General features: G+C 31.0%; 4 protein-coding genes and 1 long non-coding RNA gene across 6 annotated transcripts; 3 read left to right on the forward strand and 2 right to left on the reverse strand.

The window, feature by feature from the left end:
- Positions 1 to 21,781: 21,781 nt before the first annotated feature.
- LOC139489882 (PI-PLC X domain-containing protein 3-like) lies at positions 21,782 to 32,650 on the reverse strand. 2 transcript variants are annotated; one of them, XM_071276729.1, is made up of 3 exons: positions 32,548 to 32,650; positions 28,648 to 28,763; positions 21,782 to 22,650 (listed from the first exon to the last, which is right to left on the reverse strand). In XM_071276729.1, the coding sequence occupies exons 2-3, from the start codon at positions 28,733 to 28,735 to the stop codon at positions 21,824 to 21,826; spliced, it is 915 nt and encodes a 304-aa protein (XP_071132830.1). In that variant the 5' UTR covers positions 28,736 to 28,763; positions 32,548 to 32,650; the 3' UTR covers positions 21,782 to 21,823. The 2 variants fall into 2 exon arrangements, with proteins under 2 accessions (XP_071132830.1, XP_071132836.1); XM_071276735.1 differs by lacking the exons at positions 28,648 to 28,763; positions 32,548 to 32,650 and adding an exon at positions 24,748 to 25,029.
- LOC139489896 (transmembrane protein 243-like) lies at positions 32,646 to 40,782 on the forward strand. Its single transcript, XM_071276746.1, has 4 exons — positions 32,646 to 32,945; positions 35,427 to 35,477; positions 37,892 to 37,996; positions 40,466 to 40,782. The coding sequence occupies exons 1-4, from the start codon at positions 32,883 to 32,885 to the stop codon at positions 40,592 to 40,594; spliced, it is 348 nt and encodes a 115-aa protein (XP_071132847.1). The 5' UTR covers positions 32,646 to 32,882; the 3' UTR covers positions 40,595 to 40,782.
- A 2,519-nt stretch (positions 40,783 to 43,301) lies between these two features.
- Positions 43,302 to 80,300, reverse strand: LOC139489904 (cyclin-D-binding Myb-like transcription factor 1). Its single transcript, XM_071276753.1, has 18 exons — positions 80,234 to 80,300; positions 77,987 to 78,338; positions 77,464 to 77,577; positions 76,919 to 76,971; positions 76,245 to 76,392; positions 75,784 to 75,860; positions 70,603 to 70,793; positions 68,951 to 69,060; positions 68,512 to 68,580; positions 67,782 to 67,941; positions 66,550 to 66,618; positions 64,841 to 64,923; positions 61,097 to 61,234; positions 57,782 to 57,930; positions 56,831 to 56,984; positions 47,458 to 47,489; positions 46,506 to 46,614; positions 43,302 to 44,324 (listed from the first exon to the last, which is right to left on the reverse strand). Exons 2-18 carry the CDS (start codon positions 78,327 to 78,329, stop codon positions 44,215 to 44,217), a joined length of 2,109 nt encoding a protein of 702 aa, XP_071132854.1. The 5' UTR covers positions 78,330 to 78,338; positions 80,234 to 80,300; the 3' UTR covers positions 43,302 to 44,214.
- Positions 80,301 to 80,472: 172 nt separating this feature from the next.
- Positions 80,473 to 100,873, forward strand: LOC139489910 (succinate--CoA ligase [GDP-forming] subunit beta, mitochondrial-like). Its single transcript, XM_071276760.1, has 11 exons — positions 80,473 to 80,589; positions 85,640 to 85,781; positions 86,231 to 86,330; positions 86,987 to 87,077; positions 91,197 to 91,349; positions 92,001 to 92,090; positions 92,544 to 92,640; positions 93,415 to 93,576; positions 94,470 to 94,612; positions 97,534 to 97,654; positions 98,954 to 100,873. The coding sequence occupies exons 1-11, from the start codon at positions 80,521 to 80,523 to the stop codon at positions 99,109 to 99,111; spliced, it is 1,326 nt and encodes a 441-aa protein (XP_071132861.1). The 5' UTR covers positions 80,473 to 80,520; the 3' UTR covers positions 99,112 to 100,873.
- Positions 100,874 to 110,755: 9,882 nt separating this feature from the next.
- Positions 110,756 to 112,869, forward strand: LOC139489921 (uncharacterized). Its single transcript, XR_011656246.1, has 2 exons — positions 110,756 to 110,953; positions 111,369 to 112,869. It is a non-coding gene; the product is annotated as an uncharacterized lncRNA (long non-coding RNA).
- The last annotated feature ends 31,199 nt before the right edge of the window (positions 112,870 to 144,068 follow it).

The following is a 144,068-nucleotide window of genomic DNA, read 5'->3' on the forward strand; positions in this document are numbered from 1 at the left end:
ACGATGTACACCCTGCTAACATGTTTAACCCCACCACATTAGGTTAGTATGTGCCTGTCCCTAGACAAGAGCCTGAAATTAAGTAGTTATCGTTTGTTTTTGTGCTACATATTTGTTTTCCGTTTATTTTTTTGTATATGAAAATCGGCCGTTAGTTTTGTTGTTTGAATTGTTTGAGATTGTCATGTCTGGTCCTTTTATAGGTGACTACACGGTTTGGGCTATGCTCATTGTTGAAGGCCGTACAGTGACTTATAGTTGATAATCTCTGTGTCATTTTAGTCTATTGTGGGGTGTTGTCTCATTGGCAATCATACCACATCTTTTTTTTATGCAAGCACAACACGGTGATTTCATCCCTTCGAACCAAGATCCATCTTCAAACATACGGACATAAAGCAGTTAAAAGATAGAACGTATAAAAATCAAATAAGGAACAAATGAGTATCAAACATAAAGTAAACGGATCGGTTGAGCACAAACACATATAAATAGGTCATAAAAAGATCATTTTACCTCAACAAATTTAGAACTATTACCAGATATAAGAGTATAAACAATTAAAAAGGGGGAAGGATATTAAAAATCGAATAAGTAACGAATAAGGAATAGGGAATAAGTAACGAATAGATAACGATAGGGAATAGGGAATAAGTAACGAATAGGTAACGAATAGGGAATAGGGAATAGGTAACGAATAGGTAACGAATTTGGAATAGGGAATAGGTAACGAATAGGTAACGAATAGGGAATAGAGAATAGGTAACGAATAGGGAATAAGGAATAGGTAAAGAATAGGGAATAGGGAATAGGTAACGAATAGGGAATAGGGAATAAGTAACCAACTTGACGTCCATATGGCTCACACACTTACATCCTATTTTAAACTTGTTTCTTTTATTTTCTTGAATGTCTATTTCGTCGTTGTTAGATGAGTTGTCTAATTGCTGTTTACTTCAGTGTTACCTTTTATATGGTTCTATACTTGCGTGTACATTATGAAGCATTTTACTTGCATGTTATTAATGGAAACGGGATTATAACGGAAGTTTGATATAGTTCTTACCAAAACTGAAAAAAGCTGAAAAAAATATCTAATAAACTGAATTTCAATTTAAATAGATTCAAGATATTAAACAGAAATTCATTTGAAAAATGTAATTATGAAAAAATAGATTTCTTCAATCTTTAAAATCGGTGATATTTAGTGTCAGAATGTAATACATGCAACAACTTGCCAGTGTCTTCACATAAGGATGAAACAAATCTTACACGTGATTCTTTTTCCTTACCACATTTCCTCTTCTATTCCTATTGCCTCAGCACATTCCTTTCATATTGTTCTTTTCCTTCATACCATGAACTGTTTAAACCCCAAAGACAGTACAGAGTTGAATACAAATGTAAAACATCATTTGTATCATGATCCGTGTATCACAATGTAAAGGGAAAAAATATCCAATATCAATAAGAAGATGTGGCATGATTGCCAATTATTCACTGTGAATTTGTAAAAAATAAAAAAAATAGGTCAAAGTAAGGCCTATAACAAGGAGCTTGGACCACACCGAACAGCAAGCTATAAATGGCCCAACAATGACTGGTGTAAAACAAATCAAACAGGATAATCAACGGTCTAATCTATATTAAAAACGAGAACCACTTATGACAACCTTTGACCAACAGGCTGTTGACTTAGCACAGTTGCATACAAAAGTGTGCATAAATCATCGAGGACCTATAGCTATATTACCAAAAGGGACATACAAAGAATATTGAAATCTACCTGCGGTTTCCTGAGTTTTCTAATAATTTATACAATTATCAAATGCATAAAGGAATGTAATAATTAACGAGAAGTGCTGTAAACTAAGCTGATAGTACCAGCATAGACTGTTAACGGCGACTTTGATAGAAAATGAAAACGACAATTTATGAAAAGTGGGTGAATTGCCAGTTTAGGGCCTGTAACAAGGGCAATAACAAAGCATTTCCCCCATCAAACATTAAAAAGAAGTAAAAATAAGGTGCTAATTGGCCGTTTCAGAATCTAAAGCATCATGGGTAATTTCATTGTTCGTACCCCAAAGTGAAAATAGCGCCACGTCATTGGTTAAATTTCCATTGTTTATGACATTTTTAACCAATCTATACGTTGTGGTGTACACTTTTGAAAATATTACCCAGGATGCATTAGATTCTGAAACGGATAATTATTCAACATTCATCAAAATAGAAATATAAGAACAGTTGGTCTTTTAATTTCAAAGACTATTAACATTGCAATAGGACCATTAAAATACCATCATAGCATGCTGCAATCCCATTAGAGATGTAATATTGTACATATTATTGTTGGTCAATTGGTGAAATGAAATCTGCACTCGGAAGTTTAAGCAATACAATCGTAGAATGTAGGTCACGATGACTTAGCATCGGTTTTATGGAATGTGGTTAATGTAACATTCATCTTTCATCACACGATCACATAACTTAAGCTGCTTCAGTATACTTTTAAATATTTAGTTGAATGGTTTGATTAATTTAAGTTACTCTGAGATCTGGTAGTTGACGCAGACACAGGCATACACCCCAGGGACACTGCATAATTTTCCCCAACTTCTTTTAGGCTAACTAAAAAGAAAAGGAAACCCTAAACTATTGAAAAAAAATCCCAAGGTTACACTTGCTTTATAAAACATAAAAAAACAAGAATGTGTCCCAAGTACACGGATGTCCCACTCACACTATCATTTTCTATGTTCAGTGGACCGTGAAATTGGGGTAAAAACTCTCATTTGGCATTAAATTAGAAAGATCATATCATAGGGAACATGTGTACTCAGTTTCAAGTCGATTGGATTTCAACTTCATCAATAACTACCTCGACCAAAAACTTTAACCTGAAGCGGGACGGACGGGTCTATTTTAATCATCGCAGAAACAATGATTGTAGTTTGATAATATTAAAATAGTTTTTCTGCTTTCCAATACTTCGTAAAATAGTCGACAACAAGATATTAAAAAGTCTTGGTGCTTTTAAGTCTGTAACATATTTTCAAGAAATGTGTTGGTTTCCTTTATCTGTCATATTGACTTAGTTATAATCTTCTAAGTAATAATGAAGTAATGCCAGTCATCAGAAACATGATGAACGGTTTCACGTTACATCGTATCGAAAAAAAGGAACTACATTTCTAGTTCAAACAAATACCCCAATATAAAAAGTCAACAAAGAGAGGCAAATGTGTACTGATCTAATAGAATGAATGAATGGTTTAAGGATGTTTGCTCCTCCATTTTTTTATTTTTTACCAGATTTTCGGAATCCTCTGGTTTTATCCATGTATTGTTATTAAAAAAATTTTGCCCACTAACCCCTACTTTTCTTTTTATAATTTTATTACATAAAGTTTAAAAAGCCATATTTCAAAATTTTATAAAATTCTTGTCATTTTTTCATAGTTTTTGAAACAAATAAGGTGCCAATGTTAAATATATGAAAAATCTAGAGAGAATTATTTCCCGCAAAATTTTCAATGGCTTATATCCCGAAAATGAGCATTCGGACCCTCCATTTTTTTTCTACTTTTTGAGTTCCTTTATTAATATACTATCAGTTCATAATAGTCTTTTAAAAAGCTTGTTATTTTTTAACAGAGTAGCGAACATTCTTAAAACAATTATGATGTCTTTTATTAAAATAGAGTTTGTAATGTTGACATTATAGTGTTACCTGTTCATGGTTTGCACGAATCTGCTGTTTGTTGTTAACCTTTTTAAGATAGAAATAAGATAAAATATCAATGAATTTAAAACTATCCATCATAGACTCCGTATGGTACAATCTTAATAAGGAAGGCGACAGTTTTCGTTTTTCAACTCGCAGGCACTTATCTCTGAAAAAATACCTATTTAATTTATATTAGGTAAAAAACAAAAAATCAGAATCAGAGGCTCTGATTCAACTGAAGTATGCTATGAACAGAATATTTTTTGAATAATAAAAAAAAGTTCAAGAACAAATGAAATTACTTTCCTGCGTTTGAAAATGCCTAATCCAATAGCATATTCTCTAATTATTATCATTTAAAAGTGATCTAGGTATAATTTTGTGAACTGAAATGTAGGCTTATAAGAAAAGTTCACGCAGTAACAATTAAGTCATAATTATTCTCTTTAAATCTGTGATATATAATGAACAAAAACATGTTGTTCTTTAAAATTATTTAGTGTTGTAATGTTTCGATTTGTAAGGTTAACTTACGGTTTAGTATGTGTATCTTCAATACGGCGTGCTTGCAATTAAACACTTCTATATAGATGATATTTTCAAAAGTTTTTTTCAACTATTTAATCCTTGAATAACCAAAAAGTCTACTGTTCCTTTACAGAAAGTAGTCGACAAAAAAAAAGCATGCACAGAGACAACAAGAATCAAGTTTTTGTATAAAACTATAATAATTCAGGGACTGCATCAATGAAAGATGTTTCTAATTTCACATGGCTAAACACACTGTAGTTATGAATAAAACACGAAAAAGTAAAGAAAAGAATAAGGAAAGAATAAGGAAATTTCTAACCCCAAGTCAGATAAATATTTTGTTTATTCCATGTTACATTTTACATTGTTTTATCGTATGTTAATTGCAATCGGAACTAGTCGGCCTTTCTGGTTGCACGAAGAAATAACTTTGTACTGCATAGCGAGAATGGCCGAGTAGTTACGATTGATGTTAATTGGGAAGGGTCTCTTACCATTTTGATCTCAACTTGATAAAATATTGCATTACTATTCTTCTTCATTATAGGATTAGATAGACGTATTAATATATACGCCAAAGTAGGTCTTAGAATATAGAAACGAAATTGTACGAATTTCATGTGTGTTTGTGTTATATGACAGAATAGTGTCCGGGAGCATTTCGGCGTCAGGCTATGATAACCTGATACATTTTGTCCACTTTAAACATCCTACCTATATTTACCAATACTAGTGGTCTGGAAACTAACGGCTAACTGTGTCAGTCATCTATGTACACAGACTGTCATCCCAGTCTATTTCTTTACATGACACTATTATACCTTTTTATTTATTCAAACACTCGAACATTTCTCAAGACTACTTATTCTCACCAAAAACAAACTGAACTATCAATGGAAAGATGACCAGAGAATTAATCTTAGTTAAATTATTCATATGATAAAGTAAACTATTTGCTCTAACTTTCTATACGGGATGTATCGTTTTGTTTGCCTTTTTACTGTCATGACCTTGATCACACAAGTTGACGAACAACGTGTTAGGAACTGAAATATACACTGTATATGTGGAACAACTATATTGTGAAAATGTTCTTTCATGATTGTGACGAAAACTAAGAAAGGTGTGTGTCTTTTCAGTAGCTTATTGTGTCAATGACAACACGTCATATTTATCTTTGTTATTTCTGAACAGATCATAATTTAAAAAAAATGTTTGATGTTACTATTGATTACATATCTTTTAATACAAATAATAAATAAATAATCTTGCATTATTTGTTTGCAATGGTTAACATTTATCATTTCCAAAACACGATTGTAAAATACAAAATTACAAAATTAAATCTTTTATTCATCATATAAATTTTTTAACCTATTCTTGCAAAAAATAGTGACAGTGATTAAAAACATTAAAAATTCTTAGAGATTCACGAAGGCAGTGTCCAATAAAGCTGTTTTATTTTTACCTTGTGTTGATATTTCTTAATATTATTAATCGAATATTTTTAAGGATTTGTGATTCGTTAAAACTTGATCACATGAACATTTGTAATTACTCGGTTTGCACGAAAATGCTGTTGTGTTTAGTTTTTCGTAGGTCAAAAACAGCATATTGCACAGGGCATACAGCATGTTACTAAAAATACATCCTAGAATTCCCCAAATTAACATTGTTCATGCAATCACTTTCATTTTTAAGTTTGCATTTTAAGGCAAAGTTTCTGACCCCATCGAATATACTCTCATTTTTAAGTGGCAGTCCAATTGTTTTCATCATCAGCCCGGACGGCTTCTTCAATAGGATCTACATATCGTAATCATTGTTTTTATATTCTCGTTCTAAACATGCAAGAAATATTTACAACTGATTGTTAAGCAACCAACCAATAATCACCCATCAATCAATCATTCATTTGTCCTGATTTTAAAAACAACGAAAAATTCGAAAGGGATAAAAGGACTTGGGATGCTTTTAGTCTGATTGAAACATTCAAGGGATAAAAAGACTTGGAATGCTTTTAGGATTGTTTATGAACAAAAAAAGACGTACATTAATAACCATGTGCTTGTTACTTTACAAATCCTTGTGACAACAAAGAACATTGCCTTAATAGTAAAGTAACAAGCACACAGTTGTTAATGTACGTCTATTTTTGGTCATAAACAATTTGAGTATTTTTAACGTGTTGGAAATTAATTTTGGAGTTATTAATGTTCCCGTGTTTTAGCTTATTACAAATGTGTGCTACTAAAATATTATCTATCATTGAAAATAGGAATAAAGTGCAAATTGAATACACAATTATATAAGAATGTTACCTTAAGGATCAAAACTTTCTTTAAACATACAAAAAAAAATATTGCAAATTATTTTTGATAATAATACTTTTATTCATGCAGGGACATATTATAATAAATAAGTTGTCTTCCAAAAACAGTTATGCATCAAATTGAAGTCTTCATAGCCTGTGAAGGTTGATAAAACCAATTAGATTTCATTTTGTTGTTTAAAATGGTAATCATGTCTTGTAACTCTGCAAAAAAGACCTACTGTATTTGGGAGTCCAGTGAGACAAATAAAATTTTATTATTAACGCCTGTATATATGATGATATATATTTTTTTTATCAATAATTTTATTAAAGTTCAAAAGAATCTTTAAAACTACCATTCAGAGTTAATTCGTATGTAGAAATCTAACAAAATGACTGTTCTAATGCAAATTTTATATATTCATATATATATATATATATATATAATATTTATTGTATTTTTTCAAAACACGTAATGCATAATCCGGATAATATAGGTATATAAATTAATTATTCGTACACATATTGTTTCATTTATTAAAATGTTCTATTTTTGATAATTTTTACTAGGGAGTCACTGAGAAACTTGGAACTACTGATCAACATCTGACTCCATTAATAATTAGCAGCGGTAAAACAATTCCATGAGATCTGTTCAGACCAGGAGCAGAGTTTCAGTATTGGAATTGGAGTTTAAAAGAGGGATAAAAGTTACTAAAAATGAGTTGAAGGAATGGAAAGGTGCTGGCAATAGCCATTATAATAAAAGGTATTTGCCTTGTGAGAGAAAACTTTCCCAAAGAGCGCTATAACCGAACCTTGTTACTATGGTCACAGAGTCAATCAGTCATGAGAACAACGAAGGAGCTATTTAATCGAAATTTATTACCACAGACGCCGCATCTGTCAGATATTCGGTGAACAACCAACCACCCAAAATTCAGTTAACACAATCAGACAATAATTGTATTGAGAATAAGTTCAACAGACATATTGCAAGACATTTAAAACAAAACGGAGGGTACGCAATTGTTGTTCCAAAATACAAATTGATTTTTTTTGGCGCGAATAATCAGCGTGTACTTATTGGAAAAGCATATTACAATTCATCCAAGGTATTAACAGAACAATATTGCATGATCCAATAAATGGCTTAAAGACAGGCGGACAACGGAGCAAGCAGTTAAGAGCTTCGGAATATTTATATAAACAAATGATGGCTGGAAAATTCTCCGATATATCTTCTTTCACAGAACGACTTTTAAAAAGGATTGGAAAAATGGAATGAAAAAGTTGAGAATTGCATCACATCTAGTAAACATATATACCAACCACATGCTACAAACTCAAAAAACAAACTCTTAACATTTTACAATAATACAAAAAGCCAGGATATGATTTTTAATTTATTTTCTAATGATGACAGAGTTTTTGGTTATGACAGAACTTATCTTAAGTAACTATGATTATGTGCAGCCTCAACAACGTCTCTAATTTATACTTGTATTACTTACATAAATGTATATTAAAAGAAAGATACACAGCCTGAGTGACTTTAACATGCATTAGATGGCAGGTGTGTCATCACTGCAAGTCACAAAATTTTGTTTTATTTGAATAATTCTTATCGGATTTACATATTAGGATATACGTTGAAATGATTGGTCGAGAAGACTTCCGGTAGTTAATCTTGACGTCACGTTGGTTATTTTTCGATAAACGACGTTGACAGAACTTCTTTTCGTAACCAATATAAACCAAATGGCGGCGATAATAACAACAACGTTGAAATATATATATATATCACTGCAAGTTAATCGTTAAATAAAATAATACACAAAAACGTTCGTTTGAATGATAATAAGAGTTTTTGCAGTTTAATTTTTATCAGAGAGCAAATGTCATTGAGTACATATTTTTGCGTTAACCAACACATAGATTCATGCGCCAGTTATATTCAATGACATAAATATACATTTTACGTGTAATAGAGGTAACGAGTGTGAAAAAATATATTCCCTGTATCCAATTTAAAAGAATTATCAGAATTAAACGCCTTTTTAAAGTAATTTATTGGTGTGTAAACTGGACCAAGTCACTCACAAACATATCATAAATGTCCTTCGGACTTTTATTTGTTTGTGAGTGAATTGGTCGAGTTCATACACCAATAAATTCCTTTAAAAAGGCGTTTAATCCTATAATATTCAACCAACTAATTTATTATTGAAAGTACAACGAATCAGACTTTGACGTTTAAACTTTTCTAAAAAATATAGTTTGTCAAACATTTTGTGAACATACCTCCTTACTGTTATCTTTAAAAGTATATATGTTTATTTGTGGGCAGATTTTTCTCCACACATTTGCTATTATTTGTCATTTATTCAATTGATATGATATAAGTTGATGTAATTTCGTATTAATTATATATTATTATTTCTTATTAAATATGAACTTTTATGTCAAATGTTTTATTTGCAACATGTATTTTTGTATTTTATGATTTTTATATAAATGAACTTTTTTTGTCATGTTGAATGTCTTAAAGTGCATAACAGCTATGTTTGCCTATTCTCCAGGACCCAACACATCGTGTTTCTGCTTTACAGAATAGGACAAACTCTACAATATTCCGTGGCTCATATGAAGGGTGGATGCTTCTTCAGGAGTCCTGACCTAATCCTTCATGTTGTACTAAGCTTTGACTACCTAGCTAGTTAGTATTTCTTTTAAGTTCAGATGTCTACTATACGCAACTATTGGTGATTTGGGAATTAGCTCCCTACATTTCGCATTGCGAAGTATTTTTTTATAATGTTAACGCAAAACTTTATTTATATTTCCTAACATAAAGTGATATTTAGTTACAAAATTTAGTGGTATCTGCTTGTTAGATTCGTGTTTAAAGCGGAGTAACTCTGACCATTCGATATTGAGAGCCGATTCACAGTTGCGATGTATTTCATGCTCCTTATATCCCCTTTGCTTAAGATGGCCTTAGGTTATGCATAGACATCCTATCCTCGGGGGGGGGGGGGGGGGGAGGGGGGGCGTCTCATATGTTCATGCTCTATGATATATGAAAAGGGTGAGTAATTCAGATTAAATATATCAATAGGTTGATATTTTCACTTGCTTGATCATATCATAAGTGTCTGAAACTAATCAGATGTCCTTAATTTTTTGTGACATAAAATCTTATTTCCATACTTATTTTTTCAATAATTTCATTGATAACTACGAACGCTCTAATATCACAAATTTCTGGGCTGCATTTACTTCCCATACTAGCGCATATTTTCTTTACAAAGTATCGGTCATTAAATTCAAAATAATTGTTTTTCAACACGGTGGCTACTAACGATTTAATTGTTCCACAGCTAGGTAATTTTATCGGATAATCTTCTTTTACCGCACTGCAATAAGCCCGTCCAACAGAATGAATGAATGCATTGAACTCCATGTTGGTATACATCCTGGTCCAGTCAAAAGAGATTAAAAGGCAATTCCTATCAGGCATTCCCACTATCTTTAATGTAACCGGTCTGACTTTTAACTATAGGTATCAAGAAGTAATCTGACAATTAATTTGCTTACCCTTTCGGTGACATCGAGAACCATTGAGAAATAATTGGTCTGCCAGGGGACAATTCATTTACTGCCATCGTTTGTATTTATATCTGTTTCAAACCATACGAGTATTTGGACCGTATACGTATACTCGTACGGTCCGACCATACGCGTACGGTCGGACCGTATAAGTATACGCGTACGGTCCAGCTGACCATACATGTTTTGGGATCATATGGGTTAAATGTTAACAAACATTTATCAAAATCTTTATTTTTAGTTATACAAATTGTTATTATTACAATTAGATGGATAAAGTGAATAAGCGAACAATTAAAATTAAATATTTGTTTAATTTTATATCCGTGAATCCTATTTTGTTACTCTGGCCCAAGATGACACTTGCTTCCACAAGGAACGTCATATATTTTTAACATTAACATGTTTTGTTCATGCATGTTCCTTTGCATATGCATTTTTTGTAAAGTTCCTAAATATTCTAAAACAATTTTCCTCCCACATTATGTTTACTTCCGATAACTTCAATTTCAATGAGCATACTGGGCTGTAGTTAATGAATTACTGACATGCTAAGTACAGGAGATTAACAAATTTAATAAGCCTGATTTTTTACAAATAATTAAAATATTAAGTTTTTATTTCAATAACTATTCAACTTTTTATATTAATTTGAGATATAAGTTATGTTGATCTGTTATATACATTTGTATCTAATAAACTTGACCAAATTCTTAATATTAGTCAGACCGTACGCGTACGATCCGACCGTATGCGTATATTGAAAAAGTACGCATACGGTCCAGACCGTACGCGTACGGTCCAAATACTCATACGGTCTGGAACATATCCATTGAATAACTTAGTTTGTGAAGTTTAGGAAGGAGAAAAGCCGACCCAATCTGGATCCCTCTTTCGATGGATGAGCCACGGAGAAAATCAAGAGTTATCCAATCAATTTCACCATTGTCAGTAATGTCTACATATGTTCTTGTATCTCCGTGTAATGGATATAGTTTAACTGTATTAACACTTCTTTAATGCGATACTAGAATCTCTAAAGTATATGTTGTGGCAAATGAATCAAAAACATGTATGAATTCTGAAGTAGCAAGCATCACAAACATAAGCACCAGTGATATCCGTACATTGGAATTTGTTGTTTTAAAAGTAAGGTGCTTCTTTTAAGTGATCAAGTAAAGGACGTTAAAACTGCTATGGACGATTTTTAGACAAAAGTTAATTCATCTATGACATCCACAAGTGAATTACAAAGACGTGTTGTTAATGTCGAAAAGAACTTTCAAGCAAGTAAACGTGAAGTAATTACTAATGGAGCAGCCGCAGTTCAGACAGCAGATAAATCTGTATCTGCTGTACCTTTAAATTCTCCAATTAAGCCCTAGACACCTCGCGCGTCAACAGCATGTCCGATATTACTAGCACAGATTGAATTCATGTAAGACAATACCTAAAACGAATAATTATCAGGTCAATAATATGTCAACTTTACCAAAGAAAATCGTGGAATAAACAAACATTCAAGCAAATGATACAAAATATATTTCGTTACATTTTCCGAGATCAGTATGTAACACCAAAACCTCGGATTTTAGGGTTTCAATCGCAAAAGTAGACATTTTAGTCTATTTTATATTTGCGGGATCGATAAATCTCGTAGTACTGAAGATGCTTTGCGATATTTTCTTTCCGAGAAGAATATACGTGTGACATTTTAAAGATATTTCAATAGACATTCAAAACGTATTGCCGCCGCTCAACTCAATATTGTAGCAGATGATGAACATCTGATACCTCATCTAGAATTATTTTGGTCCCAAGGTATTTACATATAATAGTAACCAAAGTTACCATGGGAACAACTTGCCAGTGAATATTCTATAAACTCAACTTAATTTCATATGTTGGAATTGTAGAGGTGTTTTTTCGTGTATACCGTACTTCTAAATGTCTTAGGATGTATATGTTAATGTAATTATTCTCGCCTTATCTGAACATTAGCTACGTACATGATCTTGATTCGACTGATTATTTCTTATGCAGCAAAAATACTGCAATCTGATTGGTTAATAACCCCGGTGTAAATAACACCCCACCCTTGTTCACCCCGGGATAAATAAAATTTTGCCAAAAAAAAAAATTCAAAAAATAAAGTTTTGCCAAAATAAAGAAGAAAAAAAATTTCAAAAAAAAATATAATTAAATGTCGAAAAAAAAATAAAAAAAAAAATTTGAGGACAAAAATTGGAAATTTTTTTCTCTCCGAAAATTCAAAAGAACACAAAATTTTTCTGAATTTTCCCAAAAATAAAGAAATAAAAAGTATTCGACAATGCGCAGCAAGATCGACATTGAAAAAATGTTACACTGGAACTTTTCCATTACCATTTTTCAATTTTACATCCTGGTTTAAAAATGAGTAAAGGAATATAAATTCGTTATCTTCGTGTAATCAGGGGTGTACGGAATTTTACACCCGTTGCGCCTCAGGGTGTATGAATTTTCAACAACGGTATAAAATTCTGTACACCCCTGATTACACCAAGATAACTAATATTATGATTATATCTCCATTGCAAAAGGAACTGTTGAACATAATCCTGGATAACCTAACTGAAATACCATTTATCATATCCAAAGACATTAAGCCGTCTACATCTTTAATTAAGGATAAAAGCGACAGAATTATCGGTATTGAAGTAAATATACCAAACAGTTAAAGATATCATGTGTTCTCCTTATACTTACCTGTAGTAACTCAACCGTACAGGTATTTCATTGAAGAAGTAGATATGCTGTTCAAATTGTCGTCCGTCTAAGTAGAATTTGGTTCTGTATATTAATTGAAAGACTTTAATTCGAAAACTGGCAGTCCGAGATGAAAAATAAAATCAAAGAGCTGATAGCTCTGAGGTGGAAGAAGGTGAAAAAAAGGTAACTTGAATTACCATAATAGCAGCCCCACTAACCCAGCCTGCTTTGTTCCATTATTGTTATGACATATTTTTTTTCTTCAAACAAGAATGTGTCATAAGTACATGAATTTCCCATCCGTACAATCATTTTCTATGTTCAGTGGACTGTGGAAATTAGGTAAAAACTTTAATTTGGCAGTAAAATTAGAAAGATCATATCATAAGGAATTTCAACTTCATCAAAAACTACCTCGACCATAAACTTTAACCTGAAGCAGGATGGACGGACAGACCAGAAAACATAAATGGGGCATAAAAATAGTAAGACTTGTTACATACCCCCAACTTTTGAAAGTTCCCATGGTTTTTTTTAGTGCGCGACAACAATTTTAAAAGTATTAAGCACGATCTGGATTGTCTAGAACAAGTGTCATATTTGTATGATGAACTTACATGCCTTTTTCTTAAGTCTGTTTGCATGATTCTAGTTATTAAATCGGTAGAAAAGATGAACATGTAGCTAGCAGACGAGGGTTTATTTTCTTGTGTAAGAATATTAGATGCTTGTTGAAATTTCCAATTTTGAATTATGCACAAAGATGAACCTTTAACAGGTTGGGAACAACACTCCAAATGAGGGGTAACCCTCATTGGAAGAACATTACAACCCACTGTAATAAATGAGCACCTTTCTATTCATATTATTTGATGAAACTTTTCCCCAAGAACTATGCATCTATCAAGTATTAAATGGTCAAAACATGTCAAAACAATTTTGTGATGTTTCTAGACTTATATCTTCTTTATTAATTTGACCCCTCATTTAGAAAATTTGTACCAAATATAATGAATTTTCCCACTTTTGAGTTAAAAATCTTAGAAATTTTCTATCTTTTTTTATCAACAGTAAATGACACCTTGTTTTAGGGACAGCATTCATAACCTGTTTGTTGGTCTTTGTGAAAAAAAATAGTACATCGTCCTTTAAATGATTTAATTGAATACAAAGATAAAATATGTTAAAACAAGTATTATGTCAATAAATTAGTGAAAAAAACCTTTTTATTATCTTTATGGTAGTACTGCATCATTGAATTTTGTCAATCAGCCGTGCTTTTATCCTTAAGCTGTGTAAGAACCTGCTTGCAGATGAAAATTCACATTCCATGTTCACCATTTTCAATGACTAGATGAAAACAACACAAGTTCAAAATCTAGCATGTAAGAATAATCTTCAGAGAAAACGTTTTTGATTTGCTTATTTATTGATCATGAGAAACACAGAATTTGATTGGCTGAACACCTTGGAAACAAAATAAGGAACAGATGATTTTCACTAAATCGGATTTCAGAGTTTTTTAACGATACCCTTAATACTATTATTTTTTAATAAATGCAAGGACGTATTATAAAACGTCCTTGTTAAGAGCAAAGAGAATGAACACAGGGCGAACGTACTATACGGGCGAAAGAACTCAGGACGAACAGATCAAGGGCGAACACGTAAACAGGGCTAGTTGTCCCGATACCAACTTAACGCATGCGTACTACAAATATCTACATTAAAAACATCCGGTTACGAGTAAACAAATAACGTTCATGTAGAAGAGATGAGATTAATTTACATAAATAAAAGGGTGCATATTTACGATATTGATTGTTTTTCAATCCTAATTTACAAATTAAATGATGCAGATGTCTAATCATGTGTACAAATCGGTGTCAGGAATCAGAAGTTGTTATGAAATTGTAATACACGGAAACGAATGCGGCATACGGAGGCTCAATGATTTTAAAGTCGGCAGCATAGGCCTTCAGTAGACTTGAAGTCTTCTTCCACCAAAAACGACCAAAGAAGTAAACTTTGTAAAACTTTGATATCAACTCACAACCTTTGTTCAGTGAATATGGAATGAATGTGTAATGGACCTGTTAATACGTTTCAATCTTAAGAAGTTGGTCCTTCGACTTGTATTAATCACATCTTAATTAACCGTTCAAAATTGAAACACGTTAAACAAGCTAAGGTAATTGACAATCATTCATTCAGCACATCCGATCATCACCCAATATTATTAACCTTAGAAACAGAATCTCATCTTCATAATCAAGAGACCAATTACCCAACTTTATCTTGTGAACGCGCAAGAAATACAAACTGTATAGATGATTACCCTTTTCCAGTATCATCAAATCTATGTACGGTAAAATTCATTATTGCACAGTTAGTGCTATAAAGAAAGCCGAAAAAGAGACTTTACCATATAAAAAGTTCAATCGCCCACTCGAAACCGTATTGGAATCACAACCTACAGTTTTACAAGACTCGATGCGTAGTATTCGGAATAAATAGATAAACAACTGTCACTGTCATGATACACACTGAGAGTATTTTCATAAATACCAGTCTGCAATTAACAGAGAATTTCGAACAGCTTTAAGAAAAGTATTTCTTGATGATGAAAGTAGTCAATTTAGCAAAAACTATTGAATGTAACCTTGATATTGATCAGAAAACGGTTTAGACAATAATAAATAATCGGGGAAAGAAATCAACTACTTGTAGTACGTCAGTGAAAGAAGGCATGACATATACTGATCCTTAAACGATCGACGACATTTAGCTGTCTCATTTCCTAGATGTATTCTTTAAAATAGAGGAACAACAAAGCGTATGGCCACGGTAGCTTGTTTAATGAACACATACGATTATAAAATACTTACATCACCTTTTTTTCAAATGCGTGTACATTCCGAAAGACTGGAGAACAATTATTATAATACCTCTTTAGTAAGGTGGTAACAAGCCAAAAACAGATAAAAACTCATACAGAGGCATCTTGTTAGTGATTCTTCCGTCGAGAAGATGGTTGATTTGCTACTCACCTTATTGCGTACTGACTTTTCGAATGTCCAAAATGTAGCTAACCAAAAACTCCTGTCTAGTTTAAATGCTTCATTCAACCTTAATAAAGTAACTTTTCATCACATAGAAAAGAACAGAACAGTTATAGTTATTTTATTTGACAGCACTAATGCATTTGACACAATTCCTCCTGGTGGATTACGTATTAAACGTTTTGAATATGGTGCGACCGGCAAATTTTTGATACTATTAGATAACATGTACACAGATTCTTTCTGTTTTTCTATCTGGTGGAAAATTTTCTACATGGTTTAAGCTGAACCGTGGTGTACGTCAAGGCAGTGCTTTGTCATGTGCATAATTTATTTTGTATACTCTGTAGAATGAAATTCATAACAGTGTAGCTGTGGCCATTGATTGACGAATTAAATTCATCCATTTACTGGGAAAATTTAGGTGAACGTTTGTCTGTAACGACCACTGTTCACGACGTTAATTTTTTTCCGGACATATATTTTTTTGTCAAAAATATTTGTTTCTTTCGGTTTTAGCATTACATACAGTGGCAGCTGAGGGTGTAACAAACATTCTAACATGACGTCCTTCAAACGCTTTGAGTACACACCCGTGGTAAAATATGAATATATTACCAGTGCTGTTCCGATTGTACTCCCACGTCATATGCTTTTTTATGAACGAGATACCCGACGTCATAGAACAATGACGTTAGAATGTAAGCATTTTACGGGAAAATACACGCTTGTGAATCCGAAAATCATCACAAGGAAACATACACAAATGATGCTATAATGTGGCAAAAGCCCTTAATTGTACATCATATAAGACATATAAATAAATTATCATTCAAATTCATCCAAAACTGTCTAAATACATTATTTTAAATAGTTTAAGCATGTCACTAATGCAGTTTGCTCCGTTCTTTTACGCTAGTTTATTAGTGCGTTTATTTATGGGAACGGCAAATATTTGCCTACACCTAGAGCGCTTCGATCCAAAAGAATTGCCGTATGTGTCCTATCAGAATCGAAATAATTCATGGGGGCTTGAATATATCTAGATTTTACCACGGGTTGTCCCTTTATGCCGATATTTTACCCCTCGCTATCGCTCAGGGGTAAAATATTTGTCATAAAGGGCCAACCCGTGGTAAAATCACGATATATTCAAGCCCCCATGAATTATTTCTTAATTTTTTTTCTCAGGGTCAATAAAAAATTTTCTCTCTTCCAAAACTGGATACAAACTATTTTTTCCAAAAAAATCCATTTTGATTTATAATATCGAAAATCTAAAAAATCCTTTACTAGCGTACTAAATTATAATCCTGGTACCTTTGATAACTATTTACACCACTGGGTCGATGCCACTGCTGGTGGACGTTTCGTCCCCGAGGGTATCACCAGCCCAGTAGTCAACATTTCGGTGTTGGCTGACATGAATATCAATAATGTGTTCATTTTTATAAATTTCCTGTTTACAAAACTTTGAATTATTCGAAAAACTAAGGATTTTCTTATCCCAGGCATAGATTACCTTAGACGTATTTGGCACAACTTTTTGGAATTTTGGATCTTCAATGCTCTTCAACTTTGTACTTGTTTGGCTTTATACATATTTTGATATGAGCGTCACTTATGAGTCTTATGTAGACGAAACGTGCGTCTGGCGTACTAAAGTATAATCCTGGTACCTTTGATAACTATTTGTTATGTTTTGATAATCAATTAATATGATATTGCACGTACTTTTAGAGATTATTTTTTAACTGACTTTAAAAAATTATAATGCATGTGTTGCCGGATAATTATCTTTTTTTCGGACGTTATAGGGATTTATCAATTGCAGTTGTCGAATTATGTCATCTTTTTAACCCTTATCTGGTCTGAAATTTTATTTTTGAAAGAATGCATGATCAACCTCCAAAAGTTGTACAAAATCAAAACATATGATATAGACAAAATATACTTCTGCTCTGTCTTTTTCGTACTTGCAAGTTATTGGATAGTAAAAAAGGTGTGTGGATCAAACCTTCTGAAATTTGCATTTACGTTATTTCATACATACACAAAATGTATAATTTGGTGTATATAGGAAAGTTAAACTGTTCTGTTCACTACTATACTTGTGAAAAACTCTTGGCAAAAGAAATCTTCAAGAGTTGTCTCATTAAAGTATATTGAACGTATCTATACAAACGAACATGAGATAAAAGATACAACAGATACAATTAACTGAGTAACATTAAGAAATTGACAAAACTTTATTAAAAAAGAGATGATTTCAGCTTCCCGATTGTGAACGACTTTCCATTTCTATGTAGCACTATATAAATAAACAGAAAATGAGGCAACTTTGCTTAACTTCACAGTATAGCTTAACAAGAGTTCACACGCTAAAATGTCTCGACTTCTTTACCAATCATTGATATTATGTTGATAGTCCTAAATATAAAGCATTATTAAAACTGTCACATAAACTTACCATTAACTTGTTTCCCAATCCACTATAAATAAATATGTTTAAACTAACCAAAAGAACTAACCATTGACCAATAAACAATGAAAATGAGGTTAAGGTCAGATGAATCATGCCAGGCAGGCATATACAGCTAAAAATAAATATAGTTGACCTATTACTGATAGTTTAAGAAAAACAGACTAAAACACAAAAACTTAACACTGAGCAATGAACCATACAAATGAGGTCAAGGTCAATTGAAACCTGCACGACTGACATAGATCATAAAATATTTCCATACACCGAATATAGTTGACCTTTTGCATATAGTATTAGAATAAAAGACCAAAACTCAAAAACTTAACTTTGCCCACTGAACCATGAGGTCAAGGTCAGATTACACCTGCTAGACATGTGCACCTTACAATAATTCCATACACCAAATATAGTAAACCTATTGCATTAAGTATAAGAAAACCAGACCAAAACACCTGTAATTCAGTGGTTGTCGTTTGTTTATGCGTTACGTATTTGTTTTTCGTTCATTTTTTTATATAAATAAGGCCGTTAGTTTTCCTGTTTGAATTTTTTTACATTGTTATATCGGGGCCCTTAATAGCTAACCATGCGGTATGGGCTTTGCTCATTTGCTCATCATACCACATCTTCCTTTTTTATACAAAACACAAAAAACTTAACTATAACCACTGAACCATGAAAATGAGGTCAAGGTTAGATGACACATGTCAGTTGGACAAGTACACCTTACAGTCCTTCCATACACCAAATATACTGGACTATTGCTTATAGTATCTGACATATGGACTTGACCACCAAAACTTAACCTTGTTTACTGATCCATGAAATGAGGTTGAGGTCAAGTGAAAACTGTCTGACGGGCATGAGGACATTGTAAGGTACTCACATGCCATATATAATTACCCTTTTACTTATTATAAAAGAGAATTTAACATTATAAAAGATCTTAACTTTTTGTTCAAGTAGTCACTGAATCATTAAAATGAGGACAATGAACATGTGACTGACGGAAACTTTGTAACATGAGGCATCCATATTCAAAGAACGAAGCACCCAAGTCTTCCATCTTCTAAAATATAAAGCTTTTAAGAAGTTAGCTAATTCCACCACCGCTGGATCACTATCCCTATGTCGAGCTTTCTGCGACTAAAGTCACAGGCTTGACAAAATTGCATGGGGACCTTTACTATTTATTAAATTTAAAATTAACCATGTTTAATGTACATTTTGGCAAAGTATTCGAAAATTTTATCTGAGTTTAATATATAGTAATGATCCACCCTTATAAAGTTCCTTGGTCCAATGCTTTTAAACAGAACTCAAGGTCTTATTATGCACACTCCACATTCTGCTTGTAAATGTTTGTTTTCTACATGTATCTTCATTTTATAAGATGTTTTTGGCTATATTTTAGGTCCACTTTGTTCATATCACTCTACAAGTGCTTAGATCTTGTACATCATTGGCTTTCAAATCTTCAGATTTTAGTGTTCTTGATGAAGGTAAATCTAGAATAGCGCTTTGGATGCAAGTAATTAATGAAGTGTTGTTTTCAATTTTTTTTATTTTTAAATATTTATCACAACTACATATAATAAATTGTTCACAATATTTATGAATTGAAGAAATGACCTATAATCATGATAATAATTGAACCTCTCGTGATCTCTCTTAACGACAATTTTTCAAAACATGGATATAACCAATATCTTTTATCTCACTTTAAAATGGTGTGGTATACTGCTGTGAATCAATTAATTCGTTGGCGATTTGATTTGTTGTTTTTTTATTAAAACTATTCTTACAAGCCTAAAACAAGAGTGCACACGCTGAAATATCTCGCCTTCTATACTAATCATTGATATTATGTTGATAGTCTTAAGTATAAAGCTAAGCTTTATTACAACTGTCACATAAACTTTCCATTAACCAAGATAACTAAACAAGACCAATGAACCTTGAAAAAGAGGTCCAGGTCAGATGAACCATGCCAGGCAGACAGGTACAGCTAACAATGCTTCGATACAACATATATAGTTGACACATTACTTATAGTTTAAGAAAAATAGACCAAAACACAAAAACTTAACACTGTGCAATGAACCGTGAAAATGAGGTCACAGTTAAATAAAACCTGCTCGACTGACATAAAGATCATAAAGTATTTCCATACACCAAATATAGTTGACCTATGGCATATAGCATTAGATAAAAAGACCAAAACTCAAAAACTTAACTTTGACCACTGAACCATGAAAATGAGGTCAAGGTCACATGACATCTGCCCGCTAGACATGTACACTTAACAATCATTCCATACAACAAATATAGTAGACCTATTGCATATGGTATGAGAAAAACAGACCAAAACACAAAAATTTAACTATAACCACTGAACCATGAAAATGAGGTCAAGGTCAGATGACACCTGCCAGTTGGACATGTACACCTTACAGTCCTTCCATACACTGAATATACTAGCCCTATTGCTTATAGTATCTGAGATATGGACTTGACCACCAAAACTTAACCTTGTTCACCGATCCATGAAATGAGGTCGAGGTCAAGTGAAAACTGTCTGACGGGCATGAGGACCTTGCAAGGTACGCACACATCAAATATAGTTATCCTATTACTTATAATAAGAGAGAATTCAACATTACAAAAAATTTGAACTTTTTTTTCAAGTGGTCACTGAACCATGAAAATGAGGTCAAGGACATTGGACATGTGACTGACGGAAACTTCGTAACATGAAGCATCTATATACAAAGTATGAAGCATCCAGGTCTTCCACCTTCTAAAATATAAAGCTTTTAAGAAGTGAGCTAACGCCGCCGCCGCCGCTGTAGCCGCCGCCGGATCACTATTCCTATGTCGAGCTTTCTGCAACAAAAGTTGCAGGCTCGACAAAAAATTGTACTCTGTAGAACATTTAAATTCATGGTGTGCCTTAAGGTGGTACCCAACACTTTCACTAAAATTAATTTGGCTCGTTTAATTTTCATAAAATTTTGTCAAAGTATTTACTTTGAGACTTTAATAAAAATATAAAAATTTACAAATTTTTGAACCAACCGTTATTTCAGAAAAATTACACTGGTTATATAGCAATTTGACAAACACCAATTTTGATCATTGAGAAGCTTAATATTCCTTTTACAACACAACTTAATTAAAACGTTTAGCTGACTTTACAGAGATATCTCCCTGTAGTGTTAGGTACCACCTTAATCAACAAAATCCAGGAATAATGATGAATCCACAGTATTAAAAAAACATTTAAAAGTTAATTAGAGTGATTATAAATTTTTAATAAAACATTTATTACAACATTATTTATTTAGTTTTAATACATTTGGAATGAAGTTTGCTTTTTCTACAAAATCAATCATACAAATATTGATTCCATGAACTCCAGTCTGTTTTTCTTTTAACCACATAACAACTCTAGGAGCTACTTTCTCAGCAAGAACATTGTGTAAACTGCTGTTTAGATGTGCCATGATAGTACCAGCCCCTGGCGTGAGAACTCCTTGTGTAACGATAAACATGTCTGTCGTTTTACTCGACTTATAATTGGACTCGAGGAAAGTAATAAGATCTTGCACATTTGTAGTATTGGCCCATGGAGCTTTTATCGTAGTGTTTGGCCAAAACATCATATTGCCTTTGATAACCTCATTGTGATAGAACACAATCACTTGCAAACCCTGTTCCCACATCGTAGATAAATTAACACTATCCATGTCTAAATGTGGACACATTTTACTTTCGAATGTTTTAAAAATCAAATCTAATAGTTTTTCATGGTGATTTGAAGTCATATCATAGAGGTGATTAAAATCCAATAATACAATTTCTTTCGGATGTTCATCCAAAAAAGATTTTATTTCATCTAACCCTGATGCTACTGGCATGCCATATAAGGAATGCAAAAAGAATATGCCTTCTTTGTCCTTTCTCGATGCTACTCTTAAATCAAAGTATCTGACCCCATGTTCTAATTGTTGTCGGAATGTCAAGTACTGGGTGACCGACCATTCTTTCATCACAGATTTTCCCATATCTCCAAACATAGAAATGAATGGTCTAATATCAGCCTTGTCTGGTCCTATCTCTGATGTGGTGTCCAACTCATATGAAAAGGAATTATGGCTGCCTGAAAAAGCATAATAAGAAATGATATTAAATTCAATATTTAATAAAAATATTGACATTTCACATTTCATTTAAAACTGGGTATCATGAAGGAGGGACTGGATGGGGGTCCCCTATTCCTGTAAATTCTTCATTGTTTAAGGCCATTTTTTGTTATTCTTTATATTTTTGCCCATTATTTTCTTTTCTTTATATTTTTTGCCCATTATTTTCTTTTCTTTATATTTTTTGCCCATTATCATCTATTTTTTATATTTTAGGTCCACTTTTCTCTATTCTCTATTTTTTGCACATTATTCTCTTTTCGGTGAACCCCCATTCAGACCCTCATGAAGAATGACTGTCATCCAAATTCCAACCAGATCTGAAAAATCAAATTCAGTCATCAGATAGAAAAGGTATCTACCTATGTAAATATATCAAATATATCAATGTAATAGTATTAAGGGAGGGTAGGAGGGGTCCTGATCCCGAAATCCCGAGCGCAAAAACACGAAATCCCGAGGTCCCAAATTCGAGAAAAAAAAATTCCCGGATCCCGGAAGGGTCAATCCCTAAATCCCAAGCTTAAAAATACCCGATCCCGGAGTCCTGATAAAGGTCCTATTCCCCCTCAGTATTAGTATCAATACAGCATATAAAACTGCCATTCATTTACTTTTTAAATCATGTTTATAGATGTTATATTCAAAAACCTTATTTTCCTGCGATAATTTAAATACGGTGACCATAAAGACAACAATAGGGTGCATCTAGACAATTTATCAAGTATAATCAATCTAAAGATAGATAACTGTTACAACCATCATTTTTTTCAGAATCTATGAGAGGAATTGTCAGAAAACAAGTTTTATATAAGTTTCTATCAGCTTTTATTTTTGCATTGCAAAGCATGCACATGTATGCATATAAAAGGTTTGAAAAATGAATAAAAACAAATTATCTCCCCTGAATATCATAATGTTTAGAAAGTTTTGTGTGAGAATGAAAATATTTGCATAGAAATTCTCTTTGGTTTCATCCTTTTTCAGACATTTAAGTAGGCACTGTTAAATTTACTTGTATACTTTATTTTCAAATCACAATTTATTCATTTTTGTTACAGAAAATAGAGGTTTTCAAATATAATTCTTGCAAACTGAATATATATCTAAAATAATAAACAGCTGCGCCATGAGCGCATGATACGCCCGACGTCTTGTGTGGAAGTTTTATGCAATAATCATAAATAGTTTCTGAGAAAGTTTAAAGCAATAACCATATATTGTTTTTGAGACAAGGCCGGACATGTGAAACCCCCCACCCTGTTTTTTTTTTAAATAAAATTTTGAATCAAAACCAAAAAGTATACAGATCTTTAGATTAATATAACAAAGAACATGTAAAGTTTTAAGCAATAATCATAAATTATTTTTCAGATACGGCACAACATGTAAAAAAACCCTCTCCCTTTTTTACAAAATACTCAATAACTCAAAAATGAAATTTTGAATCATCACCAAAAGTATACAGATATTAAGATTAATATAACTAAGAAGTGTTTAAAGTTTTAAGCCAAAATCAAGAATCTTTTTTGAGATACAGTGCGACATGTGAAAAAAACACACCCCTGTTTTAGTTACAAAGTGTCGTAACTCAAAAGTTTTAATCTTATTTTCACCAAAAAGTATAGAGATCAGTTGACCATCATAAGAAACAACTATATTAAGTTTCATGAAATTTGGATAAGTCATTCTCAAGTTACAGTGCGACATGTTTATGCCGGACAGACAGACAGACAGACAGACAGACGGACACCGGACATTTGTATACCATAATACGTCCCGTAAAAATTTTGAAGGGCGTATAAAAAAAAAACAAAAAACACCCATCTTAAGATTATAAGAATCAATTCTAATTTAATTTTTTTTCATCAAATCCATGCAGTGCTTTGTTACTAATTTCAATTATGCAATTAATTGTACAACTGTACTGTACACAAAGTCATGCTATATACTTTGCTTGGCATTAGGTCAGTTAATAGCTTCTAAAGATAAATTTAGATGACATTTTTTTAGTGTGAAACGACATTAAAAATGGACATTTAGTTTATTCCGACCTTCTTTTACAATTGTCTTCCTTCCTTTTAACTTTGCAAAGTGTCTCATCCAGCCTTTTTTTTACTCAAAACTCCGGTCCTGTCTATTTTTTCAAATTTCATCCTAGCCTTCCACCCTTAAACTAAAATGATAGCTCCCTAAACTGGCAAGGATGATCACATATGAAAGTCATGCATGGTTGATGCATTTACATCAATGGTAATCAAGGTTCATTAGTAGATGCATATATACTGAAATGTAGAGATTTTTATATATTTCTCAAATAGTAATGAAGTCTTTAGTAGCACAGAAAGCATGTATATGAAGTATATTGAATCACATATTTTCATTAAACATAAATTATTATACAATGTATAAAAAACTTAATGTAAAATTAGAATAAATTTCAAAATCACTTACAATTGTATAATGTACAATTAATTGATTGTAAATGTATGATAGATTAAAGTAAGCTCTCATTTAAAAGCAAGAGGACAGGCAAGGTCATTTCACAATTAAACAACCTGAACATGCATATATATCCTGTTAGAACAAGAATCCATCACTGTCTGTTTGCTGCTTAGAACTCATAAAAGAAGTTGTTTAGCTGGCAGTTTTGATGTAAATGAACAAGAGTAAAATAAAAGCATTACTCCTTAATACATGTATATTGAGTCCATGTAGTTATTAAAGCAGCTGTAAACAATGAAATAGTTTCATTTAATTTAGTTAATAATTAAATGGGCACCTAAAAAGTCAAGCAGGTTATGCATTTATAGTTTTGAAATTGGAATACCCTAAATAACTATTCCTCCTTTTTGATGAACAGTTAGTTTAAACATATTTATTTAAAGTGGATTGGGAAACAAGTTTTGCAACTTATATTAATCCCTTTTCACTTTGTGGGTGCAAGTGCTGCCTTGAAGCGGCATTAGCCTGCTCTTTTTCAAAATCTACAAGAGTGTCTTTTACCTGCAAGAGATATGGCTTTTCAGGGAGGATGTCACAATAAGTTATAAACAAATTACCATCTTTTTTGAAAGTCTATACTCATGATACTAAAATAATAAAATAATAAAATTTTAAAAGTGACAGACACTACAAATAAAGGGTGATATATAATTGTTTTTTGGGATGAAAATATGAAAAGTTTACATGACGATAGATACAAAGAGGTTGAATGCTTAAGAAAGACCTAACATGTCTCATGGTGTAAACGACAAGGCACATGGAGTCATAAAGCCAAGCAAAGATGCTGTATATCACAAATTCATTTTATATCAAGTCAAGTGGCAGGGCATTATATCTGTTAATAATGCCAGTTGTTGCTTGCATCCTACTTACCACAGCTGTCAAAAGTAAAAATGTGTTTGAATAGTATATCATTTTCCATTTATTAAATTATTTATCAAAAAAGGGGGGACCTTGATGGAGGATGATAATATCAGTTACTCACTTTGACACTGTATTTTGTATTTATCACATTAGGGAACTACAAACTGTTTATCAAATTCATCTTACCGACTATCTTAAAGGGGCACTAGCTACGAGATATATAAAAATCTAAAGAATGATTTGTTTTTGTTCAATCAATAAGGAAAGTAAAAAAGTGAAATAATAATTCGCTTTTAGCAGCCAAAATGGTTCAATTTTGTCAAATTAAGCTAAATGATATTAATAATGAATTATTAAGTTGCAAGTCAATAATTCAACCTCATTAAATCCCTATTCATGTGAACTTCAATTTAACCCCTTAACTAGAGATGGACAACACATGCATTCTACGTGTGCTGGTTATTTAAAGGACTAGAATGCCAACATTGAAAGTAAAACAAAGGTTAATCATTTAATGACTAATTCGATCCACATAAAATATTTCTTATACAGTTAAAAATGATGAGAAACATATATTTTTAATCTAAAAATATAAATAAACAGACCTATAAAAATTGAATTGCACGAGTTGGCTTAATCTATTTATATCTATATTCATTTTTACATAGCTTATATGGTCAACTGAGGTCAACTCATTAGTTAATTAGATGGCGTCTTAACAAAAATACACACGAAACGAAACTACATATTATCGACCCTATGCTCTATAAATTGTTTACTATAGACCTTTGATAGTTTTGATAAATGTTTAACATTGTTATTAATAAAATATGAGAATTTGAGTCAAATCGGTGACCACAAATTTGACAGCTAGTGCCCCTTTAACATATGTAATTCAGACTAGAGGCATGTGATGAAGTCTTCAATATTAAGAACCTACTTTAATTGGTTTATACTAAAACAAATACAAATATTAACAATTTTTTAGCTTTTAATGTGTTTTTTGCATTCTGCTTGTTTATCGTCAATTTCTTCACCTGAGATCTGGGCAAAACATTTCAGATTTTTCTTCAACATAATGTTTGTTCTTAAGGGATTTAACATTGCCACTACATGTGTAAAATAAAAAACGCCCTCTTACCCAATATTAAATATACACGGCCTCTATGTGTTTGCTTTTAACCAATTATATTCCTAGAAATGTAACAGGAGGTATAAAAGATAAAGACATATATCATTTGTATATCATGTATATTGTGACTTAAATTATTGCTATAAACAAAAGTCTGGATTGCTATGGACAATTTGATTTAACCTAGTTTTAACCAGATATTTGATAAATTTATGTTAGTAAAAAAATTTGGTGTAAATAATGGCATTAGTCTTTGATACTTTTTGTTCAATTTATTCATTTTATTTTGCCATAAATGATACAGGGCTTGACATACTGTATTGACTTTGTTTATTGTTGAAGGGTGTTGATATATTGCTTGCTCTGTTTCTACATGTGTTGTTATTTGTGTCATTTGGGTTGCTGTCTCATTGGTGTTAACTCGATTTCTTCTTTTATTGATATCATTAGACACAAATATCACAGATGATAGTGAAAAAGGATATTTGCTACATGACGGGGGAAATGGTTAAAATGACATGTAGGTTTTAGGTAGTTGATTCCTAAAAGATTTCTACTATCTTCATAAAAAAGAACTAATAATCTACAAAATCTTCTTGATGCTATTAGTGTATTGTGTGTAAGCTAGATTTTATAATAAACAAATACATTTATTTCAAAACTGACCACTGGTTTTGTATGAATATTAAAAAAAAATCTTAAAGGTAAAAGTGTTGAAAATAAAGATAAAAAAACAACTGTCCTTTGGAACCAAACAAACAGTTGTATATAAGTATACTTTTGAAAGTAATACTTCAATATCAATATTCCAAAAGCCTATTACTTATAATTTTAAAATCAATATCAATCAGTAACGCAACCTGATCAGCTATTTTCTTCACAATCTTGTACTTTTACTTTCCAACTTATGTCTCACGATTCCACTAACTGAATTTAGTTCAATGTCAAACAAAAAAAATCTAGTGAGATAAGATAATTGGATAAGGGAAGATAAGATAATTTATTAATATAAAATCAAAACAAGCTAATTCTTACTTAATACAAACACAAATAAACAATACAAAAATGTAACATTTAATATTAAACGAATTGTCTCCCCTTTAACTTATTTATCTAGGGCATGCTATTCCTTAAAACTTTTCAAGCTGCACAGATTTGTCTGCACTCAAGAGTAAATTTTAAGGTGAAAATGCAGTCAGTTTAGACGAACAGTGGCGGATCTAGAAATTTTTATAAGTGGGGGCCCACTGACTGCCGAAGAGGGGGCCCACTTTAGTCACGCTTCAGTGATTCCCTATATAAGCATCTAAATTTTTTCCCAAAAAGGGGGGCCTGCCCCCCCCCCTAAATCCGGCTCTGACGAAGTGTCCACATGAACTGTAAGATTACATTATATAGAGGGAATGATGCTTAACTCAAAACCAGTGAGAAGAATGTCAATAGTAAAATATACCTGGAATAGCCAACTGATTGAGTGGAACTGTATGTAAATGCTCTGGTAATTTTGACATCCAGTTAATAAAATCTTTACTTTCTGCCATGTTTACGGTCAGTTAAAGATTATCATTTCTGAAAGAAAAAGAGATATATATTAAAGCTAATATTCCTTCCTACTTATAAGGTATATAAACAGTAATTTGGCCTGGTCAGAAATATTACATACAAGAAAGAATAGTACATATATATACTTTAAACAAAATAGTTCCTACCATCATTTTTACCATAACTGTTACTTTGTCAACATGGTCAATAAGTACAATATTTGGATAATTCTTGTATATATACATGTAATCAAATGAACAGTCAGGGGACTTACTGAAATAGGTGATTTTTAAATCACTTTTTTGAGTAGCAAATTCGATGTTTTGTCACAAATTGAGATTTTGTAGTTTTTTCAAAATTTTAAACAAATAGGTTTAACAAATATCTTTGAATTAGTAAAATTAAAAAGTATGAACTTTTTGCTTCTTTTAAGTAGCAAGGTTTATGCCTTTGATGCTATCATTTAGCTGAAAATTCTATTTTAGTTGAAAAAATGCTATAATAATGGCTTTACACAATGAACTGATACTTTCTTAAAAGATTTTTCACAGCAGTGGGAGTATTTTTCCTGTGAAGTTCAAGGTTACATCTTTCAGATTATGTAATAAAATTCTACTGTTCGCGATAAAAATTTCACTGTTCGGGTGTGTTGAAATTAGTGGGGGGTTATTAATAGAATGATACTTAAAGAAGTGATTTTTGGGAAGAAAATTGAGGTCTGATACTTAAACAAGTGATTTTTATGTCATTATCCTAGATTCAGTACAAGGTCATCACCTGAAATGACCTGGTCATCCGATCCTAGACAACACAGATGTTGGTTCTGATAAGTTTAGAAACATAATTAGTCCCTGGATCATTTGTATTTTATATTTAAAGCTACAATAAAATTAAATCACTTCTTCTAGTGATTAATTTGTACTACTTAAATAGGTGATTATTAAAGAAAGACAACTCTAACTTCCAACCTTTATGGAAATAATGTTACTTGAATCAGTGATTTAGAAAATCACTTGTTTAAGTAAGTCCCCTGACTGATGAAAGCTTAAGGACTTGAGATTACTGAAGAACCTTTATTGAAAATATCTTTTGGATAATAATTAAAAATATATGAAATTAGAATAGGAGGGCACATTTGCTCTGATATACAAATTAGAAGTACATATTTCATAACTTCCATGAATACTAAAATTAAAGGTATGTTGAATTTTTCATCACAAGTCAAGATAAGTTATAGTTTTGACATGAAATGACTGCCACTTTATTAAACTTATGACAAAATAACCATTAAAGCTTCAAATTGCAGAATTTAACATAGAAAGCAATGGGGCTATATATACATGATATATGAATTTTATTCCTTATACATGTAATACTGAAATGCATAAATGTGAAATTCAAATTTTAAAATCATACCCTATCATACCATTACAATTAAAATTGGTCACATTTGTCAACTTTTAGTTATCATGTTACATGTACATTAATATTTTATGTAACAATTATGCTGATGTCAAATTACAGCCCTCAAATTTATAGATTCTAAAGGGTATTTCAATCTTTTTTGTCATACATATAATTAGCATGCATACAGTCATGACAGTTAAGACTTAAAATCAAGTTTGATTTTTTTTATTATTTCAGACTGAAATCAATGAAACATATATACATGTATATTATTATTACTGGATTAAAGTAAAAATACAGCTTATGGTCTACTGTTGAAATTAACAGATATATACTGTTATTGATTTGAAAAAAAAGTTAGATTGACCACATCACCCTTTAGCAATGAGAAAGTATTTCAAACGAAGTAGCCATACATTTTCATGATTTTTATTTATTCACCAAAATAAGTTAAAATAACCTGGTCTTACTAATAAGCGACAAGGAGCAACAAGAAAAATATATTAGCAACAAGAAGAAAAAATTAGCAACAAGCATTACAAGTAAGTTTATTTACTGTTAAGGGGTCTCGCGGGTCTAAATCAAATTTTTTATTTAATATAGGATTTCTCTATATTTTTCTATAAATGAACTTCATCTTATACCTAATAGAAAAATAAAATAAAATAATGGGGTCACCGTTCATTTACGCTCACAATCTGCCTTCGAAATAAGCATACATTTTTGTTAATGTCCTTTTTTTCTGTTGAACTAATAGCAGAAATAGCGGTAATATCGAAATTAAAAAATAACTAAATTACAGAAATTGCTTAAATTTTACAATTATTTAGTTTATGTACAGCTTCTTCGAAAACAACAATAAAAAATATAGGTCACCGATAAGTTAAAAAAGATATTTTAATTTTAAAGCCAAAAAATTGCATTTTTGCACCAAAGGGAGATAATTTGGAGCATTTTCAATGATATCTACATTTTAAAAGTCACCTGGGGCCATCACGAATTGATTTTTTTGGAATGATTTTTGTACCATATGATAAAGTTACAACTACTAAAGGTAATAAATAAAATCTGTAATGAAAAATAAATGTTTATATTTTTTTCTGAAAATCTTATACCCGTGAGCCTCCAACAACAGGTTTATATAAAGTAAAACATCTGATTAATTATAGTTAAAATAATGAAGCATGCAAGTCAAGAATTTAAATGCCTTGCTTGCAAACTTTATTGGTTGTTTGATCAGACATAATCACCGAACTAATAACATATTCGTTTAGAGGCCAACTAAAGGACTCCCCTGGGTGCGGGAGTCTCTTGCTGCATTGAAGACCCATTGGTGGACTTTGGCTGTTGTCTGTAATGTGGTCAGGTTGTTGTCTCTTTGACACATTCCCCATTTCCATTATCAATTTAATTGTAAGTAAGATTGACACCTAAATTCAATGGGTAGGGGTGTAACAGTCTGTTTACTATATTTCACTATACAAATCATTGGCCATTTGATTAAGTTGTCAATCTTAATTACAATGTCTGATCAAATACCCAAACAAATTTTGCAAGCAAGGCACTTAAACTCTTGAGTGCATGCTTTATTATTTTAACTGCAAGGGTCCATAAACATGATAAAATATAGAGAAAAATGGAAGTTAAAATTTAAAAAGAACCACCTCTTTCATTTGTGAGGGAGGGGGCAGGGCTTTTTTCAGGACGTTGGGATCAGGTGTTTTTAAGTTCAGGATTTAGGGATTGACCCTTTCAGGATCCAGGAATTCTTTTTTCAAATTTTGGGATGTCAGAATTTAAATTACTTTAAATTTGGGCCCTAAGGATTTCATTTTCTTAAGCCTGGGATTTCAGGATCAGGACCCCTCCAACCCCCCTCATTTGTCTTTTTTTATCCAAGTACTTGTGTATACTTTTTTTTTTTAATTTTTATTAATAATAATAAATATTTTAAAATTTGTTTTCTTGTCACTAAATTATACCTCTTGTTGTAGTCCAAATAATTATGACGTCTTGAAAAGCTATTATGATTTTTTTTTTGACGTGTCGAAGTAAGGCGTCAAAGAAAAAAATATAATAGCCTTTCAAGATGTCATAATTATTTGGACTACCTCTTGTTGCTTAATCATAATTATTGTCCCTAATTTGTTTAGTCTTTTTTATTCAATTCATCTCTTCATATCTATTCCAGAAGGCCGAGTTGTTATTGTCATGATTGTCCGAGTTTCCTATAGGCCGACTTTGTTTTAGGTCGACTTAACCATATGCGAGTTAAAATCTAGAGTTGTCTTCCCTCTCTTTTCTTTCATAACATAACAATGCCATTCAATTATTATATTTTCATGTATTAATTGTATATTTGATTATAAATCTGTTTATGAAAGTAAATCAAACCATTAGATACCTTAAAACATTTCAATTTCATCTGAAAAGATGAAAAACTTGCTTGTCATCAAACCCTGAATTTAGTCACAATTGTCCGTTTTTGGTCCCGAATTTGTAACCAGATGTATACTTCCGGTTGTCACATGAAGCAGGAAGTTTCGTTTTAACTTTTTATAAACAACTCTGAAAAGTCTCCTGATGAAGGAAATTTGTTTATTTATGCTTCATTAATGTACAAAAATACAGACACACGAATTTTTAACGAATGACAGTTCGTGTAAATTGATATTATGTGTTACTAATAGTGATTAATAGTCCTTTGACTTTGTCAGTCTTTGTATTTTAAGGGTTAAGATGAGCTCTACTAAATATGATGAATCAGCTGAAAGACCCTTGTTTGGAGAGCCTCAACCAAGGGTAATAATATGACAGTAGTAATTGCAATAGGCATTCATTAGAGATATGTGCATCAACCCTGATCCTGACCCTAACTTGCCTTAGAGGCTAAAACTAAGCAATACACCTTATCCCTATTTGTCCGCCATTATTTTCGACATCACACAAGGTCCCGTTAAAATTTGACGTCATAATAGAAAATATCTAACCACAATAGAAATGTGATTGTTGTATGATGTCAAAAGTTCAAGTGGGGCAAATTCTTGGGTCAACATGGTCAAGCGAGAATAGCGATATGGTACTTGTATAAGATAAGGCCAAGGAGCAAAATGAGGAATAAGGTCAAGCTTCACAGATTTTCAAATAGCCATCTGGTCTATTTAATACAACCTTTCTCTCTATAGATTTGTTTCCTCTTACATTGTCTTATGGTACAACATTGCTCAATGTAATATCTCATGGTAATTTAGACTGTTTTGTGCAGGATCTAGATTCAGGACTTGCCAGTTCTTGAAATTACCTTGATCTATTCTTGCTTTATAAATTATAGTTGTCTACAATTTGAGCTGTTGCTTTGTAGGTTTCAATATTTGGTGATGACAACATTGATTTAATGTCTGTCATTATTTCCATTGATCTAAACCTGTCTTCTTTTTCTGGTTGCTGTCTTGGGTAGTATAGTAAGAAATGTGTTGTTCATCTTTCTAAAATCTAGATATCTGACATGTCTGAAGATGGTGAAGATACCAGGTTTCAGCTAAAAAAATATTTCTTAACAGGGATGATTCCAGGTGTTTTCAAATGGGTCCCTTGAACATCAAATTGGGAATTTTTATTCTAATTGGGAATTTTTTAAGCATAAAATCTAAGACGAAATAACATTTTCCTGTAAAAACGGAAAATGTATATTATTAAGTTTAACCTGTACACTGATGTTCATGTAAGTTGTAACATTTTGAATAATTCTGGATGGGCTACTGTTATTACATGAATATCATTGAACATGATGCACTAGTCTATCATCTTAGCTATAGTTACCTAGGCCTATTACAAAAACATATATTTCAGCTAACATAAACCACTGAAAAAAATTATTCATCTGGTATTTTTTCAACAGCAGGCCATCTCTATAAATTTACCTTGATTCAAATGGAGTTCAAGTAGAACTGGTCAATTGTCAACTTCAGAAAAGCAATTACAAAAGTTCATATACTTAATTGATAAAATATTTTAAGCATTGAACCAGTGTTTTTTAAAATTATTTGAATCATCTTCAAAACTTTTGAAATAGTTCCATAATGATGACATCGTATTTCATGAATGGTCTATCATCAACATTATTTTCAAAAAACGCTCAAACTTTTGTCTTTTGAGGAAATCTTTCATCATATTACATAACTGGCTCTGCTGGGCGATCTGCTTTTACGAGATCGGCGCCCATTAAACTTTATCCATCAATGTTATATCAAAATTTGAATTTTCTCTCTGCCGAGGTCTGCTTTGAGACCTTTGACACCCATTTTTATCAACCTGCTGGGCGATCTGCTTTTACAAGATCAAATACTCCTATAACATATTAATCAATTGAATTCGGCTGATAAAATTGTTTGCCACATTTTGACATAATGAATTTAAATAAATTTATTGTTAATAAAATGCGATCGTAAAAATCATTTTTATCTGGATTTTAAAACGTTTTGACAACAAACTATGAAAAATTATAGTTGCCTTAATCGGTGACAGATACTTTTCCGGAAATATCGATTTTTATTTTATTTTCCTGATTTGGGAATTCATTTTCATGTACATTTTTTGGGGGCCGCTGGCCGAATTAAGGGCCGCTAAGCGGCCCTAAACTATATAGTGGAATCATCCCTGCTTAAAGAAGTAATTTCTGAGCAGAAAATTAAATGACCAGAACTCAAACTAAATGATATTTACATGAAGGTCTTGATAACAACACTAGTTAACTAGCAATAAGTAATGATCTATGTAAAATTATATCAGAGTATTTCTGCTCAGTTTGTTTATCTATTTTATATTCTTTATGACATATGCTTTGAATTGAAGAAAAAGTAACATGATATAAAATCACTCCCTCTCTAGTTCTGACATGTACATGTTCATTAAACATTCTACTAATTTTTGTACAATTGCAAACTTGTATTAAAGGGAGATAACTGTCATTTAAAATAATTTTGAAAATAACGACTAAAATATCACTTATTTAAGTAGTACTTATTTAAAGTTATATATATTATTATATTTAGAACTATGTTGAATGTTGAATAGGCATCTATATATATTTTTTTTTAAGTGAGAGGTCTAACATGGAGCACTTAATTTTAAGTAAAAATACCATTTATCATGTTTATTGTGAAGTTTATTACAATATTACCCTTACAAAACTTTAACATGTGAAATGATTTTATCAACAAATCACTTAAAAGCTGAATTTAAGTATAAATTGACAATACTGACAAATTTTAATTTTCATTTCAGGACCGTATGCTGAATCTAATTGTTGGTGTTTTCACTTCAATTGCAGTAGTTGTAAGTATAACTGAATTTGATCTGATTCAATCAAAGGAATTAGGTTTGAAAATTTGTATTAATAGATTTGAAGCTAATTAAGGTACAAAATGAAATCAACATACCAGTTTTGCTATAGATGTTTTAAACTTAATCAATATACATTTTTGAGCAGCAAAATTGTGGAATGTTTGTCGTAATTTTTAAAATTGGACAATTTTGATATAAATACATTTCTTTGTGATTCATATTTTGTACAGTGCAAGATAAAATGTTTTTCAACTTCTATATTATTATTATGACATAATTTGCACAACCTGCAGGTACCTGCTTCTTTCAATTTCAAGGTTGTGTGCACTTAGCCTAAGTTTTACCAAAGGTGCCCCATCTTTTAACATATTCAATTGATCAACATATTGTGCACGTTTATTTGAAAAACAGAAATGGTCGTAAAAGTGATAATTTTGAAGTTTTCGTAATATATGAATTCTGTTCCTGTAAAATTTGATCATGAGTTCGTTGCTTTATCTAAGCAAGCAAAGGTTTAATAGGTACAGGAAAAGAAGTTAAATACGAGAAGCCCAGATTTTGATTACATTTCTTATCTTCCTAATGTCCATAGGAAATTGTTTCCTTTTGTTTTAATAAATATCTCATGAGCTTAAATCTTGTCAGATGAGATTAAATGATCTTAGAATTTCATGGAAGACAACAATATTTTACCGGTAGGTTTTAAGGGGAGTCTACAAAGCTCACTGATCAATCTTTACAAGCAGCATTAAATTACTCTTCAAGTATGAGAATGAAATCATAAGTTGTGATAGACAATTCTGAGTGGGCAACATGAAAAAACCAAACCCAAGAAGGCATATAATTGACAATTTTCACTGAATAATCAAGTACCTTTTGCACTCTGACTGATCACATAGATGGTGGAAGATATTAGACAGGTTAGAGGGAACATTCAAAATTCATAGCTCTAAGAGAATCAGACAATGCCATGGCAAACATGACAAAGACTAACAACAATTCCAAAAACACTGTAGAAAACTAGAGACAGAACAACACAAACCACATACAAAAATGGATGTTCTCAGGTGCTCTAGAACAGTATTGATATCAGATAAAGCAGATCCTGCACCAGAGTGTAAAAAGATGTAAAATTTTGAATGAACAGTCACTTTTAATAGGTGAATTCAAAGAGATTCAAGAGAAAGACTCATACTGTAAAACAACTTATTTTCCCAGATACTTTATCATGTTTATTTCGTGTTCAGACCTTTTTAGCCCATTTTGCGATTCTCAAATTTACTTCATGAAGTTAAGTAAGGAAACATCTAAGTTTTACATACATGTATTCACGATGATTTATATTCGCGAAAATAAATCGCTGGCGAAAATTAGTTGGTTTGGCCAAATAAAAAAGTATGTGTGGTTCCCGAGTTACATCTGAAAAAAAGTTAGGGTAGGTAGGTAGGGATTTTTTTTATTTTATGTTTTTTTTTTACATTGAGTCTATGAGAGCAACATTCTGACTAACAGTGCTTAATGAAAAATGACAATAAAATCTTTAGGGTAGGCTATTTTTAAGATGAAAAAGTAGGGACGGTAGGGATACTGGAACCACACATATATTTTTATTTGGCCTTTACAGTAATCAAACTATCTGTAAAATGGTAACAACAATTTTATATGGTTTTTAAAATTTGTATATGCTCTGTGAAAATACAATGCACCCTGGTATATATATCAATTTACATGTATTATAGCTATTTTGTGCATTTTTCCTTTGATCTTTTTTTGTGATAATTTTCATATCATGCTACTCGCTTGAGATGGAAAATTATCCCTAGAAACTGAGGAGGCACATGCCGTTGCTAATGAAATTGACATGAAATTGACAACATCGTCATAGGTAAAATAGCAATAAACAGATTATCATTGGTCATCTCAACTCAAGTGCTTTTCTCGCTTTCGCCGTACCGGCTCAATCGAGAAAATCAATCTCGTTGAGATGATAATCGATAATCTATAATTATCACTTCCTATGATAACTCAAATTTCTCATGAATTTTAACTCAAAATTAGGATTGACACAAGTCATAATGTACACTAATAATGACTTTTTTTGATATGTTGTTCTAGAGTTTCATGGCAGCCGACTCCAGTCCTGTTTTGACTTAGTATTAACTGGAAATATCTGCCTTCTTAATATATATTTTATCTGCATTCTAAATTTTAGTTTATACAGAATCAAATCATTTTAGTAATATTAAGGAAGTAGAATATAGGATGAAATGTCTACATAAATCATTTTCTTATATCATGTATATTGTAGCTTATTTCAAATATGTTCAGTGTTTCAATGATCATTGCTTAGTTTCACAATGAATAATCATAAATCAAAATGTACTTATATTGTAATTCTATTTCAGGTAACCTTAATAAGTGCTTTTATATTCCCTCCAGGAAAAATAAATGGAGTTAATGTATTTTTTGCCTGTATTATTGTGCTTATTTGTGGATCACATTTAATATTGGTAGGTAAAAAGTTAAAATCATTTTGTAAATTATTGGTTCATAAATTCATATATAGTTTCCTAAATACTTCATTTGTTGTACTTACCAGTACTAATCATATATCTTCTTCAAATAAATTTTTCTATGATAACATTCTTAAATACATATTTAAAAAAGGATATTTTTGTTTTTGGAAATTTAAAAAAAAAAATTCAACTGTGGTTAAATGCATTTAATTTATATATATGATATGTATTTAAGAAAGTTATCTTATTTGAAAAATTTATCTGAAAAACAGTTATCAAACAACAACAACTGTTGAATTAAAAGCTCCTGACATGTGACATGCACATACATAATGTGGCAGGTTCATATAAAGTAAAAGATGTGGTATAATTTATTGCCAATGAGACAACTCTCCATCCAAGTAACAATATTATAATATTTTAAAAGGCTGTCAGAGAGACAGCAAAACAAATTTTCCTGCAGAGGTTGAACCCAGAACAGTGGAGCAAGTATAGACACAACATTAAAAAGCTTAAAACAGCTCTGAACTTGGATTGTGATTGAACATTTTACACAACATATGTTTGTGACACAAAATGAATGTGGTAAAAAAAATGATTTTTTGTAAATATTGGTATGACGTCGGTGTTGGTGTTGTCGCCGTTGTATGAAGACACATTGGTTTTGGCACTATAACTTGAGTTTAAGTGAATAGAAATCTATGAAATTTAAACACAAGGATTATGACCGCAAAAGGAAGGTTTGGATTGATTTTGGGAGTTTTGGTCCCAACACTTTAGGAATAAGGGGCCAAAAAAGGGCCCAAATAAGCATTTTTCCTTGGTTTTTGCACAATAACTTTAGTATAAGTAAATAGAAATCTATGAAATTCAAACACCAGGTTTATGACCTTAAAAGGAAGGTTGGGATTGATTTTGGGAGTTTTGGTCCCAACAGTTTAGGAATTAGGGGCCCAAAGGGTCCAAAATTAAACTTTGTTCGATTTTATCAAAAAAATCGAATTACAAATGTATTGGGGTTCTTTGATATGCTGAATCTAACTGTGTATGTAGAAATTGTAGATTCTCAATTTTTGGTCCCATTTTCAAATTGGTCTACATTAAGGTCCAAAGGGTCCAAAATTAAACTTAGTTTGATTTTAAAGATATGCTGAATCTAATCAGACACTTAGATTTTTTATTATGGGTCCAGTTTTCAAGTTGGTCCAAATCGGGGTCCAAAATTAAACATTGTTTGATTTCAACAAAAATTGAATTCTTTGGGTTCTTTGATATGCTAAATCTAAACATGTACTTAGATTTTTGATTATGGGCCCAGTTTTCAAGTTTTGTCCAAAATTAATCTTTGTTTGATATCAACAAAAATTGATTCCTTGGGGTTCTGTTTGATATCAACAAAAATTGATTCCTTGGGGTTCTTTGATATGCTGAATCTAACCATGTATTTAGATTTTGGATATTGGACCATAATAGGTAAATGTCCAATTTAAAAATTTTAAGTTTTTAAGTTTAAATTCTTAGACCACACTCATTCTGTGTCAGAAACCTATGTTGCGTCTACTATTTAATCACAATCCAAATTCAGAGCTGTATCAAGCTTGAATGTTGTGTCCATACTTGCCCCAACTGTTCAAGGTTTCGAACTCTGCAGTAGTATAAAGCTGTGCCCTGCGGAGCATCTTGTTAAAAATTGGACATCTTTCATGGTTTAATATCCAAAATCTATTAAAGTGTACATATCAAAGAACCCTTAGAATTTAATTTTGATGAAATACTTATTAGTTACACCATTTCTGTTCAATTGGAAGTTAAAAATAAACAATATAAACTATAAATTATTAATTATGAAAAATAAGATGTGGTATGATTGCCAATGAGACAATTCTTCACAAGAGACAAAACGACACAGAAAGTAACAACTACAGGTCACTATACAGCCTTCAACAATGAGCAAATCTCATATGGTAAATTACACCATTTCTTTTCAAAGGGAAATAACCCAAAACTCATAAAAAAATAAGTTTTTCTACTGAAAAGTCTACAACTCAACAACTTGAGCAGATAAAATCGTGAAATTTGAACTAGACCTTCATTAAGTCACAGGAAACAACATATCTCAATTTGAAAATATTAAGCCAAAGCTTTTTCATTGTAATGAAAAAACAAACACTGTTTGAAAGCCACCTGCCCACCCTCCACACATCCCCAAATAAAAATCCATTTTTTCTTTCAAAAATTCTGGTTAAAAAGTAAACAATCATAGGTCAAATTACAGCCTGTAACACAGGGAGCCTCAACTCACACCAAACAGCAAGCTATAAACATAATGTAAGTTTATGAAATATAACCCAGAATATTTTAAGTATTGAAATTGTGAATGGTTTGTTTTATTTTACATGAAAAATCCATTACACATTTTATAAATAAATATGCCATTAATGTGTTTTCTTTATTCATTCACAGATATACTGGTATAGACAAGGTGACTTGGAGCCAAAATTTAGGAAAATGATAATTTACAACGCAATTACAATAGTTTTTCTTTGCTTATGTGGAAATTTGTACATACATGACTTGGGAAACAATAAATAGAGTCTCAGAAAATGCCATAAACTAATATTTAATATTTACATGCATGCTGGTGAATAATTTTTGGTTGTATTATATGTATTTATGTATATTTTCATTACAAATGTATACTTTATATATACTGGTATGCAATCCATGAAATGGATAAATTGTTAATTTATTTTAAAATAAAATATATTGCTTTTTTATAATTTAGCTGGTTTATTTATTGGTTAAAAGTGTTTGTTTGAATAAAAAAGGTCCAGGAAATTTAAATCCATTTAAGAATGCCAACAGACACCCAAACGTCAAGTTTTTGTTGCCATACATGTTGGAGCTAAGTACTGTAAATCAACAAATTTTCACAAGTAATTTATTTTCGCTAGCAGAAAAATAAGGCGAATATAAATGGTCTTGAATATATCAAACTTTGATCTTTCCTTATTGAACTACATCAAGTAAATTAGCAAATTGCAAAATTAAATAGCTGTGAATCTGACTATCAAGGGTTAAACAGGAAATAAAGTATCCCTGAAAATTTTATTTAAAGTTGGTTTATGGTATTTGAAACATGATGGGGAAAATAGCTGTTGTAGGATTGCCAATGCTATAACTTTACACATAAGACCAAATGGTGTAGAAGTTATCAATTAATATAGGTCACCTTGCAGACTTTAACAAGGACCAATACCCTTACCTATACTACAGCATAGCAACATATGAAAGGAACGGACTGACATGACAAATTTAAACTACATCCTGATTTATGTACAATACATGATAAAACAAATATGATATATATCAGCAAAGGAAATTTACAGGCTCCTGACTTGGGAGAGACATGTATAGAACATTGCAGGATTATTCCAATAAAGACAATTTTTAAAGAATTTCCTCTCAAAATGATAAAAAAACCCAATTATCTTTGAACTTAAGGATCAGTCTGTTTCTACAGATCCTTTGTCTATTCCTTACAAGGGTCTCACAATGCTGTTCTTCATTTAATTTTGATGACTATTTTGGGGATCCATGAGTTTTTCTCGAACCTACGATATAAGTCGCAGAAAGCTAGACCTATAGGGATAGTGATCTATTGGCAGCGGCATTTGGTTACTTCTTAAAAGCTTTATATTTTAGAAGGTGGAAGACCTAGATGCTTCATACTGTGTTTATAGTTGGCTTATGTTATGAAGTTTCTGTCTGTCATATGTCCATTGTCCCAGACCTCATTTTCATGGCGATCAAGGACTATCTGAGAAAAAAAGTTAAGATTTTTGTAATGTTAATTTCTTTCTTATTATGAGTAATAGGATAACAATATTCAGTATGTGCATACCTTGCAAGGTCCCCATACCCGCCAAGTTTTCTTTTGACCTCTACCTCATTTTCATGGTTCAGTGGTCAAAGATAAGTTTTTGTGTTTCAGTTTTTTTTTAAAAACTATATTTGGTGTAAGGAATGATTGAAAGGTGTAAGGGTCTCTCTGGCAGGTATTATCTGACCTTGACCTCATTTTCATGGTACTTTGGTCTATTTTAAAATTTCATAGTTAAGTTTATTGCTTGGTTATGATAAGCAATAGGTCAACTATATTTAATGCATATATTAATTGTAAGGTGTACTTGTCTGGCTGGCATGTTTCATCTGACCTTGACCTCATTTTCATGGTTCTTTGGTCAATGTTAAATTTTCCTTGTTAAGTTTGTTTCTTAGAAACTTTAAGCAATAGGTCAATTATATTTTGTGTACACAATGATTGTAAGTGGTACATGTATTTCCAGTTTGATTTATCTGACTTTGACCTCTTTACTTAGATCATGTTAAGTTTATGATACATACTGTCAAAACCTTTGAGCTGGACCTTTTATTGGTTTGCCTATAATTATCAGAACAAGAGGGTATATATTGAAGCATTTTTTCAGATGTGTCTAGGCAATACATCAACATTGGATGCCTCCGATCTGTATTGCAATCAGATCGATTGATTAGTTGTTGTTGTTTGATGACACTTTCATCCTCTTAGCTACTAGTATATCATGGCAGCCAGTTTTTATTGGTAAAACCAGAGTGTTTTGAGAAAACCACCAACCTTAGGCAGGAAAACAAACAATTCTAGTCAAATAAGATTGAAGCATCAGCACATGCAAGGTTCGAAACTCACAACCTCAGTGTTGACAAGCTAGTAATACTGTAGCTGAACTACTTAGGCCACTCGGCTTTCAAGGCTAATTGAAAGTAATCCTCTAGAAAACCAGTCATTGTTATATACTGTATGTTGACCTCAATAATGTGTGGGTTTGTTTTTTTACAGTTGAACAAGAATATGTGTTCAGTTATGACATTCCCATGTTCTGTGAACTGTGAAATATGAGTTTAAATTGTTAATTTCAATTTAAAACATTCACATAAAATGAATATGTGCACCAAGTTGAGAGTGGATGTGACCTCAAATTATGTCTTCAGTATAATTGTAAAAGAGTTCAATTATTACAAGAATAATAAATTGGGGTCCTAAATCAAAAGGTCATTAGAACTGAGGACAGGGGACACTGGAATATTTACTGTAAATGAATGATTGTGTATATAAATATGTGAATTATAGTTATATTGTTTACTTATTTTGTATGTCACAAACTTAATGTTTAAAGTTTAAATAGCAATACATATTTGAATTTGAAATATATACAATATTTGGCAAAGCTAGCACTCTAGGAAATAGTATACTAGTATGTTAAAGTCACGAAATAATTTTTATTTCAACAAATTGACAAACATAAAAATTACAAATAAATGTTTTCTATCACAATCAATATATGCATTATATTAACTATGGTAAAGTTCTCAACTTTTAATTCAATTCTACATCAAACAAACATGTGAAGAAAAGGGATAACAAAAACAACAAACATTAATTGCACAGTAAATACAAATTTCTGATATAAAGAACAAGAAGTAGTCACCATTTTACTCTAATAAGATACTATTCCATCAAATGCCAATTCTATAAACAAATAAATTAGGAAAGAAACATTTAATAAATAAAGCTGATTCTAAATCACGGAATTCATCAAACTCTAAAATGCAGTTACAGACATTTTACATATCTCATTTGAAATTCAGTACTTATATTATATCATAACTTTTGAGGCATGATTTTTCATGGAATTAGAGCTCCTTTAAAGACTTGAAAATATTATGCCATTTTTATAACAGCCGAAAAACTTCGACATATAGGTTCAGAAATTGTAATTTATCTTCATCCTAATGTTCCATGTCCAATTCACAAAATATGCCCCAAATTACAGCACTTCTATAAAAGCATGCAAAACAAATCATTGATTAACTTGCTTGCTAATTATGTTTGGATGTTTGTTTACTATTTACTGGAATTTGATTGGACAATAAACATTAAATTCAATTCATGTCAATTCTTATTGTCCAATCAAATCCCAGTATATATAAAAAATGACTGAAACTCCGCCTACCTATTGTTTGCAAACAACCAAGCAAACATAGCAAGCAAGTTGAGCAATGTTTTGTTTTGCATGCTTTTTTAGAAGGACTGTAACAAGATCTATATTATGCTTGTGTGTTGTTGTATTTTTAAATAGACATTCTGATCAACACATATATTTCTACTAGTTCTAGGCAGTATTAGAATGTTCTAAGTCTGAATCATGGTGATGTGTCTTGTCAATCTCAGCATCAGATGAAGATCCAATCAGATCACCTCCTCCTGATGGCAGCATGGGATCTGTAATAAATATATTTGTCAATTATACTATGCTATCTAATTCAATTTGGATTACTGTAAATTCAGAAAATTATTGCAAATAAATGCGAAAGGGTTATAATCGCAATAATTTGAACTCACATTTTGAATTTTCTTACAAGAATTAAACAGATTGTTTTTCAATCTCACAAAAATAAAAATAACATTTTAGTTTAAAAAATCGCACTAATAAATGCACGCAATAATTTCTGAATTTACAATATAACTAGGACATTTTGAATGTTCTTGGAGTAAAGTAAGTCACAATCCAATTGATATTTATGCTTATCAAACACAAACAAAATAAAGTGAAAGGTGAACTGTTGCTCACTTATGACACCCCATGCCTGCTACAAGTATTTGTTAAACAGGTAGTTTATGAGCAATGGATACATGTAAATAAGTCATGCGGGTAACTTTTTCTCAAAAAGCTCAACTCTAAATTTCAGAAAGCCTTGATTTTTATTTTGTGAATAAAAAGGATCATAAGTAATAAATCCTTAGTGTTGCACACACATAAATAGATTGATAATTTTTTGTATGTACATCATGTGAGCATCAAAATTTCATTATTCTGCAGATGGTTTTGCATGTAAATTTACCTGAAATGGTTGTACAAATTGTTGTATGTAAATTTACCAGAGAGTGTACACATGACATTATTCTGTAAAAAGTGTTGGTTGTAAATTTACCTGAGAGAGTACAAATGTCATTATTCTGTACAAAGTATTTTATGTTCATTTACATGAGAGTATAAACATGACATTAATCTGTACAAAATTTTGTATTTACCTAAGAGTGTACACATGACACTATTCTGTACAAAATTTTGTTTTTACCCGAGAGCTTATACATGACATTATTCTGTACTAAGAATTGTTATAACCTGAGAGTGTACACATGCAATTATTCTGTACAAATTTTTATATTTACCTGAGAGTGTACACATGACATTACTCTGTACACATTTTTACATTTACCTGAGAGTGTACACATGACATTATTCTGTACTAAGTTTTATATGTACATGAGAGTGAATAAATGACACCATTCTGTACAAAGTTTTGTATTTACCTAAGAGTGTACACATGACACTATTCTGTACAAAATTTTGTTTTTACCTGAGAGCTTATACATGACATTATTCTGTATAAAGAATTGTTATTACCTTAGAGTGTACACATGCAATTATTCTGTACAAATTTTTATATTTACCTGAGAGTGTACACATGACATTACGCTGTACACATTTTTACATTTACCTGAGAGTGTACACATGACATTATTCTGTACTAAGTTTTATATGTACATGAGAGTGAATAAATGACACCATTCTGTACAAAGTTTTGTATTTACCTAAGAGTGTACACATGACACTATTCTGTACAAAATTTTGTTTTTACCTGAGAGCTTATACATGACATTATTCTGTATAAAGAATTGTTATTACCTTAGAGTGTACACATGCAATTATTCTGTACAAATTTTTATATTTACCTGAGAGTGTACACATGACATTACTCTGTACACATTTTTACATTTACCTGAGAGTGTACACATGACATTATTCTGTACTAAGTTTTATATGTACATGAGAGTGAATAAATGACACCATTCTGTACAAAGTTTTGTATTTACCTAAGAGTGTACACATGCCATTATTCTGTACAAAGTTTTGTACTTACCTGAGAGTGTACACATGACAATACTCTGTACAAAGTTTTGTAATTACCTGAGAGTTTACACATTACATTACTCTGTACAAAGTTTTATATTTACCTGAGAGTGTACACATGCCATTATTCTGTACAAAGTTTTGTACTTACCTGAGAGTGTATACATGACACCATTCTGTACAAAGTTTTATATTTACTTGAGAGTTTACACATAACATTACTCTGTACAAAGTTTTATATTTACCTGAGAGTGTACACATTACATTATTCTGTACAAAGTTTTGTATTTACCGGAGAGTGTACACATGACATTATTCTGTACAAAGTTTTGTATTTACCTGAGAGTGTACACATGACATTATTCTGTACAAAGTTTGTTTTGTATTTACCTGAGAATGTACACATGACATTATTCTGTACAAAGTTTGTTTTGTATTTACCTGAGAGTGTACACATGACATTATTCTATACAAAGTTTTATATTTACCTGAGAGTGTACACATGACATTATTCTGTACAAAGTTTGTTGATGTATCATTTAAATCCCCATCAGCTGTAGATGAAGACTGACTCATGTCTGTTACTTCTGGAATTGACTGTGGTAAATACAAAAATAAAATTATAAATCAATACATCGATTTCAATTTGGATGTTCAGTACAAAACTAAATAAAGTTTCAAGCCAAAGATGACCTTCCATTGTTAATGACCATATAGTGACATATATAACTATGACAAATTTTGATGTGCTTGTGTTGTTGGGTAACGGTCTTATTCAAATTAATAACATTTATTTAAGTCTGGTCAATATATTTATTCATCATTGTTCCATTTATCCATTTCTGTTGCATGCTGTTGGTATTTGATAATAAAAGAAAACACTGCAGGATGCTACTGTTAATATTTGAATCAATGTTCTTGTGAGCAAAGGAGGATAATGATTGCTTTCATTTTGCAATGTGAATGTAAAATTATACAGTGAATTTCATTTAGCAATATAACACATTTAGGCATACTATATTACCTTTAATTGTTTAAATCTACATATGATGAATACTTGTAATTGTCCATTTGACAATTAAACAATATCTCCTTATTTCTATATGAAAGGTAAAGAGGTGTCTTAACCACCATGTGGTATTCTTAACCAATTTTGTTTTATATATTGTTTATGGCTCCAATTATTTTATCAAGATACTGAAGCGATTTTAATTTTTGCAATATTGAGAAAAAGTCTGGCAAAATTCACAATAAATGTGAGTTTAAATTATTGCGATTATAACTGTGTCTCAATTTTCAGAATAAAAAAACATCGTATTAATTTCTGAATTTAATACAGTAGGTTTGCCTATTTTGCATCAAAGCTAATATTAAATCTCAATTAAAAGAAAAAGCTCAATTCTTTAATCCTCTTCTTTTTCTATGTGTTCATATACTTACTGGAGATTCAAAATCTGTGGAAGGCTGAAGCTCTAAAAATATAAAATTATTTATTGTGAACACATTTTTGCCAAATTTTCCAATTTTGATTGTGCAATTTTCCTTGTTTGTTATTAATCATTTACAAATAGATCAAATAAATAGTATGTGGTAATTCATATAGGTAACACATTATTCCATTTAATCATTCATTTATTTAATCAACTAGAACACACCAGTGACTGAATTAATGTACCTATGCCTTATTTTTTGCCTGGATTTTTAGTATTCGATTTTTCATTTGATAAAGTCATGCTGATTATAAGGCCACATTTTTTTCTGATTTCAAAATCTCTCTGTTTGAATCGGTCTTGGTTTTCTTAATACAACTACTCTTGAATGAATTAAATAGTGTCAATCCCTGTGTAATGACTAAGTTCAGGTGTGATTATGACTTTTGTATATAGCAAATCCCAACACACCATTTGGTGGTGCACCTGACAAGGGTGGAACATACAGATTAGGTAAAAGGTACCATTGGTATATGTATTGATTCGACCAGGAACTTATAAATAATTGGTTATGTTTATTATGTGGAAAAACAAAAGGGCCTAGAAATTGTGCAATTTGCAATTAACACCATTGTCCTATACATTGGTTATAAATAAAGTTCTTTTGACAAAGTCAGTGTTCCTTAAGAGCCAGTCTGTGATAAAACCATGCAAAATGGTCCAAATCCAAAATATTCCAATCAGACTGATATTTTGTATTTTAGATACCTTATATGTAATAACTATTTGTGCAAAATATTTTGAAAAAATATTCAGCCATTATTTGTGTATGCCGAACATTCGATAATTGTCTATTTCTGTACTGACAAATAGCCATTTCAAGCCTATTTTAGGGTATTTTGACCTGATTTTTTTTTGTTTTATAGAAAAAATACAACTAAATGATAACAAATATCTTAACTAACAACTTAAAATGAAAGGAAATTATGATAATTCAAAAAGTTGTGAGATTTCTCAATACCCCTACTTACAGGTTGAAATTGCATGGTTTTGAAAAAGTGCCGATTCAGCAAAATTTGTATATTTTCAAAGGCTTGAATCTTGTAAGATCGTGTTTTATTTTCAATAAAATGTAATATTTCATGAAGCTTATATATTTATCTACAAAATGCAAGAAAATGGTGCTCGGCAAATGATACCTTCTTACGAGAAAATAATAATTAAAGATAGGCGTGATGGCCATTTTGCCGATTTTTTTATTTTTTTATCTGTTTCATTAGAAACTTTTTAAAAGTATGTAATAGTCAAAATATAAGAAAAATAATGACTGAACTAATGTTTACTGGTTATATTAATTGAATAAACCAAGTTTAACTTAGTTTAAATTATAAAATATACTAAATGAGTAAACCCGGGAAAACCGCTTTTTTGCATTTTTTGTCCCTAAACTGAGCATTTTTACCATATGTTTGAAATCTTAAATTATTCAAAAGTAAATTACTTTAGTAACTTAAAATGGGCTGTTTTATTTACAATACTATGCACACTCATCAAGTAATATCATCATGAGTTCTTCATAATTTTAGCATTTTATAATAGTCTAGTTTTTAGACGCTTTTTTGTCTAATTTCAAAGTGGCCACAATTGAGTTCAGTCTTAAATTTTTAAAACAGGTTGTATTTGATAATGATTCATAAAACTGTTAAACATATAAGAGATAGAGACTCAACATAAATGCAACCCCTTGCAATTTAGACAAAAATACTATCATAAAAGTACTAAAAATTGTAAGCACGTCTCCTTCAGATGAAATCGGGGTATTTTCTTTTCTAAAATAGTATGAAAATGTAGACAAAATTGTACAAACTGCGCAGCCTTGTACATCCATGTTATCTATTTCCAGAAAAGAGGAAGATTTAATAGTTTTGTGAATTTCATAGAATTGTGCCTCTTACCTAGAAAAGTGCTATATTTTGTATATTGTGATAAAGCTTTATGTCAAATATAAAGAGACTACTCCTAGTAGTTCCTGATAAAACTGGAACTGAAATTTTGTGACGCTGACATGAACTATGTAAATTCTGGGAGAACCGTGGACATAACAGTAATGTTAAGTTTCCTCCTAGAATGTAATCTCTAGCAATTTGAGGCTTGGGAATAAGACATGTAAAATACAGATGGCCTATTACTACCAGCTGAGACAAACACAAATATTTCAAATTGCAATAAAATTTATTTCATAACCACATGTAATAACCAGATACTCCGCAGGGTGCAGCTTTATACGACCGCAGAGGTCGAACCCTGAACAGTTTGGGCAAGTATGGACACAACATTTAAGCTTGATATAGCTCTGAATTTGGATTGTGATTAAATAGTTGACACAACAGAATGAGTGTGGTCTAAGAACTTAAACTTAAAAACTTAAAAAAATTTAATTTGACATTTACCTATTATGGTCCAATATCTAAAATCTAAATACATGGTTAGATTCAGCATATCATAGAACCCCAAGAATTCAATTTTTGATGCAATCAAATAATGTTCAATTTTAGACCCCATTAGACTTCAATGTGGACCAATTTGATAACCGGGCCCAAATATTAAAAATCTAAATACATGGTTAGATTCAGCATATTTGAAGAACCCCATTTATTCAATTTTGTTTAAATCAAACAAAGTTTAATTTTGGACCCCGATTTGGACCAACTTAAAAACTGGGCCCATAATCAAAAATCTTAGTACATTTTTAGATTCAGCTTATCAAAGAACCCCAAGAATTAAATTTTTGTTAAAATCAAATTAAGTTTAATTTTGGACCCTTTGGACCTTAATGTAAACCAATTTGAAAACAGGAACAAAAATTAAGAATCTAAATTTACTGTTAGATTTGGCAAATCAAAGAACCCCAATAATTCATTTTTTGATGAAATCAAACAGTTTAATTGTGGACCCTTTTTGGCCCCTAATTCCTAAACTGTTAGGACCAAAACTCCCAAAATCATTCCCAACCTTTCTTTTATGGTCATAAACCTTGTGTTTAAATTTCATAGATTTCTCTTTACTTATACTAAAGTTATACTTATAGTGCGAAAACCAAATATCTTTGGATGACGAAAACGATGACAACGGCAACGTCATACCAATATACGACCAAAATTTTTCATTTTTTGCGGTTGTATAAAAACAAATATACACAGATAAATGGTTAAACTGTTGAGCAGACATACAATTACCCGGCCACGTCCACTTGTATTTTTGTCCATCTGATGAGTTAAGCCTTTTTCAACTGATTTTTATAATTCGTTCTTATGTTTTACTGTTATACCACTGTCCTAGGTTAGGGGGAGGGTTGGGATCCCCCGCTAACATGTTTAACCCCGCTACATTATTTATGTATGTGCCTGTCCCAAGTCAGGAGCCTGTAATTCAGTGGTAGTCGTTTGTTTATGTGTAACATATTTGTTTTTCATTCATTTTTAATATACATAAGGCCTTTAGTTTTCTCATTTGAATTGTTTTACATTGTCTTATCGGGGCCTTTTCTAGCTGACTATGCGGTATGAGCTTTGCTCATTGTTTAAGGTCGTACGGTGACCTTTAGTTGTTAATGTCTGTGTCATTTTGGTCTCTTGTGGACAGTTGTCTCATTGGCAATCATACCATATCTTCTTTTTTATATTGTCATTAAAATGGTAAGATTTTACTGTTTATATACATGTAATATTATGGTGGTCTATCGTAAAGAAAAACGTGCAAAATGGTCTAAATACAAGTTTTTAGTCATGAATGAACATGATGAAGGTATTAGCAAAAAAAAGTAAAAGTTTGTTAGATCTGAAAAAATTTAACATAATAAAGTCATCAATATCTATTTTAACTAAATATTAAACAATTTTGCAGCATCAGAATTTTTTTGGATAAAAACAAGCATTCTGTGAGTAATACATGGCAATACATAGTCCCCAACCCGTTACAAATTCATTGTAATGGAACAAAATTTTAACTTGATCTATAATTTGTCATGGTGTAAACTACATAAAAATATCGAGACAAAATCTTCAAGCAAAACAAATAAAACTTGTTGAATTCTGACTATCTAAGTGAATTTCCTATGTCCAAAGACCACAACTCTGCACACAAATATCAGACTGGAACAAAACTGAATCACTAAATACCAAAGAAAAGGAAAAACATTCAAAATGTCATTTTGTCTTAAAAAATGAGTTATTTCCGTTTGAACAGAAATTTTCTAATGAATAAGTATTTCATCAAAAATTTAATTCTAGAGAAAGGGCTTCAACTGAACAAAGAGAAAAGCTTAAAGCGTGAATAATGAATTTGACCTGTAACTTGTCATGATAAATCAATAAACCAAATATCAAATCAAAATCTACAAGCACAAAGTCTTGATTTGCCAAAATGACAGATAGACAGACTGACAGACAGACAAACCTAAGTCCACTTAGACGTTAGCCGTTAGGGAACTTAAAATCAAAATCTCAAAGTATCAACAAACAGGAAAGAGATGTTCTTTGGAGAGGGAACATTCAAGATAATTTTGGAAAAGCTTTCGATTTTTGAAGAAGTAGGGTCACCTCAAATGTCTTTCTTTTATTTGGATTTAATCTGAGATATAAATCAAAAACTTTTATATGGCACATTATATATGCACATATAAACTTTTTTCGTAGATGAAAAAAAAATGGCCACATTTTTTACATACGCTCTAATAGACACAGATTTCGAATCTAGACACTCAATGAGTGATTGCCCCTATAATTGGTTGCATTCCAATCAAAAGTTTCAAAGAGGAAGATTTTTTGAAATACAAGTATGTTCACAACTCTGTTTTATATAACAAGCTTTTTAAAAGACTGTCATCAATTGAAAGTATGTGAAAATCAGGTGCTCCGCAGGGCGCAGCTTTATAAACCGCAGTGGTTGAACAGTTGGGGCAAATTAAAGTTGGTCACAATGTTCAAGCTTGATGCTGTCTAAATTTGGATTGTGATTGCATTTTTTACAAAATAAAGGTTTTTGTTACAAAATAAATGTGGTCAAAGATCAACAAATCTATTGCACAATATTGTGCAATTGAAGATTTCTTCTTGAAAATTTTCAAAATTTGAAATTTGAAAAATTTTGAAAAAAAAGAAATCCCTTAAAAAATTGTTTACAAATTCCCCCCCCCCCCCCCATTTATTAAAACCCCCTTTAAGGAATAACCCTTAAACACAATCCCATCCTTTCCTTTTAAGTATAGAACCTTGTAGTACAATTACAGAGAGATCCATATACTTAAACCCAAGTTATTGTTTGGAAACTAGAAACATGCTTCTTTTTGGCCCTTTTTTTGGCCCCTTATTCCTACATATTTTGGACAATTAATCCAAAACTAAATCCCAGCCTCCCCTTGGTTATATGGAGCGTTGTGGTACAATTTGAGAGAGATCCAGACAATTACACACAAGTAATTGTCTTGAAACTAGAAAAATGCTTGTTTTTGGCCCCTTTTTGGCCCCTTTTTTTGGCCCTTAATTCCTAACTTTGAACCCATGACCTATTTAAATGAATCCAAACCTTCTACGTGTGGTTTTAAACATTGTGATACAATATCAGAGCAAATGAAATACTTATACACAAGTTATTATCCTTAAACTATAAAATGCTTGTTTTGGGCCCCTTTTGTGGCCCATAATTCCTAAACGGTTGGGACCATCATCCCCAAAATCGATCCAAACCTTACTTTCGTGGTATTGAACCTTCTGAAAAAAAAATCATTCTATACACTGAAACTAAAGTTATTGTCCAGAATATAAGACTACTCTGATCAGTTTTAGTTAAAATATTAAAGGGCAAAAACTATTACAATTATTGCATTTTATAGATATTTGGGAGCATTTTTTTACCAATTTCCCAATATTTGCCAGGCTAAATTTTTTTACTTGTCTTAGAACTGATATGCACCTTTGAAAAAATCCTAAAAGTTGAAAAAAATAAATATGATCTTGAGAGAAAACACCTACTGAGTACATGTACTACATGCAAGTTATCTAATACATCTGTTGCACGAACCTCTCTGGCAACCTGCCAAAAGGTAAAAAAAATGTCAAAATGCATTTTTTCTTTTTTTTTATAATGTTCTTTGCAAAATATAACAAGATAATGCTATATTTAAGAGATATATCAATTATCCAGACCTTTAAAAAGTACCTAAATATGGTGATTTTTTTGGCATTTTTTTTTAATAATTCACAAATATGCAAATAAGGCTGTTAAATGAAAAATAGTGTGAGTTTACAAAATTTTTTTTTTTATCTTAACTCCTAAATACCCAAAGATTTTGGAAATATATATAATGTTGCCCAGTTATAACTACCAATTTGGACGAAATTTGAGATTTTGCATGGTTTTATGGCAGACTGGCTCTTAAATGATAAAAAGAAAGGTTGATATAAGTGATATTATACTATATTTAGATAAAATCTTAGGAAATGAAATAGAAAGAGAGATAATTTGCAATCATAGGTGATAGCCAAATCTTAAGAGACAGAACCAAGGGAGATAATTCAAACTCATAAACTACTGGTAGCAAGAATATATATCTCAATATAAATAAGTATAAACGTTAAACTAAGAAAGATAATTCAACTTCATAAAGGACTGACAAGGTGAATATCTCTGAAAAATAATATTGAAGTCAAATTAAGGAAAATAACTTTACAAAACATGTGACTGACTTGAATGTCTCTGAAGAAAGTAATATTGAAGTTGTACAATGGGAGATAACTTAACCTGATAAGCTACAGACAAGGATATAAGAAAGAAAAACTTGGCTAGAACTATGGGAAATAATTATAAGCTAGTTTCATCTCCAGTTAAGGAAAGATCATTATAAAAAAAAACAGGTGCTCCGCAGGGCGCAGCTTTATACGACCGCAGAGGTCGATCCCTGAACAGTTGGGGCAGGTATGGACAAAACATTTAAGCGTGATACAGCTCTGAATTTGGATTGTCATCAAATTTTTGACATTATATGGGTTTTTTACACAAAACAAATGTCAAGATTTTACAAATCAATTAAAGATTTCTTCTTCAAACTTATTTAAATCTAAAATTAAATAGTTGACACAGCATAGGTTTCTGACACAGAATGAATGTGGTCTAATGAACTTAAAATTTTGTTTTCCTTTGAGCAATTCACTATGCTGTTGAATATTAATCCTGTCAAAAAAATGTTTGAAGAAATTTTCTTTTTATTTATGAAATCTGAAATGAGAACAAGTATGGACACAACTTTTAAGCTAAAAATATTTTAGATAAGATAAGGAAAAAAAAACTTCATCAGCAACATTTTATATTAGCAAATTTCCAATGAAGTTATTTACATAAAGTTATTGGCAAATAAAAATAGAAAATGACATCATAGTCATGTCTGGCAAATGTCCAACATACATTATCTAAAAACATTTAAGATAAGATAAGGAAAAAAAGCTTCATCAGCAACATTTTATATTGGCAAATTTCCAATGAAGTTATTTACATAAAGTTATTGGCAAATAAAAATAGAAAATGACATCATAGTCATGTCTGGCAAATTTCCAACATATATTATCAACTACTATTCGATACAAAGAAAGATAACTCCAATTGAAAATTATTTGCTATTGCACAATATTGTGCAATTAGATATTTCTTGCTATTGTGCAATACTGTGCAATTGAAAATTTCTTGCTATTGCACAATACTTGATATGGAATCCTGATTTGGACCAACTTGAAAACTGGGCCCATAATCAAAAATCAAAGTACATGTTTAGATAAAGCATATCAAATAAGCCCAATAATTTAATTTTTGTTAAAATCAAACTTAGTTTAATTTTGGACCCTTTGGACCTTAATATAGACCAATTTGAAAACTGGACTAAAAATTAAGAATCTACATACACAGTTAGATTTGGCATATCAAAGAACCCATTTATTCAATTTTTGATGAAATCAAACAAAGTTTAATTTTGGACCCCCATTTGGACCAACTTGAAAACTAGGCCAATAATTAAAAATCTAAGTACATTTCTACATTCAGCATATCAAAGAACCCCAAGGATTCAATTTTTGTTAAAATCAAACTAAGTTTAATTTTGGACCCTTTGGACCTTAATGTAGACCAATTTGAAAACGGGACCAAACATTAAGAATCTACATACATAGTTAGATTCGGCATATCAAAGAACCCCAATTATTCAATTTTTGATGAAATCACACAAAGTTCAATTTTGGACCCTTTGGGCCCCTTATTCCTAAACTGTTGGGACCAAAACTCCCAAAATCAAACCCAACCTTCCTTTTATGGTCATAAACCTTGTGTTTAAATTTCATAGATTTATATTTACTTATACTAAAGTTATGGTGCAAAAACCAAAAATAATGCTTATTTGGGCCCCTTTTTGGCCCCTAATTCATAAACTGTTGTGACCTCAACTCCAAAAATCAATCCCAACCTTCCTTTTGTGGTCATAAACGTTGTGTTTAAATTTCATTGATTTCTATTTACTTATACTAAAGTTATTGTGCAAAACCAAGAATAATGCTTATTTGGGCCCTTTTATGGCCCTTAATTCCTAAACTGTTGGAACCAAAACTCCCAAAATCAATCCCAACCGTCCTTTTGTGGTCATAAACCTTATGTCAAAATTTCATAGATTTCTATTCACTTAAACTAAAGTTATAGTGTGAAAACCAAGAAAATGCTTATTTGGGCCCTTGTTGGCCCCTAATTCCTAAAATGTTGGGACCAAAACTCCCAAAATCAATCCCAACCTTTCTTTTGTGGTCATAAACCTTGTGTTAAAATTTCATTGATTTCTATTCACTTTTACTAAAGTTAGAGTGCGAAAACTAAAAGTATTCGGACGACGACGACGATGCCAACGTGATAGCAATATACAACCAAAAAATTAAAATTTTTGCGGTCGTATAAAAATGATAAACCATTAGAAGTTTTTAAAACCTGGTTTATCTCTATAAAAAATGAAAGTGATGTCAAAACAGGGGAGATAATTCAACACAGTAGCCATTGACACTAGGTCTTATGGTCATACAAAGTTACAAGTCGTTTAAACCTGCTATGCTTGTATGCACCTATCTAAAGCCAGGAGCCTGTTGTTCAGTTGTTGTCTTTTGTTAAAGAGGTCCATAAGTGTTTTATATAGATTCAACTTGGTTTTCCTGTTTGAGTTGTTTTTTTACTTTTAATTTTGGGAACAAGTACAAATTATCTCCCCTATCTACACTTCAATTAAATTTTCGACAGACACACCTTGTGGCTAATTGGAATCAGAGACAATTTTACTCACATATCAAAATTTAGTGACAACTTACCTCCATTACTAACTGAAAGAGAGTCTTGTTCTATTGGTAATGAGATGGTTGTGGAATCAAGGGAGGTCACTCCATTATCATTTTCATTTGAGAGTATCACAGACTGAGGGTTCATTTCTACAGATACACTTTCACTTGTTGATATGTTAGTTGTCTTTAATTAAAAAAAAAAAACCAAATGAATTAAAATATATCTGATCATCAATATGCTGTTGAATATTAGTATATTCCAAAAGAAAAAGCAACTTACTTATAATTCAATTTTACATCATTTTACAGAAATTTCCAATACATTATCAAATACAATATTTTTATTCTGACATTAATATCCTTACAAATATATATTATAAAATGTTCTTTTTTTAAAAACTGATGGAAGACAAAGGTCTGGTCATTTCATTTAATAAGCATGCCTTTAAGATCACATATGTATTTATTAAGTAAAAAAAGTAAAATAATATTAAATTATCCCAAGATCTCTAAAAGAGATAATAAAAAAAATGAAACTGTGGGCTACTGCTCACTAATGATACCCCCGCCAAAATATTTCAGTAAACAGGAAGTTGTTGAGTAGTGAATCTGAAAACACATCACACATTATAGCTGACATATATAAACCCTGAAACCAAATTTTTGTAGTTCCTGAGATAAATGTGGCGAAAATTTTCAACTTGGCTTTCATGTGTATTGATTAGTGCATTAAAATTGCTAGGAAGTTGGAAAGTTTGAGCAATTTTGCTGGTAATCAAAACCATTAAAAAACCAATACTTTTAATTAAAAATTTATTGTGATATTTTTATTATTGTGCAAAATTGCGACATGATATATTAAGCTAAATAAAAACTCATTAGCATAATTTATCTGCAGAATTTCTAGAAATCACAATAATAGATGCACGCAATAATTTCTGAAATTACAATATTTTAGGATCAGCAATAACAAAAGCTTACTGGTAGAGAATGAACAATAATATGATCTGTTCCCATGGCCATGCTACTGAGTGAGATAGGGGTACTATTGGCTGGTGCGATAAGGTACATCCCTGAATCTGATTGGTGGAGAACTTCATACTGAATACTATCCCCACCATCATCTACCCCTGAAAGTAAAGTATCACATATATAATTATCTATATAATTATTGTTTTTTTCATAAAAAGTATCATAAAGAATATTTGGAACTACTAAACATCAGATTTTTTTCGTGTTTGTAAAGAATATTTGGAAGTACTAAACATCAGTTTTTTTCGTGTTTATTTAATTTTCACCTGTTCTGAAAGGTTGCTGCATAAACTGAAAACAGAAAACCACCATCAAAATGAAAAAGTCTGTTAATACATCATCTGATAGAAAGAATGGATAGTGACTGTTTGTGTCACAAAATATGTATTTAACATTAACCCTTTCTAAGAATAATTGTGTATAATTCGATTGCTTTTAACTAATAAATTTATTCATGGGTAAAAGTACAGCTTTACATAAATGTATGTATAGACATCTGTCTATTACTGAACACTATATGTTGACTTTCAAATACCAATGGTTATTTGTGTCATTGTGTCACAGTTTATTTATCTTAAGTCTTGCATCTCGTTCTATTTATATGGTATGTTATTATACATTGACCAAATAAAATTGAGAATTGAAATGTGGAATGTGTCATAGAGACAACCACTTGACCAAAGAGCAGAAACAGCTCAAGGCCACCAATAGTTCTTCAACATAGCTAGAAAATCCTGCACCTGGAGTCAGCTTCATCATAATTTATGTAAACTGCTTGTATACATCAAAATTAAAATGTTATTTCTTTCTACCAGAATTTACTGACATACACTGCTGAGTAACTTTGTCTTGTAATCCTGTAAACTACACACTATTGTTTCATTCCTGAATTTAATTGTATAGGTATGTACTGTGTGGTGACATCATTCTGCAAACCTATAAACATCACACTATTGTTTCATACCTGAATTTAATTGTATAGGTATATACTGTGTGGTGACATCATTCTGCAAACCTATAAACATCACACTATTGTTTCATACCTGAATTAAATTGTATTGGTATGTACTGTGTGGTGACATCATTCTGCAGACCTATAAACATCACACTATTGTTTCATACCTGAATTAAATTGTATAGGTATATACTGTGTGGTGACATCATTCTGTAGACCTATAAACTTCATACCATTGTTTCATACCTGAATTTAATTGTATAGGTATATACTGTGTGGTGACATCATTCTGTAGACCTATAAACATCACACCATTGTTTCATACCTGAATTTAATTGTATAGGTATATACTGTGTGGTGACATCATTCTGCAGACCTATAAACTTCATACCATTGTTTCATACCTGAATTTAATTGTATAGGTATATACTGTGTTGTGACATCATTCTGTAGACCTATAAACATCACACCATTGTATCATACCTGAATTTAATTGTATAGGTATATACTGTGTTGTGACATCATTCTGTAGACCTATAAACATCACACCATTGTATCTTACCTTAATTTAATTGTATAGGTATATACTGTGTGGTGACATCATTCTGCAGACCTATAAACATCACACTATTGTTTCATACCTGAATTTAATTGTATAGGTATATACTGTGTGGTGACATCATTCTGTAGACCTATAAACTTTATACCACTGTTTCATACCTGAATTTAATTGTATAGGTATATACTGTGTTGTGACATCATTCTGTAGACCTATAAACATCACACTATTGTATCATACCTGAATTTAATTGTATAGGTATATACTGTGTTGTGACATCATTCTGTAGACCTATAAACTTCATACCATTGTTTCATACCTGAATTTAATTGTATAGGTATATACTGTGTGGTGACATCATTCTGTAGACCTATAAACTTTATACCACTGTTTCATACCTGAATTTAATTGTATAGGTATATACTGTGTGGTGACATCATTCTGCAGACCTATAAACATCACACTATTGTTTCATACCTGAATTTAATTGTATAGGTATGTACTGTGTGGTGACATCATTCTGCAGACCTATAAACATCACACTATTGTTTCATACCTGAATTTAATTGTATAGGTATGTACTGTGTGGTGACTTCATTCTGTAGACCTATAAACTTCATACCATTGTTTCATACCTGAATTTAATTGTATAGGTATATACTGTGTGGTGACATCATTCTGTAGACCTATAAACTTCATACCATTGTTTCATACCTGAATTTAATTGTATAGATGTATACTGTGTTGTGACATCATTCTGTAGACCTATTAACATTACACTATTGTATCATACCTGAATTTAATTGTATAGGTATATACTGTGTTGTGACATCATTCTGTAGACCTATAAACATCACACCATTGTATCATACCTGAATTTAATTGTATAGGTATATACTGTGTGGTGACATCATTCTGTAGACCTATAAACTTCATACCATTGTTTCATACCTGAATTTAATTGTATAGGTATATACTGTGTTGTGACATCATTCTGTAGACCTATAAACATCACACCATTGTATCATACCTGAATTTAATTGTATAGGTATATACTGTGTGGTGACATCATTCTGCAGACCTATACACATCACACCATTGTATCATACCTGAATTTAATTGTATAGATGTATACTGTGTTGTGACATCATTCTGCAGACCTATAAACATCACACCATTGTATCATACCTGAATTTAATTGTATAGGTATATACTGTGTGGTAACATCATTCTGTAGACCTATAAACATCACACCATTGTTTTTTCATACCTGAATTTAATTTTATAGGTATATACTGTGTGGTGACATCATTCTGCAGACCTATACACATCACACCATTGTTTCATACCTGAATTTAATTGTATAGGTATATACTGTGTTGTGACATCATTCTGTAGACCTATAAACATCACACCATTGTTTTTTCATACCTGAATTTAATTGTATAGGTATATACTGTGTGGTGACATCATTCTGCAGACCTATACACATCACACCATTGTTTCATACCTGAATTTAATTGTTTAGGTATGTACTGTGTGGTGACATCATTCTGCAGACCTATAAACTTCATACCATTGTTTCATACCTGAATTTAATTGTATAGGTATATACTGTGTTGTGACATCATTCTGTAGACCTATAAACATCACACCATTGTTTTTTCATACCTGAATTTAATTGTATAGGTATATACTGTGTGGTGACATCATTCTGCAGACCTATAAACATCACACCATTGTTTCATACCTGAATTTAATTGTATAGGTATATACTGTGTGGTAACATCATTCTGTAGACCTATAAACTTCATACCACTGCCTGCCTGTGGGGTCTGTTTTACTTTCAGATTTTGTAAATGTACTGTCTTAAGATACTCTAACATATCTGCAATACAAATATATCATAAAATGGAGCAACTATTAAGTTTTGTATGTTGATATATCTTAAAAAGAGCTAAAAAGGGATTTCTGGGTGAGAAATGATAGGAAGTAACTTATGTAGATAGCTCTTTAGGTTGCACTTTGTAAATACAGCTGTTTTTTTTAAACCACACCTCTTTGGGGAGATATATAATATTCATAAGTATGTTAATTTGTTAACGTACTGGTTCCAAGATATGATCTCTATGTTTCATCTCATATAGAGACATAAAAGAGAGACAAAAGATACCAGAGGGACAGTCAAACTCATAACTTGGGACTGTTACCAGTATAAAAACATACTATTGTGGTGAAAAATGAATTCTGAAGTAGGCAAAAAGTAAAGGTAAGATTTAAGGGCATACGATACAGTAGAGATCCCTCGTTGATTTTTTTAAAAAATTTTGATAGAAGTTCAATTTCAATGTGTACTTTTCAAATATGCAAAGAAAAAAGTACCTTCATGACTTACTTTTTGAGATAATTTGGTTCGAAATTTGCATATTTGGAAGAAAATCCTTGAAATTTCATAAATTATGACTTTTAAAGAAAGTAACAATACTTTTGAACGAAAAGTCATAACTTAACCGGGTTTTTTGTAAAATATTCCCTTGATCCATGGCATCAACATGCTGAAACAAGTTTAAGGCTAAATCAAATCATTATGTTCCGGATTTAGATTGCTATATCCGAAATAAAGAAATTGAACATATGTTTGCGTCTTTTTGGCAGTGCAGAAAAAATTTGATCGTTGATTTTTTCCTAAAATTTTGGCGGAGTGTTCTTGAAAAAGTACTTGATTGATTGCAAAAGAAAAAAAATGGGGTCCATGTGCTTGTTTTTTCAATAAAAGCCATAAACCTTAATTTTTTACGACGTCTGTCAGTATGGCGCTAAATTACGTTAAATTAAGTTTTAATCGCAATAACGTCGTGTAAGCATTCCCGCCGTACACGAGTTTGCAGGTGATTTCAAAGCGTTGATACTTATCATAAAAATTTATAAGATGGTAAATCATAAAATAAAAAACATTTGTGCTAAACATTTACGAAACGAAATTTGGACAGGAACCTTTTCATAATAAAAAAAAGACTATAAAAAAGAATTCTAGCAGATTGCTTTGTCAGATGTACGGCAAAAAAGAAAATCTGATTGAAATAAAGGTGCATCTCCGTCCGACATTAGTTCTAAATTGCTTCATGAACTGTAAGAGGACAGACAACTTTATTGACACCACAAAATGTGAACCAACTATAAATTAAGTGAGGCGATACCATTAATTGACAACAGTATAACCTTCAACAATGACAAAATCGATACTGTATCGTCAACTTTAGGTCCCGACGTACTTTAAATTTTATTTTTTTTTACATTCAAAAGATAATCTTCAAATTTAAATTATAAGCAGTACTTCTTGTTTTATAATAAGGGCTGTTTTGTGCAATTTAACTCGTGCAATTATTGCCTCAATTGACCGAAAATGAAGTTGTAATATAAAATTTTATAGGAAGTGCAGCAGCCGGTATAAGAGAATAATATTGAAAGATGTCTTTATCAATAGATAAGTTACTTAACCTTTTTTACGGCGTATACGTATGAATATTGGCGTACTTGTTTGTCTAGAAGTAGAGCTATATTGAAAACAATTTGTTCGTCTGTCCGATCGTCTAATTATACGACGAGTTTTAACGTGTGTACACTTTCTGATCTGTCTGTCTGCAATTAGTGTACATTTGCCGATACTTCAATTTTTATCTCTCAATACATTGAATTATAATAGGGACATGCTTATACAAATAAGAAGACGTGGTATTATTAGAAATGAGGAAAATCTCAATCAGAGACCAAATGGGTTAACGACTATAGGACATCGGACGGCGTTCAACAATGAGTAAAACCCATACCACATAGTAAGCTATAAAAGGCCCCTAAACATGCCAAATGCAAATCAACTCAAATGGGAAACTTACGGCCTGATTTAAGTACAAAAAAATGAACAAAATACAAATATGGTGACCAATACCAAAAGACACCATTTAATTACAAACCCTTTTAACAGCATGTGAACGTGCATTTTCTTGTTTTGGTCTATTACATCCAGTTTCATATACAAAAAGAATACATCCAATTAAACAAACTAACATGTGACAATTTTGCATCTATTGGTAATATTTTGCTTAAATTCAAACCAAAAACGACACCACTATATTTTTTTGAAATCTTTTTAACGGACTATTGACAGTTTTTCTACATACACATACAATATTATGTTTTTAAAATATCAATTAAAATCGGCAATTATACGACCTTGTCCACCAATGAGTGTCTCGCACATGCAGTCGGTTTTGTTATTTCATTGATAGTCTGTTAAATTTGGATTTACAATGTCCGTAAAACTTGGAGGCTGCCAAATTCTAAACAAGAAAAGAAAAAAAAGACACAAACTGAACTATTTTGATTCTGATATTTTTCAGTTCAAGATAGTATTATTTACTTCGAATTCATTATCAATAAATGAAAATAACTGTTCTCGTCATGAAAAATATTGCACAGCTGTACAACACTCCGCAGTAATGACTTTTGTGTATGGATTTCAACACCAGACCCGATTCGGCCACCCTATAACAATAGATTTTGTTAAATTTTTCCTCATTAATCACGGGTTCATACGTTTTCTCATTTCTTTAAGTTTCATTAAAATGACATTTGGATTAGCTATTGCAGGTCGTTATGTTCTGAATTGTGTTATTGGGCCGTGCAGTTTTGGCAGTTATTCAGTGCCAGACTAAAAAGCTCCACAATTCTACTTCCGTCTTTCCATGTCAGTACTCTCTTCCGTGTCTATCACCATTTCATCAATTTCGTCATGCAAAATTGTATTTGATTTATTTTTGTACATCTCAAGTATTTCCTTTAATCTCACTGATCTTCGGTGGGTTTCCCCGTTATTTAGAAACGGCATGGCCACTTTTTTAGCAGGTACTTTTTTGAAATTTGCGCATCCGAAATTAATGACGTCAGAGAATATTCCGCGAAATATGACTTATTCTAAAGCGACGTCGCGAAATGTTAACGTTCTTATTAGAAACATTGCGAAATTACAACGTTCTGGTTGCCAACGTCGCGAAAACAACACGGACAGTTTTGAAAACGTTATTATCTGCCCCTGCTACTGTATCGTATTCCCTTAAACTCTTAACAAGTTTAGGGCATATAAATGTTGAAAATATGCGGCACAGCCCTATGTTTTGACCTTTGGATAAAATAGTAGTGCATATCAACTTTGCATTAAAGGATACAATTTTTTACGAAGCTTCATAGTAAAAGTGTCACAGTTTTAGCTGCAAAGGGAGTTCCTATGAGAATATGCATTGTCTATATTTAAAGAAATGCACCCTATACTTTTGTTTCCTGCCTCCTTTCATAACAAATTGTTATGCTTATCTTACACTGATATTGTCTATAAAAATATATTGTAAAATAACATCATTACCGCCTCAATTTTTTTCTGCCAGGAGGTTAGAATCTAAACTTTTAATGTAATCATAATAAAATTAACAAAGTCTCATACCTTTAAATTCCATACTTTGATATTCTGTACAATGTCTTTTTAATGACCACCATTTTCCTCTAAGCCACTGGGGAGATCTCACACTAATAATAAATAAAGTAAACAAAATGTATCAGATTTGCATTAGAAACACAAATAAGAACTTTGAAGTTCATATCAGTCAAATTTCAAAAGAACATTTATCTTAAAGAAATCCCTACATTTGCGTTACTGTCAACTATTCATTATCTATGTTCAGATTTTAAGTGCAAGATATCCTACCTAATTAAAAGAGGGACGAAAGATACCAAAGGGACAGTCAAACTCATAAATCTAAAACAAACTGACAACGCCATGGCTAAAAATGAAAAAGACAAACAGAAAAACAATAGTACACATGACACAACATAGAAAACTAAAGAATAAACAACACGAACCCCACCAAAAACTAGGGGTGATCTCAGGTGCTCCGGAAGGGTAAGCAGATCCTGCTCCACATGCGGCACCCGTCGTGTTGCTTATGTGATTACAAATCCGGTAAATAGTCTAATTCGGTAGGTCAAATTCATGAAAGGGAAGGGGATTGTAGTTACGACGTGAGGAACATATCCGATATCATTTGTGAAATGGTTATTCCATAACGGTCAACCAACTCGTGATGTCGTCCGTAAAATTTACGAAGGGATGATTTCAACTTCACCATTTGGAACTCTTGATTTAATAGCTTCCTTGTGAGCAGTAACCCTCTATCAAGAAAATCATGATAGGAAATGCAAGCACGGGAATATCGTATCAATTGAGAGATATATACCCCGTATGCAGGTGCTGCTGGAATGTTGCTACTTAGAAATGGAAAGTTCACAATTGGGAAGCTGAAATCATCTCTTTTGTCGTAAAGTTTTGTCTTCAACCGACCCTCATTGTCAATTTCTAGATGTAAGTCAAGATATGAAGCTGACTTAACTGTATCTGTAGTATCCTTTATCTCCAATTCGATGGGATAGATGCGTTCCACATAGTCACCAAATTTTGAATTGTTTAGTGAAAGAACGTCATCTATATAGCGGAAAGTAGAGTTAAAGGATATTGCTAACTTCTTATCTTTCTTCCTAAGAAGTTCCTGCATGAAGTCAGCCTCATAATAATAAAGAAACAAGTCAGCAAGTAGAGGGGCACAGTTTGTTCCCATAGGTATGCCGACAGTCTGTTGAAAAACACGTCCTCCGAACGTAACAAATATGTTGTCAATCAAGAAATCAAGCATCTTGATAATATCGGTTTCAGAGAATTTTTTGTTTGAATCAGAGTGATTCTTTACAAAGTAGGATTTATCCCTCCCTAAGACAAGATACTTGTATCTACGTTGGCCATTCTTTTTTATGAAGCAAAGTAATACCAACTAATGCTCCTCTTATATTTCCATAAGTGTTTCAATCAAATACCATTATAAATATTGTTTTAATGAGAATGTATATGCTTAAATAACAGTTTTACCCATTTGAATGCATGTTTTGAGGTACCAGTATTCAGTTTATATTATAAAGAATTTCAAAATTCAAGTCACCTCTCATATCCCCAATAAATGGGGATAGTTGGTAGGTTACACTTTTTATTTATGAAATGAGAAGGTGAAGTTACTTATTAAAATTAAAATTATTTATCTGTGATAATATAACAAGAAGATAGACTGAGTCATATTTTAAATGATATACTATGCGACTCCAACCAACCTTGGCCAGTTACTGGCTAGATCATTCCAATCTATCTCAGTGTCATCATTAACATCTAAATTAGCTATTCTGTAATAAAGTAACATGGAATATTTATATGAAATTTTAGAATGTCTTGGTAATATTGATCAATACAAAAATAGAAAGACAGTTGCAAATTATTATTGACATACACTATACAGGTAATAAGTTACAGGTGCCACATGTGGAGCAGGATCTGCTTACCCTTCCGGAGCACCTGAGATCACCCCTAGTTTTTGGTGTGGTTCATGTTGTTTATTTCTTTAATTTTCTATGTTGTTTCATGTGTACTATTGTTTGTCTGTTTGTCTTTTTCATTTTTAGCCATGGCGTTGTCAGTTTATTTTAGATTTCTGAGTTTGACTGTCCCTTTGGTATCTTTCGTCACTCTTTTACAGTAAACAATGAGTCTCTAATGTTATAAAGTTGAAAATTTTGTAAAATTGATGAACGCCATCATGAGTTGGTAAACCATTATCCTGATTAAGGTATATTTGTGTCTCAGATTTTAGCAGATATGTTTCAATTGTCATAACGACTAACATGTTTGTGAGATCGGTAGTGATCATTCAATACAGATCATGTGACTATTCTAAGGATATTTGTTCATTCCTTTAAAATAAAGCTAAGATCAAGTGTTCATAGTTTGACACTAGCACACAAAGCAGAAGGTTCAAGAAGGGTTAAAATTGGCCCCAAGTTTATGAAGATTTTTTAATCAGGCCTAAAAATTACAAATTTTGCAAAGAAATACTTGATAATACTATTAAGACAAACATGTTTTTAACAAAATGTTCAAAATGGGCCTACTTTGGAGAATATTATGTACTTTTTATGAAAAGAATTGAATTATTTAGCAATAAGGCTTTTGAAATAGACCCATTTACAAATCAAATCGTGACCTTTTAGGTGTTTTATGATAAAGTTGATATTTTAGACCATTTTGTGCCATAAGTGAACCTTGTCCTTTATTTACTTTTTAAATTACAATATATAAATACATGTATATTCAGAGCGCATTTCGATAATTATTGATTGTGGTCCTTAATTACTGTTGTAAATTCTGATGTTGATAAATTTATCCTGATTCTAGTTTCCATTTAAACTGTGTTCTGTTTTTGAAAGGTGACAAATCTTCCCCAGAGAGAAAAAGATAAACATGATTGAGCAATGTAAAATAATGGAAATCAAAGTCTGAGTGGTAAACATACTTTAGAACTAAGTTTATATCATCCTCACGAGTCCATTCTGTACCTCCTTTCTGTTTCCAATTAAGATAATTCAACCATTTTGTTCGACATTGTTTTTCTGACCTGGTTTGAACTCTCTCTGCAACTAATGCCCAGGATAATCCAGTTGTGACATTTTCACCTGTGTAATAGACAGATGTCATCTTAAAAGTTTCATCAAATTTTTATACTTTTAAAATAATTATAAATCTTAAACATGCAATGTAAGCCTGGTAAATCAAACATCAACAATTTTTTGGCTTTAAACAATGATCATGTAACCATATTAGTGGATTCAAATGTTTTGACACTGAACCTACATGATGATGATTAAGGAAACAGATTTTTGCTCTGTATAAATGAACACTGCACTTGTTTTCAACATCTTTTGAAAGCATTGTTTGAAAAAAAATAAACAGATGATGCCCCACTTGCATATGAAATTGTAAAGGGACATCACTAGAGAACCTTTAAGTGACACCACTCACATTCTGTGGTCTGTGTTTTATGGTAATAAGTATTGTGTATTTGTTTCATCACATTTGGTTGAGGCAAAACTAAAGTTAGAAAACAAAATGTAAGGTTGTGACATACAGACTGTTAGACAAGGTTAACACTTTATGCCCCCACTGCAGCTATGGGTATATAAAAAGAGTTTACACTAACTATTAAGAACCACAATTTTAATTTTTCGTTATTTAGCCACTCTTACCTGGTTTGACACCTGCCAGATCATATACAGCTGAAGCTAATCTCCTCTCTTCTTCCCTCAACCATTTACCTAAACAATATAAACTTTTTAAACTCAGCTATGGTTAACTTTAATGAACAGACAAATTTGAATTTACATTTTTTTGGCAGACAACTTTATATCAACAGATCAAACAACATAATAAAGAAAATTGTATCCTGTATATATAAAAGCATTATTGTACCAACTGAGCACATCAATAAATGAAGGAAAACGTTTAGACGGATAGACAAAGGTAAAATAGAACTGACTACATGTCTAATGTGTCTATACTAAAATAGTGTGCCAATTTTTTTTTCAATAAATATCATTATACACTTTGTTCTAATTATTTCTGCTAATAATAAAACGTTTGTAAGAATTTTAAAAACTTTCATTCTTTTTACTATTAAAAATGTACCTGAATTACAAGTTTCCCTCATCAGTCTGAATTTATCCTTTACAGATGAAGCACTTCTACCGAGAGCAGCACCAATTGAAGACCAATCATTACCAAACCTTCCACGAAGACTGAAAATATACAAACAGACAGGTTCATTATAAACATTGTATATCAAATTTAAAAAGAAAATATTTGTACCCTCTATATTAAGAATCGGTTGTCATTAAAATATCTCTGATAACCTAATATCATAGACTGTATCTTGCCCTTTAGAGACCTCTTGGTTATTTGCAATGTTAAGTTGTTGTCTCGTTGATACCCAACAAATTTTATTTCTAAAAAACAAATAATAATGGAGGGATCTTCCTAGTGCTATGAGAAGACCCTTTCCAAACAAGGGATGCATATTCAATACATTCTGCAAAACTATGAGTAGTCCAATGTAAGGTGCAGATTTTAGTTCTCAGTCTGAGAAACTGGGTCCAATATCTTTGTTCCCTCAAGGGAAAGTACAATGTCAGTAATTATTTAAAATTAGACACGTATGCATAAAACCAGGTGCTCCGCAGGGCGCAGCTTTATACGACCCCCAGTGGTTGAACCCTGAACAGTTGGGGCAAATTTGGTCACAATATTCAAGCTTGATTCTGTCTGAATTTGGATTGTGATCAAATTTTTGACATAATATAGGTTTTTGTCACAAAATTAATGTGGTCAAAGATCTAATAAATCTATTGCACAATACTGTGCAATTGAAGATTTCTTCTTGAAACTTTTCAAAATTCGAAATTTGAAAAATTTGAAAAAAAAGGAAGCCCTTCAAAAAATGGTAAACAAAAAATCCCCCCCCAACTTTTTGAAACCCCCTTGGAGCAATAACCCTTAAACTCAATCCCATGCTTTCCATTGCAGTATTGAACCTTGTAGTACAATTTCAGAGAGATCCATACACTTAAACACAAGTTATTGTCATGATTGTTTGGAAACTAGAAACATCCTTCTTTTTGGCCCTTTTTTGGCCCCTAATTCCTACATATTTCGGGCAATTAACCCAAAACTTAATCCCAGCCTCCCCTTTGTTATATGGTACATTGTGGTACAATTTCAGAGAGATCCATACAATTACACATAAGTTATTGTCTTGAAACTAGAAAAATGCTTGTTTTTACTCCTTTTTGTCCCTTAATTCCTAAACTTTGGCCCCATAACCCCTAAAATGAATCCAAACCTTCTACTTGGTTTTAAACATTGCGGTATGATTTCAGAGCAATTGAAATACTTCTACACAAGTTATTATCCTGAAACAAGAAAAATGCTTGTTTTGGGCCCCTAATTCCTAATCGGTTGGGACCATCATCCCCAAAATCATTCCCAACCTTCCTTTTGTGGTATTGAACCTTCTGAAAAATTTCATGAAGATCTATTCACTTAAACTAAAGTTATTATCTGGAAACCAATGTGTCTTCGGACGACGACGACGCAGACGACGTCATCATACCATTATACGATCCCAAATTTTTTTTGGGGTTGTATAAAAATCAGAGACTAAATTAAGAAGGGTACACAACAAATTGTTAACTTACATGCAACTACCAAATTAAACTTTTTCTATATTCTTCAAAATATCTGTTAATTGTCTGTTTTGTTAAACTGTCACTCTATCTACTCACTCTTTAAGTTTGTTAATTTCATCAGGTGTATATTTTCCAATGTGATTTTTCTGATCATACATCCTAGTCACTCTTCTATAGACAGAGAACAATGGTCGCTGTAAACCTCTAGCAATGTTACGATAGAAATCTTTTCTTTCATCTTTGGACATCTCAAATATGATGTGTGTAGGATCAACTATATTACGTTCCTACAGAAACACAAATATGAACTTGCTATAACAAAAGAATATCATATATAATAATAATGCAGTAGGGCATATTATCTAGATTATGTGGACCATATGTTAACCTCTAGATGTTTTCTTTTTGTTGGATTGCTTTCTCATAGTCATATAAAACAAGTGTCCGTTTATTCATATAAATTTTAATTATCATAATGATTTTTGACTATGATGTAGTTGATATATATATTTTTTTCTCTTGAGAATCTGTAGTATTAAAAGTTAAGTTCCAGTCTCTTTTAACATTTGCATAACGCATTTACTTTTCAAAGCACCTGGTAGTCAAATGTTCACGATAGCAAGTCAAACTTAGCAAACCATTCCAATGAGGGAAGGCTATTAGAGCCATAGTTAATTTAATTTTCAATGCAAGTTTTACTGTTTAATATTTCCGTATTTGTTTGTCAATTTGAGATGACACAACTTAAAGGGAAATTCCGCGATTTTTTACTTATCATCTAATTATGTTCATCTTAACATAAAAAACACATTTGCAAAGTTTTAAATTTATATTCCTTCTAATAACGGAGAAAATCAAGTATTTGTAACTTTTTTGGTTGAATTCTCGAGTGGGTCGTGACGTATTAGCCCGATTTATTGAATTCTGGGAAAAAATAAAATCTGTTTAACTCTTATAGCTTATCGACAATATACGTAATTAAAAGCGCACAGCTGACGAATGGTCGAAGTTATAAACCACAATATAAGAATGAACGAAAGTGAATATGCATATATATACCGTTTTGTATTGATTGAATTAAACTCCTATAAAATTATCTCTAGTAAATGTTTTTGAATAAATTTAATTAATTATTGTTGAGATTTTTTTCATAAAATATTTATTGAACATTTTTACTGATATTGAACTGAAAATATTTCAGTTCTATTTACCGTTATTGTTTTGATAATCATTTCAATGCAACTAATGTGTGAGCAGAGTGTGTATATTATTTTGTAAAGGTCACTGTATATTTCTCGGCTTGAGGTCAATTCGTTTACCTTGTAGCTATTTAGCCGCAGGTGTGAGTTCAAGCGTACACAGGTATAAATGTTGTTATTTGGAAAGGATAAATAAAAAGGATTAGAGTATATGCTGTCATGATGTTAATACACTAAGATTAAATACACGATGAGAATAAAGATACAATAATTAAATTGTGTAAATTAATTGAAAATAAAATTCAGATTCGTAATTCCGAAAGTGTATAAAAATAAAAGGAAACAATTTTTGATTACTTTCTTAGCGGCAATTGGCGTAAAGATTCAAATATGAAGCAAAAAATAGTAGTTTTAATCTTTAATAAAAACTAAATGCAATATTACCCAATTTGATATACCATTGTACATCTGTTTGATATCATTGACTTTACCGGAATTTCTTAACTTGTATTCAAATCTGGCTGTGTTTAAATGCTAATAAAACTATTGCAATTTTAAAGTTTTTAATTGACAAAAAAATACAACATACAACATGCATAATTTTTTTTTAGTTTCTTTTTAACATTTTATTCTTACATAATTAAATTCATTTGACAATCATTTACACGAACTTTTTGTGAAAAGAATACTAATTATCTAAGCTAAGGCATTATATCTTTTGAGGATTTTTGAGGATTTTTTTTAAAATTCTATGATAATAGTTGTGCAATGTTGAACATGATAGCCGTCATTAATCCAAATAAGTAATACAGTAGTTGTAATAAAAGTTATACTTTAGTCATGCATTACAGATATTGACGAATTTATAATAGTTCGTTCATACATCGTTGTTCATGAAACAATCATTATTAGTATACATGTAAGTTTCCTGACGTATAAGAGCCATTGAGGATGAGCTCCAGAGAAATCAGACTAGTTGCGTTTCGTTCGTTTGTTTGTTGGGAAAGGAGAGGAAATGCAACCGCTTGTACAGATAAACGACAGAATTACCATACAAGCATTTATAGTCAACACAATCAGAAAGAGTTCCCATCGTTAGACGGGGAATATGAAGGCTTCCAAGAATGAACAAGTGACATGTCTAACTCTGAACAGTTAGAGAACAGACTATCGACATCGAACGCTTGTTCTTGATATTTGAAACTGTATGCATATATATACGTATACGTTTATGATATAGTGATGAGTTCTGACAAAAACTAAATTCCTTCATGGTTATATCTTGCCATACGTTTATATTGGTTTGTAAGGTGATTACTCAAAATCGTTATTTGAAAATCCTGTTTGTGAGATGTAGATTCATTTCAATACAGAAATTTCGTCTATATATTTCACAAGTGTATAACACGGAGAAGCTCTGAAGGTTCATTTCTCCCATTTTGTTTGGGTGTGAACCATCGATGTTTACAGCAATATCAAGGAATAAGGTGATGATGGTAGAAAGAACTATGGGCGTCATGTGGCAAATATTACATGCATATCGGACAATGAGTTGTCAATCTGTATGAAAAGTTTTCCAATACAACCATATTATTGAGAAGGAATGTTTACATGCTATACTCTCGTACTAGTATTACAGGGTTCTTGTGGCGTTCACCTTAGACACACATCGTTTTAACGATGTTTAAAAAAAGACAGAACCAATTTAATGTCATATTTCCCTATTTTTTAAATATAACTAAAATTCTTTTATCTGACAAGAATATCCCTAGACAAGAATATCCCTATTTAGCGAACAAGTAATTTATTCTTTTTTTCGGTTATTGAATACCAAGAAAGAAAATAAATCCCGAAATTAATTTGAAACTTTGATACTCAAAAGTTTCCCAGCAAAATATTCACATCCCATTGGGATAATTAGTGTTCGTCCAGTGGCATATATAACAATTGTGATGACGAATTCCTTCCTTTGTTTGAGAACAATCTTATTGAAATATAAATCTGTGATTTTCCTAGGTCCACAGCTTCAATGAACCAAAGCAAACGTTATACATCGACCTGTATTTAAATCAAATTGGTTCTCTTCTTCTTTTGGTATACAACTGTAGTCTATCGACATTCGATGATTACATACTGTTGGCATACGTTGGCTAGTCTATTTACAACACTTTTACCCCTATTTATTCAAAATATATGTTTTTTTCTTATGTTCAATGTATACACGTATATATTTTAAATTGCGCTATAGTTCCGTAACTTTATATCCAGTCGTATAAACGAATCGTCGGCAAGTGCGTACATTTTTTTAAATCAATATTTCTGGTCTGTTCCAATCTGTCCTTCACTATTGACAATGACTATATATTACATTTTCCCAAATTCACCCTTGGAAAAAATATTTAAATAGATTTTAGTTTCATCAAATCTTATTTTTTGGGTATTATTTATATATTATGAATTATATTCTTTACACCAGAAATGTTATTTATAAACAAGCGTATGAGTTTAGTAATGACAAGTAAGACAGAGTTGTATATTATACATCTGATAGTTCAAAATGGAAAGTTATAAGTTATAAGTTATCAGCCGTGTACACTGATCAATACCTGCAGAAGTGAAACGATGCATGAACTTGCAAGCCCGACAGGAAATCGCTTGAATACCTGGACGTGTCACCTCACACCCCTCACAATACCTTTGGAAGTAATACCTTTAGCCATGTTGGTGATCAGATAAGGGAAGATCAAAATATATTTGAAAAAAGTTTATTACTTTAAAGAATTATGAACAAATTAGATTTTCGAAAACAATTTTCACGGAACACTTATTTATGATTTCAACTTTGACTTTTCACCTAATTCCAATATCAACAGTTTAAAAACAACAGACCATGGTAATTTAAAAAAAGTAAGAATATTTTCCGTATCAAGTTAGTTAGTCGTATTAAACAACCGTACGATTGACAAGATATCGACACGCAATTACGACTACATCGGTTACTGTAGTTTTGTTTCTTTGTGGTTTATAGACATATCGTTTTTATTCATCGGGAAAGAAGACAAGATGGCGGATCTCGGAGAATTGATACTCTAAATTTAAAATCGATGGTGATCGCTTATCTAGCGGAATAAAACTTTAATATCTATGAATTTGAACATTTTTATACAGAATGAACATAATATCAATTTTTGATTTTTTTGCGAAGTTTCCCTTTAAGAACAGGTAGACAAGTATTTATGACATCATATGAAAGTTACAATTTTAAAAGTGTTATTGTGAAAATTCATAGAATTTGGTTGATTAATTTTTGGTTTTCGGACAGAGCTCAACAAAGAAATACAGTGTTACATACATTTTAGAAAGCCTTGCAGTGAGTTACAACATTTGAAATAAAATGTGTGTCAGTAAAACAAATGTTGTCTAATATATCAAGAAAATAATCCAGAACTTCAAACTTTGAAATCCAGCTATTATCTATTCTAATGCAATTATTTTGTATCAATGGTTCTGATTGGATGACAGTTAGCGTAAAATTCTCTATCTCCTTGTCTGTAACTAAGGTAGCCGACATTTTGAATTGCTGAATGTATTGACATGTAATTTCTACAATAAAAAGCCAAAAAACTAACATGTCGCACCTACAAATCTTCTTTTTATAAAATTTCATTACATTCTGAAGCGGCAAAGAAGCCAGAAACTCCTGGTGTTTATGTTTGACGCTGGAAGCATACCTATGACGTCACCTAATGTAGGGACCAAAGAAGATAACATCTTTTCGTGGAATTTTCTTTAATGAAGATTTTACACTGAAATAATTATTGGAATTTAATTATGAACTTGTTTTGCATTAGAATAGAGATAACTGTATTGTATTTGAAGCTTTTCGGACGTCCATCGGTAGTTTTACTGTGGCAAATACCTGTTTACCTGTCTCTACTACGTGTTGCCATGTAAACTAAATTTGCGACAGTAAAACTACCGATGGACGTCCTTAAAGCTTCAAATACAATACAGTTATCTCTAAATTCATCCCCAATAAAGGTCAAAGTTTAACTACATAGTATTTATAAATATTTACTGCACAATAACTGTTAATATTCTGCTGTAATACAGCAACTTCTTCCTTTGTCCACTGTCCTTGTTTCCATGTTGCACCTTTAAAGACATATTAAAAAAAATCAATAAAATCAAAGTGCACCTTATTCAGTAAAACTATGATTTTTGCTTTTAAAAGTGTGTTTTGATAAGAGTTTCAATCTGTTATATATTGCATTTCCAATAGTCAGAAATACTCAAGATCATCTCAAAGGGAAGCTGTTTCAAGATCACCTCAAACTTAAATTTAGACTATTTTTCAAATAACATCTTTTTTGTCCCAAATTGTTAAAAGATAATATAATTATTGATACTTCATAAACCATTTAGACTGTATCCTTATGTCAAATATCTTTTTTTGTGTTTTATCATTATTGAATTGTTATTTCAATGAAGTTCTCCCTCAAATCTTATTTTATTCATATGCTTCATTAATGTGTATACCCTTGCTATGAAGAGCATCCTTTTCATCTCTAGTTGTGAACCAAGCCTGAGAAATATCTGAGCTTTCTAAAGCTTTTCTGTTCCCAGAACCTGACTGTTTAGGGCCTCCAGCATCTCCTGCACTCAATAAGACTGATCCATTGGTTGCCTTAAACATAAAAGAGTATCTATTGAAATAAATAAAAAAAAATTTTTTAGTAGAAAACACATGGTTCTGCATACATGTACATGGAGTAAATGGATTCCGGAAAATAAAACAAACTTATTTTTAAAAAATTATATTGAAATACTGTGAATCAGATACACGATAAAATTATGATACTTATCTTATGATTAATTTAACTTATCTAATTCAATCATTTACAGACAAAAAGGTTATTTCAAATCTCAAATTATTGCAAGTTCATTTATTATAGTTTAGTGAACTGTTCCTTGCATAATAAAACAAAAATGGTTCACAGGACATTTTCACTATGAACAACCCTCTTTACTCTTTCTGAAGTTTGTTAAAAAGTCAAAGAAAAGTTGAGAACTTGAAAATTTGGTATTTTTTTTTTTTTTTTTAACTTGCATCGAAATCTGGGGGAAAAGAAAGACTGTTCTCCTTCTCTCCCATGTTAAATTTGTATGCCTATCAAATTATTTTTTTCCACCTTATACATCATTAAATTTACCTGAACTGTTTCCACTTTTTCTACAATGGTTTCATCAGTTGTCAAAGTATCCTCTGTAACAGAAATGAAATGTCTTAAATGCTATATATATATGGTACTTCTTTTAAATGTCTGTTTTTGGTTATTTTGCGTTGTTTTGATGCTGTCTTATAGAATTCGAAGGTACATATGTTGTAAAACACAAATGTAAGAAAGATAGTAGAAAAAATGTATGACTGTCTGTATAAAATCTGCACTTGTATAGTTATTTGTTATGATTTTAACATAACACTGAGAAAAGTTGACTCAGATTTATAAAAAAAACAAACTATATCTATATTTAGCTATTTTTAATGTTTTGTAAATATTTTAAACATTCTAATATTTACATACTAAATTATTTATTACGTGTGTTAAAATAACATTGTTAATGATTGTTCGGCACTCTATAATTTTATTTTTGTAATTGAATTAGTCTCTGTACTGATTAATCCACACTCTCATAGTGTTGTATGTCATGTGTTGCTATTTTTAGGCACTTTTTGGCTATTCATATATACATCTACCTGGAGCCACAGATAGCACATAAGACTGGCCATCACCACCTTCAATACGAAATCTTTTGGCTGCAGGTTCATCTCCATTTTGAGTATTTTCAATAGAATCCATTCCAAGGGATGCTAAAATTATATAAGAACCATATAATGTTTTAAACAAAACTTAAGCAATGATATTATAGGGGGACTCCTCTAATCTGACTGTATACTAAGATGTGTGGGTGGAACAGATTATTTTTTTTATTAAATGTAAAACAAAACAATGAATTGCAATTTTGTGTGCCTGACTCCATGCTTTATTGACTAGGATTGTCAGTTTTCCTACCAAAGATCAGTATTTTTTCACCAGGTATTTACAAATTAAGAATCTGAGACATCTTAGTTTTAAATCTCAGATTCTCAAGATTTTAATGCAATGTACATATTTATGATTTTTTTATTTTAAAATACCAGTCTCACATCTGTCTGTACCCAAAATCATATTTTGAGACCGTGCCTACCACCCTGACCCCTCAGTGTAATTTTCACTTACCAGCAGCTTCTTTTGACAGAATAAGGAACCCAGCTGTTGAAGATGGATCCATGTCAACAATGTTCTCTATGTCCTTCCATTCCTCAACAGCTACATCTGTTTGTTCTAAATCTGCTTCCCCATCTGGTACCTCTATCTTCAAAAGATGAGTCTTGTGAATTGTCTCCCCTTCATCACCATTGTCAATGGCCTCTCCTTGTAAATTTGCATTGATTGTAACATCTTCTATAGACGTTGTAGACTGTGTTAGGTCATGTTGTTCATTATATTGTATTTCTGATGTTCCGTTTGTACATATTTCTTGTACAACTGGTTCTGAAGTTTCCTGATTTGCTGTCTCCATAAAAAACACCTGCAATATAAAGATTCATTAATTATCTATAATGCCATATCTTAAATATATTTTTTATCTTGGATTTTCAAATTCAGTGTATATATATATAGAAATCAATTATGAAAATCAATGGAAATTTGAATTTGGTAAAGATTTGTGTTTTCATTCATTTTTTAAGATAATGAAATTAATACATTTATAATCTCCTGCTTCTCCATAATACATTGTACATCTATTTTGGTTAGAATTCAAAAAGATCCTTACATGGTGTCTTTCCGTAACTGAGAGTATATGTGACAGTAAACAGTGTCACTTATTAACAAATAGCTGGTGCTTTCCACAGGTTAAAATATCCTAGTGTAAATCATCCTCCCGAATTTTACCCTTATTGATTTACTAGCAATTCTAGAAAGACAAATACAAAATGTATAATAGAGCATGTTGAAGGTAATCTATAAAAATGGAGGACATGCATTTTTCATTTGGAGAAAATTACATGTATTAATAATTATACTAGTCTAGTGTTTTCCACTCAAGTTTAAAAATAACTCTACTATTTTTACTATCATGGATAAAATGCACTAGCATTTTTTTTTAGTTAACATGGTTAAGGAATAAGGATACAATACAGTAGTATTTTTAGGTATGATATAATATGTTAGATTTCTTTTAAAATAAAGTATTTTGTACCATAAGAATATAAAACCAAAGTTGTTAAGGTTGTTACAATTTTCAAGCCAAAAAACCCATCTACATTTGTACATATAGGAGTAAAATGTCAATAGGACATTTCCTCCTCCTCTATCATGTCTATGTTGCTTTAAATTGTGGAATGTATGAAAAATATATGATAAATATAATCAAATTAATTATTATTCAAATATATCAATTTCATAAAGATTGTTGCAATTATCTGCCATAGTAGGTTTTCTTTTTCATTTGTTTAATATGTTGTCATAAAATTGAGAAAGGAAATGGTGAATATGTCAAAGCGACAACCACCCGACCATAGAGCAAACAACAGCCAAAGGCAACCAATGGGTCTTCAATGTAGCGAGAATCATGTCTGGATCTATTTTAATATGTTCTACACAGTACAAATTTGGCTTTGTTGACGGCAGGTTTGGTTGTTTACAAAACTTAAGGACAAAAGGGATGATTTCAGCTTCCCAATTGTGAACTTTCAATTTCTATGTACATGTAGCAACATTCCAGCAGTGCCTGCATACGAAATATATACAGACAGATGTGTGGATCTGCTAATTACCCATCCAGAGCACATGAGATCAACTCCAGTTTTTTGTGACGATCATGTTGTTCAGTCTTTAGTACTATGTTGTGTTCTGTGAACTAATTGTTTGTCAGTCTTTTTTTTCTTTTTTAGCCATGCGTTGACAATACACCCTATATCGCTATTCCCAGCTGCTTGAACTTCTGACCTCATACAACAATCACTTGTCCATTGTGGTGTCAGACATTTTGTTTTATGACTTCAAAATTTTACGGGGACCTGTTTGATATCCGTTAATGGGGGACAAAAAGCGATATTAAGGTGTATTTATTTTTTGTGACTTACAAAATGACTTATGAGTTTAAATGGCGCTTCGGTATCTTTCGCCTCTCTCTTTTATTACAATGGCGCTTTTAAATATTACAGATAATTATTATTTATACATGTTAACAAATGTTCCAATTAATAATTTAAACAATGCAGTTGAGTTTATAAAAATTTATGATTGAAAGTGATTTTATGCACTCATAAACAGATTTGTTTTGATTTTATAATTTTGTCAACATATTGATATTGATTTATTTAGATTTTGTAAGCCACGGAATCATTTCATTTATCAGAACTTGAAAATGTAAAAGCACACAATATTACAGCTGATAAACACGTGGTTTTGACATTTTACAATGTTTTCGTACGGGTGATCAAAGAAGAGCCAGGATGAAAATCTTGTAAGTCCCAGGATGAACAGAAGAAAGTATTGCGGATGAATTTAGACTTATTGTTAAGCGATAATAAATAAGATATAGTATCATCAATTCAAAAACTTACTAATTTTAATGAGCAGAATTTGTATGTTTTTTCATTTTTTTGACGGCAATAACAATCGTGTTGCTGATAATCATAGGACTATTTTGTTTGTACAAAAGAAGTTCGAAGTATCGCGAGAGTTTGAGTTTCTTTTCGAGAAAAATGGCTGCGCCCATGAAAATGATAAGAACGTCAGTTAGACACGGTTTATTGCAAAGACTGTGGAATAAAGTAAATGTCAATGAGATCTGATTTATTTTCCAACACAATATATATATATTTGATTATATCAGGTGCCTGATTGCTTATGTTCTTCAACAAAATTACACTTTATAGCATCTATCAACATTACCAAGTTTTGACTTTCAAGCCGATAAGGTGACCAGTCACTATAATAATGTAAACATACACATGGAAAAGGTTTAAACTAGAACATTCTGGTCAGCATTGTTTTCTGAATTAATCTCGCAATGTCCTTGATATATACCTCCCCTAATTCGTGTAATTGGCTACAAGCCGATAAGGTGACCAGTCACTATAAAAATGTGAATCCGGGTCCGTCCGCCCTGATTCTGGTTCGCCCTAGTTTCTGTTCGCCCTAATACCTGTTTGCCCCGAGTCCATTCGCCCTGATTTTATTTTTTAGTATAGTGTTGCGTTGTGTGTATATAATTGAATGTGTTGAAGTCAGTCTACAATTTCGCCGAATATTTACGATGTATCATATTAACTTGTCTAAAGCTAGCTGCTATACTAAGTTATAAGTTTCAGTACATTTCAGGACTACAAGATATTGTGACTTCAAGGTATTGAGGACTAAGTTTGTATCTGTATGTAATTACGTTACTAGGAAATATAAGTTTCTGTGAATTTCAGCACTACATTGTATTTTTAAATGTAAAACAACTGAAGACAAAGTTGTTGTCTTGCTGCTACGAGGATAAGTTTCTGTGAATTCAAAGACTACAAAGTATTTGACATAAAACACTAAAGACTAACATGACTAAGTTATTCATATATTTAACTTTCTTGATACATTTTAACAATTTAAAAATATTCAGTAACAGTTATAACAAGATCAATTCCGAACTGTACTTCACACACATTTATTTCCTAAACGAATATTTAAAAGCACTAAATAGAATTACTATTAGTGAAACAAATACCAAAAACGCAGTCACACTGCTGTACATGATCACTTGTCATCAGTGTTTTTACCCATCCTTTTTTTTAATTTTTTTATAGACAATTCATATAACAATCAGTGATATCAAAGGTATCAAATGACACCTAATCAGCAATCAAAATTCAATCAACAGTAATTAAAAGTAATTATAAAATAAAGTGTAACAATGCAGCCAAGAATGTTATTTAATTAATATAAATTTGGCAAATATTCTGTATTTAACTTTTAATAGATATACATAAATTTTAATATATATATATATTGTTCATTGATGTAACATATATAGATATTTATATCATAATATAGGGCAAACGAACCCAGGGCGAACAGACTATCAGGGCAAACAAACTCAGTTCGAACAAACCTAGGGCGAACATGTAATCAGGGCGAACGATCCCGATACCTAAAAATGTAAACATACACAGTGTTCTAGGATTTTTTTGGCACCTTGACTTACCACGGGTAAGATCAATAAAAAAATTACTTACCCACATCTAAAAGTTTAATCCGCCAACCAATGCGGACGGCGCAAAGCTCGCCGCCCTTATGGCCGGGGGTCTGGGGGCCGCTCAAAAAACTTTTATGACATGCTTTAAATTATATGTTGTGAAGTTTGTCTGAACAAAGCTGGATTCGGATACGATTGAATTTTGTACAAAATTTAAAAAAAAACGATTTCTTACTAAATTTGACAAATATGTTATAGTTATTACTATGTCATTTATTAAGAGTTATAATAAATGCAACTGTAAGTTTATTTTCCTCCGATGACAAGAAAAAAAATCGTTTATGTCCCGATTTTAGCACCAGTTATCAATCCGGATTTTCCGATTTTACCGACACCGTGACCGACTTTTAGAATGATAGGTGAAGAATGTGGTCTCTTTTGCGCTTGATTACACCTAGTAAACGAGTGCTTGAATAAAAGCGCCGATAGACATCGACAAAATCTTCGATCTTTTATCAAAGTTTTTTCTCGTGATTTAATAAAAATAAAAAGCAGATATGGGAAAATTGAAGAGGACCGGGAAATTTCAAGAGTTTTTCGGCTTCCCCGAACTTGAAAATTGACTTACCACCGGGTGACAAAGGCTAAAAAATGACTTACCCGTTGTCCTAATCCACTTACCCCGGGTAACGGGTAATGGGAATCCTAGAACACTGATACACAGTGCTCTAGCTAGAAATCAAAAGGGGCAGGGTGCCAGTGGAGGGCAGGGCACTTTTTATGATAAGAAAAGGCACTGCTCATTTTTTTGTCTAAGTTTCTGTGTGTATCACGAGTTAACGAATCTCTTTGTTTTTTTTATTGTATATGTTGTTTTTTTTAAATAAAGATGCTTTTCAACTATAGTCTTTATTTCATTGTTTGTGTAGTTATGATTGATATGGTACATCTTCATCAACATATTATGTTTTTACAGTTCAACTTCACTCTACCAATTATCAAAGAATATGTGTTTTTTTTTGTTTTTTTGTTGTTTTTTTTTATCTATATAGGAATTATAGCTTTGAAAACATCATATGAACTGAAACAGAGAGCATTACTAATTTAACAATGTTTAGAACATGGATTGCTAAAAGTATAATTATCAAGTAGAAATTGCAATATATATTTTTTAATATGTTCAAAGACAGTTAATATCTTTAAGATAACATGATTATGCTATTATAAATTATTATTCAATTGGTAATTTATTCCCTTTTTTGGTACTAGATAATATTTTTAGAGCACAAATTTGTAATAAGCTAAAACAGGGGAAGTAACTCCGAAATCAATTTCCACCACGTTTGGGTTAATTAAAAACTGTGCTTGTCGCTAACAAGTTAAGATGGAAGGCATTTCTGTAAAGGCATAGTTTTATTTTGATGACTTAAATTCAATTCTAAAGTCATGAAAGTCTTCATTTATATACACTCTTCCATTGTGACTTGGAGATCGAAAATGCCGACCCAAGCTAAACACACTCGCTGACACATTCATCAAAAGTATGACAAAAAGATACATTGTCCTAATTAAATTACCTAGTTATTAACACCTTTGAAGTCTTTATCATTGTAATTGATTGTAATAAAATGATTAACCTGGGGGCAATCACACAGGTGTCATATATGTAATTAACTTGGAGATCAGAAATCGATGAAACAAAATTTTACCAAAACGGCACAAGATAATTTTGGAAAAAGACGTCAGGGCAGAAGGGCGCGGATGAAGGCACCCAGGGTGCAGCTGAGGGCACCCAGGGCGCGGCGCCCTTCTATTTTGGGCTAGCGAGACCACTGATACACATGGAAAAGGTTTAAACTAGAACATTCTGGTCAGCATTGTTTCCTGAATTAACCGTTATCTTGCACTGTCCTTGATATATACCTCCCCTAATTCGTTTAATTGGCTAATATTTTTGCTATCCCTTGGCTTAGATATGTACATCAGGGCTAGTAAAATACTGAGCTGCTTATAAGTCCTGGGCTAGTAAGCCATGCATTAGCTGTAACAAAAAATTTTAACCCTGGAAATTTACTTTCGTTTTAATTCATTGCTAAGTGGTTTGTTAAATCCTGAGAAGTACGAAAATAATTATGACGATATGGCTAACGCTAATTTGATAAAGACAGAAAATATTGAAATGTTTTCATCACCACATGTACCTTAAGCAACGGAAACTTTCAATCAAGAGGGACCCTTTCAGTACCCTATTTTTAGAACAAAACAACATTTCTGATTTTCAATTTAACAAAAATAGATTGTTGCGACAACTATGTAATAGATGCGCAGATAAGGGTAAATAACGCTACACAACACATTCATTGCTATGGACATTGTATATATATATATATAGACAATCAGCTGCAGTGATTCAATATTAAAGTGTAAACAGGAGTTATTCAAGAGGCAGTTGCACTATCAAAATTCTATTAGCTCAGTCTAGAAGTGATAATATTATTACACTAATGATTAAATTAATCATTTTAAATCTAATTACACTAATGATAAACTTAATTGTTTTAAATTGAATTTTTGATGTATCATATCTCCTCTACTGATCAGCTGAAAGTTTTTTTTGTCTTTTAGCTCATAGACTATTTTGTCATGTGACTGTGAAATCATCAATGTTTTTTCATGATTTACTCCTAAAGTATAGAATTTTATAGAAATAAATTATAAGGAATGACTGTAATATATTTTTGTCTAAATGAAATAACCTAAAAATGTGTTAACACTTTTTAAGTTACATTCCTATAATAACTAAGGCAGCCTTGTTTTCACAGCTAAGTTTATCCCTTAATAGCCTTGTCTCATTGATTTACCATGGTTAATCAAAAATGTATTAATTGAATTAAAAAATTAGTTATCAAGGCTATGCATTTAGTTTCTGTTCAAAGTCTCAAGAGTTCCCTAGAGCCCACTATAAATGAAATAATTTTACAAATAACAAACATATATATGTTATTACAGATTTAGAAAATTTAAGGAATAAAAAGTAGACAACTCATGAAAGTATCTGCAATAACACACACAAGTTATATTCTGTAATAACCCTATAGAGTTATATCTCTGACTGTACACAGGTTATTCAGCGACTGTTTACGAGAGCAATAGCACATTTTTGTTCTTGAGATATCAACTATTTTTTCATTGTTTGTGGCAAAACATCAAGTTTTGTAATGCATGTAATTATTAAATACCAATCTACAAATGAAGACACTTCATTTATTTTTGTAGGTAACAATTTTTGTGGATTGAAAAATACTTTCAAGAGATATTTGAATTTTATGGTTTTTCAAAAGTCTGCATATATTCTTAGAGCAAATATGGCAAATTTGTAATTCGGTGAATACTTCAATTTATATCCGTGTAACTACAAAATCAATGAAAATTGATATCCAACAAATAAAAAAAAATCCACAGTATGTTCATGGTATAAACATCCATTTCTTGTCCTGCTTATGACTTGTGCATGCTATTGAAGTTTACAGTGAAATTTGGTACTGAACATAACAATATATTTATACCTAACATCCTGTTACCATGGTTACATAACATTACAATATATATCTTATATAGTAGTAACATTCTGATTTTCTTCTTTTCAGGCTAGCGTTTTAGGGTCAGTAAGATGTTTACATTTACAAGAATATCAGAGTAAAAAGTTGATGCAAGAGAATGGAATATCTGTTCAGAAATTTGTTGTTGCTAGCAATTTTGAGGAAGCCGAACATGCTACAGATCATTTAGGTTTGTGAAATAAATACACATTTAAAATGAATTCTGAACTTTCTCAATTTTAATTGCCATTCCTTTTTATGCAACCTTTTAAACTTATTTGATAAGTTTAACGCTCATCACAATACACATGATACAATTGACTATGTGGAGGAGAAAGTAAAATCACAAAAATACTGAACTCTGAGGTTAATTCAAAACGGAAAGTCCCCATTCGAATGTCAAAATCAAAATATCAAACATTTCAATTGAATGAAACTATGAATAGCAACTGTCATATTCCTGAATTGGTACAGGCAGTTTTTGATGTAGAAAAGTGACAAGTGACTTTTTCTGAGGAGAAATAAGGAGAAACATTTTCTTCAGCTTATCTTCATTCAGAGGTTTTCTGCTGCTATTTGAAATCAGAATCAAATTCTTATTAAATAAACTTCTAAAATCACCTAAAATTGTATTTTTAGATGTGAAAGAATATGTGATAAAGGCACAGATTTTAGCGGGTGGTCGAGGGAAAGGAGTTTTCTCAAATGGCTTCCAAGGAGGTGTACATTTAACGAAAGAGTAAGTTTTCAAGTTTTTGCAGATTAAGATTGATTCATTTGTTTGATTATCTTAATCATGATAGTTTGTTTGATTATCTTAATCATGATAGTCATTTTAATAAATTGATTCAAGGTTAGATCCATTTTTTAAAAGATTATATATTCTTAATATATATATAATAAACAGTAATTTTCAAAAGCAAGAAAATATATTATTCAGTGCTGTTTTGTAAACAGCCTTTATAATAAAATATTTTTTTAGCGTAAATCTGCAATCTTTTTGTTTCTGATCAATAATAACTAACCACTTAGATTGTTCTTTTCGTGATTGAAAGATCATTGATGGTAGAAGAATAACTGAATTTTACCACAATTGTATGTAAATTATAATTTTCTGACTGTTGACGTAACACCACCTTTCGTCAGCTTCATGGATGAGTGACTGAGAGAACTATCATAATAATATTCAATCAATAAACATGTCAAAGGTGAATTTATAAAGTTTGAAGAACTTGCAGGGAACTTTATTTTTTAGAAATTAGTTTGAAACTATTATTTATATTCTCTTGCCTGATGATTACCTGACTTTTAGTGAACAAAAGAATATTCATAACGAAAAAAATGTTTTGCATATTTTAAATCAATATTACATGGATCTTTCTTTATAAATTATAGCAAAAAACAAGTACCATTTATAGTAGAAAATATGTTAGGAAGTAAACTAAAGACTAAACAGACTGTTGGTGATGGTGTACTTGTACAGAAGGTAACATTTAGATTACATGGTGTCCAAATAAAAGAGTGTAGATTATGTTAGATTATGTCAATCTTCACAGGAGGGCTACAATGGCAGATTGGTCTAACATGACACAATGTTTAAATATAAAAAAGAAGATGTGGTATGATTGCCAATTAGAGAACTGTCCACAAGAGACCAAACTGACACAGAAATTTAAAACAACTATGGGTCACCATACAACCTTCAACAATGAGCAAAGCCCATACCGCATAGTCAGCTATAAAAGGCCCCGAAATGACAATGTAAAACAATTCAAACGAGAAAACTGATGGCCTTATTTATGTAAAAAAGTGAACAAAAAACAAATATGTAACACATAAACAAACGACAACCACTGAATTACACTTTACACTGTCAAGTTACTCAGGAGCAGTATTGGATGGTAGCAGGGTTGGCAAAAATCCGGGTTTTATGAGTATTGCCCAGCCGAGTGGGAAATACTGGGAAAACCAGGGGTTTTATTGGGTAATACTGGGTAATATGCCTTATGGAATATGGAATATGTATGGAATACTGGCCTGCATTTTGAAGAGGATTCAGTGATTAAACACAAATGCAATACGTTAAAGATATTTATAAACTCATTTTGATTTATAAATAAGTTTCATAATTGCTTCAGAGACTTATGATAAAAGTGTATACATTTGAGAAAGGATTACTCTAGCAACTCTGAGACAATTGTACAAGAAGACGCATTAGACAAATATAAATAGCAAAAAGCCTTTCTCAACCATTATCCTAAAAATGTATTAAATCCCCCTTCTGTCTAGGTCAAACTGGTAACATTCATGTAAAGTCATTTATTTCAAATGTATATAGCAAATATTAAGAATTAACAATTGCATGTAAGAAAAAATCCTTTTAGATAATATCTATGTACATTGTACATGTTGTACATCACTTATTAGTAAGTAATTATTCAGATTAGAACACAGATATGTTTATATACAATAATCAGCCTTTTCATTTCTATTAGTGCTAATGACATGACCCTGTAGAGTGTTTATTTAGCAATATGATTGTATTTCCAATCGAATTTACCACACTGCAATAAAATGTATTTTTATGCCCCACCTACGATAGTAGAGGGGCATTATGGTTTCTGTTCTGTGGATCTGTTCGTCTGTCTGTCCTTCTGTACCCTCTTCCTGCTTCAGGTAAAAGTTTTTGGTCAAGGTAGTTTTTGATGAAGTTGAAGTCCAATCAACTTGAAACTCAGTACACATGTACCCTTCTGATATGATCTTTCCAATTTTAATGCCAAATTAGTGTTTTGACCCCTATTTCATGGTTCACTGAACATAGAAAATGAAAGTGCAAATTTCAGGTTAAAGATTTTGGTCAAGGTAGTTTATGATGAAGTTGAAGTCCAATCAAACACAGAAAATGATAGTGCGAGTGGGGCATCTGTGTACTGTGGACACATTCTTGTTTTTAATCATTGTTAATAGTTTGAATTATTGAAACAATGGTCAATACGGTATCCTAAAATGTACTAATCTGATATTTTGCCTACATAGAATTAGTGGAGAAGAGAATGAAATTGAATTTTCAATCTTCTAGCAATGACTCTCTATGGTTATCTGTATAAAATGTATATATTTAGCTATAACACTATGAAACTACCACAAGTCTTTACTCTTTTGTGTTGAAATAAGCTTAAAAAATCATATTGCCCAGTAATACCCATTTCAGGGAGATTTTGCCCAGCCCGGGAAAACCTGGGTAATACTTTGCCAACCCTGTAGCTGTGGCTTTAATACATGAATAAGGAGATGTGGTATGATTGCCAATGAGAAAACTACTCACCAGAATTCAAATGACTAAGATAGAAGCAAATACTGTAAACCAACTAAAGTTCAGGAGATTTATTTTTCACAGCTTTCACAAGTAGAAAAATAACGTGTAAGTAAATTGTTGCAAAGATGTATAAAACTTGGATCTTTCCTTTTCTAACTTCATCTTGTAAATTAGAAAATCGTGAAATTAAATGGCTGCGAAGTGGACTAGAAAGTGATAAACACAAAAAAAAGTATCTGCGAAAATAAGTTGGTTTACAGCATAGCTCATCATAATTAGGCCTTCAACAATAAAAAAAACCAACACAAATATAAAAATAAGGAGAATTTAGATTGCCAATGAAACTACTATCCGCCAGAGTTAAAATGAAGTAGTTACCCTAGAAAGCAATGATAGGTTACTATAAAGCATTTAACAATCAGAAAAGCCCATACTGTGTAGTGTGCTCTAAAAGGCAATGACATGAAAAATGTGAAAAAATCCTATCTGAAAACTAAAAGGCTCATTTATAATAAAACAATGTATGAAGAAAATATTTTAAAGACATGAACCAATAACAACCACTGGAGAGACTGTATTACTGGAACATAAAAAAATGTGGCAGGGTTAAACATGTTTGTTTATAATAGCAATCTACCCTCCCCTAACCTGGTATGTCAGGCAGATTCCAAAAAGAAAAGAAAATTTCCGTCAAAAAGAACAAATTAAGAAAAATAATACTAACTGTTATTTGAATGATAATATGTGAATGTTTTATTGAATAGTTATAATGTTATATAAAGCAAGCAAACCAATTATTGGATATGATTGTTTCCATTAAAAGTAGAAATGATCACAACAAGTTGAAAAATGTGAAATGTTTGACGGAAATTACTTCCCATTTTTTGACACAAGGTTCATGTTTTACGAGGCTTTAAGTTGACACTGGTATAATAGTTTTATTAGTGTAGTCTGATTATTCAAACATTTCTGTTTCCAAATCTTTTGCTTTTCTTTTGTTAAAAACATCTGATATATGTATTTTTTTCAATTTCAAATACCTTACTTATTAGATGCTCGTCTGTCAATAAATGTTATGATAGCAACAGGTTCATAAAATCTTGCCACATCATTGTAGGTACTTATATAAGCCTGTTAAAATGGTATTTCATTATGTACATTATACATACACATTTTGGATCTTTCAATTTACTTTATTTAATCAATAGTTTTATCAAATCTGTTGCTAACATAATTTCTGTCAAACTTGTCATTTTATGTTAGCAACATTTGGATGTGCTACAAATTAAAGTTATCTGTCCTGGGTTAAAATCTTTTTGAATTTCAGGCAGCAGTATTTTGCAGGAGTTCTTAATATGACTTTCAACTAGGATAAGATCTCCAATGTTGGTTAAAAATCTCAAATATATATTGTCCGTCAAATTTATTTATGTTAGCAACAATCTTATGTTAGCAAAAAGTCCGTCAACATCTTATGTTAGCAACACTATTTAGTCCATCAAATTTTATGTTAGCAACACTATTTAGTCCATCAAATTTTATGTTAGCAACAATAATGTCCGTCAAATTTTATGTTAGCAACAAAAAAGTCTGTCAAATATTATGTTAGCAACAAAAAAGTCCGTCAAATATTATGTTAGCAACAATAAAGTCCGTCAATTTTTATGTTAGCAACAACTTAATTTCTGTCAAATCTTATGTTAGCAGCATTGTTCATGTTTGTCAAATTTTATGTTAGCAACTCTAAGATAATCCTTTTTAAAAGTTATTCCAATTCCTTTTTTATTAGTGCAAATGTTCAGAAATGTTTTATTCCAATTTGCCTTTCATATTAAATCAAGATATACATCCAAACCTTGAAAATACTGAAAATATCAAGATTTTTTGTGTTGTTAACATAAGAATTTTCCGTCAAAATGTCTGTCAATTTTGTTATGATAGCAACATTTTTTTAAGGTGGTCTTTATTTAAAAATATAATGTGAATAGATCTATTTTTTGTCAAAAAGTGTTTACTTATATAAGTATAACATGTATTCCAAAACAGAACTTCATTGGTGTTGATTTTGTTAAGCATAATTTTGGGAACTTTTCAACTTTCTTATTTGGAATCTGCCCTCAGTGGTGTAACAGCATTACATAAGAACAAACTGCAAAAGTTAACTGTAATTAGCTCAACTAAAAAGACCAGTACAAGACACAAGAAACACTAACAGAAAAAACAATAGACAAAAAGCATCAAAATAAATGTATGCTTTGCAATATTAATGATTTGTAATTTTTGTAGGTAATGGTAGCTGAAGCTTTAGATATAGGGAGAGAAGCTTACTTTGCCATACTGATGGATCGTACATACATGGGACCAGTAATGATTGGTAGTCGGCATGGTGGAGTAGATATTGAAGAGACAGCTGATACTGATCCTGATTCCATTGTCAAGGTGCTGAAAAATTTAACCTTTGAACTGGAAATTCCTTTCAGAAAATATTTTTTTACAATGTTTATTCTAGAAAAGAGATTTTAATTTTGAGAAATTGACATCAAATTCTTTCTTGATTAAAGAAGATTGACGAAATATTTAGTAACTTTTCTTACAATGTTAATAATAATTACAAATTTATAAAAATCTTCTATTTCGGACTTGAAATAAATAAAATATTCAAAAGGTGAAAAATAAACTTTAAACTTAAATTTACCGCATATATGGGAAATCCATGACTGAAATTCATTTGCAAAGATGGGAAACATTAAAAATGTCAACTGAGGTAACACATGAATGTTCGCAGTTACACAACTTATTTAGTACTGACCTTATGAATGGAAATGCTAATACTAATGTGTTGAATTTATTTTAAATCAGTATTATAAGGTTCCAATAATGTCAGTATTTAATGAATGCACTAAAAAGTCATATATTAAAAATTCTATAATACATTAAATTTTGAAATGTTTTAGTGCAGATTATTATGAGGGTTTGTTTATTGAAATTATAAACCTTTTAATTGAAAATGTCACTATTTTAAGATAGTGTAAGAACGATGTCAGATGCCATGTATTTGTTTTTTTTAACCATTTTCTTTAACCTTTTCAGGAGCCAGTAGATATTCTTACTGGTATTAAAGATGAGCAAGCCTTATCTATGGCACAGAGGTTAGGTTTTGAAGGTGTTCACTTACAAGAGGTAAGATATGTAAATAAATATGCCCAAATTTTTCAGAAACATAACATTGGTTCAACATAAAATTTAAAGTAACAATCATAGTACATGTCATGCATGTAGCATACCAAATTACCAATGATAATTCACAATTAAGATTTTATTGTACAGTAAAATATATACTTGGGTTACTCTAACTTTCTCTACCAATAAAAACTGGCTGTCACAATATAGCTGACAGGTCTGAAAATGGTTTAATATAGCATCAATCAATCCATGTAAAATGTAAGCATATGCATTTACAAAATAAATGAAAACTTTTATCAAATCTCAAATTTAAAGGTCACTTTTTTTTAATAAGGTCAGTTTTCTTCTGGTCCCAAGGGCGACCTTTTTACAAAGGTTTGACTGTATATGTTTGTTTAATGCAACAGATCATATAAAGTTATACAAATTAACCTAATTTGTGTGTTTCAGGCAGCAGATCAGATAAAAAGTCTATATAACCTATTTATAAAGGTTGATGCATCCCAGGTAGAGATCAATCCATTTGGGGAGACACCTGATGGCAGAGGTAATACTATAATAGCGAACTATAATTTGCAATGAAATATATTGGCATAAATGTTATCACTGTAGAATGATATTTGGGGGTGATTTTCTTAACATAATGAAAAATTATAAGTTTGAGTTTTTTTATGCCCCTGAAGTAGCAATGGGTGAATTAAGTGCTAACATTGTCCGTCTGTCTGTCCCATATATACATGTATGATCCAAAAATTGGTTTCTGTTTTCTCACTTTAGATTGCCTTTACCAAATGTTATAAAACTTGTACTCAATGCCCAATACCACAAAACACAGATCAAGTTTGAAATTGAGTGATGTCACTTTTATTATTCTTGAGTTATGCCCCTTTATAAACGGAAAAAAATGCTAAATCTAGTTTCTCAACCAAATGTTATGAAACTTATACACAATGCTTAAAGTAACAAAACAGTCTTAACCACATGACCCCTGCAGCTGTATGAGGACATTGACTTGTGCATATTTACAAGTGGGCATCTGTGGCCCATAGACTCATTCTCCAATTATTTTCATCTGTTTCACTATTTATATAAAATTATTTAAATATAAACCATCTAGATTTGATCTTTATGAAAGTTTAGATTCAGTGACAAGAAAGACAACAACAAAAATATCATTTGAAAATTTCTGTGAAAACTTTTAAAATAAATTACTTTGAAGTATATTGATATAGACATGATAGATAACCAATCAACATCTGAGCTATTATTGAAATTAAAAAAAAAGGGGATATGTTATTTATTATAAATATTACTTTTTCAGTTGTGTGTTTTGATGCCAAGGTAAACTTTGATGATAATGCAGCTTACAGACAGAAAGAAATCTTTGCCATGGATGACATGTCAGAGACAGACCCTAGGGAGGTGGAAGCTACACGATTAAAACTTAATTATATAGGATTGGAAGGAAGTATAGGTTGTCTTGGTAAGGGTTCAGTTTTATTGTCAGAATTCTTTCTGAATATGCATGAAATATTTGCCACTAGACATATAAATACCAAGCAATTGATCATTTGTTGATAGTTCAGTAACATGGGTTATTTTGGTTCATTTCATATTTAAAGAAAATTATCATAATTGAATTTTCCTACCAACTTATCATACAGAGATTTTACAGTTAAGAATAGTTAAAAGATAATTGGTAAAACCATGGTAAGGCCAAGGTTTTTTAAATTTTTTGTTTTACTGTTTTTTTATGTGAAAAAATTTGGTTGGTCAGTTGGTTGAAAAAAAATAATCTTACAAGATAGAAATATGTACAGATGTAATATTTCAGCTTTCTAACAATAGATTTGGTCTCATTTTTCTTAATTTTAAACCCAAAAATTATTGCTCAATGGAAAATTAAGGTATCAGTTTTATCCTTTGATATCAAAATGGACAAACTTTTTTTTTATCAATCTATGAAAGAAGAAAATTCATATTGTTTGTGGATATCTGACATCTTTCACGTTTGGACTGATCCATTTCATCTATGAGATGAAAAAATCTGATGGATTTATAAAAAATGAGAAAATTATGAACATTAGAAAAGTAGGGTCTGCAGGTTTGTAAACCAACAAATTAAATAACTCTGGCCTAAAATTGAATGTTAATTACTCAATAATAGACAGTAACACCTCAAAATGTTATGTTGATATCAATAAATTCATGGGGTTGAAAAGGTCAAAACAGTTTCCTATAAATGAAAGGAAACTCCAAATTAAGCAATAACAGTATCCTATTTAAAAACATCACCAGTAAAACAGATTATTGCAACTGTCATATTCCTTTTATCCCTTTCAAATTTATATCTTATTTTACACACTTATTTTGTAGTAAATGGTGCTGGACTTGCCATGGCTACCATGGATATTATAAAATTACATGGAGGTGAACCTGCAAACTTCCTGGATGTAGGAGGGGGTGTATCAGAACAGCAAGTTTATGATGCTTTTCATCTCCTCACAGGAGATGCTCATGTAAGTGGTAGTTCCTACTAGTAGTAAAGTATATTACCAATTCTAATATGACGACCTATTATCGTCAACCAGTATAAACACAATATATCTACCTATAACGCATACGCAGTAATACACAAAAACGGTTGTTCCTCATTACGACCAACTTATTTAAACTGCCAGATATTCTCAATTTTCGACATCAAAATTCCCAGTTTAGGAAGGCCAAGATTCAGATATAATATATTTATTTCTATTCTACAGCAAAATAAACAAATCAGTCCATTTCAATTTATTTTTCATGGTAAAATTTCATATAACGAAAATTACGCAAGAAAGCAAACATTTATATCAATCAATTAAACTCTTATAAAATTTATCTCCAAGGTTTTTCGGGTGGCGGCTACCCAACTCTGTTATTTGGGGATTGTGGCGGTATTTATTCCCCACCTTTTCAAATTATTGTCATTTATTCAGTTTTGGTTTATTACATACATGACATAATTGTTCATAACATTCAGTTGTATTATGTTTTTAATGGTTTCTGAATAAATTACCTTTATCGCAAACCTTTGTAAGATATTTTGCAAATGAACACGAATCCTTGGAGTAATTCCTTGTCACGTCATCAGTTTAAAAGATGATGTTATTGTCTTGGCATGGCAACGAAACAAGGTGACATCACAAGTATGTTTCCATAAACAAAAAAATCAAATGTAAATACTGGGTGTTTTAAAGCTTCTTGTACGCCTCAGAACGAATAAAATTACATTAGAAGAAAATATAAGTGAATAATGCGATTAAAAAAAATAAATAATTGAATTATATAATATTACTAATATTATCAAAATGTGGTAAAACGGGACAGCCAAAGCAGTATCGTATGTATAGGAATTTCATGATTAACAAAATTAACGAATTTGTCCTCTTAGTATCGGAATAATTCATGGCAGCCATAGGTTTGTTTTTATTGAACCATGGGTTGTGCATTTATATTCGTATTTAACCCCTCCCTAATGCTCAGGGTAAAATAATTGAATATAAATGTCCAACCCATGGTTATATGAAAACAAATCTACGGCTGCCATGAATTATTTTTTTAAACCACCAGATGTTAGTTGATCACTCTAGAGGTTCATTAAAGAAAATTTTACTTACTCTAGAGGTTCATTAAAGAAAATTTTACTCACTCTAGAGGTTCATTAAAGAAAATTTTACTCACTCTAGAGGTTCATTAAAGAAAATTTTACTCACTCTAGAGGTTCATTAAAGAAAATTTTACTATTATGCAATGTATAATTTTACCGCAGATTACCTACTCTGTGCAAGGACATCCTGGTACTTGGTCATGTTAGAGCAACATAAAAAAGTAAAATCAGACATACTATCTGTGCACTTTCGAGGGAAAGTTTACTGTTTTTCAATGATTTTGTTGTGTTACAGGAGGTCCTAGCATAAATAAGATAACCTTTTGAAAATTGATGAACTTTGAAGTCAGAAGTCTGTAATATGAATTAATGATGATGAATGGTTTGTTGAATTGACATAATAACATGGACTTGTATTTTTGGTAGATATAAAGTTTCATGGATTGGGGATTTTGACAAAATGTACATACAACACTATATAGAAGATTTTTAGTGGTTTTAATACCTATACCCAAGAAATACCATGAAAATTGGTATCCCACAAATGAAAAATTCGTAAGGGTTCCTTGGAACCCAATGTCTCGCCTACTTTTGCTGTTAATTGCAGACTCAACAAAAATGAGGAAAAACATCAATAAAAATTTCCCTCTCGATACTGTCGTTTGATTGAAAGAAGCTTCCAAGTTTGGTAAAAAATCCAGGATAGTTTATGAATCTAATAAATGTTTTATAAACTTTAACTGCAGACTGTATGCAATGTTAACTGGAAGAAAAACTAAGTCCATTTATAAGTAAAATATGGAAAAAGTGAATTTTTTTTTCACAAAATTTACTTCTGAATAATATCTTATGATCAGAAACAAGCTTATGTCTAAGTTTGGTAGAAATCCAGGATAGTTTAAGAACATTATAAAAATTTTAAAAACTTAAACCACAGAGTGAATGTTTTGTTTCTGGCCAAAAAAATAAGTCCATTTATAAGTAAAATACGGAAAAGTGGAAATTTATTTTTACAAAATTTTCTTCTTGATACTATCTTATGATCATAAACAAGCTTCTGTCCAAGTTTGGTACAAATCAAGGATAGTTTATGAAAGTTATTAAAATTTTAAAAACTTTAACCACAGAGTGAATGTAATGTTTCCTCGCAGAAAAACTAAGTCCATTTATAAGTAAAATACGGAAAAAATGGAATTTTATTTTTACAAAATTTACTTCTGGATACTTTCTTATGATCATAAACAAGCTTCTGTCCAAGTTTGGTAGAAATTCAGTATAGTTTAAGAAAGTTATTAAAATTTCAAAAACTTTAACCACAGAGTGAATATTTGTGGACGCCGCCGCCGACGACGACGGAATGTAGGATTGCTTAGTCTCGCTTTTTCGACTAAAGTCGAAGGCTCGACAAAAATGAATTCACAGGGCCTAAATTAATATATTGTTTGTTTCTCCAATCCCTGACCCAGCCAAGCCAGGTGTGGGTAGGTATGTAGGGAAATAATTTTATTTTTCCAAAGAGATTGAACATTATCGGACTATCAGGCAAACCTGAAAATCCAAAATGAATAAAATTATACTTGACTTAGTTATGACAATAAAATTTTATGAGTAGCATTTTTGCAGGGTCGGTCGGGATTGGGGAAACAAACAATATTTTATTTTAGGCCCAGTATAGAATAGATAATGTATCACATGGTAATCTACCGTCACACTATTAGTTAAAATATTCATATTAAAAAAAGGAAACATTTACCGTCAGACTGTGTGCTTAACAGTAAATTATCTATTTTTCAGGTGAAAACAATTCTAGTCAATGTATTTGGTGGCATTGTTGATTGTGCCACTGTAGCCAAAGGTATTGTGGAAGCCTGTAAAATTATAAATCTAAAGTTGCCACTGGTGGTCAGACTTGAAGGTATGAATATTATGCATCATGTGATTTATATAACATATTTTATTGCAGTCTTATTTCCAAATACATTGTCTCTGTACTACTAGATATGATTGGTAAAAAAAAACATTAAAAAGAAACCGGTTTAAAAATAGGTTTTAATATACAAAACTCCAAAATATGTTACATTTTTAAAAATAGTGTGAATAAACATTATACAAAAAATAATTTCAGAATTTATCCTTCGGTAATTATTTGCTTTAAGTGAATGTCTTTTGTGTACTTATTTGTCCTTGAAAAAAAAAGATTGAAAAAATATATTTTATAGTCAGATGTTTTAAAAGTGTGTGGGCCATCAATAACTTTGTCAAACTTTCATTGAAAACACAACAGCAGACACTGGTTTATGATTCAGAGATCAAGTCTAAAGCCAGTATTTTACTGATAAACAGATTTAGGTTTTTGCAATTAACAATTACATACAATATTAAATTATTTTTTTTTAATGTTAAACTTGTAAACCCTCATGGATTGACAGAAGCTAATCTTCAAGATTATTCAGCTGAATAAAAAAAGGTTAAATTTTAAAAAATAATTCTATATTTTACTGACAGCAGCAATTTCAGGCTGACACAGGATTTCACGAAACCCATTACAAATTTTCCTTAATTATTCTATTAATAAATGCACACAATAATGCCTTAATCTAAAAAACCTCATAAAGAAAGTATCCCAATGACATCTAGAGTTTAGCTTACTGCCTTAAACTAAGTAGAATTGGTAAACTTTGTCAGTTTTTGTCACACTTATTACTGGTTATATAGACTGTGTCAGGTATCTCTGTCTGCTGGTAAGAGATGTATAAATAAACAACAATTGTAAAGTTAGGAACTATTGCATGCATTCATTATTGTGTTTTTTGGAGAAAGGACAATAATGCAGTTTTGATATTAGTGATGCATACAGATTTATGTAACAGATATCAGAATGCAAATTCTTAATATTATGATAAAATTGAGAATGGAAATGGGGAATGTGCCAAAGAGATAACAACCCGACCATAGAAAAAAACAACAGCAGAAGGTCACCAACAGGTCTCCAATGCAGCGAGAAATTCCCGCACCCGGAGGTGTCCTTCAAGTGGCCCCCAAACAAATATATACTAGTTCAGTGATAATGATACCCGTCAAGTGGCATTATTCATATTAATAAAACCTTGCAATAATTTCTGACCTGAAGAATAGAATAATTACTACACAATTATTGGTAATTCACCCATACAGTTTTGCTCATGTTTAATGTGATTTATATGTTCATTTTCAGGTAGAAATGTAGAGGCAGCTAGGAAGATAATGGAAGAAAGTGATATAGACATACATGTTGCTGATGGCTTCGATCATGCTGCACAATTGGCTGTACAACATGCAAAAGCATATATCGAAGCATCAGCTAAAAAAACAAAATCTGATGACTTTTTATAATTGATTTAGTGATTAGAACTGTGATAATTTTGTAATGAATAATAGATTATGTGGCAAATTTTTATTTAATCAGGGCTGTGTAGGTTAAACATGTTAAAGGTGGGTTGTAGAATTAACATTGAAGAAATGTATTTGTAGATTAGGTATAGAATCTTTATGGGAGGGAAATAGTTTCTTAAATTAGGGTAAAATGAGATCAAATTTAATAGCAATTTATCTAAATTATTGTAATTCGTCTTTATAATTCTTTGTTTTTGTGCATTTATCTTTTCACTCTCAGTCCCTATTTCATACAGTTAAAAAGTTACTTCACCAAAGAGTTGGAAAGAATTTGTTTCTTTGAAATTGTGTTATTTTTATACGACCGCAAACAAATTTTGAGGTCATATATTGGTATGACGTTGGTGTCGTCGTTGCATCGTCCGAAGACACATTGGTTTTCGCACTATAACTTTAGTTTAAGTAAATAGAAATCTATGAAATTTAAACACAAGGTTTATGACCATAAAAGGAAGGTTGGGATTGATTTTGGGAGTTTTGGTCCCAACAGTTTAGGAATTAGGGGCCCAAAGGGTCCAAAATTAAGCTTTGTTTGATTTCATCAAAAATCGAATAAGTGGCCATAGGGTTCTTTCATATGCCGAATCTGACTATGTATGTAGATTCTTAATTTTTGGTCCTGTTTTCAAATTGGTCTACATTAAGGTCCAAAGGGTCTAAAATTAAACTTAGTTTGATTTTAACAAAAATTGAATTCTTGGGGTACTTTGATATGCTGAATCTAAACATGTACTTAGATTTTTTATTATGGGCCCAGTTTTCAAGTTGGTTCAAATCGTGGTCCAAAATTAGACTTTGTTTGATTTCAACAAAAATTGAATCCTTGGGGTTCTTTGATATGCTGAATCTAAACATGTATTAAGATTTTTGCTTATGGGGCCAGTTTTCAAGTTGGTTCAAAATTTAACTTTGTTTGATATCAACAAAATTAAATTCTTGGGGTTCTTTGATATGCTGAATCTAAAAATGTATTAAGATTTTTTATTATAGGCCCAGTTTTCAAGTTGGTCCAAATCAGGGTCCAAAATTAAACTATGTTTGATTTCAACAAAAATGGAATCCTTGGGGTTCTTTGATATATGACGATTCTAACCATGTATTTAGATTTTTGATATTTGGGCCCGGTTACCAAATTGGTACACGTTGAGGTCTAAAGGTTCCAAAATTGAAATTTATTTGATTTCATCAAAAAATGAATTCTTGGGGTTCTTTGATATGCTGAATCTAACCATGTATCTAGATTTTAAGTTTTTAAGTTTAAGTTCTTATACTACATTCATTCTGTGTCAGAAACCTATGTTTTGCCAACTATTTAATAACAATCCAAATTCAGAGCTGTATCAAGCTTGAATGTTGTGTCCATACTTGCCCCAACTGTTCAGGGTTTGAACTCTGCGGTCGTATAAAGCTGTGCCCTGTGGAGCATCTGTTTATAATGTATGTGTATTATGTATGAAGTTTTACATTGAATATATATATATATATATCTCCTTTATATCACTCTTTTCACATTTTGATATGATTATGTCATGATTTATATTTTGTCCTTTTGGCAGCACACATTCCTGTTGCTGAAAAATTCACACAGCTAGGTACTTTCAACAGCAACAAATGTGGCTTTAGGCAAGACATATATTTGTTAATCTGGTAACTGTGTTAACTGTTTGTATACAATTTTATAGTATAAAAGGAGAACACTTTATGTCTGGTTTGTAGATGTCTTTGTTCTGTTACTGTGTGGCATATACTGTGGATTAATTATTGAAGGAATGACTGTAATATTTTTTCTGTTTATGAAGAAATAACATAAAAAATTTGGTGCACACTGAATAACGCGCGTAGCGGGTTATTTAACAGTGTGCACCGCATTTTTTATGTTATTTCGAATAGACAGAAAAAATATTACAGTCATTTCTTATAATTTAATTCTAAATTCCATTTTAAACCGTAGAAAACCATGAAAAAACGTTGATGACGTCACGGTCACATGACTTAATTATGTCTATGGGCTGACAACAAAATAACGTCAGCCAATCAGAAGACGCGTTACATCCAAAATTAGATTATTATTTGTTGGATACTGATTATTGTGGATTTCATGGATAAAGGTGAACCACAAAATTAAATGTTCGAGGAATGGCTTGTTCACTATACCCTGTTTGTAGACTTTGTAAAAACTAAAAAATTAAATATCCACTAACATATAAGTTTTCCTGAAAATAGATGAATCAACGGTACCGGTATATCAGTTTCATAAATCTTGTAAATGAAAGGGGGAAATGAATCTGATAGAAAACAAAGGATATGGAATATCCATCCATGATACAAAATCAGTTCATCTAACGAGGATTAACTGACTTTGACCTCATTTTCATGGTTCAGTGGTCAACATCTAGTTGTGGTTTATGTCAATCAATAAAAACATCAACTTATAACAAAAAGGTCTCCTAAGTTGGTCTTTAGAATAAGTGATAATGCAAATTGATCCTGACATGAGTAGGAACAAGGTTTTGAATTCCGAATATAGCGCTGCTAAATAGGAATTCAAATAAAGAATGAAGTGCAAAAAAAATTATTTTGACCCCTATACTACCTCTGATTAACTTTTTATGAAAAAATATTGCAAAGTTTTGTTTCCTCTTAATTTTGAGAAACAAGATTCTATCTTTAAAGAATGGCTCTTCCCTGGATAGTATTCAAAGTATACAGGTAGAATTCTGTCAGTTACTTGTTGTTTATTATACTTTGTCAAAGCATTTCTATTATAGATATGAGTCCTATTGACTTGTTTCATTTTGCATGTACTTATATATACATCAATAAGAAACTACTCAGGGAGCCATCCATTTGTTGCAGGTTTTTGCCACAGTAAATATAAAAGGTTGTGTTTCCAAAGTTTGCAATATAATTTTTAAATAAGGACATTCTCCATTAATTTGTAAAAATCTGAAAGTCATGTTGTGTTTAAAATGTACATCAAATCAAAATCCCTTTTCCCAAATCAAACTATCTTTGTTTAATTTATAGAAACTTATGATTTGATACTTATTTTATATTCAGTGTTAGCCTTATTTGGCTGGTGCGTTCAACTCCCTTTATAATTGACTAGGATTTTCATTTTCCATAAGCTTAGTTGTTCCTTCCTGGCACTCCAGCTTCTCCAACCCATAACAAATGACTGGCAAGAAATACACAATAGTGCTGAAAGTGGAAAGTGATTTTTTTTATCCTAATCAGACATGAAATAAATATTGCACTGAAGCAAAAATTGTTTATTCGTTTTATTTAAATAATAGTTTTCTAAACAATATGATAGGATACACGATCTAAACTGTACTGAAATCCCTATTTATTTAGGATAACCTGCATAAGTGATTTTAATAAGTGATTGATATGGTGATATTTTACCAAAAACGGTTTTAAACCAACATGAAATAAAAGTGATTTAAAATTATGTATACAGAAGTAACATTGAATTTACACACCTCAGATTTTTATTTTAACTAGATTTTGATATTTGAATTCATGGCGTCCAAAACTGTCATATTCCGTGACTTCGTTTGATGTATGATAGTCACAATGTTTTGGATATGATTTAAAGTTGATTATGCAAAAAATCTATTGCTTTGTTTTTTCAGAGGCATTTATATTCACCATCTGTTAATCTTTTATTAAAACCTTACACATTTAAAACAAACATTCCATATAACAAATCAAACAAATTTAAAACAAACATTCCATAAATACAGCATATAACAAATCATAAATGAAATTATTAATAATGGACAAATATGGTTTGCAAGAAAACAGAACCTATTAATAGTATCTTAACAGTTTTTTTTCAGTAAAATTTATTAAAAACTGTTTAAGGAATGTCAGACATTTTGTGCATTTCACAATTTTTGTAATCTCTACTTTCTCATTCTAGATTATTTTCTTGTAATTTTTTTCTTTATTAATAAATTGGAGTAACAAAATTGTGAAATTAATAAAGAATGGTTTATGACTCATTTATTTATTTTTTGACACTGTTAGCTAAAATGAGATTGATAAGACAGATGTATATTTATTCCCTAAATCTTACAAGAATTTTTAGAAATTTCTTAAATTTTACCGGAATATTTGTTCCTAAACTTTACAGGAATATTAATTTCACAAAGCATGCAGATTTGAGATACAATGCTCTAGGATTTTGAAGTTCTGTTTAACGTTTGTGAATTGAGGTATATTTACTGAAAATTTTGCTTAATTTACATGTATTGGTTTGTGATTAGGTCAGTTAAAGATGACTTATTTATGTAAAGTCAATGCTGTTAGATAGACAGAAGTATTGGCATCTGCTAGGCGCACTTTCATGCGATTTACATGGTCCCAAACCTTCATCATTGTTCAATCACTTTGATAATGGACACTTTGGCATAGTTTACAAGGTGAAGATTGTGTTTAGGTTTGTTTAAAAGGAACAACAGATTATAAGTGAATGGTGTTTGGTGAATGGTATGTAGTTTATTAAGCATTGGCATACCCATTTACATGGAGGTTATTTGGCTCTGTACATTCAGTCATGGTTCATTGATTTTAAATGATTTGGATATAGTATTGCCATTTTGTGAATTTATCATGTGAATTTCACTATTAAAATCACAAAATGTGAGACATATCTCGGTGTCAACAGTTTATCTTTAGTCCAACTTGTTACATTTACAAAACAAAATGTGACAGTGAACGTTTGAAGGATGATACCTCCATATAGCATTGTGTATCATCTTGTTAAAACTGAATTTCAGTCTCCCTGGTGTTTTTGTGGTTTCGATAGCTTGATTGTTTTACCACTGGACATATTTTAACACTGTAGGATAGGTCATCAAAGTCGCCAAATGTGAGTATTTAAAAAAAAATCAGGCTTATTTAGTACACCAGACGCGTGTTTCGTCTTCATTAGAGTGAAGATGTAACGGTTTATTTCTTCCGCTGTGATATCTTATCCTGAGGATAATTTGTCCCGGTAATTTTTTTCCAGGCATGGTATTTCACAGGTTGATTTTTTCCAGAGGAGTGAAAATCTATCTGTATTATGCGGATAGTATGTACCGTTATATATTTGCCGTACTATATTTCACAGAACCGTGTGAAATAGAGTCCCATTAACTACTATGTAAGTTACTCACAATCAATATATACCTGACTATAATTATAAAATGTTTCACAAAGGTAGACCAAATTTGCATAATTTATCAAAGGGAGGTAATTATGAGCAATTTATATTTAAAAGATATTAATATAATATATTTCTGAATCTATTTACAGTGAAATTCTTCCTTGAATCTTATTTTTTATATATTCATTTATATAAAAAGATGACTTACAACTTGATTTGATAAGACAGATAACATTTCACAGGTAAAAACTATCCAGCTGTTAAACATGCTTATGTTCCAATATATTGTTATGCTATGATTTATCTTATTTCCATATAATTAACAGCTACATCTCTGTCCCCAGACAAAACTATTTATATAGTCAAAACTATCATCATAATCAAATTCTTCTATTACTGTTAACAGTAGTAATGCAACTATATTTCTATCGTACTTTTAAATTTATATTTGTACTGAGATCTGAAAACAACTCACTTTAACATGTATTACACTAACCTTATTCAATCATGATATTATTTTCACAATTACGATCTTTGAAATTACTTCTGGTTTTCTTCCCTATGTTTCATGATAATTTTCTTTTTAAAAGGATGATATTGACTTGAATATTTCAGGAAATTTTTTCAAGGATAATTTGTGAAATTATTTCCCATTATAATACATTTTTTTTTTACAATTTCGCTTTATTTCAAATACACTATTGTTATTTCATAGTATTTTTAAAGGATAAGTTTTTTTCTAATTACTATTTAATAGGTTAACTACCCAGATAGAATTTCACGGCAAAGGAAAAAATATCTCAGGGAAATATTTTCCTCCGGATAAAAAAATAACAACAACTACTGGGACATTTTTTCCTCCGGATCAAATTTCACCCGGATATAATTTTGCTTTACAAAGACACACCAGTGGCACTCAAAATTAAAACATTTGGGAGGTCAAATCAAATACGAAGAATTAAAACCGAATAATGGTGCCAAATAAGCTTGCATAATTCTTGTCCGGCGGAACAGCCTAACTATTTCGAAAAATAGAATTTGATAAACAGCAAAATTATAGAAAAATGAAAATATCAATGATAGTTCATGTCAATACAAAAGTGTTGAGTAGCCGACACTTTTGTTAACACTGGTTATGAAGGGCTACCTTGTTTGAAAGACATGCCAATGGAACTTCAACAAAAATATAATTGTTGGAATGCTGGAACGTAGTGAACATATTTTGTAAACGAGTGTATGATGATATTAATGCATTTTTTGTTTGGGGTTCACCTGATATTTGTTAATTGAAAAGTGTTTAGATGATTTTGGTGTATTTATTCTTTTTCAGAATCAATTAGCACTACCTAACTTCCTCGTTAGTTTACCTTTTCTTTCGTCATGTTGTGTGTGGTGGCCGAATTACAAATGAGAGTTATCATGGTTAAGGTCACTGCAAACGGAAAAGGTATTAGTGAATTGGAGAACTGGAAGACATAAATTTATAAAAAAAAAACCCAGTATATTTCTGAACATTTTGATAGAACAAAGGATTTTCTTTGAAACGAAAGTCCATATACAACCTTTCAAATATTCATTTTTTTTTAACTCAGAAGTATTATGAGACTTATCTCATACAGTGTTAATACAGCAGCAAACCATGACTACAATTGTAGTATGTCATCAGTATGTCATCTGATACCTTAGCCGTATTTGGCAGAACTTTTTGGAATTTCGGGTCCTCAATGCTATTCAATTTTGTAACTGTTTGGCTTTATAACTGTTTTGACCTGAGCGTCACTGATGAGTATTATGTAGACGAAACGCGCGTCTGCCGTATCAAATTATAATCCTGGTACCTTTGATAACTTTAAAGACCCGGATTGTGATGAAAAGTGACGTAATATGAAATCGACATAGAGGTGTTCTACCTGCAGTGTAACTAATACAAAAACAAACAACATAGTCCAGTCAAACTAAGATTTTACCTCAAACTAGTTGCAACAGAAAATGTTTTAGTTCTTATCTATAGCATTAAGCCCTTTATATACACAGAAAAAAGTCCCATAAAATCTAACTTGAGGAAAACTCGAAAACAGTATTTTTAATTTCCTATGTTAAAATTAGTTAATTCCGTAAAAATGAGTCTTTTTTGTCAGTTTTTGATTGATTTTCTTAAAATTTATGTAAAGTATAATACTGTGATGGGGTAATAAATTCGTATTTTGACTTAATTATATAATTTTCTGCTCATGAAATGTACAAAAACCGAAGTGTTATGGTATTTACATTTTTTTATGCATTTTTCATTGAAGAAATTGCAAATTTGTGGCTTTGTGACCATTTTGAAAAAATAATGTGAAAATTTGGTATTGTTTATATCTGTATATTATCTTTTTTCAGCATCTTACTTGTTTAAAGAAACTTTAAACCACAAAAAGAAGAATACATGCTAAATTATTCAACTAATGAATTACGAAATCTAGATTGTAGCTTTATAAAAAATATGAAATCACCTTTAGAGTTGTTTGTTATACTCTAAAAACAGCTTAAATATCAAGAATCAATATATTCTGATGAATAGAAGAGGTAAGGTTATAATTTTGTATCAATTTTTATTAATATTTTTGCCTTTTTTGCAGAGTTGTCTCCCTTTTCAATGCAAATCTCCATAGGAATTTATAATGGTGATTTTTTTAGTCTTCCTGAAGTAAGATTTTATGGGACTTTTTTTCTGTGTATATTTGGGGTATAATGCTAAAGATTAAACTTAAAAATCTTCTGTTGCAATTACTTTAAGGTTAGGGTCAAATTTATGCTAGATTGACTGGACTAACACGATATGATATTAACATAAGCTTACATAACCTTAGACCGAGTAATTGTTATGACTAATTTTTGTGGTTTTTCAGGGTGGTACGTGGAAAGTAGATATTTTTTTTTTTTTAAGAAACTTTAAACCACAAAAAGAAGAATACATGCTAAATTATTCAACTAATGAATTACGAAATCTAGATTGTAGCTTTATAAAAAATATGAAATCACCTTTAGAGTTGTTTGTTATACTCTAAAGACAGCTTAAATATCAAGAATCAATATATTCTGATGAATAGAAGAGGTAAGGTTATAATTTTGTATCAATTTTTATTCATATTTTTGCCTTTTTTGCAGAGTTGTCTCCCTTTTCAATGCAAATCTCCATAGGAATTTATAATGGTGATTTTTTTAGTCTTCCTGAAGTAAGATTTTATGGGACTTTTTTTCTGTGTATATTTGGGGTATAATGCTAAAGATTAAACTTAAAAATCTTCTGTTGCAATTACTTTAAGGTTAGGGTCAAATTTATGCTAGATTGACTGGACTAACACGATATGATATTAACATAAGCTTACATAACCTTAGACTGAGTAATTGTTATGACTAATTTTTGTGGTTTTTCAGGGTGGTACGTGGAAAGTAGATAATTTTTTAATAGTACATGAATTATTACATAATGTAACCTTTGCGTGAAGTAAATGTATAGTTCTTCTGTTAATTGTCAGGGCTATTAAAAGATTGATGTTATAAGCAGAGGTAAGCAATTTTGTAGTTTTAAAACATCAGTAGTAAACTAGGTGTGTCCAATGGTTTTTTGAAATCACCTTTATCAGAAACTATCGAAGAACCCAAATATTTGATATATGATTTGCAGATCTAACATTGTTAAGCCAGGTTTAAGAAAGCAGAAGAAACCAAACAAAACATATATCACAATTATTTCATTTTCAGGTGTTTTTACTCTTTTTATTTAAACCGAAGAACAAATAAAGTTTAAATACTTTGCACTCTTACTGACTTCGTGATAGTTGGTTTTGTAAAAAATGCATGATACATGATAAGATCACGTGGACAGTGGTTTGATATTTGACAGATTTCTATCCACTTACCAGCTTTTAGAATAACAATGAAAAAAAAGAGGTGGATAGGGGTTTATAGAAAAATGGAGATCAGGAATTTAATTAAAAATACAGCTATATCTTTGAGCTGCCATGAGAAAAAAATTAAGAGAACTATTTGGAGGTACATGTAAAGAAGGGATCAAAATATAAAAGTATGAAACAAATATAATTGTACTACAATTCATGTTTAAGATGTTAATGATAAACTCACATGTCCTTTCGGTGAAATTTTAAATTCAGATAGAAATACAACCAATTTGTTTTTCCAACTACAAAAATAAGAAAACTCAAGGTTATGTAAGACAACATATTTTTATTGTATTCAATCATAATTCTAGAAATCCCCTAGATGAAATCGTTAGACAGATTAACTGATCTATTTTTAATAAATCTCTTTTTATTTGCGGAAAATGTTAAAAAGATCATAAGATGAAGTGTATACAATCACTGACAGTTGTTTCATCCTTGTATAACCAAATATTTTAATATGATGTAGAACGTCTTTGGCAAATATGTCAAATATTGAGATCTATATATAGTAACACGTTAATATATTGTCTAAATATCTCCTAACGATGTCTTATATGCAGATTTCTTTCAGTATGCAGTTTAAATCCAATTCATACTTTTGGAAACAGTAGTTTATCGCTATTCAAAAGTCATGAATCGAAAGAGAGAAAATAAATTAAAACCGTGAAAAATTAAAATAGGAATTCTGATTTATACTAAGTTAAACGAAGTAGTGATATGGATATTCAGATTTGTACTATGGGGATGCTAGATTGTACTAGATTGTGTAAAGTGTAGAAAGGTCAAATGTTTTAATACCATTGAAAGATGAAAGAGTCTTTGATTGAATATAACTTAAAAAATCTGATTCACGCAACCTCTAGAATAGGTACATTAATGACTTTGAACGGCTTTGGCCGCTAATGAAATTGAGGTTTCGTTGAGTGCTTAGAAGACCCAGCAATACACCGTCATTTATAAGAACACTTATGTTGGTATCCAATTCAGAGATGGAAGATCCAGTTCTTCAAATTTGGTTGAAAGTCCAAAAAGACATAGAGCAGACATGTGATTACCCAGGATCTCTTCTTTAGTGAGTGTCATGGGGGTATATACTGAGTTTCCAAGTAAATTTTCAATATTTTAATTCTTCAAGCATTTTATGTAATTTGATGTAATGTAGCTTTATCTGAGGGGACATCATATTTGTCATGGATGTAGGACAAGTGTTTTGCATCATTTGGGTCTTTACAGATTAATGCAGCATTGGTATTGATAGACCCAATCAGTTTCTTAATTCTGATTTGTATCATCGACCTCTCAGCTCTAATTTATTTGTAAAAAGTATCTTTTTTCTCGCGTTTAACACATTGCCTGGCATAATCATCGATTGAATCTATCAGTGTTATAAAGTTGTGTTTCCAATTTACATTCCGGGCCTTGGATAACACATTGTCGTAGTGGTATTGACAATGTTGGCGTATTAAATTATCAGCCTGGTACCTTTAATAACTATTAGCATATCGTAATGTTCTATTGTGTTGTTAATTTGTGTATTTCTCTGTTCTGAATGTTCTTCCATTCATTTGTATTGCAGTCCTGTCATGTAATGTTGTCCTTTTAGTGTTATATTTAAAATTGCCATAAAAGCGGTAGGTTTGGCTAGCAACAAAACCAGGTTCAACCCACCATCATTTCTTAAAATGTTTTGTACCAAGTCAGGAAAATTGCAATTGTTATCTTATAGTTCGTTTCTGTATGTTGCATTGTCGTTTGGTTTTTTGTTGAACTTAAGAATTTCTGTTGTTTCGTTGTTTTCCTCTTATATTTGATGTGTTTCCTTCAGTTTTAGTTTGTTATCCGGATTTGATTTCTCTCAATCGATTTATGACTTTCGAACAGCGGTATACTAGCACAGGTGCAATCAGGAGATTTACACTTAAAGTCGTCAATATTCAGATCCTGCAACACGTGTTTGTGTTTGTCAAGTTGATGGCATCGAGACCATTGTTTGCAAAGAATAGTTTAAGAAAGGATCATTTACTCTTTTCCAATGCGAAATATTTAAAAAGTTTTCGACTTGTTATATCCGAAATATTAGATGTAAGTTTATATTTGTTTGAATGAGGGTTTGTAACAGTGGTTTCAAACGTATGAAGGTTTTGAATAAAGGTTCCTACGAATCTGATAAACACCTAACGTTTTTTTTTATATAAATAGTAACAGGCCAATAATAGACATATCATAGAGGGTAGTTGACGTATTATGACGATGACCATGACTGCATCTACGTCGAGGAGTAGAGTTAAAATGTTCATCACATTCACTTAACTACATGAAATACTTGATATGATACCAGCTTGATTGTTATACCTTGATTAGCAATTGCAAACAAAAGATAATTATACATTTTTCGAAAGTTTGTTGTTTTGATTTACTCATTTCAAATACATGTGTGTTATTACTTTTCATTATCTATTTTCTACATGTTTCGTTATAGATAAATATCAGAACAACATGTCCAATACATATTTACGGTTAATTCTAATCATTGAATATGGAACCCTGGCATTTGGTCAACATGGCCACCTCTTCCGAGAAATAAATGCATGTTATAAAGAACACAGACAATTGTTGACCAGGGTAGAGGCACTCGAAAGGAGTACAGTCCAACTGCAAAACGAAATCCAGTTGAAAAGTAAGAAACTTATAAATGAATTGGATATTGAAACAGCCAGCAGTTTTGGTAAATGACAACACAATAACGTGTTTGTCTTGTGTCCTAAATTTTCACGCAATGGGTTTCACTGTCCACTGTTTGTGTATTTGCTATTTATAGTTAAATAGACAATGATGCATAAATGAAATAATATATTTTCACTGTCTAAGCTGGCTGCCATCTACACATATTCTTTTTCAACGGTCCCCATTTCTTTTTTATCCTTCAAAATTGAGTGGTCTCGGAGGATTTAGTGTTTGTGAGCGACTTTTTGTCTTGAAGTGTTGTATAAAACTAATAGCTTATTTTCTGGACAACTATAATATTATATTTTTGCCATTAGTGCAAGAGAAACATGTTTTATTGTTTGTAACATTGCACTTTCTTTCCATAGATAATCCTGAACCAGTGGCATTTCAAGCACACCTTTCAGTGGACCATGCTTTGTACCCGACCAGTGCTACAATTAAGTTTGATGATGTTGTTCTTAATAGCGGTAGTGGATACAATCCAGCAACAGGAAAATTCACGTGTCCAATTAATGAATTTTACAGCTTTAACAACACGAGCACGGAAAGTGTGCCACACTATTTTTATGGGTGATTCACAGCCGGTAATGCGATGTTATCTTGATCTAAAAAAATCAACCAATTCGTATGCAGCAACAAAAAGTGTTGTCGCTGAAATGAAAAATGGAAGTGAAGCTTGGATCGAAGTAAAACATTCATGCACATATGCAACTGGTGCACATACTGGTCTAACTATGTTCAATGGATTAATCGACCAGGTTATACTCGGTATTCAAATGCATTCCAAATAATTGTTGAATTTTTTTCCAAAAATGTTGTCTTTGAAATATTTTCCTGTCTGTCAAATATGTTCAAATCAACGAATGAGATTCAACAGTACTGGTTAAAGTTATTGAGTAAATAAAGACAAAATGGTAATGCACACTCCTATAACTACGTACTATATGCTGATATCTAAAATATAAGGCATATATGGGATGTTTATAAAGGAAAAGCTGTGATCTTCACGTCCAATCATGTTTCATCAATATAGATATAATATAATTTTGAAATTACTAAGAAACCCAGGTTGGAATTCCTTTAACAATAATTGACCGTTACCGGATTTTCTATTCTTTTTCTGTACTATTCGATGACACAGCTTCTAATGTTTTACGTATTCATATACGATTTGGCATCGAACGTTCCGGTGAAGGTAAATACAGAAAAGCACTGCGTAAGAAACACAAAATCAAAGTGTTATTTCAATGATTTTAGCATTGGTTCTATACCGCTATTAATGGACTGTAAGTCTCCGATGGTATCATTAGCTTAGTAGTGATGCTTCGGTACAGACATGATTTATGTCATACATTTGTAAATATATTATCCGTTGATGAATTGATAAATGAATTAAAATTAAGTTTCCAATTTATTTAGGCAAGTTGACATTTGAAGAGTTGGCTATTCTAGTATGCTCTATTGGTCCTAGGGGTTCTCGGGTGATTATATACTAGTTAGTTATGCATCCTCAACTTTCATGTTTATGAGTATGAAACTCATCTGCTGACAAAAGTTAAAAATAATACTTCATAAATATGTTGCATATATAGCGCTTTTCTGGGTTTACCCTCACCAGGAACGCTGATATATATTATTGTTGTAAATCGTTTGTCACCAGAAGAGATACATTCTCCAGGAGCAATGTTTGAGTAAGACACTGTCGTTTCCATTCCGGTATGGCATTTAACTTTTGCATGTATATATTTATTTTAAGATTTTGGATTTCATTATCTAATTGTATGTGTTAAGGTTTACAAATTTAATGTTCAAGTGACTCATTTTTCTCTCCATTTCATTAAAAAATAAAAAAAAAATTGCTTCCACTTTTGTAATCCCAATTTTCCTTATACACGTGCGTTGTGCAATTGACAAATTTCTTACGAATATGTCTAGATCAAGGTCACAGCATATGGAAACGTTGTTGGAGTATTAGGATACGAGCAAACAATAATTCAAAAGCAGTATATGAGGAGATTTTTGTTCAATTCGAAGGATCAAGTGATTTTCAAAACTATCCATGCACTTTGATATTAAATATTCGGCCTTGAACGTTACTGGTGAATGTAAATCCAGAAAAGCGTTCTAGACGCATTTAATTTATACCGTGTTGTTTTTATTTTGTGCAAAAGTCTTTACATTTGTATAATTTCATTTCTGTTTGTGCAGTTTTGTGTTATTACAAACGATATAACTAGATATAGGAAGATGTGGTGTGAGTGCCATTGAGCTAACTCTCCATCCAAATAACAATTTAAAAAAAGTAAACCATTATAGGTCATTGTACGGCCTTCAACACGGAGCCTGGGCTCACACCGAACAACAAGATATAAAGGGCCCCAAAATTACTAGTGTAAAACCATTCAAACGGGAAAACCAACAGTCTAATCTATATAAAATTTAAAAAAAACAGGAAACGAGAAACACGTATAAATTACATAAACAAACGACAACTGCTGTACATTAGATTCCCGACTTAGGACAGGTGCAAACATTTGCAGCAGGATTAAACGTTTAATGGATCCAAACCTTCTCCCTTTTTCTGACACAATAGCAAAAACACGCAATAAAATATCAATTGGCAGACTTAACTTAATCAAAAAACGTACATTAATACACTATAAACGAATAAATTTGATCTGCGATATCTGAATGCAAATGCACAGTTAATAAAATATTAGGGAAAAACATTCAAGGTAAAAAAAAAGTCCAAACTAAGCCATGGCAAGTCTCCACTGCGTAATATTTAATCCTTCGAAAATATTCACTTTAGAAAAAAAAAGGTTTTAAAAAAATACAGTCAAATCTTGAAGTTTATACAAATGTAGTAAGAAGAAGTGAAACTTAGAATATATATCCATATAAATATAAAATAACAAAAAAGCATTGTAAACTGTATCAACAGGTCGAATGAACAAGAAAAGACGATTTGAGAGTACTCGCAGTTACTGACAGAGTGTTAAAAGCCAAAAACAATTAATAATAAAAAATCATGCATCAAAGACTAAAACCAACTAAAACACATCCCAGGGATTTAGTATTTTGACGTCATGAACAGTCAGAGAAGACATGACTTGTGCAATGCCAAAAATAAATGTATCGACAGGTAGTAGGATAGTGAGGAGCGACCTCTATAGAGATAAAAAGTAACGTGTCTGTGTCTCTATACATCCCGCCTCAAAAGAAGATACAATTTAGTTATGTTTTAATTTGCTAATGACAAAATCGATATTAATGCCAATGTAAACTATATTCAGAGATCTAATTACAATATTGCTACGATAATCTTTACTTATAAGTTTGTTTAAAGGTTCGATGAGTTTACACGGATCACATAGTGATTTCCTCGCTTTAAGTACAATACTACCATAAAATTTAGGATGTGAAATACCATTTTTAATAAATTTTCTATAGCCAAATTTACTAATCAAATCTTTGTATCTATGAAAGAATTTAGTAAAATTTTAAGTAATTTATGGTATCGAAATCCCTGACACATCAATTTCCCAGTGATGCATCGATTACGTAACACCTGTTTAATTTTCTGTGCTGGTTGGAGGTTTTCTTAAATTGGGACTATTGTACATACAAATATGTAGATAACTTTCAATATCCCTGTTCATACGGACTCACTATTAAAGTCATATTTGTTAAATGCTCTACTTTATCTTTCTAAAAGATTTCACTTGAAAAAAATCGGTATGAGTGTTTTCATTGCATAAAAAAATTAACAACAGTTTAATAATGTGTTTTAAAAATAGAAAAAAAATAAAAATTTACCTAACTCCAAGTAACATTCTAAACGGAAAGTCCCTTTAATAAATTGCAGAATCTCAAACATATTAAAGGAACATAAAACAACTGTCATATCTCTCACTGGGTAAATGTATTTCCTTAAGCTGGTTTTATAGCTAAGGAAATTCATTCACTTCGATGACAGTCGCATACAGTTTCATTACATTGACAACAATATACATATGATAAGAGTAAATTCTCCGTTTTTTATATTTCTTTGTGCGGAACTTATTGATTGTAAATTTCTGTGAATTTTTGATACCGTTATCGCTTAGTTTCACTGGATTACTTAGCTGAATTAGGCTCTTTAAGTTTTCTTTTATGATCCACGATACGTTGCCTTCTTGGACTTCTTTTGTTTTGTTTTGTTTCAGTAAAAGTTTACTGTTTGCAATAGCATGAATTATTCTAAATAATAAGGATGTTCTTATCACAGACAGAAAACCCTAGCCGTAGTAGGCACAACTTTTCGGAACTTTTGGTCCTCAGTGCTCTACAACTTTGTATCGAACTTTTTTCATCTAAGCATTATTGGTTAGTCTTGTGGGGACGAAACACGTGTCTGGCGTATCAAATTTTAACCCTAGTATCTTTTGTTAGCTATTATTCGTGTTTCTCTGTCCTATAATTTATTTCATTTATTTGTATTGTAGTCCTGTCATGCAATGTTGTCATTTTAATGTTATATTTAACATTGTCAAACAAGCGGGAGGTTTGGCATGCCACAAAACCAGTTCAACCCACCATTTTTTTTCTTAAAATGTCCTGTACCAAGTCAGGAAATTGGCCAGTTTTATTATAGTTCGTTTCTGTGTGTGTTACATTTTAGTGTTGTGTATCTGTTGTGTTAGTTTGTAACCCGGATTTGGTTTTTTTTCTCAATCGATTTATGAATTTCGAAAAGTGGTATACTACTGTTGCCTTTATTTGTTTCCTCTTTTTCCCTCCATTTCAAGTAATTTGAATACGAAAGCACGTTAAAGTCATTCATTTTCTTCTGAATTTGAAATGCTGGTCTTTTTTAATATCTTAGATTTAAATTTGAAATGAAACTAATAAACATTAAATACATTATTTTGATGTTCATGTTTTTTATATCTATTTTGCCAGTAATCCTTTTTTGTATGCACGTGTTAATAATGAAACAATTAACAGCTTGGCTTTGCATACATTCTCAGTATCAAAGCTATGATATGGACATTTATCCAATATTAAATAATATTAATTTTCATGATTCAAATTATTTCTGTTAGTTAAACATAAAAGTTTGTCATACCAGTTTACCTTTCACGAAGTGGATATGACCCCTCGGGGAGGTAGTCCACAGATCATGCCTATGTTGGGAATGTAAAAGTTGACATGTTAAGGGATTAAGTGTATACACTGTTTAGGTTTTAATGAACCCACTTGCTCATACATATTTCTTGTCCAGAGATACAGAACTAGAATAACAATTTCAGATCAATTTGTATCGATCTAGACTTAAAAATTAAGATTTTTAGCTTCCATATCATTGTAACTTTGATGAATTGTTTTAAATAGATTAAATTAGATTAGAATACAACACCCGTACAAATCCATATTGATAATGCATTTATGTAATTTTAATAAGTATAATTTTGACAAGTATTCTCTTGTTGAGTTCAGTAAGTAGTTCACTGTCAAATAAATTATAAACAAAAATTGACGAATTTATATACAAATGAAAATTATGGTGCTAATGAGAAAGTTTGTTCTCCGTGCAACAAATTGCGTTTCGGAAGCTTAAAAGTTATAGAGTTGCAATTTGTTAAGACAAACATTCAATTCAATCGTCAGAGACTCATCTAAACTGTGCCTTTTTATTTGCATTATGCAATTCGCAAACATAATATACTAGTCAACAAAAGAAACGATACACGACTTTGAAATAAAATTCATCAAAAAGTATTAAATATAAAACAAAATGAAATACACTATTTTTAAAAGCTTTCATTTGCAAATGTATGCACATGTGATAATGAAAATCAAAACTTGTCGGAAAGTATCTAAATTCCCTGTAAACGACTATAGGGTGCAAATAAGTTTTGCGGAAAGTTGAATAAAAAATCATGTTGTAACTAATGGGTTGAAATATTGTTTTTTTCAAATTTTTGGGAAAAAAAGTGTTTTTTTGAAATCTCAAAAAATGCAAAAAATGTTTTTTTTATTTTTGTCTCAAACCAATGCTTTGGATATGAAAACAATACACAGTAAATTTGGAACATTTCGGATTAGTTTTAAGATTGTGACCGCTTTTTGAATATCACTTTACACATACTGTCTGTGGTAAATCAGTTGATAATGTATACATTTAAACGATTTCTCGTGGGGCCGAACTTTGGTAAACAAATAAACGAAGAAACTGTATGATTTTTAAAAACAAATTGATGGCAAACATTGTCTTTACCTTTAAATGAGAGGTTGGCATCATTAGTTGAAACTTCTGTTTTTCAAATTGTCGTTTTATGTAAATTTTGTAAAAAACAAAAAAAATCATCACGAAAGCAAACAAATATTTTTTTTAAACGGATTAAAATTTCCATAATGATTAAGTATTACTACCTTCTTTATTGGTCCTATAAACAGAAAACTTTATCTTAAATTTGAAAAAAAGTCTTGTATCGTTTCTTTTGTTGACTAGTATAGAAGTACAGAGTGGTCGTCTTTGATGAAACAGCAACAATCCATACACTTCAATAAAACTCAAAAAGACATCGATCTTTCATGATAAAAAAGATAAATGCGCATAGGTTTTACAAATAGATGCAACAAAGACAATAAAATGGATGTTAATACTATTTGTAAAATGAAAGCGAGAACCATTGACAAGTTTTCTGATTATTCTTCACACTAATCTGTAAATCTGTGGGAAAATTCAAATCTTATAATGATTCTTGGAATATTCCTTCCTGCTCTATTATGTCGCACGATAAAATACCAAAACACCAGACAAAGAATAGTGCGTAATAAAATGGAGCTCATAACGTCGTTTGACAAGAGCGTCACTGACGAGTCTTTTATGACAAAACGCGAGTACATAATTTTAATCATTATTTTTATGGCTTCCTATTTAGAATATATTCGTCACAGTTCCTGAATTTGACCTAGCTCAAAGCCCGCGACTCATAATCAAAACTCCCTAGCTGACTTTCTTGTTTCACCTCTCAGTGTTGAAATTCTCATACTGTATTATGAGATAATATAGAATAATGGTACACAATATCAATGATTCATATAATAAATTAATAACCATTTAGATTCAGAAACAAGAATCAAGTGTTCATGTTTTTAATCTCTATATTTCCATTTGGATAGCTTTACTTTAGGATTAGAGGCAAAATATACCCCAAAAATGGGAGAGAAAATAAAGATAAACTACACTGTGCAACTGAACAAATTTGGATTTTGCATGATATTTAATACTACAGTTTAAATAAATACAGCAGAATACACTACCTTGTGGAATTCTCTATGTTTGACAGAAATAATTAACAATCTTAAAAGGCTTTCCTTAGATTGAAAAAAAAACCCAAAACAATCAAAAACTGAAAAAAAGGAATTAAAAAAAGTTAAACAATATGATACAATATGAATATTCGTTGGTTAAAAGATGGCAATCTTTATATATTCAATATACCTTTAATGAATTGTTAGATACTCAAGATAACCACACGACTGTATTTCTAGGCATATGGCCATTTGAAGGCGAACATGTCACGTGTACATTAAAACAATTCTTTTCGGTGGATATTTAAAAAAAAACCTACATCTAAAGTTTAAAGATCTATTATATTTCTATCCCAAATTCATGTATTTAGTTTTAGTTTAAACAGTATTTGTGAAAAATTACAAGATATATATTACAATGTTACATAAAGTTCAAATATGGGATTCGGAAACAAGTTTGGAAAACGTTTACAAATCCATCTCCATAAAAAAAATTAACATCTATATAACAAACAATATATCGTGCCAACAGTATATATGCAGTTTATGGTAGCATAATTATGATAAATTGAATAAATACACACACACACACACACACACACACACACACACACACACACACACACACACACACACACACACACACACACACACACACACACACACACACACACACAAAATACAAGAAATAAAAAAGATAGAAACAATTAAAATGTGGAAAAAAAGTGTTGATGTTATATAATATAAATATGTTATTCTCATCAGATTTTGTCTAATGCTTAGTCTGTTATGTCGTTGTTTTCCTCCTATATTTGATGCGTTTCCCTCAGTTTTGATTTTTAACCCGGATTTGTTTTTTTTTCTGTCGATTTATGAGTTTCGAACAGCGGTATACTACTGTTGCCTTTATTTGTAACTTGCAACACTGATATTCCTACCCTGGTGGTAAAATTGTGACTGTCATTTTAAATAATGATTCCGTTGTTTTGTTATTGAATGATTTAACAAGAAAAAGATTATTCTAAATGTTGTTTTTGCTACTTGAAGGAAAAACTCAGTACATACATATTTCTTTTGTTGCGATATCGTACAGCAATAACTATTTTAAATGATTCACAAACGTAAAAATAGTGATTGTTTTTACTGCTCATTTAATAAATTGTATTTGTATAAATTATAGGGAAACACCTATTGACATATACATGATATATTTGAGAATGTGTTATTTTGTTTTATTCTACACCTTGTCTCTGAACAATTTATAACATTTCACAAATATAATCGCTAATTTAGATATAGATGCTACTTCATAGTTTCATAGGTTGAGTCCTTCATAACTTGGTCTTACTGCTTATGCTGTAAAAGACACTATTTGTCATTGATTTATCATTTTCACTATGGGTTTAGAATGAAGAAGCTGTTGGTTAAAAGAACCCCTATAATACCCCTTTCACAAACCCTCCTGGCTTGTAGCATAGCACGTTCTGTTGTCTGCTCTTTATTGGGATTCTTGTCTCTTTCACATATTCCCGATTTCCATTCTCAATTTTATGCTGAAATAATCAAAGGACATCGGATCGTCTTGCACGATGCAGTCAACTCTGGAAATAAAGTTTTAAAAAATCAACATTTATCCATATTTTGTTAGTCTAGCTAACCTTACTGAAATTTTGTGTATTTGAATCAATTAAGAAATGACATATGCATACCTTTAAAGTAAACAGTTCGCTCAGCAAATGATGCAACAGAGGGACGAAAGATACCAGAGGGACAGTCAAACTGATAAATCGAAAATAAACTGACAACGCCATGGCTAATAATGAAAATGACTACGTATGACGGAGAATCCTGTCGGTTCTGTTGTGAGTATTTCATATCTGCTTGAGGACATTCGTATTTCGGATCAATACCATGCTTCAAAACCTGGACAAACCAAATGTTTTTCAGAGCTGCACAAATACCCTGTTGAGTCTGTTTTTTACTACGGCATTCGTATAAGCATATGGGGTTAAGGGGTTACACGCATCATCACCGAAGGGAAAGGAATAATCAACATAAAAAACATAGCCTATAAATAAAACTGAGATTGCTATTTTCCAGTTTTAAGTTCGATTGATACATGGGAAAGAAACATATTTCTTAGCCGAAACAATACAAACATACAAATTCTTGTCGATTATTAATTGGTTCAGATTGCCATTTTATGACTTATTAGAATAGACTTCATTATACAGCGTTCATGTGTTCTTTTGGCACATTGAATGTTTCACATATTAGTTACGTTAATTTGATAAAACACAATAATCGTTAACACTTAGTGATTCAGTACGAGATGCAGACACTAACAGTCTTTCTACTCCATTGACCTTGTTTGATTAAATTTTGTACTCTTAGAAAACAGAGCAGGTCACTCGCTTCGGAAAATACTATTGAGTTTACTACACGAAAAGGCATAACAGCTTTACTATGTCAAGTCATGAATACATTAAAATGTCAAATGGAAAAGCTTGCGAACGCAATATTTTTATTTAATCTGTCTTTTGCCACGTATATTCCTTTCCTTTATTGCAAAAACATTGTTATTTTAAAATAACCTAAGTAAAACAACCTCTTAAATTCTAAAGCTCACTTGAAGTTTGAATTGTAGTTTCTTGTTTGATTTCATGTACTGTTGCGTTCATTGTTTTTCATTAATGAAGGCTATATTTGTGAAACTGTTATATTTCGAAAGTATATATTCTTAATGTTTGAAGTACTAAATGTATTCATTCATTATACACGGAAGTGTAAAATATGTTTGAAAAAGCTTAAGAAGCAAATACAACCTTTATTTTACAGATAGTTTATATGGACCTGATATATCAGACTCATTGACTTATATTGTTTTTTATCATGCATTTTGATGTGAAGAGGTTTATTGTTAAAGCAAATTAGAGTAGAAAGTAACAACTATCCTTTCAACTGATTTACAGCATAATACATTGTATTTATGGCTTCATATACTAGTCAACAAAAGAAACGATACAAGACGTTTTTTCAAATTAAAGATAAAGTTTTCCGTTTATAGGACCAATATTGAAGGTAGTAATACTTAATCATTATGAAAATATAAATCCGTTTAAAAAAAGTTTTTTTTTGCTTTTGTGACGTTTTTTGGCGATTTCTTTTTTTTTTTTAACAAAATTTACATAAAACGACAATTTTAAAAACAGAAGTTTCAACTAATGATGCCAACCTCTCATTTAAAGGTAAAGACAATGTTTGCCATCAATTTGTTTTTAAAAATCATACAGTTTCTTCGTTTATTTGTTAAGCGAAGTTCGGCTCCACGAGAAATCGTTAAAATGTATACATAATCAACTGATTTACCATAGACAGTATGTGTAAAGTGATATTAAAAAAGCAGTAACAATCTTAAAACTTATCCGAAAGGCTCCAAATTTACTCTGTGTTGTTTTGATATGTAAAGTAATTGATTTGAGACGAAAATAAAAAAAACAAATTTGCATTTTTTGAGATTTCAAAAAACACTTTTTTTCCCAAAAATTGAAAAAAAAACAATATTTCAACCCATTATTTACAACATGAACATAACTAGATTAGCATATTGAATATTTTTAAACAATTTTGAAATTTTATTTAGTACTTAGAAAGTTGTGTGTCGATTTTTTATTCAACTTTCCGCAAAACTAACTTGCACCCTATGTTCGTTTACACAGAATTTAGATACTTTCCGACAAGTTTTGATTTTCATTATCACATGTGCATACATAACAAATGAAAGCTTTTTAAAATAGTGTATCTCATTTTGTTTGATATTTGATAATTTTGGATAAATTTTATTTCAAAGTCGTGTATCGTTTCTTTTGTTGACTAGTATATTTAGAATATATTCGTCGCAGTTCCCGAATTCGACCTAGCTCAAAGCCCGCGACTCATAATCAAAACTCCCTAGCTGACATTAGTGCAAACAACATGGTCGTTCCTGGTCGCTTTCTTGTTTCACCTCTCAGTGTTGAAATTCTCATACTGTATTATGAGATGATAAAGAATAATTGCATACAATATCAATGATTCATATAATAAATTAATAACCATTTAGATTCAGAAACAAGAATCAAGTGTTCATGTTTTAAATCTCTATATTTCCATTTGGATAGCTTTACTTTAGGAAAAGAAGCAAAATATACCTCAAAAATGGGAGGGTAAATAAAGATAAACTACACTGTGCAACTGAACAATACAAATTTGGATTTTGCATGATATCTAATACTACTGTTAAAATAAATACATCAGAATATACCATCTTGTGGAATTCTCTATGTTTGACAGAAATAATTAACAATCTTAAAAGGCTTTCCTTAGATTGAAAAAAAAACCCAAAGCAATCAAAAACTTAAAAAAGGAATTAAAAAAAGTTAAACAATATGATACCATATGAATATTCGTTGGTTAAAAGATGGCAATCTTGATATATTCAATATACCTTTAATTATTTGTTAGATGCTCAAAATAACCACACGACTGTATTTCTGCATATGACCATTTGAAGGAGAACATGTCAAGTGTACATTAAAACAATTCTTTTCGGTGGATATTTAAAAAAAAACCTACATCTAACGTTTAAAGATCTATTATATTTATATTCTAAATTCATGTATTTAGTTTTAGTTTAAACAGTATTTATTATAAATGAAAAATTACAAGATATATATTACAATATTACATAAACCTCAAATATGGAATTCGGAAACAAGTTTGGAAAAACTTTTATAAATCTGTCTCCATAAAAAAAAAATAATAACATCTATATAACAAACAATATTACGTGCCAACAGTATATTCAGTTTATGGTAGCATAATTATGATAAATTGATTTGTTTTTTTCTATCGATTTATGAGTTTCGAACAGCGGTATACTACTGTTGCCATTATTTTTAACTTTCAACATTGATATTCTTACCCTGGAGGTAAAATTGTGACTGTCATTTTAATAATGCTTCCGTTGTTTTGTTATTGAATAATTTAACAAGAAAAAGATTATTTGAAATGTTGTTTTTGCTACTTGAAGAAAAAGCTCAGTATATACATATTTCTTTTGTTGCGATATCGTACAGCAATAACTATTTTAAATGATTCACAAACGTAAAAATAGTGATTGTTTTTACTGCTCACTTAATAAATTGTATTTGTATAATTATATGGAAACACCTATTGACATATATTTGAGAATGTGATATTTTGTTTTATTCTACACCTTGTATCTGAACAATTTATAACAGTTCACAAATACAATTGCTACTTTAGATATAGATGCTACTTCATATTTCATATGTTGAGTCTATATTTATAAATTAACAGTTTACAATTTTGAATTTTTGAAATACTAAGGCTTTTCTACCTCAGGCATAGATTACCTTAGCTGTACTTGACAAAACTTTTAGGAATTTTGGTCGTCATTGCTCTTCAACTTCGTACTTTATATGGCATTTTAAAACTGTTTTGGATTCGAGCGTCACTGATGAGTCTTTTGTAGACGAAACGCGCGTCTGGCGTATATACAAAATTTTGTCCTGGTATCTATGATGAGTTTATTCATAACTTGGTCTTACTGCTTAGGCTGTAAAAGACACTATTTGTCATTGATTTATCATTTTCACTATGGGTTTAGAATGAAGCTGTTGGTTAAGAGAACCCCTATAATACCCCTTTCACAAACCCTCCTGGCTTGTAGCAAGTTCTGTTGTCTGCTCTTTATTTGGATTCTTGTCTCTTTCACATATTCCCGATTTCCATTCTCAATTTTATGTTGAAATAATCAAAGGACATCGGATCGTCTTGCAGGATGCAGTCAACTCTAGAAATAAAGTTTTAAGAAATCAACATTTATCCATATTCTGTTAGTCTAGCTAACCTTACTGAAATTTTGTGTATTTGAATCAATAAAGAAATGACACATGCATACCTTTAAAGTAAACAGTTCGCTCAGCAAATAATGCAAAAGAGGGACGAAAGATACCAGAGGGACAGTCAAACTTATAAATCGAAAATAAACTGACAACGCCATGACTAAATATGAAAATGACTACGTATGACGGAGAATCCTGCCCGTTCTGTTGTGAGTATTTCATATCTGCTTGAGGACATTCGGATTTCGAATCAATACCATGCTTCAAAACCTGGACAAACCAAATGTTTTTCAGAGCTGCACAAATGCCCTGTTAAGTCTGTTTTTTTACAACCTTTATTTTGCAGATAGTTTTTATGGACCTGATATATCAGACTGCTTGACTTAAATTGTTTTTTATCATGCATTTTGATATGAAGAGGTTTATTGTCAAAGCAAATTAGAGTAGAAAGTAACAACTATCCTTTCAACTGATTTACAGCATAATATAAAGCAAATGTAAATTAAAAATATTTTCTTTGTTCCTTATTAAATAAGTGCAATAAACATGTATGGACGAAAGTCTAATTGGGGCCCTTTTCACAGAGTAATAATTTAAAATTGAAAAATTCAATAGCTGATTTTGAATACGATATCTTCCCGTGTACAAAGGTTGATAAGTCAGTGCAATTATGTACACTTCATTTACTAATATACGTATTAATTGTGACATAGAAGGCTCTTTATAACCATTTTCCATACTAATCTATCATATCAAATATAAAGTAGGAGTTCGTGTGTCAAAATATGATTTATTAACAACAATGGTAAGACCTAATTAAGTGGTGATAAATTGTTAAACCCACAGTTGCAATGATGACACTTTTATCAATCATACTATCAAATAGAAAGAGAGTAAACATACTTGAGACATATGCAATGACTTATTTGTAATATGTGAATTTACCACACCAAGTCGCTTAGAGTAAATAAATCATAAGACCACCGTTAAGAATTTTTAATGCATTGATATATAGACATAGGTGTCGTTACACGACATCCAACCTTTCAGACTGCTGACCTTCAATTTGAATTAAATGTGAAGCTTCAATTGATTATTCTTTTATAATTGCAGAACACAAAATACTATTTTACACTGTATTGTGTAAGTGTGAATTAATATTTTTGATTCAAAACATTTTTTCTTTGATTCTTATACTATAGTATTGTATCTTAACAATATTTTTCATTATTATATTGGGAAATAGTTTGAAGTTTCCTCCCTCGGTCTTGTTGTTTGTATCTTTTTACATGTTAAATGGTTCTCGGTCCAGTTCTCATTTATAATTAAAAACATATTAAATATGCAACCGAGATAGAATTAAAAGTGAGAATGGAAATGGGAAATGTGTCAAAGAGACAACAACCTAGGTTTTGTATCTCATTCATTATTGTTAGTATTGCAGGAGATAACAACTCGATTTAGAGACCAGATTGCACTCATTGATATAAGTAGTGTCGAAAATGCTAACTTGGGTTGGGATCAAGATATCATTAATTGCTTGAAGCAATGCTAATACAAGCGATGCTAACGCGACATAGGAACCAGGTCTCACTTAGGCTCAATCATTGTAGACGATGCACTCTCGGCCACACATATAACTCTTTGTTACAAGCATCTTTGTAAGAGATGGTAACTCAATCTAGATATAACAACTCACACAGTAATAATGCAAGAAATCGAATAACCTGATGGAAGCAATGATACATGTACTTCAAAAAAAGTATAACACAAATATCCATTTCCAATGCAAAAATATTCCCCCTTACTGACACCCCAATAACCTTAGACCCGACCACGAACGTTTCCGCCAATCTTTTGAATCTTAACGACGTTTTTCGCGAGTGTGAAACACGAATTGCTTTAAGGAGTTTCTGTTGTGTCGTAGTTCTCTTATATTTGATGCGTTTTCCTCAGTTTTAGTTTGTAACCCGGATTTGTTTTTTTCTCAATCGATTTATGAATTTCGAACAGCGATATACTACTGTTGCCTTTATTTGCCAATCTGTAAATAACGACCGATTACAATTGAATTACATTTATATGCATGTAAGTAGACTGACATGCAATTTCAATTATTCAAACGGTATAACCATTTCGCCATGTTTAGACAACTATCCATCTTGTTTGATCTCAGCTGGAATTAAATATCAAAGCTGAAAGGACACTTACACTAAGTGCAAAGAATCAATGGAAATGGAACTTAAAAAGGTTACCGTACACATAATAAAATTTCTCCATTAGCTTCAATATCACCAACATATGAGTGTTGGTATTTGATAATGGAATAAGGGTTATTAGACTTTCTTTGAAATGGTGCATGTATTGTGATAAAATGTGATATAATGCATCAACTTTAAGAAAAAGAGCTATATAAAAAAAAACGAACAACAGAGTTCAAGAAAAAGGAAAATAGCAAAAACACCGAACTCTTAGAAAGGTCAAAACGAAAAGTCCTTTATCAAATGGCAAAAATTAAAAGCTCGAACGTATCAAACGGATTGAAAACAACTGGTGCAGTTCTTTATGCAGAAAATGGTGAATTTAATCTGGTTGTACATCTAGGAAAATCGATCTTCAGCTCTTTTGTACAATTCCTACAAAAAACATAGATTCTTTCTAAAGCTAGGTTTTTGTCGAAGAAAATACACTTTATTGAGTTATAAATTATTCAGATGTATAAAAGGAAGATCACAGTGTGCAACATAACATGCATATGATAAGATTAACCTTTATATATGCATAAAATGTGTGAGAAATAGAATTAAAATTTAAATGTTGAAACTTGTGTGATGATTTATTGTTTAAATGCAATAATCCAGCTTTCATTATACAATCATTAAGATGTGGTACTAGTTTTTACTAATACCGTTTTTCAATGGAATTTTATGTCGATGAGAAGACGTTAAAGTGACAAATGTAATGCATTATAAAACATGTATATTATATCTTTATTATTAAACAATCCTTATAGTTTAAAACATTAGCCGATGGCTTAATATTTATCCATTTATAAATTAAATATTAATTTAATTTTTAGGTAAACAAAACCCAGACAGATTTGACAACTTATTGTCCGTTCTGATTCTTACCCCGCATAACCCTTCAGACCAAATGTCAAATCACTTATGCAGGACATCAATATCTAACCATAAAGTTTATTCTGTTTTACAAAAGAAAGTATATTTATTCAATCTCGTTTGGAGTTTATACCACCCCTATGTTTATCTGTTTATACATAGTAAACTGAACATAAATTATGTCTGTTCTATATATAATATACATATTATTTTGATATGCATTCCTCCGTCCTTCGGATATGAAGGAAGACAAACATTTCAATTGTAATAATTTGAACATCAGGAAAGTGTTTTAATGATATATGTAATGACTTATTTCGTGTTTTTAATTTTTTTTTTTTACGGAAATGACAAAAATCATCATCTCTATTTTCAACAACAATAAGAATTGATGGTAAATTTTCTCTTCTTTTGTATTGACGAAATCGCGTGTAATCTACTTTTTGTCATTTTGATATTTTAATGTATAAATTAGCTAGATTTTAATCAACCTTTCACCAAAGAGATATCAGTAGCTTCTTTATGGTTTGTTTGATACGTTTTCGGCTAGTTCCTTCTGTGGAATTGATTTACCTTGCAACTTTTATGTTACTATATATGATATGAAAATAAAAGATATAGTTGTATTGTCAATGCGGCTTTTGCTATACTTTTTGTCCTTTTTGATTTATGACTCTTCATCTTTTAAATAAGCTTTGGATTGTTAAATATTTTTGCTTGGAAAATCACTAAAGATAAATTTATTGTCGAAATGCGCATCTGGCAACTTTATGTTATTACTATCCACAAAGACCAAAAGACAAAGATTTGAACCGTTTCAGATTAACGTGAAAATAACTCCATACATTTCAGTAAGCGACAAAAGAGACCACAACTTAATTTGCCATAACAATACTTAAAAACAATAATAACAAATTTCAACAATGACAACTACTAAATTATATATTATTCATGACTGGAGATAGATATTGAAGAATTTGACTGGCTTAAACATGTTCGTCAACGATCAACACTAACATCTACTTGAAAAAGTGGTATACCAACACACAACACAATGTGAATAAACGAAGAAATGTGTAACTTTTAATAAACTATCTTAGGATTGAGAATCCCCGGGAAGAAAAGTATGATTGAATGTTAATCAGATATGTGCATAGAAAGAAAAGTTGTCAAACCAAACATCTGTATTAAACTACCATATTGTCAACAAAGAGATTCGAAAAAGGTTTACTGAATGCATTCTTTGATAGCAGAGAAAAGTAAAATCACACAAATACTGAACTCCGTGGAATATTCAAAACGGAAACTCCCTAATCAAATGGCAAAATCAAATGATAAAACACGTCAAACGAATCAGACAACAACTGTAATATTCCTGACTTGGTACAAGAATTTTCAAAAGTTGAAAATGGTGGATTAAACCTGGTTAAATAGCGCAAAACATTTCACTTGCATGACAGTCGCTTCAAATGCCATTATATTTACAACGATGCGTGAACAAAACAGACATAATAGGTAAAATTGTCAAAATAGGGGTATAGCAGTCATCACTGTGTCACAATATCAATTAGAACAAACGAAAACCCAAATATTAAACAAAGAAGCACAAAAAGCATCTAACAACCACAATGATCGTGATGTCTGAACTATTGCTGTAAATTTTGAAAATCAAAAAGGGCTTTAACATGAAAAAAAAAAATACTTCACAAATTTTGTGCGTCCGAATTGCTTTTCGTTATTTATCTCCATTAGGAACGTTCAATCCTAACCATTGGAAGCCATATACGTGAAGAAGCATGGTAGGTTAAGAGTTGAATGACATAAAAAAAAAAGAGAATGCGAATCAAGGCAACGTGGTCATTACAAGATGACACCGGTATAAAGTGTTATTTTTTTTTATTGCAAATCATTTTTTTTCACTTATTTTACGTAGTAGTGTGTCAACCGAGGAAATGGTCTTTTAAGTATGATATATGAATATGAACTCTTTATCAGTAGAATTTAAGACCTAAATTAAGGGGAAAATGAGATGTGTTGTGTTGACTGTTGGCCTGGGTTTTTTTTCTGAACTCACATTTTGTTACTTTTTTTGTTTGTTATAAATAAATGAAATTTATATATTTCTTTTTGTAACTGATAGTATCATAGCACTTATATTTAATGAGTAATTTATGAGTTTACAGTTATGTACTTACAAAGCAATGATGGTTTAAATGAAAATAAAGGCAATAACATAGTAATAAATTTTTTAAAACATTCACTAATTGACCGTAACCATATCATAAAAAGATAAATTTGCAACTTTTGGTGATGGGTTTTCCGGGGTTTTGCTAGTAAAAATCTGTAAAAAAAACCCAATAATTTTTGAACTTTTTTTGGGAAAGAATTTAGAAAATGTATGTTTGTAGTTAGGTCTCTGCACATGAATAATATTAATTGCAATTTCTTTTATCAACATGTTGATCTAATTGATAAACGTATTTGCATTAGCCGATAATTCTTTTAATAAAAATGTTTATTGTAGAATTTCACTAGTATTACATAACCTTTGTTTGAATAAATCTGATGCAAATGAACAACTCTGATATAGAAAATAATTCTTTCTTCTTTAAAACGTGTTCAAATCGTGTTCATTTTGCAGAAAAACCCAAAGAAACACAAACCGACGAAATTATTTGATATCAGTGGTTGTAACCTGGGGAACTCGAGTCGTGGGAACGGACTTTTTGCAAAAGATAAGACATGTTTACTTCGTAAAATGTTGTGCATCTATATTATCGTGTGCATAACGTACAAGAAAAAGGCGTTCCGTATTGAGAATACTAGTAATGAACTTATAATGAAAACCCACAACAAAGGAAACAACTTCTAAATAAACTAATGTCGTATTATTTATGCATTATCAAAAAATAATACGTACTGTAATGATATTTTAATGATCATTTTGGTAAGTTATTTCTATGTTACAGGGACACTTTATTTGGAATTAATGACAATTTATCATATTTGAATAGGTTATATAAACTATGGTAAATCTTCAACAGAATTATTGGAACGTTTATCTCCTGATGAAATCCATGTAAGTATTTCATTTATTTTAACCAGTCTCTCTGTAGCTTAATTAATGTATAGCGAAAACATATAGAATAGAACAGATTTACGGTTGAAATGCATGAGAAAATATCCGAAGATGTAAAAATGCAAAACATTCTACTCGCTGCTCTTTTAGTCCCATTTATGTGCATTTTGTGTTCTGGTTTGTGCTTCTGTTCGTTCGTTCGTCGGTCCGTTTATTCGTTCTTCCGTCTGTTCCTTCGTCCGTCCGTTCTTTCGTTCGTCCGTCCGTTCGTTCGACCGTCTGTTCGTCCGTTCGTCCCGCTGCAGGTTAAAGTTTTTGGTCGAGGTACTTTTTGATGAAGTTGAAGTCCAATCAACTTGAAACTTAGTACAAATGTTCTTTATGATATGATCTTTCTAATTGTAATGGCAAATTAATTTTTTTCCCTATTTTCACGGTCCACTGAACATAGAAAATGACAGTGTGGATTGGGCATCCGTGTACTAGACACATTTTTGTTTGTTTATGATACACTAGAACTTCAAACATATTGAGATTTTTGAAAACTAACAAATTTGTGAGCTAAAGAGTAAATAAGGATTTTTTTTTATTTAAAAACGAAAGAGAAGCATTAATAACATGACGATCACTGGCATATATATTCTTGATTTTGACTGATACGATTAAATGCAGCACGGCTAACAGTTTGATAATCGTCAACATCCTCTTCCATTCAAATGTTTACAGAAACAACAATTCAAGACAAACCATTTAACGGAGAGCAGAACAGATGATAAAAATAGTAAACATGATATATTAGGACAACATTTCAGAAGAGTCACCACATTTACCAATCTGAAGTAAAAAGCCCCTTGTTCCAATGTAAAATAGAATTTTTTGAATAATGATTTTTGAAGTATAAGAATGATACCATATGAAACCGTTATTCTACAGAAAGAAGAAAGGACATTTGTGCGAAGATATGAAATCGTTCGTAGTTTAACATTTAATGAAAAAGTGATAATAGTTATATGAATATGTTACACATTCTGCGATTCAATACATTCGCCATCATTTCAACACTAAGAAAATACTAACATTAAGTACTTTCATAACATGTATGTTGTGTAAAGTTGTATTGTTAATAAAATATTTCCATATCAGCTTGTCCGTTAATATCAACACCTTACTTTTTATTCATAGTTGAATTAAAAAAGGTTACATGATGTATGATGGTCTATATTATTTTCAGCAGCAGAGATCGCTAATTGTTTACGCTTTCCAAAAGTTTAAAGGGCTTTTATTTTTGGCAGCACGAATATATACTTTGTAGCATAAATTGGATATGGTATGCTCTATCTTTATAAGCAAAAGATTGCTTCTAAAATTATAAACAAATATCTATGAATATGTTAGAAAAATTAGATAAAATTCAGAAAGTTTATAGGATATTGGGGACAAATATTATTATAAAGTTTGCCTGTAAAAGATCGTATAGCCAATTTATATGGATTTTGAAAAGACTTAAAGTTTGTTGTTATTCCAATTTTTGTTCGAAAAAATATAGATGAAATACTTTACAGTCAATCTACCCGATAGCATATTGTTCAACGTATATTGCTTTTATTATGATAAACCTTATTTGAAGCGTAACTCCAATTTAATGTTTAATGTACGATAAATATTGCTTTTATTTCTTATAAAGAAGGGCGCCTCGTCCACACAAGACCCACCAGTGACGCCCAGTTATATAAGTTCGAAAGTCAAAACAAATACAAAGCTGTGCAACACTGAAGATCAAAAGTTCAAAAAGGTTGTGCTAAATATGGCTAGAGTTTTCTGTTTGGGATTAGAACATCCTTATCATTAAGAACAATTTTTGCTATATCAAACAGTAAATTTTATCAAAGGAATATAAAAGATATACATGATAAAACGTCAAATTGTTATGAATGACAAATTTAAGGCTTCAGACACTTGTTATTACCATTATTGATGAATTTATTTTTTTATGTGCGGCCAACCTATTTCTCTCCTTATTTCTCTCACAATTTTCAGACAATATAATTTCATCCATTATCTGAATCTATGATTGTGTTCTTTCTATGTAACGATACCGTGTATGGTCGCTCTTTTGCGTGCCGATGCAAAAGAAGATCAGAGAACTACGAAAGCGAACCTTAAATTGATTATCCAAAATATATTAACTTTGCTATGATATTGAACTTTTTAGGACGTTAGAGTATTTTTAGTAACACCTTAATTTTTTAAAATTTGTAAAATTAAATCAGACAACAACTGCTTGTGATGGAATTTTGATTTAAGGAACTTTTTAAAACATGTTTTTCCTGAACTCTACCGGCATTATTTAACTATAGTTATCCGTGAAATAAGAGAAGTAAATGAACTATATTCTATATTTAAGTTCACCATGTCTCAATTGTATACAAAACCGCATGCACAAATTTGTGACATAGTCAAATTATCATATTTCAAACACAATTGACCTTTTTTCAGACGATGAATAATACAGTTACATACGGAAAGCATAGTCCAACGTTTGACTTAGTCCTCTTGTATGGACCTCCCCTTTTAGAATTTTACTTTGAAGTTCGGTCTTTTTTCTAATCCTTTCACACCCAGCCCCGGCATCGGTTTTCTTGTATAATCCATATAATTATTTTCTCTTCGTAATAAATAATGGAAGAACACGATGAATTTTCCCCATGTCAATATTGTAATTTCAACTGATATCTATATGAACGAATTAATAGGTTAATCCGAGACCACAACAATTAAGGGTACCCATATTTTTTTTCACACCAGTATTTGACAAAGTTTTAAAAGATTATTTTGACCACCAATGTAGTTATAGAAAGTAAAACTTTTACATCTCTTTTTTTATATCTAAATATAGGTATTTTCCCGTTTTATGATACCGAACGTACGAATTGCTTTCGATATTAATACAAAAAGCATATGTTATTTTTTTTATTGGAAAACATATCTAAAACAATACTATCTAGGACTAATTTATTAATATACACTTTATATGAATGCAAACATTGCATTTCATAGCATTTAATTGACAAAGAGAAAAATATATTTTTCTATGATATTATTTAATGTTGTTTCAAATTTTAACTCGAGTAAAATATTTAATTTAAGATAAATTGCTTTTCACTCCAATAAATTTGCAACCATGAAAGAGCAACTTTTGAAATTTGATGTTAACTAGATTTATTGAACATTATCTATCTTTTTAATCTGACAAAATATACAATAAAGAGTTAAAAATAACTTTATATTATTTTTCGTCACTTATATATATATATATATATACCAAAGAATTGGGGTTGACTACCGTATATATATAGAATAATGAACACGGACACTTCCAATCTTATGCAGAAGAGGCGAACGGGCGTAAACATTTACAGCACCGTTTACTAATGATTAAACCGTATTTTTTTCAAGAACGACAAATGTGAAAATATTAAAATTTGAATAACGGCTTCTTGCCAACCCTACCTAAAATTCTGTTAAACAATGCTTTAAATTTCCGATAGCAAATTTATATCATGGTAAGACGTAAGAGGATGTTCTAACCTTTCAATATAATTGCTTTACCCGTGAACGACAAGTAAAGATATTCCAGTTTATGAACCCTAAAAATTGCGGTTAAAAACATATACATTTATACTGCACATATCATTGGAAGTAAATTTGATTTAACGATAAACAATTTGCTGAGACAACTTTTTTAATGAAACGAGCTGCGCGCACCCACATAAAGTTTGCGTTGTCCAAATGACCATTTAAAATATAAGTATAAGGTACGTAATCGAATTTAATTGAGACCATACCAATCATTGTTCATATAACCACGACATTGGTTTATACTCATTTGAATATAAAAAGCATGATTTATTAGATCAAATTTATTTCTTTGAGAAATAAGACTAGTTATTGAAACACGACTCCGATTGCAAAGAGGTAAATCACTGTAATCAATTCGTTAGGTTAACCACAACATTTTCTGTATTCCATACCTCTTTTATTGCAGAGAGTGTTCTAATTTTTAACCTTTTAAGCAATAATATATGCAGACAAACCCATTTACTGCGCTTGAATAAATTTTGATAAACATATATCGGTAAAAAAGCTGGGTTTTCCATTCTTGAAGGCTGGGGTTATTTGGCTTGTTACATACGAAATTAAGACAAAGAAAGAAGCGTTTCGCAGCGTTTAAGTCGTATATCTTGTTGGAATACAGGATATTAGTTGAGACATGAACGTGTCAAAAATACAGACGAAATATTTTCGTGTAAAAAAAGTCTCATCTGAACCATGTAATATGTCACAAAAAAATTAAAAATTCAGGGCTACATATATATGATTTATATACGATATTTCACCACACAAACCATATCAAATAAGTAATTTTGTTTAGAAAATATAACGAAAAAATCTAGAAATAAGTAAAATAACAAAAATACTGAACTCCGAGGAAAATCAAAAACGAAAAGACCATAATCAAAAATACCGGACTCTTAGGTGTACCAAAAAGGGTTAAAAAAAACCCTGACAAAATGAAATGATAAAAAATATCAACGAACAGAACGAACGGCTGTCATATGTTTAATCATATTTTGTCTTTTTCATTTTAACCATGGCGTTGTCATTTTTATTTTCTATTTATGAGTTTGACTCCGGTATCTTTCGTCCTTTTTTTTTTATTTTTTAACTTGAACAAATAATGTCATCGACAAAAACCCTGGTTAAACCTGGTTTTACAGCTGTCTAAAACATCTCACTCGCATGACAGCTGTTTATAGTTCCGTTAAGATGCAAGTCATATGTTAATACTATACATGTAAAACGCTTTTTTATGGTTAAACAACATTAAAAACCATTCAGAAACTTTGAAATAAAATATACATTTTCTTTCTATTTTATTCAAATAAAAACCATCTTCCATAATCACGCATAACTTATGTTTTTCGATACTTAGGGTAACTAATTATGCGATAAAATAAATTTGGGGAAACAAGTCCCAACTGTAATGTAACGAATAAAAAGCTTTAATGAGATTTATAGAACCACACGATTTTTTTCGTGTATTTAAATTTTGAAAGTCGTTATAAATATTAACAAAATTCTTCAATTTACAATATTCAGGTAGACGAGGTGATACATGATTGAGATATTAGACTGTCATTATTTGAGTATTATAACTGCAAAAACATCAATAAATCAAAAATCGTTACACATAATTAGAAGTATATTCTGTTTTGTAGAATAACTTAACTCATGCAGGGATAATTATTATTGCTTTAAGTATTATATATTTTTTCGTTCTTTAATTTCACTGTTACGCAAGTAAACATTCCTAAAATTCTAAATTTATTATCATTTGTTCTCATACCAATAGTTTTAGTTTCATATTTTAATAAAACTTTAATAAGAATGACCGATTTCCTTATTTGAGATTAAATTGTCCAATGTAATGAGAAGCGTTGTTTGTTTATGTTCGCAAAATTGATGACAAACATATCAAAATGAAACATTTAGCTTTTTGACTACAGTATCAAATGACAAGACTGCGAATGAGTTATATTTGTCAAATATGGAACTTAAAAAATGACAAGCAGCAATCGTAGTATTTGACGGCAAACTGTTTTGTATTTGAACCGATCGACCGATTAAGAAACAGTTATTGTTCATTTCACTGAGAGGACAAGTATATACAATCATAACATCATCTCAGCTGCCAAAGCCCATCCCCCATTCCCCAATGAGCATTTAAAGGTCCCTACTACATGTAGGCAAACGACGCACGCACACAAAAATACGTTTGATAACATTTTGTCTCTGCTTCCAGTTAGCAACATTAAGCAGTCTGTACCTTTCACGTGTTCTCTTATAACAGTTAAAAACCCTATAATATTAATAATGTTAATGTATCAAATGAAATTAATTGAAATAGTCATTTTTGGAGTGTGAAAAACTGTTTACATTTTTTAGATACATTTCGTGTGATGATTATAATGCGAACATTACATGCTAGGCAGACGGCATAAGGTTCCATATAGTCCATGTCAACTGTTAAGCGTCGTACAAGCAGGTGTTTGTTTTAATAAGTTTTTACTTTTTATTCAAGTTACTTTAGCATACATCGAAAGTGACAAGTTCAAGTAAAGCTCTATAATACTATATGAAGGGTTTTAAATTATGATGTTTTTAATTTGTATATTAGAAATGTTTAACTTCTGTCAAAGGGTAATTAAGGACGAAGTATACATTTCATCCTGTCATAATTATTTGGTTTGGGGGTTGACTGTTTTGCTAAAGCTTTTAAGATAACTTAGAACTAATATGACATTTGTAGAAGGAAAACAACTTAGTAAGTGTTAAGTGCACGATCTTTTTACAATATGATTTGAAGGGTTGAAAATTTGTCTTATGACACGGAATATACCAACACAATCCTTTACATTTAATAAATCAAAAGTATGAATTTTCATTGCAACTCTACGACATAATATCATAAATATAAAAGGGAAATACAAATAACGATATGACGAAAAAACGGAAAACACGAATTCAAAAATAAATAAATATACAATAAGACAGACAACTTTTAATCTGACATGCTACGGAAAGGCAAACAGATTGTACCCACTGCTGAAATTTGTTATGTTGCTAATTAAAAGATAAAAAAAAAAATCTGCCGATTTGGTGCAAGCTCTAAAATGAATACAGTGGCTAACATATTGGTTACGACAAATGGATAGAATATAACTTCGGTCGCTTTTAACTAAAATGAAACGAGTTTCATAGTTACATTGAAATAAAAAAAAAATGCAACACAAACTCTGTTCCGTTGTTATTGGATTTGACTGACGCATCCAGAAATTGCGTGTCCAATACTGAATGGAGAGAAAAAGTTAAATCACAAAAATACTGAACTCTGAGAAAAATTCAAAACGGAAAGTCTCTAATCAAATGGTAAAATCAAAAGCTCAAACCCGTCAATTAAACAAATGGACAACAACTCTCATAATCATGACGTGGTACAGACATTTTCTAATGTAGAAAATAGTGGTTAAAAGCCTGGTTTTATAGCTAGTCAAACCTCTCACTTGTATGACAATCGTATAAAATTCCATTATATTGACATTTATGTGTGAACAAAACAAACATATATAATAGGTAAAAATGTCAAAAATAGGAGTATAGCAGTCAACATTGTGTTATTATCTTTATCATTATAAAACAAACAGATATATAAACATACATTTACCATGACATGATAACACAATGACGGGATGTATAAGTACATAGACTAGTCACATGCACGAAAGAAACATAAAAAGACACACAGACAAAACGCATTAGCAAAAACGAAAGACAAGAATATAGAAATTATCATTGAAAAATAACACAATGACGTGATTGATAAATATTGAGTCATGTCATATGTAACCAAGAAACACAAAAAGACGTATTATCAAAACTGAAAAACAAGAATTCAACAATTATGCAAGTTGCACTGTGCAATTAGACAGTTCGTAATCGGTAAATTTTAGTCATCACATTATTTTGATAGTAATGTGTACATGCTTTTAAATGGAATCGGAACGCAAGTCGGAAATTGACATTAAAAGCATCATTAAATATATTAAAAACACATAAAATTTACATTTCATAGTTTATTAGTTTTTGTTAAAACAAATAATTAAGTTTTATAAAAAAAACTTTGATCATACATTCGCAACATATATGTAACGTGATTGCACTTACTAGTGTATAACTACATGTTGGCGTAACAAATTAAATGGCGGGATTTCAATCTAACGAAAATATTGACTGTAGGTGTACCTATATAACATGTTTTCATGGTGTGCTAGAGCATGTATAATGTATTTGGGAAATCTGATTATATCGGATTATCCACTTATTTAGTTATGATATAAGTGCGGTTGCATCCTTAAACTATTGACAGATAATGTATTTATGATCTACATGTTCTGCCATGTTTGTATACTATTCAGAACATTATGCAGATACTAAAAATTATCTGTGTATTTTTTTTCAATAGTATCTTTGCTTTTTCAATTGTAATTGTAAAGATTACAGGAACGATGCCGAACGGACAGAGTAAAAAATACCCACCTACACACATACAAAAACCCCGCAACTCCCTCCCCTTTCCCAAAAACAAAATAAAAATACTATGATAAATGATAGTTATTTGTGAATCATAAATGTTAGTTTTATTGCAGTCTGAAATAATGAACAGAATGCATTTTTGTTACAAACTTTACACGTACGAGTTGATAAAATGCATGGAAAACTATTTTGATAATAGGAATAAATTTTCCAAAAAAAAAAACCAGCTTCATTTTTTTCTATTTACATTTGGTAGTACAAAATACTTATTGACTTTATTTTTAGATTATAACGACATATAAAGGAGATCTATATGTAGAACAATAAGCTAGAATTGTTCTGAGTTTGCGTTTGATAACCCCTGATAATCTTACTACTGTGTTACCTTGGGAACAGACAAATATATATATTACAAGCTAAATTTGATATAAATATGTGATTTATATTATAAGTACAATATTGACAAGTGCATTCAAAAATGTCACTACCTTGTACTCCAAGTATTCGTTAGAGTTCATGAAAGCAGGTAAATGTCACAGCATATTTAATCTTCATTCAACATTCTGTTTACTTTATGCAATAGATACACAAAAAGGCGTACACGTTGACTCAACAATCAAATATATCCTTAAGTGTTATATAATCATGAACAATACTACATTTTATAATTATATGCGTTCCAAAAAGTGTAATTTACATTACACCCTTGTAATATTTATATTTCGCTAATGTTTGGGAATATATCATCAGTCAAGATTTAACAAATTATTATTTCCTAGTGCTGAGTCGAAAACGTAGAAGCTTTTGTTGGGTTTTGGGGTGAATGCTCTCATAATATTACAGTTTATTTTCTTGAGATAACTTTACTTATGTCAATAACTTTATGTTTTCTTTGTTCGTTTGTATAAACATTAAAATTGTAATGATGTAGGCCTACATTCGAATTGTTTCCCTAAATATACAAAATATATCTTTCCAAGTTATCTAACTTTATACAAATAATAAAATGAAATTTAATTCTTTGAAATTGTTGACGGTATGATACGTCAGCCACATGAAAAATGATATAGTTGTACAATTGGATAGGTGAATAGACTAGAGTGTTAGTTTATATTTTATACCAAGATATAACAAACTATTCGCCCAATTAAAAATTGTTGTCAAAGTCTGTCTATAGTAACGTTTTAGATTTCAATTAGCGTATTCTATGTATTACTGGTAAATTATTAAGTCAAAGAATTTCGTTACCAAAAATTACTTTAAGCCTTGACTTAATTCTTGCATAGATACACACATTTTGTAAGCGATGATGGCAGAACGTGCAGACAAAATAACTTATTTCTAACGAAATAACACAGCCCAACTTGTACGGTGATGATATTTAACGAGCAGAATAGTTAAATCGAATCCGAGTAAAGTTAGCAATCCTATTAAAAAAAAATATTCTAAAGGTTACAAATTTAATACTGTAATTAGATCTATGAATATGAGTTTTTAGTATAACATTTTGAATATCGTTATCCTTAAATTTAAACCATACTTAATATTATTTTTATAGACATATGCACTTTTACTGTTTGCGAGACATTCTACCCGAAAAAGCACTGACAGATAGGTACCCGAACCAGTACTTATCGGTACCAAGTCTCCTGCGGGACCTGATACTAAACAGGTGCTGCATGACCGAAACAGATCTTGTTTTTTTTTCTTGCGGTAAATTAGATTAAGGAATTGTATCGACCAGATTTACCGTTTTAGTGGTAAATCCGTTACTAGTTTTTACTTCAATCTGTCAATACCTATATTTTGACATTGTACATTGTTAAAACACCTAACCTTAAAACATCCTGTCTGTGCTAATGTTTAATTGTTTCTGATTGGTAGCGATCTTATGAGTTAAGCTGTTTTCAAATGATTTTAATTGTTTGTTCTTATATTTGGTTGTAACACGACAGTCCGATGTTATATGGAGGGTTGAGTGCTCACAAACATGTTTAACTATGCCACATTTTGTATGTGCCTGTCCTAAATCATGAGCCTTTAGTTTAGTGGTGTTCGTTGGGTCATGTCTGTTATATCTGTTTTTAGCAAATTGTTTTGTTTAACCTAGGCCGTTTGTTTATTAATTGAATTATTCCATATTTTTTAATGTCGATATCTTTTATAGTCGACTATAAGGTATTGGTTTTGCACATCCCTCAACACTGTACGGTTGCCTATAGTTGCCAACATTTTACTTTTTTGCGACACAAAACATCTTTTTATACCCTTTGAAAATAAAATGTTATCAAAATAAAGAATGTTGTTCATTTGAGTTTGGGAGTTGATGCCTTAATAATCGATAATTGATATCGATAAAAATGCACATAATGATGTGTACATTTTATTCATTTATCTTATCATGCTAATTGTTTGCAATTTTCAACGTTTTTACATGTCAAACTACAATGTATATATCAGATCTTAATATTGTTATCACGGTTTCTTTTAAAAAGATGATCATTGCTTTAAAAGAAGTAACTTACACAAGGGGTCTTAATCAAAATAGCTGAAGTTATCTCTGTTTTAACAATGATTCCAGAATAATAGAAACTGTATTTATCTCTCCATACGTTACTGGAAGTTCATACGGATGTACTTTAGTCGCGGAAATTATACTAGATAAGACTTCGGGTGCAATATTAAAAGAGCAATTATTCTATATGAGTCTTCTGTAATGATACATAAATACCATCAGATGTAAGATTATCTTGTGTATGATTTTAAGGTTAAAACCCCCAAATTAGGACCTCCAGTAATCTATCAAATTTCTTAACTTATTTGAAGGAATTAAATAACATGCATTTGGGTGTTTGAAAAATAATCTTTCATTTATGTCAAATACAATGATGTTTAAATCTTTATTTAAATATAGTGACTTCTTATATTGAAAAGGACATAAAGTGGAATGAAATAGCGGTATCTTTTTAATACTTTTTATTTAATGTCAATGCTTTTGCCTCTCATATGCATGTGACCTTGTGGTTTGAGTAGGTTTTCAGTATTAAGTGGTTTAAAAAACGGACCAATTAAGACCAAACGTAGGAATAATAAAAAAAAACAAAGCACAAAACGCACCTGCTTAATTCTTTCTTCATAAAAAAACCTTATATGGTAAGAACAATTACGTCTTATCATGTCTGTAATGTTAACAAAGCGAACCGTCAAAATCCAACTGATGGTATAAGCATGAAGGTTGCCAAATTATATCTCTGTCTTATTAAAGTTAAGAAGTTAGAAACTATTGTCTTTGTGTGCAAAACTTTGATTTATCTAAAAATATATGCATAGAGGAAAACCAAGTTAAAGGCTAATGCTAGCTCTTTTCCATTCCCCTTGAGAATTCCATGTATACAGTCTGCCTAAGTACATGCCATGTGTTATCCCAAGCATACAAACTTAGCTGCATTTGACACAACCTTTTTCAACTTTTGATCTTCAGTGCTGTACAACTTTATACTTTTTTCGCTTTCGATCTTTTATATCTGGGCGTCACTGGTGAGTCTTGTGTGGACGAGGCGCGTTTTTGGCGTATTAAATTTTAAACCTGATGCTTTTTGTTATTCATTAATCATGTGTTTCTTTGTCTAATACGTTTTCCTTTTTATTTGTATTGTAGTCTTGTAATATTATGTTGTCATTTCTATGTTATATTTAACATTGCCATTAAAGTGTGAGGTTTGGCATGCCACAAAACCAGGTTCAACCCACCATTTTTTCCTTTAAAAATGTCCTGTACAAAGTCAGGAATATGGCCATTGTTATATTATAGTTCGTTTCTGTGTGTGTTACAATTTAACGTTGCGTCGTTTGTTTTCTCTTATTTTTGAGTGTAAATTGACATTGCGATAAGACGTGTCACGGTACTTGTCTATCCCAAATTCATGTATTTGGTTTTGATGTTATATTTGTTATTCTCGTGGGATTTTGTCTGATGCTTGGTCCCTTTCTGTGTGTGTTAGTTACATTGTAGTGTTGTGTCTTTGTCCTCCTCTTATATTTATGCGTTTCCCTCAGTTTTAGTTTGTTACCCCGATTTTGTTTTTTGTCCATGGATTTATGAGTTTGAACAGCGGTATACTACTGTTGCCTTTATTTGAAAGAATGCGACAAAATTATAGTGTGGCATGTATAAAATCTTAACGTCCACTCATCAGAATCGATATGAATTAATGCAAACAATATTTCTAAATATAGTTATTCATAGTTATTAATACATGCATAGTTGTTAAGGCTTACCATGTCGACGCACCCGGTCGCGCATCTTTTGGAATTCACGCGTTATTTACTTAAGTTTCTGTAAGTTATTTGATTTGTCTATTCTAAATTTTTTTAGTATACATACTGAAGTCGTAATTATTGAGAGCCAAAATATCATCCAAATATCTCAAAGTATTATTAAATTTGTGTATCAGATGTTGTTTCGATTGGTCTTTGCTGATTTTTGTCAAAAATTGTAACTGATAGCAATACAAAAAAAAGGTCCTCAGTAAGGGGTGCACAGGTAGTCCCCATTGGAATCTCCAAAGCGAACAAAAATATTATCTAGTAAAAATTCAAGGGTAGATATAGTATCAAAGAATGTCCAATTGACATAGTTTTTTTGTTTATTGCTACTAAAAAATGACCTAAAAGAGTTTGAACATGTTTATTCACATTCTGACTTTTTAAATGCCCAATTAATTAGGTGTGTGAATTTTTCTTCATGAGAATGTGAGGCAATGTGGTATATACGGTAGATAAATCAAAACTCTGAACAGATTCAAAATCATCAATATAAGCATGCAATTTATCAAGTACTTAATTCAACTATTTTCGAAAGGCCTAATTTGAACAATTTGTTATCAGGTTTATGATTGTACCAAGTGTATTGGTAAGAAGCATAGATAATTTGGTAGTGGAACAATGGCTTGAAGACGAAATAAATCTATATTTGTAAGGTGTTTTGTGTAGCTTCGGTAGCCAATACATAGTTGGGACTTCCATGGTTTTTGGTTCTGCTTGTAAAGCAGTAGGTAAAAGTGTATGTTTGCTACATATGCCGTTTTCTGAAAATGGAGGCAGTTGGAATGTTGGTGAATTGGTGATTTTTTTTTTGTAGAACCTCAATGTAAAATTTACGTCAAACAATTATAATATTATTAGCAGCTTTATCGGCCGGGACAAAAACAAATGGTTATATGTTGTTGAAACGCGAGTCTTGAGTTAATACAAAATTTCAATCCTGGTATCTCTGATGAGATTTTTTTAGATAAAAATTCAATGTTTTAATTTCAATTTGCAATAACTGTTTTGTGCTTAGTTTTCGGTCGCAGCAAATATTTTGAGATTTAAAAGACAATGACAGTGATTTCTACATAAAGTTTTAGAAATAAAGTTGTTCATCAAATTGTTTTGTAGAAATTTGTTTATTCTACATTCTTAAAGAACACACACAATCGACAATTGCGAGGAACGTTATTT

Source organism: Mytilus edulis, chromosome 1 (genome assembly GCF_963676685.1).
Source record: "Mytilus edulis chromosome 1, xbMytEdul2.2, whole genome shotgun sequence".
In the NCBI taxonomy this organism is placed as follows: Eukaryota; Metazoa; Mollusca; class Bivalvia; order Mytilida; family Mytilidae; genus Mytilus; species Mytilus edulis.

Bases quoted from the DNA above. Each gene is read 5' to 3' on its own strand.
- LOC139489896 (XM_071276746.1), top strand. From the start codon at position 32,883: ATGAGCTCTACTAAATATGATGAATCAGCTGAAAGACCCTTGTTTGGA. The intron at 35,478-37,891 runs GTAAGTATAACT...ATTCTATTTCAG, and splicing joins TCACTTCAATTGCAGTAGTT to GTAACCTTAATAAGTGCTTT. The intron at 37,997-40,465 runs GTAGGTAAAAAG...ATTCATTCACAG, and splicing joins GTGGATCACATTTAATATTG to ATATACTGGTATAGACAAGG.
- LOC139489904 (XM_071276753.1), bottom strand. From the start codon at position 78,329: ATGGAGACAGCAAATCAGGAAACTTCAGAACCAGTTGTACAAGAAATA. The intron at 76,393-76,918 runs GTAAATTTAATG...TTTATGTTTAAG, and splicing joins AAAAAGTGGAAACAGTTCAG to GCAACCAATGGATCAGTCTT. The intron at 44,325-46,505 runs GTAAATATAAAA...TATTTATTACAG, and splicing joins TGTCATGTGTACACTCTCAG to ATCCCATGCTGCCATCAGGA.
- LOC139489910 (XM_071276760.1), top strand. From the start codon at position 80,521: ATGGCTGCGCCCATGAAAATGATAAGAACGTCAGTTAGACACGGTTTA. The intron at 92,091-92,543 runs GTAAGATATGTA...TGTGTGTTTCAG, and splicing joins AAGGTGTTCACTTACAAGAG to GCAGCAGATCAGATAAAAAG. The intron at 92,641-93,414 runs GTAATACTATAA...TTACTTTTTCAG, and splicing joins GGAGACACCTGATGGCAGAG to TTGTGTGTTTTGATGCCAAG.
- LOC139489882 (XM_071276729.1), bottom strand. From the start codon at position 28,735: ATGGCAGAAAGTAAAGATTTTATTAACTGGATGTCAAAATTACCAGAG. The intron at 22,651-28,647 runs GTATATTTTACT...ATGCTTTTTCAG, and splicing joins CAATCAGTTGGCTATTCCAG to GCAGCCATAATTCCTTTTCA.